The sequence below is a fragment of the Carex rostrata genome, chromosome 1, assembly GCF_964058835.1.
Source record: "Carex rostrata chromosome 1, lpCarRost1.2, whole genome shotgun sequence".
NCBI classification, from domain to species: Eukaryota; Viridiplantae; Streptophyta; class Magnoliopsida; order Poales; family Cyperaceae; genus Carex; species Carex rostrata.
In genome coordinates this window covers 10,183,752-10,299,128 of record NC_135918.1, presented here as the reverse complement: position 1 = coordinate 10,299,128, position 115,377 = coordinate 10,183,752, and the positions used below count along the sequence as shown (strand labels likewise).

Below are 115,377 nucleotides of genomic sequence, written 5' to 3'. Positions count from 1 at the left end.
GAAATTTCTTCTTTTTTCATAAAATTGCATTATATGTAATCATATTTCAAGTGTCCCTTAATTAGACGTGTTGAAATTAAAGTGCCGAAATTTTTAAATATACCATTATTCAAAAAATAATAAACCAAAACACCATTTTTCTGTGGAAAATTATAAAAATGACATGACCGCATCCCCTAGAAGCGGCCACTGTTTTGGTGGCCACATCTACAGAAATCGGCCACTATTTTGGGCCGCCTTTATAGGTTGCGACCATGGTCGCTTCTAGGGAATGCGGCTACCCCTGCTCGCTTCTAGGGGATGCGGCCACCCCTCAGGCCTACAAATAGTGGTCGTTGGTTTCATTTTTGGTCACAATTCCATTTGGTTCTCAATCCCTTCGAATCAGGTAATTTTCTTCTTCTTTTCTAATTTCAATTTTTAGTTTATATTAGGAATAAGAGTAGGAGTAGGTGTAGAATTAGGAGTAGGGTTTAGATATGTACCAAACCTAGTTATTAACCAAAATAATTAGTAATTGTCCAAAAAATTAGTAATTGTTCAAAAAATTAGTTATTAACCAAAATAATTAGTTATGGACCGAAATAATTAGTCATTGACCAAAATAATTGTAAATTATAATAAAACCAAAATATAAAATACAACATGGCATCTACGAGATAATTGTTATATCAGGATGCTTATTTTGTCAGATACAATTTATTTGTCATACTATTTCGCTTTTATCTTTTATCATTTTGGCGTCACAGTAAAATTTAAACGTAACGACATGTTAATTTCTTTCGACAAAAGTAAAATATTTTCAAAATAAGAGACAAAAAAAACAATTACAACTATTTTTAAAACAACAAAAAACAACAAATAAATCAAAACAAAAAACACAATAAATCAAAACAAAAACAAAATAAATAATAAAAATAATAATAATTGGCTGGCCGCAGCCCCTAGAAGCGGCCATGGCCGCATCCCATAGAAGTGGCCCAAAATTCTGCCTGCTTTTTCTAGATGCAACCACTTAAAAGGTAGTCGCTTCTAGGGGATGTGGCCATGTCATTTTTATAATTTTCACAGAAAAATGGTGTTTTGGTTTATTATTTTTTGAATAATGTTATATTTAAAAATTTCGGATTAAAGTGACCCAAGCCTTTCAAATTATGAAGGTATTTGCAAACAAGGAAAGAAAGCAAATGGTTGCTAGATATGTACTAACAGGTCAGAATATTTTAGACCTTAATTAATAGTTAGTTAATTATGAATTAAGTCTTTTTGGGCTACATCAAATATGGGCCCGAAATAATATGTTTTCTGATATAATCTGATTTGATCGGATTGGATATGAATATCTAAATGGGTGCGAATTGAATGGATGCGATCAACAGGTGCATTATATTATAAATACAATTCATATGTCTGAATATTTTAATTAAAATTTATGTGAAAAAAACTATTGTTGGTTATGTGGAAATAAATTCAAATATATGAATATGAATTCTAATTAAAATGAGTTGGTGCATATGAATATGAATTATAATTCAAATATATGATGGGCTACGGTGAGCTATGGAGTAAAATGGGTTGGTACTCCATGGCACTATATTTTTATTTTGAAAATTCAAACGACTGATCTGAATCGTTCAACATGTTCTCCATATTGAAATGTGCTTGGAGACCAAATTTTACAATTTTTGAAATTTTTTTACTGCTTATTAAGCCACTTTGAAAATCGCTAATCCGATGGTCCAGAAATTTTTACTGTTCGCAGCAAAACAACAATTTTCAAAATTGCTTAATAAATAGTAAAAAAATTCCAAAAAATATAAATTTTGGTCTCTAGGTATATTATAATATAGATTAAACATCTAACGGTTTGGATTTATTGTTTGAACATAAAAAATTACGATATTGCCCCGGCAGCACCTCCGCTGAAATGCTGCATTCGAATGTATATGGGCCGAAATACATACGGTCCAAATTCGACTTTTCAAAATTCAAATGGTCGATCCGATATTAATATGTGCTTGGAGACCAAATTTTACATTTTTCTGAATTTTTTTACTATTTATTAAATATTTTACAAAAATTGTTGATCCAACAGTGGCTTAACAAAACAATAAAATCAATGGTCACCGTTGGATCAACAATTTTGTAAAATACTCAATAAATAGTAAAAAAATTCAGAAAAATGTAAAATTTGGTCTCCAAGCACATATTAATATGGAGAACAAGATGAACATTTCAGATCGACCGTTTGAATTTGAAAAAGTCGAATTTGGACCGTATGTATTTCGGCTCATATACATTTGAATGCACATTAGTCACCCTATCTCTCTCTCTCTCTATATATATATACGTAAATTTTTATTTTAAAATCTGCATATACGATATGCAGTGGTTTTCCACATGCATGAACAAAACCGCATTTTAAAACACTAGTCTTATGTATTAGCATCTCTACGGGTACAAACTGTTGATTTGTTAATACAAAAATACGGTGAAGGTTTTTTACCAAAAAATAGTATTATTACTTTCATTTGAATCAATATTTGACTTTTTTTCCTAAATAAATAAAAGTACGGAAAGCAGGAGAATTGTGATGCGAGAGTCGGTGAGATAGAAGCAGATTGCGTACGAATTTCCTGGGATAATTTGTATTATCTTCGTATCCTCTCCAGTCTCATCTCTGTACCCATTATTATAAGCTTATAGCATTGACTTGATAATTTATGGGTGCATGGGGAAAGGGAGACCTCCGGTAATAGAAAACTGGAGGGAAGAAAAACAAAGCTTAGATATTAAGCGATTCCCAATCCATTCACATTCACATGGGAAACGCGTGTTATTATTTTAATGATTGTATCAAGATAGAAGGAAACGCGTGTTAATCATATATTCATTAATTTATCTCTCTCTCTCTCACTGCCTATGCCTTAAATAAATAAATATAAATCACAAGGATAACTTCCCCGCCTATCTCTATCTCTATCTCTATCTCTATCAAAAAAAAAATAAAACTCCCTCTCGTGTTGTCCGATCGAATCTCGAAATTCCGGGTAATTAATTATCAAAATCTCTCTTTATTTCTTCCTTCAATTCAATGTACGTTGTATTGAATTTGTTTGATTTGTTCATTCGATTTTGAATGCATTCATTCGTTCAAAAAATCATGTATGTGCACTGTGTTGTGTACACCCAATCCAATAATTAAAAGATAGCATAGAATGAAACAAAGAAATCGTGCGTAAATGGTTGGTAATAATTGTATTAGACAGAATGCATTGCAAGCTTGTTTGAAATTGTTGAAATTGAAACCCCTCCCCTGTTGGAACTTGGAAGGGCCAGGGCCGGGTAGCTCAACCTCAACTGCCTTAGTTATCCACCATTAATTCATTGTGCTTTGTGCACCACCAAATCTCATCTGATTTTTTATTCCTAATTAAATCTACCCTTCCATTCCGTGACTCTGTCTGTCTGTCTGTCTGTCTGTCCGGTTAACACCTGATGAAATCTTATTTATTTAATGCAAAGGAAAGATTCAACGCAACGCGCGTATGCCTCAAATGCTCTGTATGTCTGCAATGCAAGATATAACCCAATAGCCCTACGCCAAAATACCCAAAATGCTCTTCTTGTATTCCTCATTTCATAGGAGGAAATGGATTTGGAATGAAGATAATTTTGGGTACTATCTAATAAATTTGCTAACTGAGGAGAACTGAACTGATATATATATATATATATTCTTGTTTAAGATAATTTGCAGTTTAGTCGTTTTCCTCCCCGAATTGTTGCAAAAATTGATCATCTAAATTGTTTCACTTCTTTCCTCTGCAGTAATTTAACAGAACAAGACAAAAAAAAAATGGGAGGCGGAAAGGATAACCATAGTGATAAGGGGTACCCATACGGGTACCCGGGTGGATACCCACCTCCGCCCGGGGCGTACCTGCCTCCACAAGCCTATCCGTCTGCTCCAGGTGGGTACCCGCCTCAAGGGTATCCTCCCCAAGGGTACCCGCCACAAGGGTACCCACCTTCCGGGTACGGATATCCACCGGCTGGATACCCGCCTTCACATGGTGGCTATCCTTCTGCTCATTACCCAGGAGCTGGTTCATCTCATTCTGGTATGTTGAAATATACTTGTTCTAATAATTCTAATTTTTTTTTTTTTTTTTGTTATTTTGGATTGTTGCAGTCAGTATTTTTTAATTTTGTTTTTTTATGGGTTGTTGGTATTATCTAATAACAGAATTATTTTATCGCGTAATAAATAAAAACTGCCTGATTCATCATTAAATTTCTGCATCACTACCTATGAAGTGCTGCTGGCATATCATTGCACAATGTTTGAATTGTAGCATCATTTCGGAAATTAGCCTAATTAACTGTTGAGAACTAAAGTTGCAAAGAGTTCAGGTGTTCATTTTGCAAAATGGCTATTTAAGAACACAATGTTTTTGCAACAAATGCATAGTACTTGAGTATATATATTTTTAAACGAGCTTTGAAATTATTAAAAAAAAAGATGGTCGACTCAAAATGTTTACAAGTACGGACCTCACTGGGTATGCATGCTTGATCTTTATATACAGAGATAATTTAGTATCATAGTATTTTCATCCTCTTCAATTTCTATTTGGAGTAACTTTTATGGGAATTATTGAGAGATGCAAGTCAATTCATAATGCCAAATTAAAAAATAATTTGGAGTCCCTCTGTTTAATTACCGTGTAGATGGTATATATCTAATTCTGAGTACAAAGGCTATATTTTATTTATTGCTACATGCATTTTGACATCACGATCTAGCTAAATTCCAACCAAAACATTGCCACTCAGGTCATGGGCCTGGCATGGGAACACTTCTAGCTGGAGGTGCGGCGGCAGCAGCTGCTGCATATGGGGCTCACCAGTTGTCACATGGGCACCATGGCATGCACGGCCATGGAATGCACGGCCATGGCATGTATGGCCACCACGGCTATGGCCACCATGGAAAATTCAAGCACGGCAAGTTCAAACACCACCATGGTTTTGGTGGGAAGCACGGGTTCTTTGGCGGTAAGCATCGGTATGGTGGGAAGCACGGATTTTTTGGCAAACACAAGAGATGGAAGTGATCTCTTTCTGTACTAGAGGTCAGGTTTGGTTTGAGCTAAAATACTAATCAATTATAAACTGGTAATAAGGCCCATTTGAATTGGGCATTGTATTTGGTATTATATATATGTTAGCTATGTGGTGTGGGGGGAAATTTAACTTAAAATTAAGGTTATTATTGTGATTTTTGGGCCTTGGTAATGCCTAACTTGAATGAGATGGAGATCGATTCCACTCTTGACCATTATATTAATTTACTAGCAAATTATATACATATGGTGATTAAATTGCACCTTCAAAATGTATGTAAATAAGATTTGTAATATCATAGGGGAATTAAGGGGAGTGTACATAAATAACAGACTTGTGTGTTATTTTTAGCGCCTTTTTTTTGTACTAAAAGAATAATTGTATGATTCGCCTAGTGTTGGCATGGTAGACTACTATATTTTTTTTTCTTTAAAGATAACATATTGAAAGAAACAAAAAAGAAAAAAAAATAGAACCAAATTCTCATAGCCATAAAATCTCGGTGGTACTGGTGAACCTCTTTTCATGTTTTCAAATCAAATTTCTAATCGTTGCTGTTTCTGGATTGAGGATGGTTGGGATTATTTCTCATCAGCGTTGGAAAAAGAAAATTGAAATGATAAAAAACTAGCGGACCAAAAGTGATGTTGAAAAATAGAATTATAATTGTATAATACAACATGGAAAATACCCACCATCACTAAAAATAACATGAAAATTAATTTCAGGTGGGTTTTTAATGCTTAAAAGTTTAGCAAATTATTAAAAAATATTTGGGCTTACTATACTATATAAGTATATATATAGCACTGATATGAATCAGCGATGCGATGTATATAATCCGGATGTTCAAAGTACGAGTGCATATCCTCTGAGATATCTCAACTTTTGCGTGACCGACGTGTCCGGTGCCTATTCGGGGGTGATGTAGTGGGTCAGTATTATGTGTGCTTCCAGATTTGTGCAGAACGTATTTAAATAGTTGGGAGTTTCGATAAAGTCATGCAAAGTTTGAGATATCTCAGAGGATACGAATTCGCTAAAGTACCTACTTTTTCGTTCAAAATTAAGGCTAAATTAAAATCTTGTACAATTTAAATTGATAAAATCCCATGTATTGAGTCAACAATTTTTTTTAACTCGGTAGAAATATTTTATATATTTCTTACGTTAGAATTTTTTTTTTTTCCTGGTACTCATGATAGACCAAATAAATAAATAAATAAAAGAAACAGAGGGAGTGAGACAGAGAGAAGCCTGAGAACACATTAAGGCAATGTCAAATTGATTTGATGCTTTCCCGATGAAAAAAGAGGGATCTATATTTATTTTTTAATATTTATTTGAACCAATGATTTGATGAAGACATGAGTTGATTACTTGCAAGAAAATTTCTCATAGCATTAACACTAGGAAATGTCTCCTCTTCAACTCTCTTTCTATGCAATAAGATCGATGTGGTGCAGGTCTCTCTCTCTCTCTCTCTATAGTAAGTGCCTAGATGCATGCAGATCCAGATAGAAAGGGGTTGAAATGAGATGAGATGAGATGAGATGAGATGAGATGAGGTGGGGGGTCCAGAACCGCTACATTGTCAATGGCCAACTTGTAAGAGATTGATTGATAAATGATAAATGTAGCTAGCTAGTAGCTCATTTTTTTTTTTTTAGAAAAGAAATAAAATTGGCTTAAAATTGACGCGGTTTATTATAATTTTTTTTTTAAAAAGGCATCAATATATACACATTATGCAAATGTGACGAGCGAAATAGCATGAAAATATATTTTGCTGTAATTTGGTGTGATTCTCAAATTAAAGAACTCTAAGGAACCGTATATGCGATTCCTTATAAGACATTTTCAAAGGAATTGTTTCTTTTGGGTAGGGCTGGCAAAAAAATTCGAGGTTCGTGATTCAATTCGGATTTGATTCGGGTTTAATTTGAGTTTAATTCGATTCGAAATGGGTCTGAATTGAAACGAACCAAACCAGGTTCGGTTCGGAATTAATTCAAACCAAACTCAAACCTAGCATGGTTCGATCGAAATAGGTTCGTGATTTTTTTGTGGTTCGAATCTCATAAAATCACCGGCCATCCATTTACCTGATGAAATTAAAATCCAAGATAGAGAGTCATAATTTAACTTAGCCGACACTTCATCGCTCTCAAATCTCAATAATCTAGTTCTCTCTCCACCTCTTCCTAACCCACTCTCCCTCGAGCTCTAAAATCTAGCCGACGTTCTCGGCGACTGGCTGTCTCTTCGGCTGTCACTTCTCTCTCCGGCCTAAATGACTGTCTCTCCTCTCTCTTCGGTCATCTCTCATAGTTCATACCAGGAAAGCCGTCTCTGATGTATTTTTTCATGAACAATTTTTCAACTTAAAAACACTTATTTCATAGTTCATACTGGTAAAAGGAAGCCATGTGAATTTTGTCCCGCGAGAAAAAATTAATGTATAAACTACCGGTATAACTAGAGCTGCTAAAAAATAATTTAGTTCGTGATTCGATTCGGGTTCGATTTGAAAAATGTGTAGTTCGCAATTAATTCGATTTGAAATGGGTTCGGTTCGAAACGAATCAAACCAGATTCAGTTCGAAATTAATTCAAACCAAACTCAAACCTAAGATAAGTTCAGTTCGGTTCGATTCGTTGCCACCCCTACTTTTGGGTCATTCAAAAAAGTTTCACCATATTTTTAATTTTAAGAAAATGTTATTTCTATTTTAAAAATAGAAAAGGATTGCTACTAGCTAAGCTAGGATCATTAGTGCCTTGTATCATTGCTCGCATAGCATAGCTAGCTAGGTTAAAAACGTTTTCAAATTTGTCAAAATCAAAGAAAAGCTGCCTACTTGATACCTATCTACCTTTAGCTAGCTATTGATCATTCATGACTCTTCTAGAGTTCTAGTTTTGTACCTATCTGTTATATATATGTTATTCCCAAATTTCAGGTAGGCAATCGTATATCCCTATCAAATACGTACGTATTTCGTATTGATATATCGCCTATGATAGATTTTTGTATTTTATTATAAATCATTTGATTGATTTATGGATCTAGCTAACTATCAACAATACACATATTACACACACACACACATATATATATATATGAACCTGCTACGGTGCTACGCGTAGTATAGAGGGTCTCCGTGCAACGGCTCAATATTCGACTTTTCAAAATCCTAACTGTCGATTCGAACTGTTCATCTTGTTCTCCATATTAATATGTGTTTGGAGACCAAATTTTACATTGTTTTGAAATTTGTTTACTATTTTTTTAGATTTATTGAAAATTGTTGTTTTTTTATGGTCCAGATTTGTTGAAAACAGCAATTTTCAATAAATCTAAAAAATAGTAAAAAAATTCCAAAAAATGTAAAATTTGGTCTCCAAACACATATTAATATGGAGAACAAGATGAATGGTTCGGATCGACCGTTAGGATTTTAAAAAGTCGAATATTGAGCCGTTGCACGAAGAACCTCTATGCTACGCGTAGCATGCTAGCATATTCCTATATATATATATATATATATATATATATATATATATAAAGAGAGAGAGAGAGAGAGAGAGAGAGTTGGGCTAAAATGAGCCATGACTTATTGCGCGTTGGTGAGCTATGGCTCATTTTACTCATTTTGAAAATTCAAACAACCGATCCGAACCGTTCATATTGTTCTCCATATTGAAATGTGCTTGGAAACCAAATTTTACATTTTTTGGAATTTTTTTACTATTTATTAAGCAGCTTTGAAAAAATCGCTGATCCAATGGTCCAGAAAATTTTACTATTTTTATTGTTCACAGCAAAACAATAATTTTCAAAATTGCTTAATAAATAGTAAAAAAATTTCAAAAAATGTAAAATTTGGTCTCCAAGCACATTTCAATATGGATTAAACATCTAACGGTTCAGATCGGTCATTTGGACTTTCAAAATGAAAATACGGCGTGGAGTACAAACGCTTGGTGAGCCATGGCTCACCCAAGTCAACCTCTATATATATATATAGAGAGAGAGAGAGTGACTAATATGCATTCGGTAGCATATGGGTCGAAATGCATACGTTCCAAATTTGAAATTTCAAAATCCAAAAAGTCTTTCTGAACCGTTCATCTTGTTTCCATATTAATATGTGCTTGGAGACCAAATTTTATATTTTTCTGAATTTTTTTACTATTTATTAAGCCACTTTCAAAATTGTTGATCCAACGGTAGCTTAACAAAATAGTAAAATCAGCAACCACCGTTGGATCAGCAATTTTCAAAGTGGCTTAATAAATAGTAAAAAAATTCAGAAAAATGTAAAATTTCATCTCCAAGCACATATTAATATGACAAACAAGATGAACGGTTCAGATCGACTTTTTAGATTTTGAAATTTCAAATTTGGAACGTATGCATTTCAACCCATATGCTACCGAATGCATATTAGTCACACTCTCTTCCTCTCTCTCTCTCTCTCTCTATATATATATATATATATAAGCAAAACTAGGGTGTGATGTGCTCACCAAGAGGGATTGGTGAGCACATCTCCAAAAGGCTATCGGATTGACTTCGAACTACAAATCTAAACCGTTAAAATCCAAGTACTTCATGAGTGGCCCTAGCTCCTCATTTTGATGTTTGGATAATTTTACCTTCTATTGGCAAATCTGGGGGTATCCTTTTTGGAGGAGATAGTAATAAAATTGAGATAGTCTCCCATAGTTTACATACATTCTGTATAGATATTCACATGATTAATAAAACTGACCAAACTGAATGGTAATATACCATCATCTATGGTCCTACATGCATCTTAAGAAAGAGCTATGGGTCGAATTAGACCAAATTAGGGCAGGTGTGAATAAGCATTGGATTCTTAGTGGAGACTTCAATGTTATTCGAAATATTACTGAAAAATCTGGCACCAATCTAGACCTCAAGATAAGTAGGATGTTCAACCATTTTATTAACAAGCATAATTTAGTAGAGCATAAACTCACTACTAGAAAATTTACATGGGCCAGTGGTCAGAATTTTGCCTTGCTAGATAGATTTTTTACAACTCTTGATTGGGACCAAAGATGATAGTGTGGTGATAGACCTCTGCAAAAATGGGTCAGACCACTGCCCCTTACTTATGCAAGTAGTAAAACAACCCCCTAATAAGTCCTCTATATTTAGATTTGATCCTCTTTGGTTAGACCAAGCTGACTTTTGTACTTTGATAGTGAAATGGTGGAATGAGTATCCCCTTAACCATACAGACCTTGCTAAAAGTTGGAATAAAAAATTAGGTTTTATAAGAAGGAAAATTAAAGGTTGGGCAAAGAATTATTATGGCCAAAAAAGAAGAGATAAATAAAATCTTCTTGACAGGATTAAGGCTTTAGACATCCTTTCTGAAACTAGAGATTTGATACCATCTGAATTAGAGGAATACACTACCCTCAAAGCACAGTTAGAACAGATGTACTTAGATCAGGAACTCTATTGGAAACAGAGGTCCAAACAGAGATGGTTAGAGGAAGGAGACATGAATACTAAGTATTTCCACGTTGTAGCCAATCATAGGAAAAAGAAAAATACAATCAAGTACCTTAATATTGATAATGTCCCTACTCACTCTATAGAGGACATTAAACAACATACCACAAACTATTATAAACAAATTCTAGAAACTGAAGGGATTAAGTATGCATCTCTAGGACCCTCTTTTTGGGAGGAAACTGATAAAGTAACTCCCCAAGAGAATACCACTCTAACACTTCCCTTTTCTTTAAACGAGATTAAGACAGCTCTTTTTGCTTGTGAACCTAATGGGGCTCCAGGCCCTGATGGTTTTTCTTTCAAATTTTATCAATTTTTTTGGGACCTAGTACAACATGACATATCCCTCCTTTGTACCAGTTTCTATCATAATACCTTAGATTTGCATAAACTTAATAAATCTATTATCTGTCTTATTCCCAAATAACAAAATGCAGCAATCATTAACAAATTTAGACACATTAGTCTAGTTAATTGCATTTTCAAACTTCTTTCCAAGATACTTACACATAGATTAGAACATATCATGACTATGATTATTGATGATAGTCAATCAGCTTTTCTCCCTAACAGATACATTTTAGACAATGTTGTCCTTAGTCAGGAATTAATACATTATACTAAGCACAATAAACACAATGGACTAGTTATCAAAGTTGATTTTGAAAAAGCTTACGACAAAATTCATTGGAGATATATCCTAGAGGTTATGTCCAGTAAAGGATTTAGCCCTCTCTGGATTTCCTGGATTCACAAATGGTTAATTAGCTCACAATCATGTATCAATATAAATGGAGACCTAACCCCTTATTTCTATTTTAAACGAGGGGTTAGGCAAGGAGATCCCCTCTCTCCATATCTTTTTATTCTAGCTGCAGATGTACTTAGTCGAATTTTTCAAAAAGGTAAAGATGCTCATTTGTTGCAAGGACTAGGACCTAATTGCTTTAACAATTCCAACATAACCAACTGTCATTATGCGGATGATACCATTCTTTTTTTAGCAGCTAACCATGATGTCATTGTGGCTGCCTGGTGGGCTATGCAAGCCTTTGAGGCAGTGTCCGGGATTAGAATAAACTTAGACAAAAATGAAATGTATGCAATTAATACTCCTATTTTAGATGACTTAGCTCTTTCCTTCCAATGTAAAACTGTCTCTTTCCCCATGAAATATCTTGGAGTTCCCCTCCATGATTCTAAGCTTAGTGTTCAAGATTGGCAATTCCTTATTGCTAAACTAGACAAAAAGTTACAAAATTAGAAGGGGCAACTTCTTTCAATATGAGGGAGACATACCTTATTCAACTCTGTTTTATCTGTTGTACCTCTATATGCTTTATTCCTTTACAAATTACCTTCTACAGTGTTGAAATTGATAGATCGCATTAGATGTATGTTTCTATGGCAAGGTATAGAGAAATCTAGAAAGAAGTATGCTCTGGTTAAATGGTCAGTTGTTTGTCTTTCCAAAATCTATGGAGGCTTGGGAATATTAGATTTACGAGATATGAATATAGTCTTACTGATCAAATGGTGGTGGAAATATACTGATCCTACCTACCATAGTAAATGGAAAACTCTAATTAGTTATTTGTACAATGGTTCCCACCCCCACCCCCTTATCTCACCATTTTGGAAAGAAATTAAAAAATTAGCGTATATCGGCCAACATAGCATCCAATACATGAAAGATATGTATTTTAAAAGTTATCATTTTTTGTAATGATTTATGTATTGTTCATGATTTTGAATATTATTATTATATATTCATGTTCCTTGAGATTAATATGTTATATTTTAGAAGTGTTCAAGAAGATGCACTTGGTCTTGAACCAAAGAACTCTTAAAAATGAGAAACATATAATCCTAAAAATATGTTCACAATCATGGTAATTAAAAATGAACATTAATTACCAAGGAAGATTGTCATGTAGATTAAAGTACATTGAAGTTCTATAAATGTTGATAAAGGATTATCATTTAATTACATGAATATATAAAAATGTGTATTTTATATATTGAACATGACCTAAATGAATGTAACATTATATGGATTGTGTTTTGTGTCATTAATGTTTTCATTGTGTCTTTAGAATCTTAGATATGAGATGTGTATGTTTTTCACATGAGAAGTATATAATGTGATTATTATTTAAATACTATCTTATGATAGGAATAAAATAGTAGTTCGTTCTGTACAACTTGTGCGGGAGAAATCTATATGTTAATATTATCATTGTCCCTCAATTTGAGTAATGATATTACTGGGCCCCTTGGTAAAGTGGAATTATATCGCATGCAATATAACTGATGTAGTTATAATTATAATTCACTTGAGAGACCAAGAAAACGAATATACTGCAAAAATGACACGATCCTATTTTGCATATTATTCATAATATTATGTGACAAGGATAGACACGAAATTAGTGGATTGAGTAAATGATTACTATGTCGTTTGGATAACTATAATGTAATGATAGAACCTATTATAGTCAATAATATAAAGTTTTATATTATTGCCAATATGACATAGATCATCTATACGATCACACTAACTGAAGAGAAACAATATTTTACATTTCATAGTGATGTATAAGATAAAATACATGAGATGAAATGCTAAAATAAAATGTCATAATATGACATGCTTAGATCATAAATAAATTTGTGAAATTATGCAAATATTATTTGGTATAATGTTTGAATACATTATAAAAATAATAGAGACATTGAATAATAGAATAATATGACTAATATTATTTGTTCATAAATTAATTTATTAAACCAACCATAAAATGAGATTAAAGAGAGCATGAGATGGCTAAACAAGGCTAGTGGCATTTGTGTAATTGATTCAAACCTTACACAAAGGGTTGCCCTAACCCTTGCCTATTTAAGGGGGGGGGGGGGCTCATTTGGGTGAAAAATATGCTAATTTTCTGCCTATAACCCTTGCCAAAATCAACCCCTTTGAGCAGCCACGTTTTTCCTTTCTCCTTGACCGAAAGTTGAGAAGTTTGCTCTCTCATCTTCTCTTGTTAGGTTTAGCCATCAAGAAATCAAATATTTTTGTTGATTTAAAGATCAAGAGGTGGTTGTATCTAAGCCTTGAACTCTACATCCATCTATCTAAGAGGTGTGGTAGTTCGTTGTTTAGGTTCAAGGTGAACCGAGAGGTGCTTCCAAGAGAACGGCGGTTCCAATCTATCGAGAAGGAAAATCGATTTTCCTCTAACAAGAGATTTGACAATCTCTTTAGGTATGAATTCTTATCTCATCTTATGTGAGAAATAAATTTATTTAATTTTATTTGAAGCACATGAGATGGTAGAAGAATTTATTTAACGTAATATTGCTTCCAATTGTCAGACAAATGAGATCAGTTGTGTAATGAGTTAAAAAATTTAATTTTTTACCCTCTTGACATACACATGAAATTCCTACAATACACTCCAGGGCGACAGTCCAATGTCAAGTTCTGGACTGACATAAGCTACTGAGATGAGCTACCGGAGCTTAAACAAAGCAATGGTTCTATGTGCCAGCCCTAACCCTATCTGAAACGCTTTTCCAGATAGGAAGGTATCCCCAATTATATGCACGATGTAGTTCCAAAGATATTTTGTTTATCACAGTCATTCATTCTCAGGGTCATGCAATGACTTTTACAGATGTTATGTCAGAAGTCTGTCTATTAGAATGGACTCACAACCTTCATACAATTAGCCAATTTTCTTTCACTCATGATTTTGACAAATTGTCATGGAGATGGACTACTACAGGACACTTTAGTGTCCGATCTCTTTATCAATTTCTCAATTGTACATGGGTTTTGGTTGAACAACCTTTAGTTTGATGGTCTTTAGCTATTCCTCATAAAATAAAAATCTTCATGTGGTTGACTTTTAGAAATAGGATTCTCACCAAAACAAATCTTAGCAAGAAATGGTGGATAGGTAGTACACAATGTGTGTTTTGTCACCAAGGAGAAACAACCAATCATCTCTTCTAACATTACCCTTTGATTAAACAAATCTGGTATTTTGGGAAAAAACCAATTGTATTACCAAAACTGGAGTACTTTGAAAGATGTGTTTAATTTGCTTTATCACTGTCCAAAATAGAAAGACATGCATTTTTAGTTGTTTTTAGTACCACCTGTTGGACTATTTGGAAGCACAGAAATGAGGTGTGCTTTCAACAAATACAACCCAAAACTGCACGAAGTTTAATATTTCTAATTATTTCTCTGGTACTTTATTGGATAGGTCACTCTAAGACCAGGAAGGAAGTGCATGAAGAAACCTGTGATTGGATTCCAAGGGAAGATATCATGGATGCCATTCCTTTGCGTGTGATTCTGCCAGGAGAAGAGGATGCCATCTCCTTTTAGCCAGTCGAAGACTCCTCATCTGACTGCTGACTCTAATACCAGTGCTTTTGAGATACTTAACAGTCCTAAACGTTTCTGTTACATATGGTTGTGTTATGTGATTTGTCTTGTGGTTTGTCTTGGCTGTACCTTTTTTGTGGTTCCAGGCAGGTTGACCTGATCCTCCGTTTTTTTGTTCTAGCTATAGTTGATAAGTATGTGTCATAGAGAGTATCTGGTCTCTCTGGGCCTCATGCCTGAACAGTAATTGTGTGTTTCGTTTTGTTATTAAATGAAACTGGGCCTCGGCCTTTTAACCAAAAAAAAAAGTACTTCATGAGTGATGTATGTGCATGTAAATTTTTTAAAGTTTTGAATTCATTTAGTACATGGTCAAGCGGTCAAAAAATGATGAAAAAATAATACATAAAACAATTAAAAAGTTAACTTATAAAAATTTTATTATTTTGACCGCTTGACCATATACTAAATGAATTCGAAACTTTAAAAAATTTACATGCACATACATCACTCATGAAGTACTTGGATTTCAACAGTTTAGATTCGTAGTTCGAAGTCAATCTGATAGTCTTTTGGAGGTGTGCTCACCAATCCCTCTTGGTGAGCACATCACACCCTAGTTTTTCTCTCTCTCTCTCTATATATATATATATATAGAGAGAGAGAGAGAGAGAATGGCTAAGCTCAAATCGTTTGTTCTTGGACTCAGGAACAAACGACTCGGTTATCTAATTTTCAAAGTTCAAACAGCCGATTCAAACCGTTAGATGTTTAATCTATATTAAAATGTGCTTGGAGACAATTTTATATTTTTTGAAATTTTTTTACTATTTATTAAGATGGTTTGAAAGTCGCTGTTTTTTTATGGTGCAGAATTTTAATAAAAACAGCGATTTTCAAACCATTTTAATAAATAGTAAAAAAATTTCAAAAAATATAAAATTTTGTCTTTTTAAAACTTCCGTGCAACGGATCAATATTCGACTTTTCAAAATTCTTACGGTCGATCCGTACCGTTCATATTGTTCTCCATATTAATTAATATGTGTTTGGATATAATGATATATGCATCGATCAATGGTTGTTCATGTTGAGGCTTATGCCTAACATGCAATAACTATAACTAAGAAAGTTATGAAGTCAAGCAGTTGACCTATATAGGTTTGACCTAATGGCAGAAGCAATATATCCTCCGTGTTGACTGTTTGAGCACTTTCGGTTGGTGCGATTATAATGGCCTACAACCTACACCTGCTGTGCACAGTATTTCCTCGATCCGTAGCACTATATATACTATAGTATACTTATCTTTCTTTTTCCAATTACCATAATTATTTTATTTATTTTATTTTTCAGGTAACATATATATATATACACACACATTGCCAAGACTTGTAATTAATTAAAATTGCTGTAAACCACCTCAGGCTCAGTCCTGATCAGTAGCAATAAGGCATTGTCAGACTCCCATTATCAACTGCGCGCTTTTTAAACCACATGATCATTATATATATGTGGGATCGATATAGTATTTTATTATTATTATTATTATTATTATTATTATTATTATTATTATTATTATTATTATTTTGAAGTTACGATAGCTTCATTCTTTTTCTAGGTCAAATTCGCCAATCATTCGTTCGAGAGAAATGAAATGAACCCTCTGTCACAGGTCAGCGCTTATTTATTATTTATGCTAAAAAGATAAATCAGCTGATCGAATGGGTGTAAATATAAGGAGAACAAACGGATATTTGTGCATAGTATATAATAATGTAATTTTATGGAAAGTTGACTTCTTCACCTTCTGCATAGCTTCATTTATAGTAATTTTATGACAAGTTAATTATGTAAAGCAATTTAATGAAGAAATAAAAAATAAAAATAAAAACGAGCCATTGATGGAAGAAATTCAGGTTTTAATTAGGTAGAGACAATTCTCTGAAATTAAACAAGTACATAATGGAAAAGTAAATTGTGATGCATGCTTCTAAATTTAATTTAAATATTTAGAAGAAAAAAAAAAACAGTAAACTACTTACCAGTAACAAGTATGCAAAGAATCCCTGACCATGATAGGCCTCTGTTAAGTTTCTCAAAATAAAATAATTAAAAAAAGTATATATTATATAAAGAAAGAAATAAAATGCAGGTAGGTGGTAACATGTCTAATATCACTGATGTACATCAGGTTGATTTTAATAAAGGTGTTGAAGCTAGAAACTAGAAAGAAAGAAGCAGATTGCATAACTTGTGGGGCCCACTACGGTCAACGATCCTTTTACTTTTACATTTACATTTGCATTTTTATTTTTATATTTCTTAATTTGTATATATATAGGCATATTATATTAGTTTGGTTTCACAGTTGTCTCTTAATACCTGAACTGATCACGACGCAGAGGCCAAGTTAATTTGAGTTACAACTTACAATGTTTCAATCATTTCCTTCTTCTTCTTCAACAAATTACCAGAGCTCCTCTTCTTCTAATAATGTGTATGATCTTCCTTCATATTTTGCTTCCTACTCACATCTCCAACTACAAACACACACAAAACAAATGCAAGGCCATGAAGCCGAAGTAGCAGCGGCGGTAGAAGCAGCAGCAGCAGCAGCTGCGGGCGGGCAAGCTAGCCGGTACAGCCCTGAGGAGCGGAAGGAACGTATTGAGAGGTATCGCAGCAAGAGGAACCTCCGAAATTTCCAAAAGAAAATCACCGTCAGTACTTAATTAATTAATTGCTTCTCTTCTCTTTATTAATTTATTCTAATTAATGCAATCTGCTAACAGAACAGTTAGTACGTAATTAATTCTCTTTAATTGTACTTGTTTTTTGCAGTATGAATGCAGAAAGACATTGGCTGACAGTCGACCGCGAGTAAGGGGACGTTTTGCTAAAAATGCCGAGACGGAATCGGAGACAGATACTGCGGAGAGCAGCAACGGAAGCTACTACAGCCAGGGCAATAATGGCAATGCAGATCATGCCTGGTGGCACATGGAACCAGACCTCATCACACAAGATCAATTCCAAGCTCAGAGCCAGAGCCAGAGCCTCGACGCCTACTACGACGAAGACCTGTGGGCCCACCTTGTCAGCGACTTCTCTGCTAATATCTGAATTAATTAATATTTCTTAGTTTACTATAATTAATCCACAGTTTTTTCTTTCCTTTCCTTTTTTTTTATTTTTTATAATTAATTAAGTGTGTATTTGTGGACTAATGGTGACTTTGGTTGTGGAATTTTGATTGATGTAATCAAAGTAGAAGATATAAATGATAAATGTTGCGTTGTCTGAATTAAAATAGTCAAGTATCATAAATTAATCCCTTAATTTTGCATTGATTGATATCGATCGACTATATGGTATATCAGGTTTATTTAATGGTTGATTAATTGTGTGCGGTAGGTATACATCTGGCATTCGATCTCATTCTGGGTCTCTCCATCCATCTGTCCATTTTTCTTTTTTTCTAAAAGAGGAAGCACATAGCACATGCATCAGGATCAGGTCAATTTTGTACGCTATTTTTGGTCATTTTAATTTTTAAGAGATAAGATCACGACTATACTATATACGATCTTATGAAACTTTAATAACATTAATTAATTATGTTGTTTCATGCAACCTGTCGTACTTATCTGATATAATTTCCATACTTTTATTGACGAAATGAACACATCTATCTAAAATTCTAAACAGTTGAGTTGAGCCTTCTAAAAATGTTCGGTGAGGTGAGGTGAGGCCCGAGGGGAATATAATGGGCCTTGGGCTTGAGAGTGGGCTTTGGGCCTTGGGTATGTTAATTAATTAGATAAATGGTGAAGTGAAGTGTGAAGTGTGAAGCGCAGTTGAAGAAAGAAGGTTGAAAGGGAAATGAGTGGCGGCGTGGGGTCGCCGGATTTCTTCTACCGAGAGGCGCTGCGGCTGGGTTATGTCGCCAGATCAGCCTTCAAGGTTAGTCTAACACCTGTAACTAATTAAGTAATGACCTTCTCTTTCGATCTCTCCCTTAGAGTGCTCTCCCTCTTTTTTACAAGATTTTCTCTTTGTTTGTTTTTTTACAATTAAGCTCATTCAAATTCAGAAGCAGTTCAATCCCATCACCCCCGGCGCCTCCGTCCTTGACCTCGGCTGCGCCCCCGGCGCTTGGCTTCAGGTCTCTTGTCAAAACCTCGGTCCCTTGGAGAGAGGTGGAGCCGTCGTTGGCATCGATATAAAGGTTGCTTTGCCACCATATCTAAAACATTGTTTAATTACTTACTTCCAGTCCTTGCCAACATGTTCAAAAATGGATTTCAGATTAGTAGACTAGTATTAGTATTACGTAGGTCACACAAATGAAACAACTTGTTAAGTTCCATACAATCTTTTTAGTGCTTGTTTGTCTCATTTCGATTTTGGTTGGAGACCAGGAGGTGAAGGTGCCTTCTTCACACTGTGATTCCAGAGTGAGAACCGTATGTGCTGATGTGATGTCTCTCCTAAAGGACCGTGCTAGAGCTCTCTCTCCTCAGGTACCATCTTTCATCAATTCCCTTTAGCTGAATATTTCACAAATTATTTCTGTAAATGCTCTGTCAGTAGTGAATTTTTTTGGTGTTTTGGTTTAGTAATGTGGTATGGTACCAAGCACTCAAACATTGTCAACTGTCATTGTCTTCTTTTACTTTTCCATCTCCTTTTTTTCCAATATTTGTTTTTTTTTTTTTTTGTTATATTATTGCTTTGAATTTGTATGCATTTTCTTCTGATACAAGAATATTAAAAGAAATTACCAAGATCAAAGATGGTATTATTTCATTATTTGGTTATACTTGTTCATGGAATCATCAACAACTCTTTAACTCTTTGTTAAGTAAAAAAACAAGAAGAAGAAGAAGAAGAAGAAGGGTGATCAAGTAGCTTGTAAAGCCAGTTAGTTCAGATTTCAGAAAAGATTATAGAACTGTACTGTTATCTTTTTATCTTTATCATTTTTTGTCAGGGGAGAGGCTTCTCAGTGATTCTGTCAGACATGTGTCCATCAGTATCAGGGATTACAACAAAAGATGCCGCTCGATCTTGCGAGCTTGGTGTGCGTGCTCTCTCATTGGCTGTTGGCAAGATAAGCACTGCTGATTCTGACGACTCAGGGCTCGAGCAGTTTCTTAGTGCTACAGAGCCTGATGAAGATGAGGCTGGTGTCCTCAGACGTGGTGGCAACCTTGTAATTAAGTTATTAGAGAATGAAGATGTGCCAGGTTGGTACCCAATTATCATATATTGCGAACATACAGAATTTATGTTCTTGGACCAGTTTCTTACCAACTGGTACAATGTTTATTGTAATCTATTTTATATATTAAATTATTTTATTATCTGCTACTGCTAGTATTGATTTGTTGATTTGCAATGTTGCAGCTTTTGGGAAATTCTGTAAACCAAGGTTCAAAAAGGTATCAAGGTTGAGGCCTAAGGCTACGAGGTCTAGCTCAAGGGAGATTTATCTAATATGCCAAGGACTGAAATAGCATATTAATTTTGATATAGGATTTGTTCCGTGCCATTAGCAAAATGGAATTCAGACCCACTGCAACACCTGACTGAGTAGAATGAGTCTTGAGTCGTCAGTTTTAATCAGGCACGAATCTCAAAACAGAACGCCCTATATCTAAATAGGGCACCGTTTTATTTTGGCCCGCTGTGAGTACTGTGTCTGTACTCAGTCTGGTACCTGAAGGGATACGGACTCAGCAAAACGGGTGTTACAGTTTTTGTGGTATCTTGGATTTATAGATTTATTGAATTCAGTTTTAGTTTGTGGGTTGTAGTAAAATGGTGTACATTATGAGTTGCTAAACAAGTTTTAGGTTGCAATATTGACCTTGTGGTTTTTAATTTTACCTGTATGGTTTAAAGTTCTTTAATTTGGTTATAGTGTCAAACTTTAATTAAAAATCATCGTTTATTGTATTCCTAATTTTCTAGTGGCGTTTGGTAGAAAGTTTTGAAAAATGAGACAACGATTAGAGAAGAGATGACTAATATTAAGGAGAAAGGGAAACGATGGTACTTTTGTAATTAAAAGTGAAAGAACTTGAATTTTGCTTGATTTATAAATATTAAGCCAGTGCTGCCGGTCTAATTAGTTATATGTAGATATTTATATGCATTTCTTTTTAGCATGGAGCCTATAGGGCTAAATATTTTTAACATTTACTTTCTTCGTGTCAATTAAATTCCCATTAAAGAAATTTATTGCATCCGTCCTAGTTATAATTGTTTCATTAATATAAAACGCAAATTGTTCCAATATGGTTGGAAAAGAAAAGTAACTCTCTTACGACATAATTTTTCTAGAATGTTTGGAATGGTAATGTGTACACAAATAATATTTTTGTTATTACAAATAACTAGAACAACTAAATGTTGGAATAACTATTATTTAAAAGTGTGAAGAGAGAAAACAATGTGTTAATTTTTTTTTAAGATTTTCGTCAACACAGTTTCGAAATAACAAAATTGACATCACTATGCTATCTCCACGTCTTCGTTTGAGATATACTTACCTATCTTTTCTCTTAATTATAATCTTGTTAAATTCTTTTTCTGTTACAATTATTCACTATTTTAAATGTATAATTTAAACAATATTTTTACTAATTAGAACAATACTATTTTTATACTAGTATGAAAATTATTATTCTTTTCTCTATATTTATTTTTAATTTTTAATTTCACTATTTTAAATATTTTAACTTTCATCTAAACATGTATATGACAATAATAAAAAGGAGAGTTTTTTCGTTTGATTCAATAACAAATTTGAAAAGTTTCGCAAGAACTGTAAAGCGGTAATTTTTAAAAAATCTTAAAACTGTTAAATTAAAGATTGGGAGTTTTTGAGTATTTTTCATCTCTTTGCAGCATCCGGGAAACTTTTTAAATAATTAAGCATTTTTATTGAGACTCAATTTGACAAAGTATAATAGTTACAATTAATTGAAATTATAAAACTCTTTTATCTGTCGCAGTTAGGGGTGGCAAAAAAATTTGTACTTCGTGTTCGATTTGAGTTTGATTTGAGTTTAGTTCGATTTGAAATTACTTCGTTCTGAAATAAATTAAACCAGTTCAATTTGAATCTTATTCAAATCAAACTCAAACTGGATATAATTCGTTCGAAATTGATTCGCGAACTATTTAGGTTCAAATCTCAAATAATACAGCTAATGGATTCAACCATTAATCTTTAATAATGCATGAACCAAACTTATATCACAACTCAAAATTGTTAATATAATGGTAACTTATAATTAGGAAAATGTTTTAGCAGCGTAACAAATTAACAATGAAATAAGGTCCATTTGACTAAGTCCATGCCGTGATTTTAATTAATCCAGCAGTGTAAAAGGTAAAAAAATCTTGAACTGGTCCATAATCCATTAGTGTGAATTCGTGAAAGGTAAAAGAAAACCGTGTGAATTTTGTTTCGCGAGAAGAAAACTAATGCATAAACTATCGGTATTGTTGGGTTTTGGACAGTTCAAACCCATTTAATTAGCTCAGTTTTGACAGTTCAAATCGATTCATTAGCTTTGTGCTTAAGCTGCGGAATGACCGTAGAACAAAAAATTTCTACGGCCAACTTAAGCTTAGGATCTACTCCCGTAATTGATTTCTAAAACATTAAATTTATTTAACAAACTAAATATATTAATATAACATATTTATACCTTGTTTCCAAATTCAAATTGGAAAGTAGACCGAGCGAGAAGAGCGACATCGAGAATGACTCGTCTCGGAGCATCAGACGTCTGATGCCTCTATCGGTTATCCACCAAGACTAACCGGAGAGCGATTTATTTCTTTTGCCAGAAATACCGTAAACTGCAAAATTCTGCAAAAACACTATTCACGAGGAAAAAATCAATTATGAAGTAGATCTGTAAATAGGATTAAATGGATCTTCTTGATTCATTTAATTCGTAGCTTAAGGTAGATGTAAAAATTTTGCTTTACTCTTTCCGCACCTTAAGCAAATAAATGGGTTTGAACCGTCAAAACCCCAACATACTTAATTAATGGGTTTGAACCGTCAAAACCCAACAAAGACATGCATGGGTAAGATTTTTTTTTGCTACCTTATTGGGTATAGGTATGGATAAGGATTTTTTTCGTTAGATAAACGGGTATGGGTACGGATAAATGTTATTTCATACCCGTTGGGTAACCGGTAATTATATAAAATAAATTATATCATAAGAATAATATTATGCTAAATATTTTACTTTTTTATTTGAATGTTAATTTATTATTTAGTTAAGAAATTAAATTTATTAGAAGTGATAATTGTGCTTTTATTTTTTTTTCATAGTAAAAAACTATTACTTAGAATTAATTGTATATTTATATTTTAATTTTATATTAGTAATTGTGATTTGTATATATATGATATGATATGTTTTGATAATTTATTTATAAAAATAATAAAATTATTATATTTGTATTATTCGTTATTCGTCTATTACCGTTTTATTATCTGTATCTTAATGGATATGGATAGAGTAGATAGAGTAGAGTAAGAAAAATTATTAACGAATATAAATAAAGTATGAATAAGATAAATTCTTAATATTCAATATAAAGTATAAATAAGATAAATTCTTAATGAATTGAATATGGATATGAAAATAATTTCACCGACACCTCTGATACGGTTTGATTCGTTGCCACCCCTTGTCGCAGTCTACTTTTGCGCCACACCTGTCATATCTCTTCGACACTTGTCACAGCTATTTACCACGAGTCGACAGTAGGACAAATTTTTTTTTTTTTTTTTTTTTGTGTCGTCTCCAATACAACCAAGCGTACAGGTACAGCATCACAAACAATATAAAACATACTAGTGGTAGACTAGTAGTAGCACTTGTTTTTCATTAATTAAATTAATCACTATGAGGTCCCATCGATCTCTAAATTTCTCTCTGGTGTGGCCATGTTTAAACCTGGCCAATTTGATCTTCTATGCTCAGTTGTGTATCTGCCTAGCTAATTAACATAGATGTTGCTGCTTATTGGGTCTACTTCATGTGCGATATTTAAAAAAAGAAAAAGAAAATAGAAAATAGAAAGGAAACAGAACAGCTGTAAAGTAAGAGGTGTGGAGAACTAATTTGGAAGGCGCCAGAAAGGAAAGGAACACCAAGCAGCTTCTGGTGGTGTCTATCCCGCTTCCACTGCTTAATTGCTTCACAAAAAGCAAAACATTTCTGGAGTGCTCCATGAATATTAATATAAATATATAATATACATATAAAACTGTGCCTTTATGTTTCAGAGGATTATGTTTATGTAGCAAGGAGAAACTTTTGGTAGTGTTCTCTATTACAACTCAACTTCTGGTAGTGATATTCTTCTTGTAGAGAGAGAGAGAGAGAGAGAGAGAGAGAGAGAGAGATGGAGAGTTGGGATGTGAGAGGAACAGAGGGATGGGAGACACCGAGGCGTGCTGAGTGCCAGATCCCGGCAGTGCTGCCATGTCCCCCGCCGCCTAAAAAGAAACCGGTTTCGGTGGTGGCAACAAGCAGCAAGGTCCCGCCGAAGAGTGGATACTTTGAGCCGCCTGACCTAGAACTAGAACTGTTATTCATGGCAGTGCCAAGGCGAGGCACTTAATTATGCTTGAATATTATTGATCTCAATTCTCAACTAGCTAGCTAGTTAGTCAACTAAGTAACATCATTTGGATTTTAATTAATTAATGTCAAAGAATTAATTAAACTGATCAGTAGATGAATGATCCATATATATATATGTATTTTGTATTAAACTAGCTAGTTTAGTACCTTGTAAATGCTAGGTAGGCCGGGATTAGGCGTTTAGCGCAGCTCCATGCATGCATGTCATAGGTAAATTAATTAAGAGGAAAAATTAATGTGATATCAATATCATCGATCACAGCTAGCTTTTGGGTTTTTGGCTCCTTAATTGGTTATTGTTGTTGTTGTTTTGTATCTTTTGCTATATATGACGATCGATCGATCGATCGATGTAAATTATATCGAACGGGTCATGCGGCCTACAACACAATTGAGCCCCAATTAAGCAAGGCCTGAATTAAAGGGGCTTGCTAGAATTGAGTGGCAGCCCTGCATCCCTGTAATAAAGGCCCAAACAGCGCGGGTGTAAGACTGTAAGTGTAACATGCAACACAACGTGGATCTCCAGACAACAAGTGCTATATATACTTTTCTGGTAGATTTCTTCAAATAAAAAATAAAAAATATATCGAATTCGATCGTAACGTAGCATCAGCATCTACTAGCTATCTAGCTAGCCTTCAAACAAAATATAAGTTCCAAAACATCCCAATCAAATGACCAATAACCATTAATTCTTTGGTTGGTCCTTTTTTAATTTTTGGAATTTCGTGTTGGTAGTGTATGTATCAATGTATGGTTCTTTCATCCGGATTTTGCGGCTGACAAGAAGAGTACTGAAAAAGCGCGCGTGATTTCCAAAATTTACAAGTGAAATTATTAAGTGATCACTTAGATCTGTCTTCTGCCTTCTGCCTTCTGCCTTCTGCCTTCTGCCTTCTGCCTTCTGCCTTCTGGTATATATAATATATGTCAGTCAGTGTACTGTACTGTGTATCAAACTGATCTTTAACAAAATTTAACGCAAGTAGCTAGTGTGTAGTTTTGACTTTTGACCGGGTATTCAAGTAGTCCCCACGACAACACAACGTGGCAACAACTATATATCATTAATTATGATATTAATTAATTATCGCCACAGAATTCTAATATAATATATATGCTTCTATGATCCATTATATATTTAGGTCAACCAAACCAACTATTGAATGCTTTCCCAAATGATATATATATGAGACCTCTCCGACTCCACTTATATGAGACCTTTCCATTCCAACTTGGGACTTCCGAACGAATCCATATCCTCTCAGGTATATATCCTATCATGCATGCATGTATGTAGCGTTGTGGCCTATGCAAAATGCCAACTACATATATATATATATATATACACTTTCAAATAATCATGAAAAATTAAGTTTTACATTTTACAAACTAATTCATTGTACTTTACATCTATTAAAAACATATTTTGTTTATTAAACGAGAAGAAATTAAGAGAATTAATATATATGTAAGTCTCTGATCAGTATATATATATAAATGAGGAGGTGAAAACATAAACAAACAAATATGTAACTAAATTAATTAATAATGTGTCATTATTGAGAGCAACGGTTTAAATATAGTGTTTATCACGTCATAGCAAAACGGCTAAAATAACAGCGCTATGTCCATATTGCGCCGTTATAGCTCACCATAACTTTTATGGTCTGAAAATGCTATAGCGGTGCTATAACGCGCTAGTTAGAACCCTGATTAAGAGGCCAAAAAAACTTAACCTGGCCTCCATACTTTATACAAAACATTTTTAATTAATAGCCTCTATACTTTTTAAAATAGTAAGCATAGATTATAATTATAGTATAATGTTTAAATTCACATTAATTTCTGACTCCTAAAAAAATAGTTTAATTTCTGACGAGCGCAGCTCTTGGGTGTGTACACTGTACACGTACTGTCAGGATTTCACAAGATTTAAACCCTTAAAAGATTACTAGTATCATACCCGTGCATTGCAACGGGGACATATTATAAGAAAAATATATATCAATGAGAATAATAATTATCTAAAATTAAGACACATGTTAATAGAAAATTTATATGATTCTGTATTTTTAATAAATCGTGAACTCTGATAACAATTTGATGATATGATGATTCTTTATTTTTAAGTAACAATGATATCAAATAATTGCTCGATTCGAATCTAATATCAAATATCATACACCAATTCAATATCGACATATAATGATATCAAAAAACATAAATAAAAAGTGTTATCGTGTGTATGTATAGGATATACACACACACACATATTATAAGAGAAATATATATTCACACACACGTTCAAATTTATATTCTTCTTTGTTTTCAATTTATATTTTTCTCCTTCTTTGTTTTCAATTTAGAATACACACACACACACACACACATATTGATATATTATATATTGGAAATATATTCTAAATTGCCCACAGGCCACAACAATATGTATAGAAGCAAAGAAAGAGAAATAAGGAAAAAAAAAATTCATTGTGATCTATATAGAAATGAAGAAGAAGTAAGGAAACAAAGAAATAAAAAGATAGAAGGTGGAGTCTTCTTAATTGAAGAGGAAAAATATGGAAACAAAGAAATAAGGAAATAGATAAATATATCGCTAAATTTCATATTTGTTCAATTTTAATTGTAATGTATTGTGTGGCAGCACATGTGGTGAGTATGTTTTTAACTAAATTTAGACTTCTATACATAAATCAGATGTATTTAATCAAAAGAAGACAAATTATGTAATTGGAGGGCTGAAATCAAAACCGAAGTTTCATCTTTCAATCGTAGCCTTTGGCGGATCGGACACCCAGCGTGCTTAATAATAGAATGGAGATAATAAGTCCTTAATTAAGCCGATCGATAACTACTGGTACTGTACACACACACACATATATACAATATATAGTATATATATACTAATCTGATGTTCCAATTTGTCATGGTCTTTTAATTGCTTTTTAATTTCATTTTATCATTTTTTTTCTTTATTTAAGCCCTTGGGGTAAGTTATATATTTTATATAATCGGGTAAATTAAATGACAGATGGGCAATTAACTTGTCTCGAATTGTTTTATTTTTTATGAAAATCTCAACATGAGCACCAATATTGAGAAGAAAAAAAATGGTTGGATTATTTTTTTTTTTTTTAAACTTGGTAGTAGCTATCAAGGTTCGTGAGGGGGAATCGAACTCTTGACCTTTGGGTATAACAACTCTACGACATTTTTCTAGCCAATTGTGCTACCTCTCCTTTCTCAATGATTGGATTATATATGTGTACTACCGATGCTATATATATATTATGAAGCAAATTGAACGGCTCCTCTCCTTCTGTTGTGTGCAGTTGAGCAACAATTAATTAATTGCACTAGAATAATATATAGACTGATGGTACATATCCAACCAATCACAAACAACTGCTGATATATATATAGTATCAAAAACTATAAACCACAGTTGAGCACTGTTTTGCTAAGTGCTACCAGCATATAATATATATATATATATATATAATACAGTAATAATATACCCCCTCCCTTCCACTATCAGCAATAATGTAGCAAGTGCATGCTCACATATATAATTAATTATTCAAGTACCATTTCCATCACTGTCCCTAGCTAGCTATCACTATTTTCATTATTAATTCGATCTACACTGTATGCATGGCCATTCAAAATTAAATCTTATTTACCCATTAATTAGTAATTACTCATGTCACCAATATATAATTTACTCAAGACAAATTTATTAGTAATAAAATGATTACATTTTTGTCAATAAAAATATTCATTCTCTTCTTCCGTACATCATATTTTAACAGAAAATTATTAAATTTGATATTAACCTTTCTATTAGCATTTTTTTTTCTGTTTTTTTTACTGTTTTTTGTGTTTTTTTTTTACTTTTTTTTTTCTTTTTACTTTTTTACCGGCGGAAATTTTTTTTTAAATTTGAATTTCAAAATTAAACGGGTTAAACGGGTAAAGGGTGCGGGTAGAACGGGTAAAGGATGCGGGTTCGGATAAATGGGTGCGGGTACGGAGACAACGGGTCCAGGTAGGCGGGTTTCGGGTACGGATTGGGTGAGTTTTTTTTCTCAAATATTGGTGTCCGGTCCGTCTCAAACCCGTACCCGTGTACCCGTTTACCCGGGCACGGGTACGGGTACCTCGGGTACCGGCGGACTGGGTTTGGGTAACCCATTTAGGGTATTAGCAAACCTCTACTTGTTATTATTCCTTAATGAAGTGATATATATTTGTTTATGTGTGGTGATCAACAATAGAAGTACAATATTAAGACAGCGATAGCACATCCATTAGACTATCCATCAGTAATTAAGCATCAAAGGATCCGATCCCACTAGCAGTAGAAATTAAAATTATCGGGTTAATTTAATTTAATTTAATAGATGGGACCTACCACTAAGCTAAGTTGGCCCCACTTGTAATATTTTTCACATGTTCCCCCCTATAAGAGTGTAAGAGTAAGAATGTAAGATCTCATACATGGTAATCCCATAAATCAAACCATTAGTTAATTAAATGTTGAATTTATAGATCTCATACATGGGAATCCAACTAAACAATAAAATACACAGTATTTCAAAAACAACCATTTGCATTTAACAATGAAGATTTAATAATGAGAAAATTACCTATTTTACACATAAATTTATAGATCAATATTTAATGTGAAGAAGAAGTGTTAGAGTTTTAAAGGAGAGGCCCGAAATAATAGAGAAAAAAGAGACATAATTTTATGAGAAAATTTAATTAAATATTTTTCAATTCATATTATATAGAGTACAAATGATTTATTTATAACAACATATATCTCTAAAATGAGAAACAAATTTTTCTTAAAATATTTGATGACGCCAAAACATATAACAAAAATCATTATCTTTTCTTCTGGAAAATAGCGAAAAGTTAATGCAACGCAGTCATTTTTCTGAATTATTTACCGCAAACATGTTTTTATGTGTTTTTGGCATGTTTTGGAGACAATTGTGAAAATAGGACGAAAACAGAGCAAAAGTGTCGAATTTAGGTGATTTTCGAAGATGGCATCTAAATTAGACATTCCATGGAGCATGCAAACACCTCACATGAAATGCACAACATGCAAAATGGCGAAATATCAAGAAAATATGCTAAGTTAGAAATCGTGCAAGTTAACCCAAGCCGCATGCGACCTAACCCTATGCCGCACGATCCGTGGACTGTTTCGTAGTGATCTAATCATACACCGTTGATGCTAAAATCAACAGAAGCCTTCTAGAAGGTTGCAAATTATGGATAGATATGCTATTTTTGGCAAACATGAGTGGGGTCCCCCATGATCTCCACTACTCCCTCAACCTTATCCACTCGTCTTAGGAATACTATAAATACCCCTCTCGTAATAGGATTTAGCGTGCATATTTTAATTGTGTAAGTCCAGATGATAGGCTAGCGCCCTCATGCTAGGTTAGGCTAGAGAGTTACTTAGGAAGAGAAGAGTAGCCATTGGAGCAAGGCGAGAAGGCGACATCCTAATTCCTAAGGACTGCAAAGGTTCTTCCATCTCTACAAGGGTGGTATTCTATGTTCTCTTTATTTATTTTCTTTCTTTTGCCATGGCTCTAAGTAGCTAAGCTTCTCATCTTTAGGGTGATGGTTTATATACTTGAATTCTTGATTATGTTTAATATATTTTTGTGATTTGCTTTTGTTATGTTTGAGTTTCTTTTTATTCTTTGATATATTTTTTTAATAAGTCATTGCATACATAATTTTGTCTACTATACATCAATGTCCTCCACATACCAATGGGTGCGTAGTCATTACAATTTTGTGTGAGAAGGGTAATATTGTAAGTACTAACACTTCAGCTAATGAGGCTTTGTCACAGTTCAAAGACTAGGGTTAGAACCCAGTGGGCTCCCTTGGCAGGATAGCGTAAATTGCAATTTATATTATATTAGGAGATACTTAGTAATAAGTTGGATCTTTTGGGATATTTCAATAGTCGGGTAGAATAGGGAATGATCAATTGTGTTCGTGTGAGGAAAACAATTGCATACTTAGGATACTTTGAATTGATAGCCCAAAAGCTGATCGAAAGATCAAAAAACCTTTAAAAAATGCATAAGTAGATACCCTGGACACATGCGGGTAGTGACAGTACAGTATGCGGGGTCATTTTGTGGGACAATCTATGTCGCACACAGCAGTGACAGTGCTGTATGTGGGGTAGAGCGACGTCCGAAAATATATTATCGTACTTAGAAAGATAGTGAACCCTAACCATAGAATCTATATTTAACCATTTAGTCTAGTGCTTATATTCGATTAGCAGCACCGCATCAAATCTAAACGGAGACCACAGTAAAAAATCAAACAAAACCCATACAAACCAATCAACCTAACTAGTTAAATTGTTGTAACCTAATATTGACACCCCAATCTGTTACACTAACTGCACCACTAATTGCTCAAAAATTGAAATTAAATTCCAATTGAAAGTAAATAGATGAGTTTAGAGAAATTTGACACGCGGAATGTTAACGGAGTTCGACAAAACAAAGGCCTACGTCTCCGGGGCGTCGCAACCTCTTTTAGGTGCACCTTTATATTACCCAATACGAAAGCATTACAACTTGTGAACTGGTGAGCCCTTACTAAGTAACCGGGAAGTCACACGGCCAACTAGAGATGAGAGCCGGCGAGCCCTTACAACCAAGGAAAGTCACACGAGCTACTCGAGATGAGAACGAAGTCTCAAAGTCTAGATGCTCAAGAGAAACACTCAATAGATCACTCTAACCTAATCTAACTCAAGATTAGTGAAGTGGGTTTGAGGTTGTTTAAGAGATATTGAAGTTTTAAGCTCAATCAACAATGGTGGAACCAAGCTCACAGAAAATCGCCTCTTTTGCAATTAGGGACGGCTGGGTTGATTTAGGAAGAAAGCCCAATCCTCTATTTATAGAGTCAGCTCAAAAATGAGCTAATACATTACAACGTTTTCACAAAACGTTACAACATTTTTCCTTTGCGATTTTAGGTTTTCAAATGGTCTGACAGCTCAGCTTGAACGATCTAAAACGTTACATAATGTTTTGCTCTGTAAAAACTTGATCAAAATCAGGAATTTCTGAAGTTTGGAAATTAATTAAAACGTTACCAACTTTTTAAAACGTTACCAACGGTTTAAAACATTACAGCTTTTTTCACAAACGTTATAACTTTTTAAAACGTTACAGCCATAACTTTTAAAAATGTTACAGCAACGTTTTTGATGTTTTTTTACTTTGATCGAGTTGTTTCACAGCATTTTCTTAATATATAATCGTTATAACGTTTTACAAACATTACCAACATTTTTATCCTATTGAAACAACATCAAAAATACTTTACCAACTTTAAAATATTACAAATTAAATTCTTGATAAATATTTTCATGATTTCTTCAGTTCAAGCATTCTACATTGCAATTCCAATTCGGCTTGAACCTACATAATTCTAAAATAGAATAAATCGTAAAATTCAATAATTGTATGTTTTGCAAATTAGTCAAATAGACGAAAAATATTATTGCTCGAACAACACAATCTATACTACACGATAGGATTATGCGCTTGTAATCCGACAATAAGTAGAAATTAGAGTTAAAAAGTATAATTATATTAAAAGTAATGTACTTATTTCGAGTCATTAATGTCCTACATACTAAATAATAAAAACTTTCTTCTTAGAGCAACAACCTTAAAGCTGTCAACCCCCCATCCCCGCCTCTCCAATCCACACTTCACATTTGTCCGTCCTTTTCACTATTTGTAGATCTCATCTCTGACGCATCATGTCCTTCTTTTTCTCTCTCTCTCGACTCTATTTCTTTGAGTGGAGAGGAGACAATTGAGCGGAGCTGATCGGAGTCGAGAGTGTGGTATCATCGGAGCTCGGAGCTCGAAGTGTAGATTCCTCATCTCGATTAGAGCACGACGGTGAGTAGATCCGGTCGTCGGAGTGCGACGGCGGTCGAAAGAACGGATCCGGTCGTGAAGCGAGATGAGGATTAAGGTATTATGGTGATTATGAGTGTATATAAGTAGGATTAGAATAGTAGATCTAAGAATTTTGAGGGTGATTAAGGACGATTAGAGTAATTTTGAGGATTTCATGAGAATAAAAAAGTAGATTGAGGAATTAAATTCGCTTGACTCGTTGTAAATAGTTTTTTTATCAATCAAATTGTTAGTAGGCATTATGCCACTAACCTTAAAAAAATATAAAAATTCTCCTTAACATAGCATGCCCAACATGATTGTTTATCCTTGACATCATGCTAAATCAAACCTGATGTAAATAGATGGTGAGATGAGAGGTATACAAAACAGTCCTCTCATTGACTTGAAATCTCACCCTAAAATAAAACCTCAAAATAAATCTTAAAGCACATAATTATCTTGAATTTCAACTAAATTAGCATTGCCTCAAGAAGTATCGTTGTCGTCTGCCTTTTGTTTATTCTTGAACTTGAAACAGTGAACCTTGATGTGTCATTTGTTCTTGCAATAGTTGCAAATTAGGTCGATGATAAAATGGGTGAAGATTGATGTTCTAGGGTATTTTAGGTCGATGATGAAGTCAAGTTTATAGTGGAACATCGAGTAGGTTAATAATGAAGTCAAATTTATGTTATAACTTTTAAAAAAAATGAATTTGGAACATCTTTCACCGTTCATCAAGTTAAATGATTTTTTTTTTTTTATGATTCAAATTTAACTGCTCTCGGTATACCATCAAACGATAATTAAATTGAGCAAACATGATTGGTACTCTTATCTATATATGTAACAACAAACCTACAATATATATTTTTTATATCTTTTAACCGGGTATTTGAATTAATTTAAAAATATATTATGAAAATGATCAAGATATGTAATTCTTGAATTATCCTCCCTTTTTAATAAATCCATACTTTTAAAAGTTTTATAGGCTAATAAGAGGAGTTGAGAAGTAATGGAGAAGATAGGAAGGGGCACGTGTCAGTTGTCGATTGACCTAGAACGAAAAGAGGAAAGTGAAAGAGACGAGAAACAAGATAAGATAATATGAGAAAGATAGGTGATAGGCGCCCGCCCATTGGGCTTGCAAGTTGCAAGTGTCAACCTGGTTCTGGTATGATGGTATCGGTTCCAAGTTAATACAATAAATAAATAAATTCATTTAAAGCCCATCTTTGTACACTTTCACACTTGGTGGAGGGAGTGTCGTGTCTCTGTGTCTTGAGTCTGGTGGGATTCGGAATCATTCATTCGTTACTTTGTTGAGTCTTTAGTATTCCTCAAGTCTCAACTCAACTCAACTCAACTCAAATGTAAGTAAACAAAAGAAAAAGGGCAACTAGGCAAAGGCAGGTGAAAAGAGTAAAGTATTCCCAAGGCAAGTCCCAAGTATTAAATAATGCAAAGCAATCAAAGGAAACAAGGAAAAAAAAGCACCCACTATAGAGTATAGAGTATAGGCCACTTGTCCCATTTCACCTCGGTGCCCACTGCCCCACTTATATTTAATTCATCAGATAATCAGACACAGAAGAGACTAGAGAGAGAGAGACTGGTGAATGACAGAGACAAGGCAGTGAATGGGGTAGGACCAGAGGCAGTGCCCTTGCCCTGAGAGAGAAGGTACTCTAAAAACTTTACTCAGAGGCAGAGGCAGTGCCCTTGCCCTGAGAGAGAAGGTACTCTTAAAAAAAACTTTTTAGTAAAGACGAGAACAAGGAGCACTTGCTTGCATTGCATTGCATAGCATAGGATGATAGGAATAGAGAGGGAACAGAGGGAATTTGCCTTTTTCTCTCTATCTTCCACGACGCCACCATGCACTGCCATCTCCACAGTAACCATTTGCTGCTATAATATTATCTAAACACCTTTCCAGCTTTCATTTCACTGCTTATCAAACTTTTGTCTTCTTAATTAATAATTACATTTTCCTTCCTCTTCCCCTTTCACTGCTTATCCACTGGTGATTTTGGTGTCAAAATCATGCAGATGTCACACAAAGCTAGCTCAACCAACAGATTACACACATGGTATTGATATCTTCAAGTTTCAACCTAGAACCGTGTTATAAGAGATGCAACTAATATTCATGCTAGATATCCAGTCACAGTCAGTTAAATATGTCAGCATCTTCATTTATTCAATTTATGCAAGGAATAGAGAGAATTCAGCCTCAATTGATTAGATTAAAAAAGGACAACGAAGCTATCTTTACCTTAACAATAGGAAGTAACCTTAACAACAGCAAGTAGATGAAACAACAAGTACGCCTTGCTGGAGGCATTTGCAATAGACAATGCCAATCATGACATGACAAACAACACAAGTGTTGTGATAAGTGGTTTGGAGTTTCTTTCAAACTAGGGGAGGAAGTTGTTGGTGGGAGGTGAGGGGAAATGAACGGAGTGGTGGGGCCCGGGCGGCGGCGTCGGCCGGAGTGGCAGAAAAGGCGCGGCGACGGGAGAGAATCCTGATGATGCTGCAGAAGAGGGAAAGGGCAACTGCACGCAGTGTTGCATTTGCCATGCCCAGCCGGGGACCGCTGCATGCGGAACCAGCTCTCCTCTCTTCTCTGTCCCTCTTTCCTGCACGGATGACAATAATAATGGCCATGATGATGATGATGATATAATAATATGATCATAAATACTGGAATTGGTACGAGTAAGCAAATGAGGCTTTAATTGCACTTTTCCGTTCTTTATTTTTCTAAAATGGCCAGTGATGTTCCAAATAATATAAGGATGAACTGAGCAGAGCATTTAAAAACAGAAATACTCATTTTTAGTTGCATGTCAACTATTGACAAGACTTCTGAAAACAAATAGGTTTATACAATCACAACCAGAAAAAAAAAATAGTATAATCTTAAAGAGACTAGCTTTCTGATATAATTCAATAAAATATACTTGAAATCATTTGAATAGCCTTCTGACACAAAACAATAAAATATAGTAGAAATCATTTGAATGAACTATAGCACAAGAAGGACAAATAGATAGGGCCTTTTGAAATGTCACCGGACATTTTACCATATGCAATACAAGAAAGGACACTGTGAGACCACTGTATATTTTAAATGAACTTCTGGAAAATGTAAAAGATGCTGAGCTGAAGCTAAAAGTTGATAAATTAGACTGTATAAAATAAAATGAATCCAACCAAGAAAATAAAATTAAGACAATACCTTGAGATTTGGAAAGAAGCCGGAATTTGGAATATTCCAGAAATGAGGGCTCTGATGTGCCATTACAAGGTCTTGAGCATGAGAAACCTGACAGAATGATGCATTTGCGACCTATGAAAAAAAAATTACAAATAGAAAACGTGAAAGGAATAAAAAAGGATCTCTAATCACCAGTGCAGTCAATTACTTACAACATGTACATGTTACTCACAGTCTCATGTCTGACGAAAGGAAGGGATTTAGTATATATATAAATGAATGTTTATGTTCATGAGCTATTTCTATTCAATCACTCAACCAACAGTATTAGAGGTGGGCCGGTGAGTGTTTAGTTCAGTAGACAAGCACAAGTGTACAAATTGAAATCAAATTAGTGTCCTTTTTAAATCTTTCTGGCACATCACAAGTCCACTTGAGTCTTTAAAGCATAACATGTACACTGTAAATTATTGAACACAATTCAGAGAGTTAACTGTTTTGTTACCTGAGGTCTCATATTTGAAGTTTCCAGAGAGTTACAAGCTAATTGCAAACCCATGAAATTGTGATCTCTTTTGGGACTTGGCATAGTAGGTTGAGAGATTCTAAGATTCAGATCAAGCATGTCACCTACAACTACTGAAAGACAAACCAGGAAAAAAAAATATTATTTGAAAATTTATAATTATCAAGGGAAAACATAATAAAAATGCAAGATTGAACCTTCGGGTTCTTGTTCAGGGAGAGTGTCTCCTTCATAGGAGTTTGATTCGAAATTCGTGACAGCTTCCCTCCCATTAAACCTGATAGCAGCCTTGTCATATGCTCTGTTTAAAGGGTAAAAGGAATAATGAAGAATAAATACATAAACAGAAACTGGAATTTGGTTAATATTTATTTATGAAAATTATATGAACCTTGCAGCTTCAATTTCGCTGTCAAACAAACCAAGATAGATATACCTACAAACAAAGATGGGTCTCTTGTCAGGATACTACTGTATCATAATAATGCTTCTTGATGTTGACAAAACTCACCCAAAATTATTTTCTATTTATACAATAAGGAGAAATTAAATTGTAATTATCTAGCATAAGTCAGCAAGTACACCATTATATGACTACTCTATAGCAACAATTATGGCGTGTCTTACCCAGCATTATCAATGGTGAATCTAGTTTAAGTGTTCAATAACAATGGCAATTGCGATAACAAGTGCATATATGATTCATTAATTATAAAAAATATAAAGTAGGTATATTATATTATTCACGCTATTGAGAATGGAAAAAAGAAAAATTCCAACTGATTTAAGCATTGCCAATTTATCCCTTCCTAAAATTCCTTTTACCAAGACAACTGCAATAACTAATCAATAGAGTACAATGGTATATCAATTGATGTGCTCAAGCAAATTAACTTTTTCTAGGTTTCTTGTGGCCAGCTGTATACGAGCCCCCAACATAGAACTGAAGATTGAAAATATGAAAGTAAAGAAGTGAAAAAAAGTGTACTTTTTGCCAAGTAATTGGCCCATGCGGGCCTCCCATCTGCCGCACTTGTGAAGTGTGACGCCTCGGTACTTTGAGCTGCCTCTTGCAAACCCTGTGCTTTGCCTCCGCAGTATGTGCACAAACTCCTCCTTTGTCAGATTTCTCATCTGATGTTTAATTAAGAAGTGGACAAAAGAAAGCATAAATATTAACATTAAAAAAAATCAATTGTTCCTGCAAATTATACCTGTTTTACTAGCAACTTTTTGCAAAATCACACCCAACTCACATTTGCAACCCTACTTCTGAAGGCCAAATTGAGGAAATGATACACCGTACTGATTTAGAATGTTTTCCAAGGTTATAACATGAAAAAACTTTCTGTGCTGAAAATTCCGACAATTGTTGGGGGTTATATGCAAATGCATAAATTATACTTGAACTTTGGGAGGAAAAAAACACAAAATAAAACTACCGTGACCTGCTTCAGATCCTCGTCATAGTCGCTGAGGTTGAAATTGATGTCAGCATCTAGCCCTCGAAATTTAATTGCTGCCCGATCATATGCCCTACGAAGCGAAATAGCAAAATTAATTTGAGGCTCTGGAGATAATTGATGAAATATAAGAGGAAAATTGTGTATGGAATTGAAAAGTTTATATGGTTTAAAAATAATCTAACCTGGCAGCGGCGTGAGCAGTATCAAATCCCCCTGAAATATTGAAATTGATAAAAAGAAAAAAAAAAGCACATTTGAAATAGGATAAGTTCAAGAACCTTTAAAAATATATATAAAGATGAAACCAAGAGAAGAGGTAACTTACCCAAATAGACCTGCTTTCCACAATCCCTGAGCCAGTATTTGAAAAAAGAAGAAGAAAAAACTAATTAAAATCTTAAAAGGTAGGTGATTTCAATGTATGAATGAAACAAATATAAAAGATTAAAGAGAAAAGAGTGATAAGAGGCAGCAGGTGGGTACACTTTAACTCGTAATAACACAATAACAAAAATCTAGAATATTTTATTTTTTTTCAATTCCCGTATAAGAACAAACAGAGATTTCAAAATTAAGAAGAAAACGATATAATTGAAATTAAAATAAGTGCAGCGTGAGAAAAGAGTGAAAGAGTAGGCAATATAAATTTGAATTGAGAGAGAGTTGCTAAACAAATTTGAAATACCCAAAATAGCAAATAACTTTTGTTCCCACTTTTTATTATTAGTAGGTTAAATTTGGAAATTGAAGCTACGATGAGATTCTAACCATATATGAGATTCCCATCTACCGGTTCTCCGATAGAAAGTGACGCCTCGGTATTGCGAGCTTCTGGAGCGTGGGCCCCGCCGGCTCTTCTTAATCTGCCTCTGCTGCTGCTGCTGCTGCGGAGGAGGAGGAGGAGGAGGAGGGGCTGTCAGATCGGGCCAGCGAACAGGGGGAGGCGCAGGCGTGGAGGAGGTTGCTGACGTGGCGGAAGAGGGACCCTCGACGGGGAAGAGCTGTCTGGTAACGATCTCAGGCGAGACCGGCACGTCAGCAACGATGAGTACGGAGGAGGTGGAGCTTGCGGATCCCGAGTCAACCCCACCGGCGCCGCAGGAGGAGGATTCTCCTGGAGAGGCGACGTTGAGATCGAGCACCATTTCACCTGGGGAGACGACGTTGAGGATTCTCCTGGGTTCGGTGGTGGCTTTGTTGGAGCAGGAGGCAGTACTGTACAGTAACAGTAATAGTGTGTGTATTACTTGGCCATGGCAGCAGCCAGCAAGAGAGAGACGAGGGACTCGGAAGAAGGACAAAGAAAGAAATGAATTAATGAATGAATGCCTTGTTTATTTACTTATTTCTAAGGTTTCTTTCTTTCTTTCTTTCTTTCTTTCTTTCTTTTGTGCTCCTCCTATTCCTATTCCCTATTTCAAAGATACATCACATCGTGCATAGCATAGTTGATAGTTCTACTTGTACTTGATTAATTGATGGACTCATATTTAATTGGCACCCTTCGGCAAATCATTCGAATACAAGAATAGTTAAGAAAGGAGGAATATTGAATAAGCATCAATTTTACAGTGAGACAATTATATAATTTTTTTTTTTTAAAATAAAAATCAATTTTTCAATCTCGGCGATATTTTAGTCTAAATTACATACATAAATAAATAAATTTAAAAAAAACAATTTTTTGTGAATTTCATTTTACGGAATGTAATCATTGACCTGTAGACAGTAGACATAGACAGACACTCACACACTTTGTGTGAACAAAAAAAATATCAATTACGATTTAGGCCGATCTTGGTATAGAGATATTTGTAATAGCCTCATGTACGATAACATATAACTGATATTTTTTATAATATATTTTATGTAATTTTAATATTCAACTCTACAACATAATTTAATAATTTATAGCGCAAACTAAACGTCTTTTAAGAATAATTTATACATGTTAATATCACAAAATTCATGTGTACCTGCTTATTTGGATCAAACATTATGCTTGAATAATCGGATGCATTTACAAATTTCAAATCAGCTAATTAGGTTTCAGTATCTGATCTGATAAATAAACTCCAATTTCGTATAATTTACACGTGCATAAATTTATTCGTGCTAAACTAAACAAATACAACAAATTATGGTTATTTAAAAATTAGAGTCTGAGTAAACAATTTCATGGTAAATTCAAATCCGAAGTAATTTAACAAGTCTTGTAGTTTGATATAAAGATAATATTTAAAAGTTCGAACCAAGGAGTATATGACACGGGAACAAATTGTTTAGACTTGCTTGGGGACAATCAAATCTATCACATTTGTAAAATCTTCGTATTTTATTCGGGGACGATCAAAATTCTCAGATTATTTGTTCGACACGAACAAGGGTTTAAGCTTGGGGATGTGATAGGGATAAAATAAGTAGTGATTTTTCATATCACTTGACCCAAAATATTGTCATTTATCAAATTACAAATGCTCATTTTCTATAGAATCAGATTATTGTTTTGTTATTTTACTTGATTTTGAAAAACTGCATATTTTCAATTATATTCATGCTAAAATAGGCATAAAACGAAGCAATTCAGATACTTAGTCTCAGGCGTGCAGATGCCCTCATCCGCATGCAACCCAGAGTGCTGCCGCACATGAAGTTATGCCATCTGTGCGATTTACCCATGAACAACATGCGACTTAGGCATCCACACCAACAACTGTCAGAACAGCGATTACAGCTCTAACTTGCAAACCAAGACCCATATATGCATCTGGACTATCATTCATCATTACATACCAAAGAGCATGAAATATTAGGTTAGAACTAGGGTTTCTCTTATGGAGGCTATGCAAGGATAGAATAATAAAATAACGAAGTCTCCATTAGAAGAGAATGAAGAGCCAAGATCTAAAGGTGTTGTGCATGAGAGAAAAGACATCATATGTGTTTTCTTTCCATCTCTCTCTATTGTTTTCTTTCTTCATGTCTTTTGCCTCTTTTGTTATTGAACTCACCATGAGCGGAAAAAATAACCCTTTTTTCTAGGGTGAAGACATGTAATATTGAATTCTTATGAGTTTAATATAAGGTTTATTTATATTTGTTATTAGTTTATGATCTGAATTCTTTTTGAGATTTACTCTTTGTATCACTACTTGACTCGGTGTGTTCTAACCTCGAAACACGTGAAGATGTACACTTCATGGTATGTGTATAAGGTTGATCAGTAGGTATATACAATTATCTTAGATCCAAGTAGAATAGACGTAATTGTTGACCTCTTGTGTTCCGAACTTTAATTAGAAACCTATAAGGATATAGATTAGTGGACAAATGTCACACTCTATAAACTGATAGTGGAGTAATCTTAATTGTTATTATTATGAAAGGCATATAGGAAGAATGTAATTGTGAACTTGAACTTTTCTAGTCTTAATAATTGAGACTTATCATTGATCTTTATGCGATTGTTCAGGTTTAGGTTAAGGTATCATTCCCTTACTAGTCCTACTCAATTAGAGTGTTACAACATAACAGTGACTAACACTAGAACATGATTAGCAATTCTTAGATTACATTTGATACCAGTACAAGGCGTGTGCGGTTCTGGCCAAACCGTGTGCGATTCTGTCTGGAGTGGAAACCAGCCGTGTACGATTTACGTAGTAGCATACAGATGGTGATAAAACTGCATGCGATTGAGTAACTTTACTTGACAGGTCTTTGCAGTAGCATGCAGATGATGACAGAACTGTGTGCGATTGCTAAGTTAACAAGAATCTAGATTAAACGAGTTTGAACGATAGAATGTCTAAATCCCTAGAAGCCCTATCTTCTAAACACTAATAAATTACTATTGCACTATTGTAATTGAACATTACAACTAAACAAACAACCAATAACCAACCAACCAACCAACCTGAAAAAATTGATAACCTAGACTTGATTTGCGATTAGATCTCTTAATACACCATGCTTGTAGATCGACACCCCGATCTATACTATACAAATTGATTGGTGCGTTTGCAAATTAATAAGTAGAGTAGACAATTAGGGTTATAAATATTATTAGCTCTGATTTTGACCCATCAAACCTTTACATGATACTGTAGAAAAATTATGATATAGGGATGTACCGAATAGATTATTGAGTATGTTTTTTTATGTACGGAATAGATTATTCGGTACTTATGAATTATGTAAAAAACTAAACAATCATGTTGCTTCAATATAGAGTATAGCCAGTATGATATTGGTGTCATATGACACCAACTTCAAAATTTATCGGATAGATTTCAAACGATAAATCAAAACCGTTCAAACTAATTTACTATATGAGTGATGTGTTTACATGCCAATTTTATATAATTTCGAGTTATTTAAGTATCAAATCTAGCGGTAAAAAATATTGAAAAATGAATGCATTAAAATTAGCTTACAAACTCTCACACTTGACTAGTTAACTTGATACTAAATAAACTGAAAATATTATACATTTTGCATGTAAATGCACAACTAATGAAGTAGGTCGGTTTGAATTTTTCGTTTGAAGTCGATTTAATGGGTTTTAGAGTTAGTGTTATATAGACTGAAATGACACTAAAATTATACTAGTTGGACTCTTCAATATATATATATTTTTTTAATGAGGAGGGATCGGATTACACTTTTTTTTTGTGACACTGGTTACACCCTATGTTTACAAAGTCCAAACAGTCGATCCAAACCGTTCAACTTGTTGGATATGTTAAAATGTGCTTGCAGATCAAATTTTATATTTTTCTGAATTTGTTTACTATTTATTAAGATGGGTACAAAAATTCAACGGTCTGAATATAGTGATTTTGTTAAATACTTAATAAATAGTAAAAAAATTTCAAAAAATGTAAAATTTGATCTACAAGCACATTTTAACATATTCAACAAGTTGAACGGTTTGGATCGACTGTTTGGACTTTGAAAACTTTGAAAATAGATAGTGTAATTCGGTGTCACTAAAAAAGATGTAATCGGATCCCTCCTTTTTTTAATTATGTTTATTAAAAAAAAAATTTGTATCCACCGGGGTTAATGTTTTCGAACATAAATTATAATTTTCGTTTTGGTCACAGAAAAGTTACCATTTACGGTCAGAGTCGCATTGTAATTTGTAAGATATATACCAAGTGAAAGTGCTATCGAAAATAGCTTACAGGAAAAGGCTCGCTTAATTTAGAATTTTGGGCCAGAAATCAGCCCATATCTCAAATTGAGACGACCAAACCTGTGATTGATTATACATTACAAATCTCTGTAATATTTCGTGCGTCACTTGCGTCGGAGCAGCAATGCACTCGATGGGCAACTGATCTGTAAACTACTTACAAGGGCCCACCAGACAGAATTATCTTATTCGTTCGAACACTTGGGGAAATATTTAACGAATCTCAGATCTCGACCTTTAACCTTTAGTCGATCAGCACCGTCCGTAATAACACCAACGGTGCGATCAGAGGCCTCCCTTTAGACACAAAACCCAAACCCTAGCTCTCGCCGCCATCGTATAAAGATATCAATTTCCTTGGCTCTGCCGTTCTCTCTCTTCATCTCTCTCTCTCTCAGCCGGCGCGATTCGTCTCTCATCTTCGATCCAGACAGAGCACTTTGATCCTTTCACCAATCCAAAATGGGGTACGTTAGTTAACATTCTTTAGTTAATGTTGAGATAGTTTTTTTGTTTGTTTGAGAGATGAAGCTTATGGACGGTCCTGTGCTAGCCATGACATTGGATTCGTTAGCGCACAACATATTTCATAAGCGACATAACCATGTTGCTACTTGGTTTACTAATCTTTGGATTTCCGTTTCAAGGATTTTATCTAAGAGGCATACATTCATTTTTTACGATTTTATTTAAGCAACTCTATAATCAACAGTTATATATATTTTATAACTGAACCATATCCTCGTACTAATAATCAAATTCAAATCTGTATTAGGATACCAGATAGGACTATTGATAATACTGAGCATGCAGCTCAGGCATCGATTTGTTTATGTGGAGGTTCTCTTAAACCAAAATAGAACAATTAGTTGTGGGCCCTCTTAGAAATAAATGATGATGAGAACTAAATGGCAAGTGTTTCTGATTTTGAAATTAACCTTGATGATGATGATGCTGATTGATCAATCTCTGATGGTTTATTGAACTATAATTGTCGGTGTGTTGATAATTAAATAGGAAAACACGTGGAATGGGAGCGGGGCGTAAGCTGAAGAAGCACAGAAGAGAGGAGAGGTGGGCTGACAAGGCCTACAAGAAGAGCCATCTTGGAAACGAGTGGAAGAAGCCCTTCGCCGGTTCTTCCCATGCCAAAGGCATCGTCCTTGAAAAGATGTACGTGCTTTACCTATATTATATATAATGGCCCAATGGAAAGATGAAAATTGTGCACTGACATGACCGGTGATGTATAACTTGTAGTTTTAATTACCTGTATGATGATGGTTTGACTTGGTGTACCAGCTATTCATACTGGTACGGTGTGTTGTTGGAACCTCTGTTACTGGTATAGTTTTCATTAGTACTGTTTGTTAGTTTTTTAATTTTCTTAGAGGGGGGAGGGGGTTAATACCTAATGTTTTAGTTCTGTAATGTAATTGCCTTGTTATGATATGAACCCTTATACAAGTGTGGATTAATAATGCATGCAGTGGTATTGAGGCCAAGCAGCCGAACTCTGCTATCCGTAAGTGTGCTCGTGTGCAATTGGTTAAGAACGGGAAGAAGATTGCTGCCTTTGTGCCAAACGACGGTTGCTTGAACTACATCGAGGAAAATGTAGGGAGCTTTTCTCTCATTGTGTTTCTTTTTAGAAGTTTACAAGTTGTGTTTTATGTTTGTATATGTTGAATGTTTTTTTGTTGGTATTGTTGTTGATATCAGGATGAGGTGTTGATTGCTGGATTTGGTAGGAAGGGACATGCGGTCGGTGATATTCCCGGTGTGAGATTCAAGGTGGTGAAGGTTTCTGGGGTCTCTCTCTTGGCTCTGTTCAAGGAGAAGAAAGAGAAGCCTAGGTCTTAGATTCAATTTTTTTATGGTTACTTAATTTTAGATGCTTATGAAGAATTTTGTTCTCTGTTTGGTTGTGTGAGGCTCAGACTATTTGTTTTTTTGTGGCTAAAAGATGTTGTTCTGAATGAATGGGAACTTGTTCACCTCTCTTCTATATATTTTTTTGTTTTTTTGCTTTGTTTATTTTTAAATCAGATAGTATCTCCACGAGGCCATTAACATTTAACAAGGTTAATATCCTGTAGGCAGCACACAAGTTGTTATATTATGATGGTTGAGCATACAATTTCCAACTATATTTTCATAGATATACATAATAGACATAGACAATGCTGAGCGGTTCGAATCAGACTGTACTATACATTCAACCATTCTTAAACCATTCTTAATGTATGAAATTTGCAGGAGAGCAATGTGTACGCTATGGTGAGTGGTGACAACCTTCACCTCACAATAGCTATTTTCTCATTATTGTTTAATTTTGATTCAACTGTGTTATTAAAAACATATTGCTTGATTTAACGAGATTGCTGGAAGGAAAATTTAATATAATATAATTTTTTCAAAATTATCAAATAAATACTCCTTTTTAAAAATGATTAACAAAAGTTCTTGTGAGCTCCAATTTTCCCTTCCCTGTCACAGTGAGGGCTGCTCGATATTACCCAACTTAAATCAATAATTAACAACAATAGTTAAATAGTTTGCTTTGAAATTCGATGCATGTATTGCTACGGGAAGTGAATTTTTGTTGTAATATTTGAGAGATCAATTTGTAAAATATAATTACCGAGGTCGAATCTTTTGTAAGTTTTATATACTTGTTTTTAAAAATATTTTGTAATATTATATAGTTTACTGTAATTTTTGAAATATTGTGTAACTTCTATAGAATAATTTCGTAATATATTTTGTAACAATTCAAACTCAGGTCTCTGTTTTCCTTTCAATATATATTTTTTTGCATTTCTTTTCCAAACCCAAACGCTACAATTACATTAGATTTATACTCATCTTTTAACTCATAGTTTAGTGATTTGATCATCCGCGCCAAAAAAAAAAAAAAAAATATATATATATATATATATATATATATATATATAGTAGTTACAGTCAAAATATAGAAAAGCTGTATCTTAAACTCACCCAAGTTCGTAAGTGAGCTTAATACCAAAACCTATCAGATTGACTTCAAATGATGAATTAAACTCATTAAAGCGGATTTACATCACAATTCACAAATGATGCGTTTTTACATATTAAATTTATAATTTTAAAATAAATTTACTATAAAATCAAGTGGTAAAATACTGATTAAAAATGAATGTATTAAAATTAACTTATAAATCTTTTTTTACATATAGACACAAATTAAATTTATACAAAATTAATTCAAAAATTTATAAATTTAACATATAGACAGATTATTTGTGAAATAAATTTGTTTGAATTCAGCATTTAAAATTATTTGAATAGATTTTAAAGTTATATTCACCAAAAATTTAGCGAGGTTAATTAAGGACACCTAGTATTATTTTTAATAATAAGTAGTAACATGGCATCCAAGCACTTTAATTCTGCGGTTCTATAATACGCTATATCCATAAAAAACTCCAATAATGAAGAAATATTAGAAAATTGGAAATTTAGTTATTAATTAAAATTTGAACTATTGATATACGACGGCGTCAATAAAGTATTAAAGTATGTACATATATAGCATTAGTTTTGACCTAGCTAATTGATACGTACCAACATAACTGTCTATACCAATTGCACACGAGGAGACGGAGGTGGGAGGAGATCTCCTCCAACTCCAACTCATTTTTATTTCTGTTGTTAATTATTTTAATGTAATACTTCAAAAGTAAATGGGAGAGAAAAATTTTGTTAATAATTTTGAAAGTTGGAACATGGATCCTGCCTGCGTGTACGTAATCAAGTAATTGCTTCAGTCAACGTTAATTTCTGTAAGAATAAAAACAACAACAAAATTAATGATCTTATTTCAAATATGCTCTCTTAATTTTCCAGCACATTATGCAAAAGGATTTGTATAATATTAAGTTTTGTTTGTCGCAAAGCTGGGGTAGCTCAGTTGGTTAGAGCGTATGGCTGTTAACCATAAGGTCGAAGGTTCGACCCCTTCCTCTAGCGTTTGTTTTGTTTTTTCCAACTTCTGTTTTATTTTTTTTTTCTATTTTTAATTGGTTCAATATAAAAGAACTAATATTATCTTAAAAATATAATTCCAATTAAAAAAAATATACAAAAAGAAAAACCAACCTTAGCTTGAAAAATATTAATTTTTCTAATATACAAAAAACAAAATAAATCAAACAGAACATAACATAACAGACCTTATATTATTAGTTTCTTGAGGATATAATCTACACATGTGTCTGCTATTAAAATCTTCAATTTCAAAACATAACAATTATTAATACCACTCTAAAAATGTGATGAGATGAGACATGTCTTTTATATAATATGCAATTATGCAGTATATCTATGTGATGGAAAACAACATTCTCTCTTTTTATTTCGAAAGTGTGATTTTATCTAAGCTTTGCTACCAAATAAGTTGCAGCATTTTTCATCCAATTGTTGTGTTTCCATCTAAGCTTTGCTACCAAATAATTTGAATTTTCGCGCTAGCATAAAAAAAGTAGCGTTTATGTAAAATGGACTATTAACGCTAACTCAAAAAGTTAATTTATTTGTTATACATTACTACATTTTTCATAAAATATTTTATTTAATTATTTTCAAGATTGAATATTTTGTTAATTTAGAATTTTTTTTTTGTTGATTCTATAATTGACTAAAGTTATAAGTTTGATTAAATGAAAACACAATTAATTGCTTATTTTATATTTCTTAAAAGTGATTGAAAAGAATAAACGAAAACTTATGCCTCACAATCAAATAAAATTAAATTACCTGTAGAGGTAGATTAGTTTGGGCTAATTTAGTCTAGCATAAAGGTTAGCTTATTCAATCTTAGTCCAACTTAATCACGTATGTTTGACAGAATAATTGAGATCTAAAGTTCTTATTTTACTGTTTAGTCTACCACCAAACATCATACCGACATTTAAAAAAACAAAAATACCCAATTAGCACAATATTTTAATAATAATAACTAGGTTTTAGATATAATTTTAAAAATATTCAAACCGTGTAAAAAATTCATGGCTTCGATTTTTTTGTTTTTTTTTTGCAAAACTGAATTTTTTTAATTTTTGTATTGATATATTATAAATGTTAAATATATCTTTGAAAATAGATGGAATATAATATAATTTAATTTATTAAAAAGACTGTAACAAATAATCCGGATCAACATTTTTCAGGCCGGATTTTTCACGGCTGTAAGAAAAATTAATATTTTTTTTATCTGTTATTGTAAAAAAATAAAAATGCTTGGATCTGAGTTATTGATCCCGATTCAAAAGTCACTTCTAGGTAATACAGAAAATATTGTCATCCTTCTAGTACATTTAATTTTTTAAAAGTTGTATCTATTTTGAGAATTTTTTTTGAATAACAATCATTAAATAACTTAAATTTTTTTGTTTTTATTTAAAAAAATGAGTTGAAATTTATGTAAGAAAATATGTGATGAGAAATATGAGGCAGGGTCAAAGAAATAAAGTGAATTAGTGTGGTGGTTAGAGGAGGATATTTTATTTTAAGTGCCACCACTACCAATAAGACACCACTTTGGGAGCGTGGATATTACTGGTCATGATGATATTCATTTATATATAAAAAATAAAAATCGATGGTGCTTTGTGCACCTGCACCATGACTTGCATTTTTTACTCTATCAAAAAAATTATTTATTTCTTATTTTGATTTTAAAAATGCCAGTGATGGATCGTCAAAACTCAAAACATATCTGATTAACTCTTTCTACGAGTCAATGGATATTCATTCTGACTATTAAGTCTTAATTTGTTGTATTATTAGAAAAAATTAACTCAAAAAAGGGGAAAAAGGCCGTTACTATAAGCCGTTTAACAATAAGTTTGGGACGCCTTTTTGGGCTACGAAGCAAAGAACACTAATAGTAATAGAGGAGGTTGCGTCTGAGGCACTACCAAAAGAAACTATTTTTTTGGGCCCACCACTCTCTCAAGAAACGGCCCATATATCATTTACACTATACCCGTTACATACAAGCTTCCTTTTTCTTGTTTTTACTTTCTATTTATTATTTCTTTTTGTGTGTGTAGGGAGTAGGGACTAGGGAGCAATAAAATTAACGGCTCATGTTACTCCATTTGATGCTATAAATTCTCCTGTGTCTTAAACAACATATTTCAACCAATTATCTAGATCTCCTCCTCAATTCTCAAACAACATATATAATTAATTAATTAATTCAAGCCAAATTAAACCAATTAATTATATATTCATATCATTCCATTATGGTGGTACCTGGTGAGGTGAAGATTGGACATGTAGACGATATTCAAGAACTGAGACGGGTTCAGCCAAGCGTGGTACCAAAGAGGTACGTGCGAGAGGATGACGAACAACCCGTTCGATCTAGGGTTTGCACGTCTTTAGAGGTGCCCATCGTCGACATGGAAAAGTTAGACGGAGATCATCATGACGAGTTGGTCAGACTAACTGTTGCTTGTCAGGATTGGGGCTTCTTTCAGGCAAGTATTCATTATTTAATTTGTCTATTAATTGAAACACACACACACACACACACACATATATTTTGGAAAAAAACTTATGCTTTATTAATGATTAATTAGGTGGTGAACCACGGGATTGAGGAAGGTTTGCTTGATGCAATGGAGGCGGTAACGAGGGAGTTCTTCATGCTACCTCTAGAAGAGAAAGAGAAATATCCAATGGCACCTGGTACCATCCAAGGTTACGGTCACGCATTTGTTTTCTCAGAAGAGCAGAAGCTCGACTGGTGCAACATGCTGGCACTCGGTGTGGAGCCCGCCTTCACACGCAACCCTAAGCTGTGGCCCACAAAACCAGAGAAATTTAGGTATCTATATCTACCTTTGGTTTGTTGGTTTGGTGTCCATTTATAATATCAATAATTAAAGGTGCTGCTATCTGCTACTATATATATATAGGTAACTTTTATAAAAATAAAGCGGTTGATTGAGCTGGTAACATATATTTATATGAACCGCAGTGAAACTTTGGAGCTGTACTCATCCAAAGTAAGAATCCTTTGCCAGAAGCTACTAACACACATAGCCCGCACTCTCGGCATTTCATCGAACACATTCAACAAGATGTTCGGCGAAGCGGTACAAGCTGTGAGAATGAACTACTACCCGCCATGTGCACGGTCCGACTCGGTGCTTGGGCTGAGTTCTCACTCTGATGGCAGCGCTATAACTGTACTGCAACAGGACATGGCATGTGTCGGACTCCAAGTGCTGAAGAATGACATGTGGGTCCCAGTGAAACCGGTCCCTGATGCCTTGGTGATTAACATAGGAGACACTCTTGAGGTGATGACAAATGGGAAATACAAGAGTGTGGAGCACAGAGCAGTGACAAACGAAGACAAGGAGAGGTTGTCAATGGTGACATTCTATGCACCGAGCTACGATGTGGTGTTAGGTCCACTGTCAGAGCTAGTGACAGAGGATGAAGGCAGCAAGTACAAAACATACAATCATGGAGAGTACAGTCGCCACTATGTGACTAACAGGCTTCAAGGAAAGAAGAACCTCGAATTTGCTAAGATTGGGCCTACCACCTACCACTAGTACGTCTTAATTAGCTAGTCCACTACTCGATCTATCTCTCAGTGCGGAATGCGGATGCTTTCCATTATATGTGAAATGCTCATTCTCTTATTCTCTTCATATATCATATATATATATATGTTGCATGCATCATGCATGGTTGGTGGATAATTAATTATGATATTATTATTTATAGGTGAATTAATTCTCTAGAAGTGCTTAATTAATTCCTCCGCTTTACTTGTTGACTTGATTCATTCATTCTTACAGCTAGCGTCATAAAGTAATTAGTGCTTGTAGAGAGAAGCAGTTTTGTCCTCTTGTTAATTAGTGTATTTATTTATAAAGGCAACCTAAAATTCAAATTTGTTTCCAAAAAATATTAATCATTAATTGCAAAATCTGGCGCGTCTTGGGCCAAACGGGCTGGGTGATAGTTATTGGACCCGACAATTCCCATAGTTAAGCATTGCAGTACTATATATTAAGCCTTGCTTGCTTCTGTGATCCTCTTTGACCCATACATAATTAAGCTAGCATTGTCATATATATATCTTGACCTGGTACAAGTTGAGTTGCATTTTGTACTAGGAAAAAAACAGAACGATATATATATGTTGATCTTTCCCGTTTAGTTTATATATCGATGGCCTTGAAATTATCCTTGTATGAAGAAGAATTTCAGATCAAAGAAAATTATCAGGTAATTTAAAGTCAACCACATATCACCATCTGTCTGGCTGCTATGAAATCAATTGTACAACCTATTCTGTTCCTATGTTCAATTGCTTGTACATGCATCAACACTCAGAAACTTGTGACATTGCCACTATGTCAATATTTATTCTTCGCCGGGGTTCAATCTTTCAGTAACATTGATGTCAAGCTGCCATTATATTAGTTCTCATTTAAGAGTCAAAACACATGTATATATATAACAATTAGAGCTGGCTGCTATGAAATCAGTTTTCTTTTCGCCACATCTATTATAATTAAAGTTTCTGCTAAGAATAAATCAGGTTTTAATTAATTAAGTTTCAACGCCACTATGTCAATATTGGTTCTCCATTGCTTCTGCATCATATATATATATTTAATTTGCTACGCCCATTAGAAAATTTCTGCTAAAAGAGCGGAGCGGACTCAATCAAAATTCATGGTTATTTACTTATTTACATATATTAATTCTAGCCTACCTAGCTAATTAATTAATTAATTAAGAACCAGTACTTAATTTCAAAGCCAACCTAAGGGCTTGCTGACTAACTGACACAATTATTAATTGATTAATTAATGATCTTTTATTGTAAAGAGCTAGAATAAGCTAGCTAACATGCCATGCACATCAGCAAAAAAAGAGAGATTGAATGGTTAAAAAATAAAAATAGACAACAATGAAGAAACTGAATATTTCACTTGTATTGATCATTAATTACAAAAATTCATCATTAATCAAAGCCTCCACATTGGTTGAGAAGTTGCACCAGTCTGACAGCCAAACTGCACTTTGCTGCGGGAGAGACACCGTGCTTCCCTGTCAACGGCACCACCATCGTCACCCTCACAGACTTAATTGTCAAATGGAAGATTTCCCAACTAATTATACATTATAACTTGAGAGTTGAGACTAGAATGGGTTTCGGGTGAGATATGATCGATGATGTGGCTCTGCGTGCATTTTTTCTTACTAGCTAGCTAGCTCCGCCTTTGACACCGTCCATATATATATTAATTCCTAACTGAAAAGTTATATATACATACTATATATTGTAGAAAGAAAGTTATTATATATTATGATCATCAGATCAATATATATAGAAATAATATATATAATATATAAAAATCAAAAGAGAAGTATCCTCATAGAAATAATCGGGTGCGACCGAGAGCTCGATCGAGCTCGTCGATCGGCAGTCTTGCCAGATCCACTTGGCAGCGAGTGGTTTGACGGCTGATATATTCCTCCAGCTCGTCGGCAGTCTAGGAATTAATTAATAAGGATTTATTAATTGGAGGTAGGTGGTGTACGTAGCAGTAGCAGGTGAGGGAAGGGAAATTAAGAGATTGCCATCAATGTCAAGGTACGTATGAGTTATGACAATGAGAAATTAATTAATTAAGCAGCCAGCTTGCCCATTTTTTAATTGTTACTTAATTGTTGTCGCAACTTAATTAATTAATTCAACATATATATGAGAATTAATTGCATCATTTTCTTTTCAAAACATGCGTATTCAACAAATATATATATGTTTATAAAATATCAAGTCGATCCGTACGTAGTACATTGAACAAACGCATGTTTATAAATTGAATTGACGACGAATATATATATATATATAGTCATCACTTTATTTTTTGAGTACAAGTCTCTACTTCCACATGTATATATGTCATACTCAATTACCTCCTTAATTTTGAAACTAAAAAAGAATCCTTTTCTGATAAAATACTTAATTCTCTTAGTTCTAATCTTACTCAATTAATTCGAATGTTTAAAAATTTCACATGTAGATGCATCACACATAAGGTAGGCGGGTTTCAACTGTTCGGATTCGTCATTTAAAATTGATTTGATGAGTTTTAGAGTTAAGCTCACCAAAACTTTGGTGAGCTTAAGAGCACCCTAGTTCTACTCATAAATATATATATAGAAATGGGCTATGGTGCATTGCAATGCATGGAGGGGTTTGTGCATTGGACCATAAATTTAAAATTCAAAATTCAAATGACCAATTCAAACCGTTCATCTTGTTCTCCATATTAATATGTGATTGGAGACCAAATTTTACATTTTTCTGAATTTTTTACTATTTATTAAGCCACTTTGAAAATTGCCGATCCAACGGTGGCTTAACAAAACAGTAAAACCGTAGGATTAGCGATTTTTAAAGTGGCTTAATAAATAGTAAAAAAATTCAGAAAAATATAAAATTTGGTCTCCAAGCACATATTAATATGGAGAACAAGATGAACGGTTCAGATCGACTTTTTAAATTTTGAAATTTTAAATTTGGACCGTGTGTATTTCGACCCATATGCTACCGAAAGCACATTAGCCTCTCTCTCTCTCTCTCTCTATATATATATATATTGTTGTGATGAACTGCAGCCTTAGTTAGATCTCATATTTGAGTTTCGATCCAACCATCCAATCAGAATCCGAACTAATTAAGTTCGAGATAGAGTGCATGGGTCTCTTTAATATTCGTGCTAAACCACGGTGTGAATTCAAACTCAAAATTTGAATTAACTCAAGTTATATAAATTCTAAAAAAAGAAGAAGTAGATGTTGATATTTACATTATCACGATTTGATTTAATTAAGTGGCCGTGTACGACCCGGTAGAGGGATGATGTGAATTTTTTGGAACTACTGAATATTATTTGACAAGGTAAGGTAAATATCACATCATCTACACTTGATTGAAAGGTATATATTTGTTTTCTACCATTTAAATATTCATCTATAATAACGTCAAGTTAATTTAATTTAATCATTTTATTTAAATTAGAAAATTAAAAATAATAATAATAAAAGCAAGGTCATCCGATCTGTGTCAAAAATTAACAGCAGATATTGACTCCATAATTGAGAATCTAAATGATTTAATTTGTAACATTATCGCAAATATATATATATATATATAGGCTGTGGCTAATTTGCTGCCGGCAGCATTTCTACCGGTGGTGCTGCCACTGTTTTTTCTATTTTTTGATGTTCAAACGATAAATCTAAACCGTTAGATGTTTAATCTATATTATAATCTACTTGGAGACCAAATTTTACATTTTTTGGAATTTTTTTACTATATATTAAGCTGGTTTGAAAACCGCTGATTTCAATGCTGCAGAAATTTACTGAAATCAGCGGTTTTCAAACCAGCTTAATATATAGTAAAAAAATTCCAAAAAATGTAAAATTTGGTCTCCAAGTAGATTATAATATAGATTAAACATCTAACGGTTTGGATTTGTTGTTTGGACATCACACGGCTAAATATAGCCCCGGCAGCACCTCTGCCGAAATGCTGCCAGCAGCAATTTAGACAGACCCTATATATATATATATATATATATATATATATATATATATATATATGATATTAATATCAAAATGAAAACACAAAATGAATGTATGTATTGTTGTATTTGTTTGGTAAAATAAGAATTGTTTTAAAGAATAAAGTAATCATAAAAAAATATGTTTCATAAACTCGTTTTCAAACAATTTTTGGATTAGTTATCCATTAGGAAAATTTGAGGCCTTATTTATAAAAGATGTAAGCAAAACAATGAAAATAAAAAGGAACACCGTGGCATTTGTGCCACGCGGCTCTTCTCCATTAATTTGCTGAGATTTTTAAAATAACAAAAAAAAAAATATTTTATTAAAAATAACAAGGTTCTAGCTAGAATTTTAAAAACACCCAGACCGCGGAAAAAATCCGCGCCTCGAATTTTTTTTTTTTAGAGTTTGGAGAAAGAAAATATCCATTGGTTGTTTTTTTATATGTAAACTCATTCCTTTTATAATATATGTATATGTATATCAAATTTGACCTCTACTGATAAATTAGAAAGTTTGGACTGATACAGGAACCAAATTGAAAAAGTGATTACACCAGCAATTAGAGCATTAAAAAAATACACAGAATTGACACAAATTTTAATTTATTTGAATTTTTTTACAATTAGTTATGAATTTTCGAAGTTCTATCGTTAGAAAAAACTTTAAACAGCCATAACTTTGGCTATGAAAGTCGGATTTGCGCGTATGATGACTTTTCGGAAAGGGGAGGACGAGACGGATCCGATTTTGCCTGGGTGGTACACTGGGCATCGTCGCATCAGAAGCATCAAAATTAAAAAAAAAAAACGTCGTTTAGTGCCTCAAAAATGCAATTTAAGTTTTCATACGACGGTAGGCGTACAACGATCGGTATTTTGTTTAGTATAATTTAGGTTTTTGTAGTTTAATTATTAATTGTGAAATTTTTTAGTTTGCATGTAGAGTAATTTAGGTTTTTGTATAATTATATTATATTATATAATTATACAAAAACCTTAATTATATATAATTATATGTAATTATATTATATATAAATATAAGAATCCGGCTAATGTCATAACGTTATAATTTCAACCTAAGTTATAACGAGTCAGTTTTTGAGATTTCAAAATCCAAATAGCTGATCCAAACCGCTCAACACAATCTCCATATTAATATGTGCTTGGAGACCAAATTTTACATTTTTTGAGATTGTTTTACTACTTATTAAGCCACTTTGAAAATTGTTAGTCCAACGGTGCCTTTTGGTTTTAATATTGCTGTTGGATCAGTGATTTTCAAAGTGGCTTAATAAATAATAAAAAAATCTAAAAAAATGTAAAATTTGGTCTCCAAGCACATATTATTAATATGAAGATTGTGTTGAGCGGTTTGGATCAGCTATTTGGATTTTGAAATCTCAAAAACTGACTTGTTATAGCTTAGGTTGAAATTATAATGTTATGGCATTAGCCGGACTCTAAATATAATATAATATATACATATACATATATTATATTATAGATACATATACATACATACATACATACATACATACATACATACATTCATACATATATATATATATATATAGAGAGAGAGAGAGAGAGAGATGGACTTGGGTGAGACGCGGAGCACCACACGTTTGTACTTCACGCCATATTTTCATTTTGAAAGTCCAAACAACTGATCCAAACCGTTAGATGTGATCTCCATATTGAAATGTGCTTGGAGACCAAATTTTACATTTTTTGGAATTTTTTTACTATTTATTAAGCCACTTTGAAAATCTGAAAATCCGGATAAACAGTAAAAACAGTAAAAATTTCTGGACCACCGGATCAGCGATTTTCAAAGTGGCTTAATAAATAGTAAATAATTTTCAAAAAATATAAAATTTGGTCTCCAAGCACATTTCAATATGGAGATCGTGTTGAGCAGTTCAGATCGATTGTTTGGATTTTCAAAATGGCTAAAATGTACCATGGAGTACCAAACGCGTATACTACGCGTCTCACCCAAGTCCATCTCTCTCTCTATATATATATATACACAGACACACACATATACATATATTATACATATATTATAAAAAAATGAGTTTATAAAAAAACAACTAAATCATGGATATTTTCTTTCTCCAAACTCTAAAAAAAATAAAAATTTCGGGGCGCGGATTTTTTCCGCGGTCTGGGTATTTTTAAAATTCTGACTGGAACCTAGTTATTTTTAATAAAATAATTTTTTTTGGATATTTTTAAAAATCTCGGATTAATTTGCATATCCTCTAACCGACTCCCTACCCTTAAATGCTATATCTCTTCAATTCAATTAAAAAAAAGAAATAGAAAATAAAGAATACGAATACAGAGAAAGGAAGAGAAACAGAGAGATAAACAAAAAAAAAAATGGAAAAAGAGAGAAATATATTTAAAGGAAGATGGGTAATATGTTTAATTGAAAGTAAATAGAAGCTATTGCGTTACTTGTTGTCGTAATTATGAAAGAGATGGGTGAGACAGACTGATGGAATTTTTTGGAGTAGCATTGCTTACGAGTTCATTGTTTTATCTACGATATCAGGTGCGGAGTTATTGGACTTGTTTGATATTACATTTTTAAGAATTAAATTGTTATTCGATTGTCATGTTGAATAATTGTTTGTTACATTATTTGAGATATGTGAATCATATGCATAGCCCAATTAAATTATAACTGGATTTGTGTAATACTGTTGACCTGTCATTTTGAATGGTTTATCGTTTTGTGTGTTTTCCTATTTTGGACTACGGTCGAAAGCCACCATAAATTTGTGATAATTACTAACTTATCAAAGTCAATTGCTGGGCGTTGACTTTGAGCGATTATGCGCATATGGTGTTTGGTCAATTACTTGCTAGGCGGTGATTGATTGAATCAGTCAATTGCGGGGCGTTGACTGATTGTGACAGAGACTTTAAGTGACTATAAAGAAACGTCTGATCGATGTCATATCCAGTCAATTGCGGAGCGTTGACTATTTTGTTTAATGTGTTGGAAATTACAGATTCTAAGTTTATTGCATACGAAACATTATCTGACTATGAACCAGACTTTAATAAATGGTATAAGCCCGAACACTACAGATGAGAGTCAGTTTGAGGGTACTATATGGGTACCGACAGGTGTGGGTTTAGATTGGCCACCTGTGTGACAAGTTGGTGGATCATCTGTGTGTGTTACCAGATCTGATAATATGAGTTTAAGCCAAATATATCTCTGTTGAGCTTCATTTGAAACTCTATAAGTTGAGATTCGATTGAATATTGTGATTGAGCATTTCTATTTAGTTATATATATAAATTGAACTATTAATGTCAAGTTGTGAGGATTTAATTCTGGATATGGATTGATTGCAAGTTCAGTGGCCTGATTGTGGCAAATTCGCACTGAGAGATGATATTTATATTATTTCTCACCCCATCACCCTTTGAGTTATTTTCAGGTTTATTTTTTGATATCTGTTATTAAGTTTCTGATCTCTAATAAAAAAAAGAAAAGAAAGAAAAGAAAAGAAATTAATATCGATTTATTGAGAAATACATATATAGTGTAACAAGGGCGAACACAGTTGACAGTACAATGACTACAGGTACAGGATACATTCGTTATTTCGTACAATACATGATCTGCTATAATTAGCTCAATATGAAATGAATATATCGATCCCTTTAATAATTTATTCCTAAAATGTGTACATGGCACATTAATTGATTGAAGCGTCGACCTGCACCTCGTCATGCGACTTGAAATGGTCGGAAAATCTGATTGCCAAGCTATGCTTAGCTGCGGGAGAAACACCATGCTCACCAATTATAGACTCCAACACAGCACGGCAAAGCTTCCTGTTTTCTATCACCATTTTGTTACTTTCAGGCACCGAATCGTCCTTGGAGAAGGCAATCTGATCAGATTCATTAATTAATTAGACAATATATAATAGTGTTGTTGTATTAATTAATTATATTGGAATTATTAATGTAGCTAGCTAGCTAATTAATGAATGAATTGTGAGCGCAAGCGCGTACGTACGGATAAAGCGCCGGAGGGTGAGTGGGTGAAGAGAATGGAAGAACCGGGAGGGAATGTCTCGGGCTTGAAGACTTCCTTGAACTTGTTCACTGCATCGACCTCTGCTTCCGTTAAGATCCCCATTGCCTTCCAGTGGGCCATGCAGTTCTCTGACACCTTGTCTGAGTACTGCTCGCCGGTCAGGGGAAGTATCATGCTCACTCGAACAAACTTCTCAAATGCACCTGAATATATTAATTATATATATATATTAATTGGAGTTATAAACACAATATATATAATTAAGAATGAATTTGTCAACATTTTTCATCATCATTCAATTTTAAATTATATTGGAGTCAAGTACAAGTACAGAGCTAGGTTGCATAATCAACTTAATTTGCATACAACTAATAGTAATACACAATAAATTAATTAATTGAGAAAAACAAATAAAGGAAGGCCACGGAGACAGAGAGTAGTTGAGATTGAACTTTCTTGTTGAAGAGTTGAGACTCGTGTTATATAGATATAGTGACAACTCATTGACTTTTCTTTTTAGGTTAAAATGAATAAATCCACATGCAGATGCAGATGCAGTACATACATATATATATAATTAGCATAAAATTAAGTTATATAAAATTAATTATTACATTATTAATTAAACTTGGTAAGTATACTATCCGACCACCCGACTTTTTTTTTTTTTTGATTGAAACCACCCGACTTAATTAATTGTGACATCTACGCAGTGCAATTAAATTGATGTTAATGTTGTGGGTCCCCCGATGGCTGCTTCTGCTTCAATTGATGTTTGTTTGTTTGTTTCATTCATCGGTAAAACTTGTACAGAGTAGTTTTCACTTCATGCAGTACACTAACTACAAAATGAAAACAGGAATTTTCCCGATTCGTGCGCTGCATGACGACAAAACTGTTCTGTTAATATCTTTAACGAAGATTCGCTTCCGATCTTATGGCCAGACAACCCAGACTCAGACATATATTAAATTATTTTTCTTTTCACTTTCTTTAACATTAATATAAATAAATAATAATATATTATATTAAATTCCACATGGGAGGAAGTAGGAACGGTGTAGGATGCTTCCAGAGTTCCAGTGAACACGAAAAAAGAAAAGGAAAAGGAAAAGGAAAAGGAAAAAGAAAAAGAAAAAGAAAAAGAAATTAACGAAGAAAGTGAACCGTTGATTATGTCTGCATAGAAATCTGGCGAGGCGGCCAATTCGTCGGCGGATTTGGTGGTCCATTTTTCGGCCAGAGCTCCAAGAGAGGACTCCTCCAAATAAATGCCGATGGCAGTGAATTTGATGAATTTGCCTCCGATCTCCAGTCCCCTCACCCCTGTATTTGTATTTGTACTTGTATTTAATTATTTAATTTTCAGATCCAAAATGAAATGAAAAACAGAGAGAGAGAGAGACCTGCTCCGGCGAGGAATAAGGGGGATTTAGAAGAGGAAGAGTATTCCGGGGGAGCGACCAAGGCGGGAAATGTGACACCGTCTATGTGTAGAGGAGTGGGTGGCAGCGCAGAGAAGGAAACCTTACCCATTCTTCTCTTTCTCTTTCTCTTTCTCTTTCACTCACTCCTATGTCTCCTCTTGTGTTGTGTTGTGTTCTGTTTGGGTCATAACCTAACCTAACCTTCCCTTCCCTTCCTATAAATAAATAAATAAAGGAGGACAACGGCAACTGGGCAAGGGAAGGGGTTTGGAAAAAGTCCTCCTTTTGATTCCACACTTGTCAGTCACTCAGACTTCCAATTAATACTTGTGACTTCTCAAGGGAGGGATCTGATATTCAGCTCAGCTACATATATTGGTTGGTGGAAACGTGATATACCAATTTTATTCTCATGCCTTTTTTCTTTGTCTCCATCGTCATCAAAGATCAAATTATTACATATTTGATTTATTGTGTACTGATTAAATTTGAAAAGACGATGATCACCATATGTTAGAGTTAGGTACGCCGTACGTGATTATATATATTGTCTTCAAACATTCAAACATGAAAGATCACATTTGTCACAATTGATTATATATAAATATTTTTTTTCTTGATTTAATTAAATTTAGTTTATTTAGGATTCATGATTCAATTAAAGGTCTAATTGTGTTGATCACGCGTGACTTGTGTGGCCACATGTCATGCTATAATTATATCAATTTGTGTGTCGTGTTATATCATGTTAATTTAAAAAAAAAATAATCATGCCACATAAATAATCACGGCAAGTGATTATTCAGGGCATTACTTTCTTTAAATCCCTGTGAAAAGGACACCAACTCCATTTTTCTAGGAAACTAACTCTTATCTTGCATAATCATATAGCATATCACAAAATTATCTTATTTCAATTTTCTAGTGTGTGTGTGTGTGTGTGTATATATATGTCACAGCAACGGCGCACACATACATAATTAATTATAAACGGTCAGTATAAGTTAAGGCATGCAGTTTACTATCTACTATATATAATTATAATCCACTACCTAATGCAACATATATATATATGCATATAGAGCTATCGTTCATATACAAGCAATTGCTCTGACCTTGCAGTTGCATTAATTACAATATTTGTGGTGTGACGCACAGCCGCGTATCATTTCCTGTGACATTAAGATTTACCAGTGTGTTTTCTCAAAAAAAGAAAAAAGAAAAAAGAAAAAAGAAAAAAGAAAAAAGAAAAAAAAGATTTAATTACCAGTGTGGATGCATGCTCTTTACAATTACACGTCAATAGCTTAATTATAACAACTATTGACTTGTTCTACTCTAGTCCGGTGGCACAAATTAAAAATTTTCCCCATCAACCAGCAGGCTGCAGCTGCTACTATACTTGCATTTATTTAATTCTTTTGTTATCATGTTTTTACTCATTCTTTGCTGTCGACAAATTAAGTTTGTTTTATTCACTACCAAGCCTTTTTTAAAAAAAAAATAAAAAAAATAACGTTGTTTTATGCCATTAATAGAAATTTAGATGATTTATATCATACACTTTTGCTGTCCATTTCTGAGCATGGATCCTAATTTGTTTATTAAAGAAATTGCGGCCCACCTAATATTTTTTAGACTCTATTTTGGAGAATTGAGCATGGATCCTCTTGGAAGAAGAGAAGAGAAGAGAAGAGAAGAGAGAGCCATCGATCTCTTCTTTATTATTTACCCAAAAACACATTACTTCATTATTGTTAGAATATATATATATATTCTTGTTAAATGATGCCACATTAATTTTAATCACTCGATTGATTGTTTGTGGAAATGTAAATAGGATAGAAAAATTTTAGGGTCCATTATATTCAATAACTTAAGCTTAACTTGTCGCGCGCAGAGGTTGGGAAAATGGTAAGTGAAAAGGATTGATCGATAGAGTTGACCGTGAAATCTCACCTAACGACAAACCTTACCACAATTTAATATTAATTCATTCTTATTTTCAAAATTCTAATTCGATCGCAACTTGTCATCTACATTAATTAATACAGTTTTCGTTATTTAGTAAAAAAAAAAAAGAAATATAATTTTCGTTATTTTCTATGGCGGCTTTTGATTTTAATCTCAGCAAAATTAAATTCTAACCGACAAGATATAATTATTACAATAATATACGACCCCGGCTGATGGATCCCTTTCCAAATTAAAGACAAAAGTAAAGAAAAGAAAAAGAGTAATTGATTTATGATCGAGGAAGGCTTATCTTGATCACAGAGATCTAAAATACAATGACTAACTAAAGGTGATCATGTAAATACCAATTATTTTTCAAGGAAAACAATTAATAGATCAATTAAGAAGGCGATTTTTGTGGTTAGGAGAAGTTCAATTAGAAAAATAAAATATTTTGGTGAGGATCAAGGAGGAGGTTTAGGTGTAATAATTTATGAATAAAGACCTTAATTGTTTCCTAAGTGACCCGGCCCAGAGATAATTATGATTTTAATGCCAGCGATTTATGGAAATATATAATTATCTATAAATATTAAATACAGAGAGATAAAAAAAAACTAAACAATTCATGAAACTTCACCTAATTTGAAGAATTAAAGTAAAATTGAAGTAAAAGATGCATGGTAAAGAGTATTAGGATAATAGACGATAAAACTGAGAAAATAAACAAATAGATTGATTTCAGTTCATTTCTTCTTAGTTGAATATATTTTCATCTGTCTTGGAGAAGAAACCAGCATAATTATCTATCATCTCCATTTCAGCCTTACTACTGATTCTCTCAAGTCTCAATAAATATTTTTAACTAATTCAAAGGAACAAAGTAGCAGGCTCAGTCCATAAACCAAAACAAAAGACATGGAAAGAAGAAGCAAACAGCCCAACGGCAAAAATATATTTCCATTCAGCCTACTTAAGCTAGCCCTTAGTTTGAACATATATATATGTTGACATATATGCATATAAAGTATAAACAAAGCCAGGCAGTGAGGCAGATGAATGGAGTGCGCACTGACAAGTAACAATGCAGAGGCAGCTGGTTTATAACTTATAAGCTAAGCTCTGGAACTGGAAGCGCAGATGAATGGACCTGCCTTCCGCCTTTTCTATCGTGGGACAAAAAAGGCTGCGCCACTTGGGCCTTTTCTTATTCCAACATAGTCTCATTGGGCTTTCAAATTCCAACCTTTCCTTTTTCTAATTCGACTTTTCTTTATTTTCCTAGCATCCACTAATTGGGCTTTCAATTTTTTGCCATAATTATCCTCTATATATCTGTTGTTAGATATTTTGGATTGAGGTCAAATATCTTTTTAAATATTCCTTTTGGACACTAGGAGTATACATTTTGTCCCCTATATATATTTCTTTTATTGATTGAGGTTATTGTCTCTTTTTAACATTGTAGTTTTATCATTAATTACATGTAGAACATGCTTTTAGTTAAAGATGGAAGCGCGAGGTGAAACTTTGTGTTGTGGTGTGTGTGTGTGTGTGTGTGGAGGATGATAATGAGAGAATTTGAAAAAAATAGGCGATAAGGAGAGATAAGGACTTGTAAGGAGGCTTAATCTTTCAAGCCGAACAAGTGCAGCGAGGAAAAGGAGTTCAACGCGTAACTCTAATGGAGTGCAAACTTTAGACAACACCTAATTGTGTGTGAACTTTAAAGTTAATTCGACGATGAAAAATACAATAACATATGAGGGGAATCAAGTCAATCTACAATTCATAACAGCTAACCAACTAATTAAGGAGATCGGTTTGGATTTTTCGTTTGATGCTAATTTGATAAATTTTGGAGTTTGAAGGTATATTATTGAAGTTATAAAGGAAGTGTATTAGTCTGACTATATACAAAAATTCCAACATTAGCATAGAGCACTTCATTTTACCAATTGCCTATCATAGATAGTGATTTTAAAAAAATTCTAAAAAAAATAGTAAAAAGTTTCAACAAAAATGTAAAATTTGGTCACCAAACACATTTTGATTTGGAGAACATATTGAGCGCTTTTGATCGACTTTTTAGACTTTCAAAGTAAAAAAAAAAAGAATTATAAGCATATGCTCTCATATCGCACACACACACACACACACACACACAGGCTATGGCTAATTTGCTGCCGGCAGCATTTCTGTCGGCGGTGCTGCCTACCAGTCTCTGGTATCTCTCACGATCAACTTGTTCTCCTGCCTCTGCACTTATCTTGGCCTTCACATCAATTGAAGAAACTACATGCCTGCACCCCAACATGCCTGTCTCTGTAAGCAAATCTAGGGCATACTTCCTTTGGGATAGAACAATCCCCTCTGCTTCGCGAGCCACCTCAATCCCAAGGAAGTACCTAAGCTGTCCCAAATCCCTCACCTCAAATTCCTTTCCCAATTTTGCTTTTAACTGTGCAATTTCCCCCTCATCATCCCCGGTAATGATCATATCATCAACATACACAGCCAGCATAGTAATGTAACCACCATGTTGTCGAGAAAACACCGTGTTATCAGCATTGATTTGCTGATAGCCCATGCCTACCAAGCCTTCCTGAACCTATCAAACCAGGCCCGAGGAGATTGCTTCAACCCATAGAGTGACTTCTTGAGTCTACACACCTTACCCATTGTCTGGTTTGTGCCAAACCCTAGTGGATGGTTCCTAGGTATCTCACTGCAAATGAGATATCGGGACGAGTATGTATCAAATAGATCAATCTGCCTACCAGTCTTTGGTATCTCTCATGTGCCAAACCCTGGTGGATGGTTCCTAGGTATCTCATTGCAAATGAGATATCGGGACGAGTATGTATCAAATAGATCAATCTGCATATCAGTCTTTGGTATCTCTCACGATCAACCTGTTCTCCTGCCTCTGCACTTATCTTGGTCTTCACATCAATTAGAGAAACTGCAGACTTGTACCCCAACATGCTTGTCTCAGTGAGGAGATCTAACACATACTTCCTTTGAAACAAAACAATCCCTTCGGGGGCACGGACCACCTCAATACAAGTCGGACAGAAGGCAAAAATCAGGTATTATATTTGCAAAAGTACTGGATTATACTAAATGCGCACAAGTTTGTCCTCTTCAACAGTTAGCAACACAAAATCCCAAATAAGGAGCTAAATTATTATTTAACTTTTAATTATTAATTTATTATTAATATATATATTTTTATTGGTAAAATTCAGAAATAAACAGATTAAAAAAATAGTTAAATTTAGATGAAGAGAAAATAATTTTCCAATTTAGACAAAAAAAAAATCTAAATCTCTTATTTTTTATGGAGAGAGAGTTGACTAGGAGATGGTCAACCTTTCCTTTCTCTCACATGACAAATTAATACATTATCCCGTTTAATTATTATTCCAAGACGAACGCCTTCTGAATCCAAAAGAATAGTAAAGATCTTTGTAAGGTGGGATCCAAAATAAAATTAATGGAGCAGAGGAAAGGGCCTCCTATCGGAATCGACCTGGGCACCGCCTACACACGCATTGCTGTCTTCGACGGCAGCCAGTGGAGAATGATTCCCGATGACCATGGCAACTCTGCCATGCCATCCTACGTGGCTTTCACCCACTCGGGAGTGCTTGTTGGTGAATCTGCCAGAAAGCAGGCTCTACAGAACCCGACCAACACCATTTTTGGTCAGTAGTTTTTTTTTTTTTATATTATTAGTAGACCAGTAGTTTACTTCTCTCTGTTTTCCAGTATTTACCTTTGCATGCATACCATCTCAAGTTTGAGATGCTTTTCAGAACATGACATCAGCACTATTTTTTTTTTTTTTTTTTGAGAAACTTGACAGATTCTTCCAAGAGATCAGCACTTAATTAATCCTCTCTCTCTCACTTTTTTTTTTTTTTTTGTGTGAAAAACCTGGCAGATGCTGCCAAGGTACTTCATCTATTCTATCTCTCTGTTTTTTATTTTAATTTTTTTAGCTTATGGGTAAGGATATGGGATTTGTACAATTTTTCCTTCATGTTGTTGAGTCAGGGTAAGCGCTACTTGCACGCGAAATAGTCAATAATATGTATCTTTCAGCTTTTGTGTTGCACATTATTTTTATTGGGTAGAATTTGAAGCAATTTACTCGGTATTTCTTTTGGCTGGTTGCCTTAGGATGGATATATATATTTTTAATATACCTTTTCTTCTTTGATGAAATCTGGATTTTAAATAAAACATGCCTCACCTTGGAGCCTTATGTTGAAATTGTAAAATAATAACATAACATACAAAATCACAAGTTGTAACTGGAGATTTTTTATTTTTATTTTTTAATCTTAATGCAACAGATGTTGTTCGTTTAATTGGTAGGCGGTACTCTGATCCTTTGGTCCGAAATGACATGAGGCTGTGGCCATTCAAAGTTAGAGCCACTGCAGATGATAGGTTGCTGGTGGATGTATGGCAGAAAAGAAAGTTATTGCATTTCACCCCAGTGGAAATCTGCTCAATGATACTGATACAATTGAAAAAGAATGCTGAGACAAACTTTGGAGCCACAATTGCAGATGCTGTTATAACCGTTCCAGTTCACTTTAACTATGAACAACGGCAAGCAATCAGACAAGCTGGTATGATTGCCGGTATTAATTTCATGCAAATTATTAGTGCTCCAGCAGCTAGTGCTTTGTTCTATGGCATGAAGAGGCTGTTTAAACCCTCCACGTCCTTTGCTGATGTGGCACATTCTGTATTCATATGTGAGCCTGAGGAGTACAACATGCTTATAATTGATGTCGGGGCAGGAAATGTTGATGTCTCTCTAGTCACGGTCAAAGAGGATGTGTGCAAAGTGCGAGCAACTGCAGGAAACATTCACCTCGGTGGATTAGACTTTAACAACACCATGGTCGATCACTTTGTTGACCTGCTCAAAAGAACACGATGTACCGATATTAGCAACAATCCCAGAGCTTTAAGTGAGCTTAGAGTAGTGTCTGAGCGGGCAAAGGTTGCCATGTCCTCTGGTACCGATACGGCACCAATGATGATCAGCATCGGCCCCCAATTTGAGCTTTCCATTAGTACAACAAAGTTCAATGAACTCAACAAGCAGTTGTTTTTAAAGTGCATAGATATAATTGATACGTGCCTTAGAGATGCCAAGATGGGTGCGGATACGGTACATGATGTCATTCTTGCTGGTGGCTCCATGAGGATTCCCATGTTAAAATTTTATATCTGTCAGCATTTCAAAGGCAAGGTGTTAAACATAAGCGAGCACTTGGAAACAGCTACAACATATGGAGCAGCGATTCAAGCATTCTTTTGCAATGTCACTGAGAATAGTCGAGTTGCTCATTTGTCTCTGCTCGATGTTACACCTTTTTCTCTTGGCATACAGTTTATACGGGGGAAGATGGCTGTCTGTGTTCCAAGAAACACAACTATTCCCACCAAAAAGAGAACAATCTTTCATTCTGATAACAACAATACAAAATTCCTCTTCGAGGTTTATGAGGGTGAGCAGATCATTGAGAGCAATTTACTTGGAAAATTTGAGCTCTCTGGAATTCCTATATCGTGTGATTTTAACGTTTTCTTTGAAATACATGTAAATGGTATACTCACGGTTATGGCTGAGGAGATTTCTAGTGGAACAAGGAAAGACATCACCATAATTGATAACATCAACGAGGATTCTCGAAAGCGAGTGTGGGAAGCCTTACTTTACCAACAAAGTGGTACTTTCAGCAAGTGGGACCTAATAAGAGACAAACGGAATCTAGCAAAGCTCCTGAGCATGGATAAAGAAAGATCTGAGAAGATCAACGGGCAGTCCAGTAAACAGTACGTAAAGCCGGAAGAATATGCTATTGGGAACAAATCTGCTCCTGCCATCGGGATCGATCTCGGTACCACCTACTCATGTGTGGCCGTGTGGCAGAACAACCGTGTGGAGATCATTGTCAATGACCAGGGCAACCGTACCACTCCATCATGCGTCGCTTTCACTGAGAACGAGAGGCTTGTGGGGGATGCTGCCAAGAACCAGACTGACATGAACCCGACCAATACTGTTTTTGGTACTTTTCTAATTCCGAACTGTGTTGATATTCTCAATACCTTATTTGGTCATTTTGTTTGATGTTTTCAGTTCTGGTTGAGTGGTAATAGGATATAGAAAACTATATCTAAAATCTCTCATGATAGATACCCCAACTAATGTAGATGAATTTTTCTTTCAATTGCTATATATTTTCTTTCTTTTATTTTCACTTATGTAGAAAATTTTAACTGCTCTAATATATAATTACCAGCTGTTAAGCGTTTGGTCGGAAGACGCTTCTCTGATACTTGCGTCCAAAATGATATTAAGCAATGGCCCTTCAAGGTGGTTGCGGGACCTAATGACAGGCCTAAAATTGTCGTCAACTACCGAGGTGAGGAGAAACTATTTTATGCCGAGGAAATATCATCAATGATTCTTGTGAAGATGGAGGAGGTTGCAGAGACCTTCCTCGACTGCACCATAAAAAAGGCAGTCATCACGGTTCCTGCATACTTCAATGATTCCCAACGCCGATCCACCAAAGATGCCGGTGCCATTGCTGGCTTCAATGTCATGCGCATCATGGATGAGCCCACAGCAGCCGCAGTTGCTTATGGATTTGATAAGATAGCTGATGAGAACACCAATGGGAAAAATGTGCTTATTTTTTATCTTGGTGGTGGCACTTTTGACGTTGCCCTGTTATTCGTCAGATGTGGTAAATTTGAGGTGAAGGGCACTGCTGGAGACACTCATCTGGGTGGCGAGGACTTTGATGACCGCCTAGTTGACCATTGTCTCAGAGAGTTCAAGAGAAAGTATAATAAAGACATCACCGAAAATGTGAGGGCTCTTCGAAGGCTGAGGACAGCTTGCGAGCGAGCAAAAAGAACTCTGTCTTTTTCATCCCAGACGGCAATTGAAGTTGATTATCTCTATGATGGCATTGATTTCAGTACTCGAATTAGCCAAGCTCGATTTGAAGAGCTTAATATAGATCTATTCACAAGATGCACGAACCTTATCGATAAGTGCTTGAGTGATGCCAAGATAGAGAAGAGAATGGTCGATATTGTGGTATTGGTCGGAGGATCTACCAGGATCCCCAAGGTACAAGAACTGCTGCATGATTTCTTCGGAGGAAAGGAACTCTGTAAGGGCATCAATCCAGATGAAGCTGTAGCTTACGGTGCTGCTATTCAGGCAGCCAAGTTAGACGGGCAAGGTGGTAAGGAGGTGCAAAATTTAGTTCTTGTTGATGTTACTCCTCTGTCTTTAGGGGTGGAGACTCAAGGGGGCAAGATGACGGTTGTGGTCCCAAGAAATACCCCGACACCGACAAAAAAAAAGTATCTTCTTACCACAGTTAAGGATAACCAAGCTAAAGCATCACTAGCTATATATGAGGGTGAGAGAGCCGAAACCAAGCATAACAATTTGCTAGGCAAATTTATGCTTTACGGCATTGACCCCGCACCAAAAGCTGTACCCAAAATTGATGTATGGTTTGAGATCGATGCCGATGGTATATTGAATGTGTCCACACAAGATCGATCGAGCGGTCGTAAGAATAACATCATGATTAACAACGAAGGAGGAAGGTTGAGCATCGAAGATATTGAGAAGATGATGCAAGATGCTGACAAGTACAAGGCCGAGGATGAGGAGTACAGAAAAAAGCATGACGCATGGAACTTGCTTGAGAGATATTCGTATGAAATGAGGAGCTATTTACAAACCTATCAGGATGCAATCGATAAGACCATTAGCTGGGTCGAACAGAATCCACTGCCGGAGGTGTGGGAATCTGAATCTAAGATGAATGAGCTAAAGAGAATTTGCAAACCAATTGACAAATAGGTATATATATGTTTCGTTTTTTCTTGTGAGAAAATCAATCTGCTATGTATGGTGCCGTTTTTCTTTTCTTTTCTTTCATATATTTTCCCATGCATGTATGTGCTCTTAATTAATTAAATTATTTGTAAAAAGTTGTTCCCCTGAATTCCGATTCTGTTTGGTCGTTCTGACTTCTGAATGATGTTTACTGTATATAGACTAACGTGTATTGCTATATACAGTGAACATAAGCTTATTTTTTTTGGATCCGTATCAGCATATTATTCGTAATTAAATATATTATTTGTATAAATAAATTATCCATGCTTGCATTCACTGTGTATTCACAAAAATGATGCATTGGTAGTACCAGGTTTTGATCATGCTAATACGTTTATTTACCACGACCTTAATTCATGTAAAAGCAAAATTGAAAAGTGATAAAATAATATATACCACATCTAACGGTTTAATTTTGGCATACAAATTTTAAAAATTTGTTATTAGAAAATAAAAAAATAGAAGCATGAGAAGACAAAAAAATGAAGGCATTTGAACTGTATACACGTGTGTGAAAGAAACTATTTACCAGATAATTTTTAGCAATCAGTAGGTGAAAGAAGAAGTGAATTAATATTGTGACTACTTAATTTAATATAAATAAAATCTAAAACATATACATATTATAAGTATATGCATCTCTACACATTAAATAACAATTGAATTTTAAGTTTCAAAATATAAAAAAATAAATAAATTTGTGACATTTTATAACACAAAATTTTATGCTATTGGAAATGCTCTAATTAATCTTATTTCCGAATGAAAGTTGGATAAGCGAAGCGATGGTGTCTTTCAGTCTTACTCTGCATCACGAAAAGATATTGGAAAGACACCATCCATAACAGTTGTTCCATTAATATTGTTGCCAGTACTAATGTTAATTAAGAAAAGGGAGAATTTCATGTATACCCCTCAAAAACTTCAATATTACGAATTCCCCCTCAAAAGTTTTTAATATCATATTTACCTTTCAAAATTACAAAAACTCACATATTTACCCATTTCATCAATAAAATATATTTAATATATTTAAAATAATTAAATAATAATATTTCATACTCTAAAATTTACTTTGGACCATTCTACCCTTCTTTTCTCATTCTTCTTCTCCAAGTGTCCGCTAATTGCTCCAACCAAATTTTCTTCTCTACATCTTATTCAAGAACTTGTCAACCAAGAGTCTACCTTGCTATCTCTTTTGCTTGATTACTTGTTCCCACTTTCAACTCATATTACGCTCTCCCCTCAATAATCTCTCACTTCCCTTCCCCCAATAATTCTATGCCATGGTTGACCAAGATGCAATTCTAAAAACTCTAAGACATCTATTTAATTTCTTATTGTAATTAATTGTATTTAATTTTGCTTTATTACCTTTGTAAATAACATTTTCTTATCAATGAAATTGTCGGTGAGCCAATACTCACTGACCTTCAAAAAAAGAAAACAAAAAAGACATCTATTTAATTTCTTCCGAATCACGAGCCAGAATCTGATCGCTCAGCTCAGCTCCCAATTCGTTCATGGCTCCCAGCCCTCTTTTGTCAAAGAATAAGAAAAAAGATATATGATATCCAACCATATTAAACGAATTGAAATGAATTGGCCAAAATTCATATTTGAAATGCCAGTGGTTACCAATCTGGAGACAGAGCCTGCATCTTCGCAACCTGCTCTTTTTTTTTCCGATATGGAAGCCTTTAGGCTGATACATAGAGATTACACTGGTAAAAAAAAGCAGACAGTATAAAAACTATCTTAAGCATTCCAACTATTTTGACATTCAATTCCAATGCTTCTCTTGATTACAATTGGAGCTCATTATTTAAAAATAGAGTATGTCGACCCTGTGCAACCTATTGTTGTTACTAATAGGAAAGAAAGCATTGTCACCCTTCTGCATAATTTTCTTTGCTGCGTACAGGTTAAGAAGAATCAAAAAGGAAGAATGAGATATGAAGGGTATAATTGTCTGAATTGAATTTTAGAATCTTCAATATTATATTTAATAACTTTTAGATATATTTAATATATATATATTTTATTGATGAAATGGGTAAATATGTGAGTTTTTGTAATTTTGAAGGGTAAATATGATGTTACAAATTTTTGAAGTTTTTGAGGGGTATACGTGAAATTCCCCTTTAAGAAAAAATATAACATATTATATTATAGAAATTAATTAGAGATTGAGATTAATTTATAGAGTAATTATATGAGTAATTATATTGTCCCCCAGTTTTAGTCCCCCGATCTCTAACAACTAATTAGTTAACTATTAACTGTCTTTAATTAACCGTATTTTTTATCAACAAAAACTTCTAAATTTGCTCTCCTAAACTCTCATCTTCATCTTCTCTATCTTCTCTTCTCTCTCCATGTGAGCTCTCAAATTCAGATTGCAAGTATTTGGAATATGAACTCTCCTCTTCATCTTCTCTTCTCTCTCCGCTCCAAACCCCAGCTCAAGACCATCTCTTTAGATCTAGGCATCTCTCCTAAATAACTATTGATCAAATCCCGCCTAGCTTCATGCGGAACCCTAAAAAATAGCTACAGATCTTATAAACTACTCTTCATCGTATAAGCTACATATCTTAAAAACTATAAGGGTTCAAGATGAGGTCGAGATGCAAAGGTGCAACGCCAGGTCACTTCGTATCAACTTTTAATTTTATCACTTCCTTGCTTAATTGGGAAAATGAAAATTGGAATTTCCTTTAATCTATTCGCCGGTTACTAATGAATGGTATTCAAAATTGAATATATATATTAAAAATTTACTAAATGGGTCAAACCTCCTTTCACATGTTGAATTGATGACCGGCTTTGTACTAAAACACTACAATATTAAGCCTAATTAATTTTTCATGCCTAACAAACTGTGTTTGCTCTCTTTCACACAAGATCTTTTCCGATGAACAAATCCTAAGGCCAGATAGGCTTGGTACGTGCTAACCGGGTTGAGAAGACCAGCAAGGCTTTTGCTCGTTTAGTTTGCACCTAGTAAGTGTTCGACACAATGCCTCAGACAGTAAGTTACCTAGGACGTGTTCGATTCAATTCCTCACTGAGTAAGTATGAATACAAGACATTTTAAAAAATAATACTTGACATTTTAGAGATGAGTACTTGAGGTATGAATACTTGCTTGACGAGAGATGAATACTTTCACGCTTAAGTATGAATACTAAGTGTTTTAGATATCAATAAATCATATAAAGTGTATATAAAAAGAATAATAACACAAATGAGTGGATATGAATATTTCATGTCTTAACTGTTGGTAAACATATGCATCACAGTAACACTAAAATTTGACCAAGTAAATATGAATATTTCATGTCTTAAAAATTGATAAAACATATAGATCACAGTAACAACAAAATTTGATCAAGTAGATATGAATATTTGTTGTCTTAACTATTGTTACTTACTGTTTCATATATTAATTGTTTGAATATTGTCAATTTAAAAAACTTTTAAATTAAGATACTTTACAATGTAACAATTCATACTTCAGTTAGTAGTATGAATACTTTTCTCGGATCAATATGTTCAAGCACCAAACAAATTAATTGATTCAAGCTGATTTACAACATAACAATTAACACTTCAATGTGTAAGTATGAATACTTGATACGTTATATATATTTTTTTAGAAATACAAATGTCATATGTAAAGAATTCATACTTCACTTATAAGTATGAATACTTTATTAAGTATCTATCAATACATTCAAGCACCAAATAAATCAACTGATTAACTGATTTAAGTTACTTTACACTATAGCAGTTCACACTTCAATGCGTAAGATATGAATACTTTATTTGTTAGATATGAATACTTCTTGAAAGAGGTGGGGTGAGAGAGATGAATCTGACAATGAATTTTGAATTGTACAAATTATTCCGAACATGTATGAATACTTCGTAATCGTCAGTATGAATACTTCTTGGAAGAGGTGCGGTGAGAGAGATGAATCTGACTTTGAATTTTGAATTATATAAATTATTTCAAACATGTATGAATACTTCGTAATCGTCAGTATGAATACTTCATTTGTTTAGATATGAATACTTCTTTATTTAGATATAAATAATATATAGATTCGCTATAGTGGTCTCCAATTTTGGCAAATATCGCTTTCAGACGGTTGCGGTCTCCAATCCAGGCTGTCACAAGACGTCAGCGGTACCCCTGGTTGTTACTGGTCCCCTCCAGCTTGTGTTTACATATGACGAATGGATCTAATAATAAGTATGAATACTATAAATTCGTAGGTATGAATACTATACGTTTTGACTATTAATAAAATAACATTAATCTTGCTCTTTGGTGATAGTTAGCACGTTTTAACTAGTTTTAACTCTTTGGTGATAGTTAGCACGTTTTACTATACGTTTTGAAATTGTCGGTGAGCCAATACTCACTGACCTTAAAAAAAAAAAAAGACATCTATTTAATTTCTTCCGAATCACGAGCCAGAATCTGATTGCTCAGCTCAGCTCCCAATTCGTTCATGGCTCCCAGCCCTCTTTTGTCAAAGAATAAGAAAAAAGATATATGATATCCAACCATATTAAACGAATTGAAATGTATTGGCCAAAATTCATATTTGAAATGCCAGTGGTTACCAATCCGGAGACAGAGCCTGCATCTTCGCAGCCTACTCTTTTTTTTTTTTTTCCGATATGGAAGCCTTTAGGCTGATACATAGAGATCACACTGGTAAAAAAAAAACAGACAATATAAAAACTATCTTAAGCATTCCAACTATTTTGACATTCAATTCCAGTGCTTCTCTTGATTACAATTGGAGTTCATTATTTAAAAATAGAGTATGTCGACCCTGTGCAGCCTATTGTTGTTACTAATAGGAAAGAAAGCAATGTCACCCCTTCTGCATAATTTTCTTTGCTGCGTACAGGTTAAGAAGAATCAAAGAGGAAGAATGAGATATGAAGGGTATAATTGTCTGAATTGAATTTTAGAATCTTCAATATTATATTTAATAACTTTTAGATATATTTAATATATATATATTTTATTGATGAAATGGGTAAATATGTGAGTTTTTGTAATTTTGAAGGGTAAATATGATGTTACAAATTTTTGAAGTTTTTGAGGGGTATACGTGAAATTCCCCTTTAAGAAAAAAGATAACATATTATATTATAGAAATTAATTAGAGATTGAGATTAATTTATATATAATGAAATTCTGGGGAAATTCATGAACCATTGACTTGACTTGTATATTAAGCACATAGGACATAAAGTCTGATAAGAAGAGGAGCCAGGAGGGACTTGGTCCAAATAGTTGACCCCGCACCAAATTATTTATTTCACTTAAAAATTGATGAACTCCTCGTGTCTTAGAATAAGTTTTTGAATTTTGACAGACGGAAGCAATCAGCTTGTAGCTAGCATCTCCGCAATGGCATCAAGCAAGAAGCCACAAGCAATTGGGATCGATCTCGGTACAACTTACTCATGCGTTGGAGCCTGGCACCAGGGGCGAGTGGAGATTATTGCAAACGACCAAGGCAACCGTACAACCCCATCATGTGTTGCGTTTACGCCTGACAAGCGGCTGATAGGTGAAGCTGCCAAGAACCAGGTTGACAGCAACCCCATCAACACCATATTTGGTCAGTCCTCTCCTTTTCCCAATTAATTACTGTTTCATCTGATGATCAGCATATATATTATATATATTAACTTGTTCTTTCTCTTTCTTTAATTTAATTAAATATATCATTTTTCGAGACAGACGTGAAGCGTTTGATCGGTAGGCGCTTCTCCGACCCAACTGTCCAGAGTGACAGAATGCTATGGCCATTTAATGTAATTAAAGGTGTTAGTGATAAACCAAAGATTATAGTCCAGTACAAAGGAGAGGAGAAACAGTTCCTGCCAGAGCAATTATCTGCTATGATCCTTGAAAATATGAAGAAGACCGCAGAGAACTTCCTTGAGTGCAGTGTTCAGAACGCGGTGGTCACTGTCCCTGCCTACTTCAATGACTCCCAAAGACGGGCCACAATGGCTGCAGGTGAGATCGTAGGGTTAAAGGTGTTGCGCATCATGGATGAACCCACCGCTGCTGCAGTGGCTTACGGTTTCGAGAAACTGACTTATGTACTTGAAGAGAAGTATGTCCTGGTTTTTGACCTTGGTGGTGGCACCTTCGATGTCTCGGTGCTCAACATCAAGCAAGGCGTGTTCAAGGTCAAGGCAACCGCGGGAGACACTCACCTTGGTGGTGAGGACTTCGACAACCGTTTGTTGACCCACTTCATCCAGGAGATCAAAAGGAAGAACAAGAAGGACATCAGTGACAACCCAAGGAGCATTAGGAGGTTGCGATCTGCCTGCGAGCGAGCTAAAAGGACTCTTTCCTTTGCCGCGTCGACAACTGTGGAGGTCGCTGGCCTCTATGAAGGCATTGATTTTAGTTCGCACATCACCCAGGCTCGGTTCGAGGAGCTCAATATGGATCTCTTCAACAGGTGCATGGGACTCGTGACCAAGTGCCTGGAGGATGCTCACATGGACAAGACTGCCATCGACATAGTGGTGCTTGTCGGGGGCTCTACACGAATTCCAACAGTTCAGCAAATGTTAAAAGAGCTCTTTGATGGAAAGGAGCTTTGCAAAAGCATTAACCCTGATGAGGCTGTCGCATATGGTGCCACCGTCCAAGCTGCAAAGTTGAGCGGTCTGGGAAACAGAGAGGTCGAAGAGTTGGTGCTGTTAGACGTGACTCCACTCTCACTTGGCATAGAAATTGTGGGAGGCATAATGTCCGTCGTGGTTCCAAGGAACACGACAATACCAACAAAGAAGGAGAAGGAGTTTACAACTGCCGCTGACAACCAGACTACTGTCAACTGTGTTGTGTTTGAAGGTGAGAGAGCCCAGACCAAGGATAATTATCTCCTTGGCAAATTCACCCTTACGGGAATCACTCCGGCTCCAAGAGGCGAGGCCACGCTTGATGTGTGCTTCGAAATAGATGCCAATGGCATACTGACTGTGTCAGAGCAAGACAGAAGTAGCGGACATAAGCAGAAGATGACGGTGACCAACGAAGAGGCAAGGCTAAGCGAGGAGGAGATCGAGAAAATAATTCAGGATGCCGAAAGGTACAGGGCCCACGATGAGGAGTGTCGTAGAAAGTATGAAGCCAAAAACTCACTGGAGAGATATGCTTACCGTATGAATAATGTCATGAAAAATATAAGCATCACCGATACTTTACCATTGGCGACGAAGATGGTGATCAAAGATGTGATACAGGAGATGTTAAGTTGGGTTGAGGATAACCCATTTCCAGATGTGGCCGAGTCTGAATCAAGGATGGAGGAACTAAAGACTATTTGTGCTCCAATTGATCATATGTAAATTTATTACAAGGTCTACATATATAATTAAGATTTGTTGTCAATTTGCAATCAATTTTCTTATTATGCTGTACTGCAAAATATTTACAACTTTTTTTGCTTTTGTGTCTTGGCTTTGATGGAACTAGAAGTTCATATCTATTTTTTCTAAAGGTTAATTAGTTGGCTTTAGCCACTAAAAAATGAATTAATAAAGAAAAACTACATTTACAGAATTCTAAATTTTGACATCATTGCTTCAATTGAATTAATTAATGACGTCACATGTAAATGACAGGGACTAATTACAAATTTACCAATTGTTTTATTGTTAGATTTCTGTTGTTCAAGTTTTCTAAAACAATTTTTTTATTAAATGAACACAGATTCATTTGTATCTTAATTAACACTATAAGCTTTGTCGTCAAATTACCAATGAATTTTCTCTAAGAGAATATACCGTAGTAATGCACAAATGTTCGCAGTGCACGGTTATTTAATTTCTGATACATGATAAAGGTATTACACTTGAATTTTAATCATATATAAATATATAATTGATTATTCAGGTTTTAAGCTCGTTTTAGGATTTTAAATTTAGATTTCGACTTATGATTTGGGTAAAAGTATATATATATATATATATATATATAGAGGTTCGCTACTCTACTTACATAAGCATATACCCTCATATACTTATAACTCATTTTTTCATTTTGAAAATGCAAAAAGTCGATCTGAACCGTTAGATCTCTATATTGAAATGTGATTGGAGACCAAATTTTATATTTTTCTGAATTTTTTTACTATTTATTAAGCCATTTTGAAAATCGCTGATCCAACGGTAGCTTAACAAAACAGTAAAATCAGAAGCCACCGTTGGATCAGCGATTTTCAAAGTGACTTAATAAATAGTAAAAAAATTCAGAAAAATGCAAAATTTGGTCTCCAAGCACATTTCAGCACATATTAATTATATTGTTAATTCAAAAATCATCTATGGTTATCATTAAGAAGATTAAAAGAATACACAAATATGCGAGTATCCGCAATGGTGAAAAATGACTTGCCGAGGTTAAACTGACATAAATTGTTATTCTTCAAGATATCACTATTACTGACGAAATATCTGCAAACCGACATTTTTAAACATTTACCTCACGGATATAAATTCTTGAAGTATATATTAAACAAAATAACTAGGATAAATTTCGCTGTAGGTCACTAAACTTTGTTATTTGTCACGAATTGGTCACTCAAGTTTGATTTGTCCCTTTTGAGTCACTCAATTTTGTTATTTGTCCCAATCAAGTCCCTCTATTTTTTCCATTCAAAATTTTAACGGAATATGCTAATTCTGTTAGTATTTTGGATGGAATATACTCATTCCGTTAATATTTTGGATGGAATGAGTATATTCCGTTAATTTTTTGGACGGAATAGGAATATTATGTTAAAATTTTGGATGAAAAAGTATAGAGGGACTTAATTGGGACAAATAACAAAGTTGAGTGACTCAAAAGGAATAAATCAAACTTGAGTGACCAATTCGTGACAAATAACAAAGTTTAGTGACCTACAGCGAAATTTACTCAAATAACTATTGAAGGGGACATCGCTTCCCTTAAGTCAGATAGGCGAAATAATATGAAATGTCCTCTGTTTCAGGAAACAAATTAAATACTCATCTTTTAAATTTATTAACAAAATCTTATAAGATCCAAAATCGAAATTTTCCTTTATTCTCGTTCTCTTTTCCTCTTTTCATTGCACCATTACTACAAAGAAGGAGATTACATTTACATCTGGACAATTTTATAAAATACATTTCATTTTAAAAAGTTAAGACAAAAATATCCTTCTTTCAAATGTTGAGAGAAAATGCCCTTGTATGTGCATATTTTCTCTCCCATTCCTTGATAAATAAAATTCTGGAATTTAATACTCATTTAATTTTGCGGCAATAAATACTCAATTTTCTAATTCTACATACAAATTAATATTTTTCAAAATTTTCATTTCCTGTATTTTAATTTTGTATTTTAAATATCTATAAATTAAGTATAAAAACAAAAAATTTGTAATTTTTAATTCAAGTTACAATACTATAATATTATTAGAATTGAAATTAATTGATTTGGATAATTCAAACTTTTTAATATTTAAACTTGTAAATGTAAATTTTAAATTTTTATAATTGAAAATTTGGCATTTATTCATTTCAAATGTTCATGATTGATAATGTCGAATGTTATATCATTTCTAATGTTCGAAAATTCTCTTATGGAACTTTTAGTATTTTGTAATTCATTTTTTTTTACAAATTTAGTTTATTTATATATAAATATGTGTGTGTGTGTATAATATTTCCATAAATTACACTTATGTTTGCTCTGTTAGAGTCTGCAAAAACAATATCTAGTTTGATAATTCAATTAAAAATAGGATTAAGCTAATGGTGAAATAATGAAATCAAAAGATCAAAATTTAAATTTATAAAAACTTGAAATTTTATATTTGAACATATCATTTTGTACTTCTCAATTTTAGGATTTAGTATTAACTTTATTATATAATTATTAATTTGCATAAAAGTAACTTGAGAAAAAAAATTATGAAAGAACTGAATAATTAAAGTTTTCTACTCTAAAAATATATAATTATAAAGATTACAACAAAATTAATCATCAGGATTATGTTAAAATTGTACTGGAAGACAAAAAGAGGAAATGGAAGGAAGGGAAAATATAAATCCAGAAGGATATTTGGTCAAAAAAAATTTAAGAGGAGGATATTTTATTTTGAGGAGGGTTCAAATGCCTCTATTTTTTGTGTCTCTATCATGCCTCTATTTTTAAAAACTTTAATAACTCAAAATTTAAATCTTAAAATTCAAAATAAAACCGTTGGATATGAACTATATCATTTTATCTATGCACATGTAAAAAATTATGGCATTTCAACTTTGTTTTGATTGTCATCTTGAGCTTGTAAAAATGTATACAAATGTGGATAATTTCTAGACGTTGATTTTTCAACTTATTGATTCATATAAAAGCAAAATCAAAATGTGATAATTTTTTATGGGCACATAGAGAAAATAACATAGATTACATCTAACGGTTTTATTTTGACATTTAAGTTTTAAACTTTGAGTCATTTAAGTTTTTAAAAATGGAGGCATGATGGAGACAAAAAATGAAAGCATTTGAACCCTCCTCTTTTATTTTTAACTTTTCAAAGAAGTACATTTTTTAAATTCTATAGGTAGTTAATACTTAATACTAGAGTTTTAAATATAGTTTATCGTGTCATAGCGGAATGGCTAATAAAAAGGGCACTATATATGTTTATATAACGTCTCTATAACGCGAAATAGTGTCACAACTTTTATAATTCAAAACTGCTATAGCGCAGTATTTATAACCTTACTTAATAATCAAAACTGATCTCCTTTTTCGGAGAACCTTTGAGTCTGAAAAAGAAGATCAGTTTCGAATATTAAAGTATTTTCGGAGAACCTTAATTTGACAAATTTTCTTCTTCCGTGTAAGTATTTTCCTATCTATTTTATTTTCGAATATTAAAGTTGATCGGACGGCAGTCAACTCATGGTCATTAAACTCTATTGGTGAGCATAATAGGCTAGCTTTACTCCTATGAGAGTTTAAACTTAGGTCACCCAAGAATATTTTATTAGTAAATTCGAAGGACTATTTTGTTTGATGTTTTCAAACATCCGAGAATTTGATAAATTTTCCCTCGGATAGGTGTCAGAATAGAAATGCATAAATTTTATTTTTACTGATTTTCCGGAAATAAACAAGCATTTGCATTTATTGTTATTAATTTATGCAAATACGTATAGAACTGATCGTTTTTTTTATTTTTTTATTTAAGGTTAGTTGATGATTGTCCCAACAATTTCATTAAATCAAAGAAACTATTTATAACAATCTAGGCAGGTGAATGAATAGTGAAATATATAACAATAAAAATACAAATAAATTGCGTTAATTATACAACCACTTAATTAAATATAAAATAAAAACTAAAGTGATAAATTCTACGTCTATGCATTTCTGCAAAATATAAATAACAAAATAAGTTTGTGATATTTTATAACACAAAAATTTATTGTATTGAAATTCTCTAATTAATTCTATTTCATAAAGAAAGTTGGATAAACAAAGATATATTTGAAATCTTATCATTTTTTATTGACGGTGTCTTTCAGTCTTCTCCATAAAAGACATTGGAAATTACAGAAATGAGCGGCCAAAAATTTGCAAAGGAATACTAGCAGTCCTTTCGTTATGTAATTGCTATAATGTTTAAAAAAAAATCGGCTTAATTAGTGTAGTGGAATGATTTATTATTTTTTTTTTTTATGGAGATATACATATTCAATTCTCGGAAAAAGAATAACAAACCCTTTAATAAAAAAAACAATTAATGTTAAAGAAGAAAGAAGATAACATATTATATTATATAAATTAGAGATCTTCATATTAATTTATATATAATGAAATTGTGGGGAATTCCTGAACCATCGACTTATATTGACTTGTAAATTAAGCACAGGAAATAACCTCTGTCCTCTGAGAAGGACGGGAGGGACTTGGTCCAAATGGTTGACACCGCACCAATTTATCTATTTCAATAATAGAATGAATTAATTATAAAAAGATAGATAAATGGAATAACATATTGGCAAAACTATTTAAGACGCACGACTCGGGCATAAAATATAATTGCACTTCTTATTTAATATTCCCTCTTACCAAGTACCAAAATTAACTAATTGGTAAGCCTGGTCCCTTAATATTCTTTCATTTAAAATTTGGTGAACTTCTCATGCATGTCTGATTATAATAAGTTTTGACAAACGCAAACAATCAGTTTGAAGCATCTGAGCAATGGCATCAAGCAAGGAGGTACCGGCAATCGGGATTGATCTAGGCACGACATACTCATGCGTTGCAGTCTGGTATCACGGGCACGTGGAGATCATTGCGAACGACCAAGGAAACCGTACAACCCCATCATGTGTTGCGTTCACGGCTGACCAGAGACTGATAGGTGACGCAGCCAAGAACCAGGCCGACATCAACCCCACCAACACCATATTCGGTCAGTACTTATTTCAGTCATGAACTTGTTGATCTGATCGGGCATATCAACTTGTTCTTTCTTTAGTTGAAACAACATTTTCTAATACATATCATTCTTTGAGACAGACATGAAGCGTTTGATTGGTAGGCGCTTCTCCGACCCAACTGTCCAGAGTGACAAAAAGCTATGGCCGTTTACTGTCATTCAAGGCGTTGGTGATAAACCAGAGATTGTAGTCAAGTACAAAGGGGAGGAGAAACAGTTCCTGCCTGAGCAATTATCTGCTATGATCCTAGAAAAAATGAAGGAGATTGCAGAGAACTTCCTCGAATGCAGTGTCCAGAATGCGGTGGTCACTGTCCCTGCCTACTTCAATGACTCCCAAAGACGGGCTACGAAGGGTGCTGCTGAGATCGCAGGGCTAAAAGTGATGCGCTTCATGGATGAACCCACTGCTGCTGCAGTAGCTTATGGTTTTGACAAATTGACTTATGTACTTGAAGAGAAAGAGAAAGATGTTCTTGTTTTCGACCTTGGCGGAGGCACCTTCGATGTCTCCATACTCAACATCAAGCATGGTGTGTTCAAGGTCAAGGCAACCGCTGGAGACACTCACCTTGGTGGAGAGGACTTTGACAACCGTTTGTTGAACCACTTCCTCCAGGAGATCAAAAGGAAGATGATGAAGGACATCAGTGACAACCCGAGGAGCATTAGGAGGTTGCGATCTGCCTGCGAGCGAGCTAAAAGGACTCTCTCCTTTGCAGTCTCAACAACTGTGGAGGTTGCTGGCCTCTACGATGGCATTGATTTCAGTTCGAACATCACCCAGGCTCGGTTCGAGGATCTCAATATGGATCTCTTTAAAAGGTGCATGGAACTTGTGACCAAGTGTCTAGAGGATGCTCGTATGGACAAGACTGCCATCGACATAGTTGTGCTTGTTGGTGGTTCTACACGAATCCCGGTGGTTCAACAAATGTTGAAAGAGCTCTTTGATGGAAAGGAGCTTTGCAAAAGCATTAATCCCGATGAGGCCGTGGCATATGGGGCAGCACTACAAGCTGCAAAACTAAGCGGTCACGGTGAGAAGGAGATTCTTGACCTTGTTATTGTTGATGTTACGCCTCTGTCTCTGGGTATAGAGACCCAAGGAGGAGTAATGACTACCTTAATACCAAGAAATACTACAATACCCACTGAAAAGAACAAATATTTTTCTACCAGTTGTGATAACCAATCTAGTGTTCTCGTCAAAGTCTTCGAAGGCGAGAGATCTAGAACCAACGACAACTACCTTCTAGGCATGTTTAAGCTCTCAGGAATTCCTCCTGCCCCAAAAATGGAACCAAAAATTAATGTCTGCTTTGAGATCGATGCAAATGGGATTCTAAATGTCACAGCAGAAGATATAGGATCTGGCCAACAAAGCAAGATCACTGTGACCAATGATGAAGGCCGGCTAAGTGAGGTGAAAATCAAGAAGATCATCGAGGATGCTGAGACATTCAGGGTTGAGGATTTGGAGTACAAGAAGAAGGTCGATGCTCGTAATGCACTGGAGAAATATGCATATAATATGAGGAATAGTATGAGAGACAGTAAAATTGCTTCAAAACTAAACTCTGCAAATAAGAACGCAATAGATGGTGCAACTATGCAAGCTATAGATTGGGTGGAGAATAATCTTCTTCCTGACCCTGCCGAGTCGGAGGCCAAACTGAGAGAACTGATGGGCATTTGCGAACCAATTATAGCAAAGATCTACCAGGAGAGTCCTTAAGATGTAAATATATATGAAAAATTGGTTGCATCTTCACTTTTCTTTTCTTTTGGTGAAACAAGTGACACTGTTTTGTTTGCTTCATCTTAGAAGAGAATGTGGATACGTACTGAGCTTTTGTTTAATGAGCTAGGTTCTTTCCTTAATTGTTTTTTATATAAGTGTGAGTTTCTTTGTTGGGCTCAAATATCGTTAGCTCAAATGGTTTCAGTTTTAGTTGGATTGGACTGTTATTTATTGTGTTATTGTACAATCTAATGTTTTATTAGATACTCTGCATGTGTTCAAACTTCAAAGTTAAATTGTCACACACAAAAAAGATGCCTAATTGATCACAGAGAATTATTATCAATTTATCATCATCATCAATCAATATGGAAAGCCTTGCAACTCAACCTTTCTCAGCCAAATATAGCAATAAGCAATTATCTGTTAGAGTCAAGTGAGAAAGCAGTAACTGTTCACTAACCTTCAAAAAAGAAAGAAGGTAGTAACTGAAAATCTGTAATTTTGGATATATGTGTACTATTTGCTCAAACGGAAATAAACTGTTAACAATAGCCACTGCCTATAGATAAGATTTGTAGTCGAATCATGTAAACATACAGAAAAATAATCAAAAGTTTTTTATTTTTTATATCACTTTTAGCAGTAACTCGTAATCATTTTCAAACATCTCAGCAAAAAATAAAAAATAAAAAAATAATAAATGAAAAGGGGAAGGACGGGAGGATTTTTTTTTAAAAAACCATAATTAAAAAAAAAAATATAATTTTAGAAAACCAACATGATTATTTTTTTTTTACAAAAGCCATAAAAATTGAAATGTCATGCCGGTCCACTCCTTTTTTTATCTGAACTGAAATGACATTTCAGTCCGTCTGGATTTCACAGGTACTCACACCAGCAAGCACAAAAAAATCCATAAACATCTTTGGACTGAAATGACATTTCAGTTCCGTATCGAACTAAAATGACATTTCAATCCCCTACCAGACTAAAATGGCATTTCACTCCCGTATTAATTTTTTTTGTTACTGAGACAGTCTGCCTCTTCTCTTTCCCTTCTACCTCCTTTCTCCTTTCTACCTTTTCTTCTTTTCTTTCCACCTGAGCCCACACTTTTTTTTTTCAACTCTCAAAATTCCATTGTTTTTTATTCTAATCACATAGCAGATTCGTATATTTTTGAGAGGAACACAAGAAAAACTTCAGAGAAAATGCAGCCTAATGTATTTTTTGTTTGAAGCTATTTAGTGTATGATTTGTTTTGATGTGTGTTTTATCATATAGTGTATTTAGTTGTTTGTCCCATATTAATTTAGTTAGTCCTCTTATTTATTTAGTTTATTACAAAAGTCACACTACTACAAAAAATATTTTTGCCATCGTCCTTTTACCATCAAATGTGCTTCTGCACAGATGGCGTTCGTCACGAGTGGCAGCGTTGTAATTACGTTGAACTTTTTATCATTGGTTGGCGTTTAAAAAACCGATGGCGCTGATGCCCCCTCTTTTCCATCGGTTAGTTTTTAACCAACCGTTGGTTTTGATTGACTCTTTAATATCGGTTGGGCTATTAAACCGATGGTGTAGATGTGGTGATCTTTATCATCCGTGATGTAGATGAGCTGTCAGCATTAATTTGATCAATACCAACTTTGTTCTTTCTTTGAATCGATGGGGATGTTGAAAAGGGTAATTAATACTTTTTTTAGAAGTAATATTCATGCATACACAAAATACACAATATGTGTATATATATCCATACAAAATATATTCCTAAAATATCTAGCTAGCTAGTATAACAACAAAGTCTTCTCAACATGCATAGTCTGGTAGAGTCCCACAGCTTGTAATTCTACAACTCCCAAATCCCATCTACTATAAGTATATGTTCCACCTTTATCCATTGAAAAATAAAGATTGCGATAACCGCTGTAAGTTCCTAAAATTTTGTAATTCTCTTGTACCAAGCATCGGATATTTAATCACTCGCCACACCATAAAATCAAACCTCCAGTACTTGACCTCAACTGGCCATGGCAGAGCATAACTGTGCTGCAACAAATTAAATTAATAATTATCAATTGATAAGTAGATCCTTAATTTAACTTACAACATGGAAGCTATATATATCTTAATTAAATTGGAAAACTATATATATACTTACACAATTCTTATGTTGTACTACTGTGAGCCTTGTTAAGTTGGGACAGCTCTTTATGATCCAACTTTCCATTTGTAAAAAAGTAAATATATAAATGAAAACAGTTAAAACCTTCAAGTTATCAAATTTTGGGAGTCTTGCCGGCAAAACTGGCAATTCCTATATATATACACATGTAATTAGGATAATAATATACACAAGTCAGAACAATTAATTGAACTATATATAAATTCATTAGCTATATATATGGGCCAATTAATTCAGGACCATGAAATTAACTAACTATGTGGGCCAATTAATCATGTAAAATTAGCACTTCAATTAATTTGTGACCTTAAAACTATAAATGTGGGTCAATCACGTAAAATTGAATCTGATAATGTGATTAGGGGTCAATTTATTTAATTACAGTACCCAATATTTTATTGTAAACACTTAATTAGACACCCGCGTGCATCAATTAGAGAGATGTAATTAATTATACCAGGAGAGCGCACTTGAGATGTAACTCCAGAAGATGAACATATGTAGTAATCTTCTCGAGTAAATTAGCAATGATCCCCTCCATGGAATATTGGGCTTGCGAATCCCTCGCATTGATGTTGAGGATGGATAAAGAGGTCCACAGGTTGTTCCACCTCTTAGACAGTATACATGTACACACTGCCTCTTGAGTGGCCAGCAACCTTAAGATTATGACAAGTATTGGGTCAGACAAATTACTAATGTAGTTGCTCATTGTTCCTACAGTGGAAGAGGTGAGATGATTGGATAAACCCCAAACAGTCGAGAGAGTATTGTGCAGGCTCAAGGTGGAAGACGAACAGGTTGAGAATTAATTCAATTTTCTAAATGCCATCGGTTGAACCGATGGTGTTAAAGTTGAACACATTCTTCGAAGTTAAGCCCCCAAAGTCTTGCAAATTTAAAGGTCTGATCTTCAATTGTGTGGTATGATATTTTTGATTGCTCAGATCTGACGGTGGGATACAAATTCAAAGTGTGTTTTACTTTAGAGTAGGGTTATTGGGAATATTTGATAAAAAAATTTAAATAAATAAGACATTGTATATATAAGCAAATTAACTACATATCATATACCAAATTTTTTAAATATACCATAATCCCAAAAATAATAAACCAAACCGCCACGCTTTTCTAAAAATTTAAAAAATGCCATGGCCGCATCCCCTAGAAGCGGCCACCTTTTAAGTGGTCGCATCTAGGGAAAGCGGGCAAATTTTTGGGCCGCTTTTAGAGGATGCGGCCATGGCCGCTTCTAGAGGATGCTATCTGAAGACCTATGTCGGGGCAGGTCATGGCCGGACACTCAACAATAATCACTAGAGACACGAGATCGAGCATCTAAGGGATGATCCAGAGTATGTGACCTGGGAGCCCTACAGAGAATATGTAAGTTCTTATTTTATTGTAAATTGGATCGAGCATCCCCTAGAAGCGGCCCAAAAATTAGCCCGCTTTGCCTAGATGCGGCCACCTAAAAGGTGGCCGCTTCTAGGGGATGCGGCCATGGCATTTTTTAAAATGCTATTTTTAAAAATTATCATTCACATCTTAGTCAATCGTTTATATGTAGAAATAGTAAAATGCTATTTTTTCCCGAAAGAACCAATCCAACTTTTATGTCTCTCTCCAAGATACAGTTGGACATTCATTATTCATCTATATTGATCTATTATTAATTGTCATTTAAAAAAATGTTTTTATTATAATAAAGTCCTTTTATTTTTAGAAAAATTATGTAGGTGAAAATTCATTATTAATAAATAATATATTACATCTAATACTTGGTAACGGAAAGAGATAACTGAAAAAGTGATTGTCCCTCTCTAGATCCAGGAAATATGAAATTATCTCCAAAGACTTTGACCTCCTCAGAATTCTTCTTGCTCTCTCTTTCTTTCTCTTTCTATCAAATTAATAGGTTGTTGTTGGATATTGATTATTCATATCTTTCTATCAAATCTGGTGGCTAGCCTTTTTGAAGACTTGTATATGCACGTTTATCCTCTATAGGATAATTTCTATAGCTTTTGTATATGTATTTACAATCTTAGTTCAAGCCTTCAGGTACCCACTTGGAGTAGTGTCATACACCATATATCCATATTTTATTAATTGGATAATATTAAGACCGTTACAAATGTAAATATTATGGATGTCAAAATTTTAAATTATTTAAATATGTATAAATGAATGCAAGAAAACTGCATATAATATAAGGATATGAATAAGAAACAGATAATGGATAATAATTATTAAAAATATCTATATATAATGCATGTGTTTTGATATAATAAAATTACAATTAAATTTAACAAACATGATAAAAAATATTAGTTGATGTTCATAATAAATAATAATTATATAAAACATGAAAGTATTTCTAAAAACCTCTTCTTAATAAAAAATATCAAACATGTATTTGTAGCAAAGTAGTTAAAGTACATTGATATTATTAGAAACATGGGGTTCTAGTTTCACTTACCACATCTTATTGAATACAGTACAGATCGGATGACCGAATAAAAAAGTATCATTCACATCCTAGTCAATCGTTTATATGTAGAAATAGTAAAATGCTATTTTTTCCCGAAAGAACCAATCCAACTTTTATGTCTCTCTCCAAGATACAGTTGGACATTCATTGTTCATGATCTATATCGATCTATTATTAATTCTTATTTAAAAAAATATATTTTTATTATACTGAAGTCCATTTATTTTTAGAAAAATTATGTAGGTGAGAATTCATTATTAATAAATAATATATTACATCTAATACTTGGTAGCGGAAAGAGATAACTGAAAAAGCGATTGTCCCTCTCTAGATCCAGGAAATATGAAATTATCTCCAAAGACTTTGACCTCCTCAGAAATCTTCTTGCTCTCTCTTTCTTTCTCTTTCTATCAAATTAATAGGTTGTTGTTGGATATTGATTGTTCATATCTTTCTATCAAATCTGGTGGCTAGCCTCTTTGAAGACTTGTATATGCACGTTTATATCCTCTGTAGGATATTTTCTATAGCTTTTGTATATGTATTTACAATCTTAGTTCAAGCCTTGAAGTACCCACCTGGAGTAGTGTCATCCACCATAACTGTATTCATATTTTATTAATTGGATAATATTAAGACCGATACAAATGTAAATATTATTGATGTCAAAATTTAAAATTAATTAAATCCGTCTTAAATGAATGCAAAAAAACAACATATAATATAAGGATATGAATATGAAACAAACAATGAACAATAATTATATAAAAATGTCTATATAAAATGTGAGTGTTTTAGAATAATAAAATTAAAATTAAATTTGACAAAACTGATAAAACAAATTAGATGATGTTCGTAATAACAAATAATTATATAAAATACGAAGGTATTTCTATAAAACAGAAAAAAGACAAAATGAAAGGTTGAGATGCACAAATGAAAAAAATTAAGAACTTAACACTCTCATGCAAGTAAGAATTAATGGATATATGCCTTTATTTTAAATTCTAATAATTCAAATGCTCTTTAATTAGTTCATTCAACTTAGATTCAGACCCAGCTAATGCTCTTATCCATTGCTTTTTAATGCTGAATTAATTGTAACATGAGGGACGTTCAATTGTCACTGTCTAGAGAATAAATAATAAAATGCAATTTTTATTTCCGGTACGACCAATTCAACTTTTTTGTCTCTTGGACATTCATTGTTCATCTATATCTATCTATGATTATTGTTATTATTGTAATGAACTCATCGAGGTACATATATACTCTATATTAGGTAATTAACTGCTTTTAGAAAATTATGTAGTCGGAATAGAAATTCATTATTAATAAAAGACTTTGAGTGCTTCAAAAAAAAAAATTGTTTTTAATACTTTGTAAAAGCTACCGGGCTTTTTCAAAGTCCTCTCTCTTGAGTGATGATACTAACACAATTGATGTTTTCATTAACACAACAAATTGAAATATTTTATTTGTATAGACAAATTTGTTCTTGCTTAGATATTCTCTAAACGTCATATCTATTTTAATTTTTAAGATACACTTTCTTTATTTTAATGATCATTGCTTATTTATTTTTATTTCCATAACTAAAACGTCCAAGGAAATATCCTTTTTATTACTTATTGAGAATAATGTTTCATTTTTTTTTCAAATTTGAAAAGTACAGATACACGAATTTACTAAGCAAACATTTCTCCTATAAAAAACCTTAGTTGGCTTTGAAACATTGAATATGTCAAATCTTGCATCATAGATATTTTTTTTTCTTGTTACTTATTTATATCATTTAGTTTTGGAAAAAAATAAGTACAAATTACATTCAAAATATATTGTCATTGTTCAACGAAAAAAATAAAATCTATATTATCTTATTTAATTGAAAATAAATTCGTACTGAAACAAAATTTTATATACTAAAAGAGTTGTTTGACAGAATTATTTTTCCTTGTGTAAATAATGGGTTTTTTATTTTATTATTTCTATTCTTTTGAAAGGAAATGTATTAGATAAAAATTCCAGTTATGAAAATAATATTAATAACAAATAGTCATTAATATATATGAAAAAATAAACATATATCTTATTTGTTAATAATTCATATACAATTTGACCATACTTAAATGGTTTTCTTCTGCAATTTTTATTTATAATTGTTTATCTATATTTTCTTACTGATTTAGTTCAATAAAATCAATATGTATATCATGTGGTTTCTTATTTGAACTAAAAATAATGTTAAACATTTGTATATGATATTAATTAATAATTAATCTTGATTTTTAAAAATATGATTTAAATATATTTTTTCTGAAAAACTATGGAATCATGATGAATTGAATGTCATTTCAATCATGAAAAAAACGGCGGGCTGAAATGGCATTTTAGTTCTAATAGTTTTTTGTAAAAAAAGAAAAGTAATCATGCTGGTTTTCTAAAATTATTATTTTTTAATTATGGTTTTTAAAAAAAAAATTAAGATGGGAGAGCAGCAACACAGAATAAGGTATTTTAACAGAAGAAGTATACATGATTTCATCTCCATAAATCTGACAACAATGTTGTATGCAAGTTGAATAAGTCTATCTATGGGCTCAAATAATCGATCTCTACCTGCACCGAATGCAAAATTCAGATACTCTTTTACTTCATAATTTTGTCAAAAACAGAGGTGGAATTTAGAGTAAGTTAAGGATGCTGAGTCATTCATGGCTCGTACAATTATAAGTTTTTTAAATATGTATATCGAAATTTAATTGATTTTTTTTTTCAAAAGTAGTTCAGCTCTCTTTTTTATAAAAGTATCAAATGTGTACTTGTAGTCTAGTTATAAAAATACATTGATGTTGTCGGGAACTTAGGATTCAATCCCACCTACCACAATCTATATTTTATCATTATCCATACCCGATAAGCTAATTAAAAAAATACTTTACTCATACCTGTCTTATTGAATACAGTACAGATTAGATAATCGAATAAAAAAGTATCAGTCATATCCTAGTTAATCGTTTATATATGGAAATAGTAAAATGCTATTTTGTTTCCTAAAAGAACCAATCCAACTCTTCTGTCTCTATCCGGGATATAGTTGGACATTCATTGTTCAACTATATCGATCTATTATTAACTGTTATTTTATTAAAAATATTTTATTAGTTAATATTATTATAATGAAGTGCTTTTATTTTTAGAAAAATTATGTAGGTGAAAATTCATTACTAATAAATGATAGTCTACATCTAATACTTGATAGCGGAAAGAGACAACTGAGCAAGCGATTCTCCCTCTCTATATTCAGAAAATATGAAATCATCTCCAAAGACTTTTTCGAAAGTCTTCTCGCTCTCTCTTTCTCTCTCTTTCGATCAAATTAATAGGTTGTTGTTAGATATTGATAGTTCATATCTTTCTATCAAATCCGGTGGCTAGCCTTTCTGAAGACTTGTATTTGCATTTTATCTTCTGTCGGATATTTCCTATAGCTTTTGTAAATGTATATACAATCTTAGTTCAAGCCTTCATGTACCCACCTAAAATAGTGTCATGCACCATAACCGTATCCATATTTTATTAATAGGATATTAAGACCGATACAAATATAAATATTAGATGGATGTCAAAATTTAAAATTAATTAAATATGTTTTAAATGAATGCAAAAAAACAGCATATAATATAAGGATATGAATATGAATATGAAACAGATAATGGATAATAATTATTAAAAATATCTATATATAATGCAAGTGTTTTAAAATATTAAAATTAAATTTAACAAACCTGATAAAAAAATATTACTTGATGTTCATAATAAATAATAATTATATAGCGCATATTTTACAGAGGTAGAAAGTCTAAATGTTAAGAGTTTTTGTAATATATATACTGATCAGTTACTCACATAAATATAGTTTTGCAAATATAAGCAACATAGTAAATTAGGATTGTAAGAAAAATCAGTGGGACGAAAGAGCAATGAAAGAAAATAAGTAGAGAGAGAGAGAGAGAGAGAGACAGCGCTCCGACAACTCATGGTGTAATTGTAATAATCGAACCATAATACATGCATATGCATTCAATTGCAAGTTGCTACTAGATCGATCTATATATGATCCGACCATAGAACAGGAGAATCTTTGGACCAACGCTATTAATTGGTCTCAACGACTCATCAACGTACGGTATTAATTTGGATCAACATTTGTCCTTGTTTACATTTATAGTTACTAGATCTATGTCCTAGTAACTACTACACCATATATATCCTAACTGTAAATAGTCGTTATAAGAATTTTCCAGTATTCATGAAGAATATTTTATTTGATGGAATGCATTTACAAATTATCGAGTATAATATTATAACGCAAGTGTTTTAAAATAATAAAATTTAATTTAACAAAACTGATAAAAAAATATCAGCTGATGTTCATAATAAATAATAATTATATAAATTAAGCATGAGAGTATTTCTATAAACCGCCTCTTAATAAAAAGTATCAAACGTGTATTTGTAGCAAAGTAGAAGTACATTGATGTTAATTATTAGAAACTTGGGGGCTTCTAGTTCCACCTACCACATCTTATTGAATACAGTATAGATCGGATAACTAAATAAAAAATTATCATTCACATTCTCGTCAATCGTTTATATGTAGAAATAGTAAAATGCTATTTTTTTTCCGAGAGGACCAATCCAACTTTTATGTCTCTCTCCAGTATATAGTTGGACATTCATTGTTCATCTGTATCGATCTATTATTAATTGTTATTTTAAAAAAATATTTGTTATTATTATTATAATGAAGTCTTTTTATTTTGAAAAAAAAAATATGTAGGTGAAAATTCATTATTAATAAAGGATAGATTACATCTAATAATTGATAGCGGAAAGAGACAATTCAGTGATCCATCGATTGTCCCTCTCTAGATCCTAAAAATATGAAATCATCTCCAAAGACTTTGACCTCCTCAAAAGTCTTCCCGTTCTCTCTTTCGATCAAATTAATAGGTTGTTGTTGGATATTGATTGTTCATATCTTTCTATCGAATCCGGTGGCTAGCCTTTATGAAAACTTGTATATGCACGTTTATCCTCTATAGGATATTTTCTATAGCTTCTGTATATGTATTTACAATCTTAGTTCAAGCCTTCATGTACCCACCTGGAGTAGTGTCATACACCAGAACCGTATCCATATTTTATTAATTTGATAATATTAAGACCGATACAAATATAAATATTAGATGGATGTCAAAATTTAAAATTAATTAAATCCATCTTAAATGAATGCAAAAAATGCAGATAATATAAGAATATGAATATGAAACAAATAATTAATAATAATTATTAAAAAATATTTATATAATATGTGAGTGTTTTAGAATAATAAAATTAAAATTAAATTTAACAGAACTGATAAAAATAATTAGTTGATGTTCATAATAAATAATAATTATATAAAATATGAAGGAATTTCTATAAAAATGAAAAAGACAAAATTAAATGTTGAGATGCACAAATGAAAAAATTAAGAACTTAACACTCTCATACAAGTAAGAATGGATATATGCCTTTATTTTAAATTTGGATAATCCAAATGCTCTTTAATTAGTTCATTCAAGTTAGATTCAGACCAGCTAATGCTCTTATCCATTGCTTTTTAATGCTGAATTAATTGTAACATGAGAGACGTTCAATTATCACTGTCTAGAGAATAAATAATAAAATACAATTTTTATTTCCGAAACGACCAATTCAACTATTATGTCTCTTGGACATTCATTGTTCATCTATATCTATCTATGATTAATTAATTTTTATTATTATAATGAACTCATCGAGGTACATGGTCTATATTAGGTAATTAACTGTTTTTAGAAAATTATGTAGTCGGAATAGAAATTCATTATTAATAAAAGACTTTGACTTCTTCAAAGTCTTTCTTTCTCTTTTTTTTTTTTATAATTCTTGGTAAAAGCTACCGAGCTTTTTCAAAGTCTTCTCTCTCTTTTTGAAAAGAATCCTGGAGAGAGACTGCCAGACTCTCTCTCTCTTCAAGACTTAGCAGTGATTGTCAAGTGGAATCTCTCTCTCTTTTGAAAAATATCCTGAGAGACTGCCAAGCTGCCTCTCTCTCTTCAATCAAATTATCAAGTTATACTCTACGAATATCCATTAAATATCTTATTCATATCCATACTATATAAAATGTCTTATTCATACTCTACCAATATCCATTTAATATTAGCATACCTATGTTATATTTTTATCCAATAAGATAACATATAACAAAATAAATAACAGTAATTATCGATTAAATTGCTAGAATATATAATTTAATCTAAAAGTATAACAAACAAATATATATATTAAATACATGATCAAGTATCAAATATCACACACAAAAAAAAATTTAAGCCCAATTATAAGTTTTTTTAAAAGAAGCCATTTATAAGTTTTGATCTCATTATTTAAAAACATATAAATTATTAATTCAATAAATGATATGAAATATTGTTATTAAATAAATTTTGTCATAAATTACTAATTAACAACTATATATATGGATATATTCAATTTCATCATGAATTGATAAATAAAAAGTTATATAAAATGTTTTAAAATCAATCTAATAATATAAAAAATATTATATAGTTATATGAAAAAAATAAAAATAAATATCATATATAATTTTATATTTATTAGTTACTTTATAGGGTGACGAGTAAAAAGTAGGTCTTACTCGTACTTTTATCTGATAAGTTAATGTAACTTTTTTTACTCATATCAATACCTGATAAGTTAAAAAAAAAAATCATTATACCCGTCCTATCAAATATGATACAAATCAGATAAAAGAATAAAAAATAATATCTGCTTTGAGATCGATGCAAATGGGATTCTAAATGTCACAGCGGAAGATATAGGATCCGGCCAACAAAGCAAGATCACTGTGACCAATGATGAAGGCCGGCTAAGTGAGGTGAAAATCAAGAAGATCATCGAGGATGCTGAGACATTCAGGGTTGAGGATTTGGAGTACAAGAAGAAGGTCGATGCTCGTAATGCACTGGAGAAATATGCATATAATATGAGGAATAGCATGACAGAAAGCAAAATTGCTTCAAAACTAAACTCTGCAAATAAGAACGCAATTGATGGTGCATGCAACTATGCAAGCTATAGATTGGGTGGAGAATAATCGTCTTCCTGACCCTGCCGAGTCGGAGGCCAAACTGACAGAACTGATGGCCATTTGTGAACCAATTATAGCAAAGATCTACCAGGAGAGAAAAATTGGTTGCATCTTCTTTTTCCTTTTGTTTTCAATTTATTTTTGGTGAAACAAGTGACACTGTTTTGTTTGCTTCATCTTAGAATAAAATTTGGATACTGAGCTTTTGTTTAATGAGCTAGGTTCTTTCTTTAATTGTTTTTTATGCAAGTGTGAGTTTCTTTGTTGGGCTCAAATATCGTTAGGTCAAGTGGTTGCAGTTTTAGTTGGATTAGACTGTTATTTATTGTGTTATTGTACAATCTAATGTTTTATTAGATACTCTGCATGTGTTCAAACTTCAAAGTTGAATTGTTACACACAAAAAAGATGCCTAATTGATCACAGAGAATTATTATCAATTAATTTATCATCATCAATCAATATGGAAATTGGAAAGCCTTGCAACTCAACCTTTCTCAACCAAATATAGCAATAAGCAATTATCTGTTCTGTTAGAGTCAAGTAAGAAAGTAGTAACTGCCTACTAACCTTCAATAAAGAAAGAAAGTACTAGTAACTGTAAATCTGTAATTTTGGATATGTGTACTATTTGCTCAAACGGAATAAACTGTTAACAATAGCCACTGCCTATAGATAAGATTTGTAATCAAACCATGTAAACATACAGAAAAATAATCAAAAGTTTTTTTTTTTTTATCACTTTTAGCAGTAACTCTTAATCAAATTCCACATCTCAGAGCAAAGATGGAGGGGTCCGGATTCCGGAGGTCATACCTATCCCACTATGTATATTGAAATTTGATTGATTTTTTTTCCAAAGTAGTTCAGTCCTCTTTTAATAAAAAGTATCAAATGTGCAATTGTAGTCTAGTGATAAAAATATATTGATGTTGTCGGGAACTTATAATTCATCCCACCTACCACAATCCATATTTTACCTTTATCCATATCATATAAGATAATTTAAAAAAAAAAAACTTTACTCATACCCATCTTATTGAATACACTACAGATCGGATAACCGAATAAAAAAGTATCATTCATATCCTAGTCAATCTTTTATATATGAAAATAGTAAAATGCTATTTTTTCCGAAAGGACCAATCCAACTCTTCTATCTATCTTCGAGATACAGTTGGACATTCATTGTTCATTTATATCGATCTATTATTAACTATTATTTTATAAAAAAAAAATTTATTAGTTATTATTATTATAATGAAGTCCTTTTATTTTTAGAAAAATTATGTAGGTGAAAATTCATTATTAATAAAGGATAGATTACATCTAATAATTGGTAGCGGAAAGAGACAACTGAGCCATCGATTGTCCCTCTAGATCAAGAAAATATGAAATCATCCCCAAAGACTTTGACCTCCTCAAAAGTCTTCTTGCTCTCTCTTTCTCTCTTTTGATCAAATTAATAGGTTGTTGTTGGATATTGATTGTTCATATCTTTCTATTGAATCTGGTGGCTAGCCTTTCTTAAGACTTGTATATGCATGCCATGTTTATCCTCTGTACGTAGGATATTTCCTATAGCTTCTATATATGTATTTATAATCTTAGTTCAAGCCTTCATGTACTCACATGGAGTATTGTCATACAACATAACCGTATACATATTTTATTAATCGGATATTAAGACTGTTACAAATATAATATTAGATGAATGTAAAAATTTAAAATTAATTAAATTTGTCTTAAATGAATGCACAAAAAAAAAACAGATAATATAAAGATGTGAATATGAAACAGATAATGAATAATAATTATTAAAAACATCTATATAAAAAGCAAGTGTTTTAGAATAAGAAAATTAAAATTAAATTTTACAAAACTGATAAAAATTATTAGTTGATGTTTATAATAAATAATAATTATATAAAATATGAAGGTATTTCTATAAATCTCCTCTTAATAAAAAGTATCAAATGTGTATTTGTAGTATAGTGGTTAAAGTACATTGTTGTCAGAAACTTGGGGTTCAAGTTCCATCTAGTACAACTTATTCAATACAGTTTCTCAAGTCAAGTCAATGTTCATGAATTTCTGCACAATTTCTCAAGAAACTAATATTACACAAGATTTTAATATATATATATATTATATTATCTATAATCTTATTTCTTTCTTGACATTTAGTGACAACATTAATGGCATCAGTAAGTGATGAAACAGTCGAGGTCATTTGAACGACTTTTACTATTAATTCCTTTAGCAAACTTTTGGCTGCTGACATAAAGCTTCAACTTTTTTTAAATTTGTATTTGGATATGATATTCTATATATATTCATGGTTAAGATTTAAGGGTTTTCATCTAGATCACATTATGAACAATGTCATTCATCCGATTCTATAATCGCCACTTATTTATTATGATTGGAAGGCTTATTTTTTCATAAAAATATTTCATAGTTGTCAAATTAAACTATTAAACAAAAGGAATGTGTTATTTTGCCAGGATTTTCTATATTATCTAAGTGTTATTTGTTTTTTATATGCGGATATATCATTCATCATAGAAATTCAACACTAATTAAATAATAATGACAACTCTAAAAGAGCGGGCATGCAACATGCGAAGAGCTAGGACACTTTTTGCATTTTCATTATCACTATATAAAATTATCACTGCATATTTTTTTTGACCCAAGAGGTATTGATGTTCCTAGGATGCTCGGTGCAACAGGCATGCCAGCTATGCAATTCAACGGCCATAGAAACAACAAAACATATCATGTGGCCATACGTGCCCGTATGCTAAGAATTTCTGGGGTGTACTTATTTGCATTTTGTAACATCACGGTACAGGATCAAGGAGGGATTACAGAAAGCTGGAATCTAGGCAAACAATACGAGACAGAGAGGGTTCGGAGGTGGTACAATGTAGTATGGGCAGAAGGTACTTGGGCTCTGTGAAAGGAAAGGAATAAGAGATTCTTCTCCAATAAGATTGTAATAGGGGTGAGTTAGTTTTATCGTTTACTGTTTACTGTTTAGCGTTTACCTTTTACCTTTTATCTTTATTATAAGGACGTCGGATTCTTCCTATGCTCCTTTCCAACCTTTTTGTAAATAACTCTTTTTTATATATATCAAACTCTTTTTTATATATATCAATCAATCAATCTGTTAGCGACACTTCATCGCCAACCATAAAAAAAAAATTATATAGTTTACCTTTCATAAAAATAACATTATTAAAACTCCAACTTATATATGTTTCAAATTTAATTGACTTAAATTTGTCATGATTGGGAAAAAAATCACTAAGATCATCCGTAAATTCACATCGTCAAGATTTGCATTTATTTAATTTTCTTATTTTATTATAATTAGAATATGATTGTATTATGTCTCCTTATTTATTATGATCGACTTGTATATTCTCAGACTCTTTTATTGTTGTCTGTTGAATACATAATTAAGGAACAAAATATATTTGAAGGTAATATATGAACATTTGCCATATATGATTAAAAAAAAAATAAGTTTGTCCTGTCCGTAAATTCGGAAGTTTAAACGGGAAATTGATTGCTGTTCTTTTTGGGTAAACTAAGGGGACGAATTGGCTAAGAGAGTTGACTAGGAGATGGTCAACCTAACCTTCCCGTTTAATTATCATTCCGAAACGCCTTTTGAGCTCAAAAGAAAAACTAAAGCGCATCACAAATTAAGATCTTAGAGTTCATTAATTAAGTTGTCTACTTGCAGATTTGAGGATCAAATATCAAATGGCGCACCTCCTACATGCACCATCCATAGGAATCGAAATCGGAATTGACCTGGATATCACCTGCGCACGAGTCGCTGTCTTCGATGGCAGACAGTGCAGAATGATCTCAGATGACCACGGCTACTCCGTCGTGCCATTATGTGTGGCTTTCACTGACTCCGGGTTACTTGTCGGCGAAGCTGCCAGAAAGCATGCTCAAGAAAACCCAACCAACACCATTTTTGGTCAGCCGTTTTGTTTGTTTATCATGTACCTTAATTTTTATATGACCACTATTTTACTCTACTTGTCTCTGAATTCCAGTGAATGATTTGAAGCATAAGCAAACGAACAAAAATAAATGAAGGAAATCATTTCTCTATTGAATTTTTAATGTTGAATGTCGTCCAAATCTGATGATCACTCTGTTCTGGATTACAAGCAAAGTTTACAAAAATAGATTTATGGGTTGACCCAGGAAGATGTAATAATGATTGGATAACTGATCCAGACATTAGCAAGAGTTAATTATCTATAAGCCAAATTAATCAACTGCTCATTTGCAAGTTGTAACTCGAACAATTTACAAGCCAAATTAAAAATATATATATATATATCTCATACATTTGCTTTAGTAACTGATACCGGCATTTTTTTCCCCTACTCTGTTGTAATGGCTGATGGAAATAAATCAACTGCGATCCTACAGGATCGTAGGATCCCTACGATTCTAATCCCAGCGGTTTATATATTTTGAGATTCGTGTACAAAAACTATCTCTTTTTAAGATTCCCACACTGTAATAAATGAAGGGTTGAAATTGGATTCGCAAGACCCTGTGATCCTGTAAAATCGCAGCAGATTTGCTTCCATGGCTGATAGCAGCATTTTTTTCACTGTTCTATTGTAATTGTAGTGATGTATTGGCTACTAATATGGTTTATCAATTCACATCTATATGTTTTCTTCTTTCAATTAACTGCAGAGTAATAAAGCCCATTGCACTATTAATATTTATCCTCACCTTTAAGCCTTACATTAAAATTGTAAAATAATAACATAACATAGAAAATTACAAGTGGAAACTGCTGAAATATTTTATCTTTATGCAACAGATGTCACTCATTTGATCGGTAGGCGATACTCTGATCCTTCAGTCCAAAAGGCCCTGAGTCTGTGGCCGTTCAAAGTTCAAGCCAGTGAAGATGATAGGTTGCTGGTGGTTGTACCCTGGAAAAGCAAGTTATGGTACTTCACCCCTGTGGAAATCTTCTCAATGATACTATTGCAAGTAAGAGAGAATGCTAAGCAAAACCTTGGAGCCACAATAAAAAATGCTGTGATATCCGTTCCATTTCATTTCAACTACAGACAACGGCAAGCGATCAGAGAAGCCAGTATGATTGCCGGTTTTAACATGCAAATTATTAGTGCTCCAGCAGCTAGTGCTTTGTTCTATGGCATCGAAAAGCAGCCATCTAAAAGCTGGTCATGGAACCGCAATAGTGAGCATAACATGATTATATATGATGTTGGGTCAGGAACTCTTGATGTTGTGCTAGTCACCATCAAAGATAGCAAGTGCAAAGTGCGAGCCGCTGCTGGGAACCTTCACCTCAGTGGACCGGACTTCGACAACACCACGGTTGATTATTTTGTTAATACTCTTACGGATATGTGCCTCAAAGATGCCAGCATGAGTGCAAATATCGTACATGAGGTCATTCTTGCTGGTGGCTCTGCCTGGAATCCCTTGTTACAATCTTATGTCCATCAGTATTTCAAATACAAGGAGTTGAACGTAAGGGAGCAATTACAAACAACTCCAGCATGTGGAGCAGCCATTCAATCATTCTTTTGCGATAACAGAGAAGCTTGTTCTTTGTCTCTGCTCGATGTTACACCTTTTTCTCTTGGCATACAGTATCCACGAGGGAAGATGGCTGTTTGCATTCCAAAAAACACACTTTTTCCAACCAAAAAGAAAAAACCCTTACATGCTAATAACCGTAACACAAAATTGTTCTTCGAGGTTTATGAGGGTGAGCTGATCATCGAGAACAATTTACTTGGAAAATTTGAGCTCTCTGAAGTTCCTACAATGTGTAATTTCAACATTACATTTGATATACATGAAAATGGTACTCTGACTGTCATGGCTGAGGAGATTTCTACTCGAATAAGGAATGGCATCACCATAATTGATAAAAACATTGAGCATTCTCGAATTCGAGTGCAAGAAACTTTTCAATACAAAGAAAGTCCGAAAGGTATTAACAAGGCCTCCACAAGTAAGAATTTAACCCGAAGCAGTACTTCCAGCACGTGGGCCCAAAGAGGGATTCTAGACAAGATTCGGACCATGAATAAAGAACCAAAAGAATATGCTATCGGGATCGATTTCGGCACAACCTACTCATCCGTTGCAGTGTGGCAACGAAATTGTGTCAAGATCATTGAGAATGAGTACGGCAGCCGCTTAACCTGTTCAGCCGTGGCTTTCACTGATACTGGCCGGCTGATTGGTGATACGGTCCACAAGGAGCAAGTCACGACAAACCCTGAAAACACCATTCCTAGTATGACCTCTACCTCACAAATATTTTGTTCTTTAAAACTTATGTTGGAAATATGCTATTGTGTTAGGTGATGCTGAATTCAAACAGTGTCGAAGAATGTTTTGAGCTGTTGCAGATTAAAAAATGAACTATGGTTTTCTACATTTATAGTACCATTGTTATTCCTTTTGGTACTGCAATATTGTTTGCCATTGTGACTGACACATGCTCAATCATTTTCACTTGATTAATTAAGATTTTGTAGATCATTTGAGTGCATTCTTTTAGACTTTAAAAAACATAACTTCTTTTGTAGATATCAAGCGTTTGATCGGTAACTGCTACGATCAGTCAATCCCGAATGGCAGCAAATTTCTACCTTTTAAAATTTTGCAGCCTGAAGGTAAAAATAGGTCCATGATCTCTGTCGAATACATGAATGAGAAGAAGCTCTTCGCACCAGAGGAAATCGCTGCTATGATCCTTTCAAAGATGAAAGAGATTGCTGAGGCCCACCTCAGTAAGGTAGTGACAAAAGCTGTTATCAGTGTCCCTGCTTGCTTCAGTGATTCTCAGAGACAAGCAATCAAGGATGCAGGAGTTATTGCAGGCCTTAATGTGCTGCAACTACTCAATGAACCAACCGCTGCAGCAATTGCTTACTTTAGGCAAAAAATTAGTGGCGGAAGCTCTGGTGAGAAAACCTTGTTAATTTTTGACCTTGGTGGTGGAAATCTTGATGTGTCAATTCTTACAATTAATGATGGCGTCATTAGAGTCCGGGTTGTTTCTGGGGACGCTAATCTGGGCGGTGAAGATTTTGACAAAAACATGGTGAATTACTTTATTAAAAAATTCAAGGAGGAGAAGAAAAAAGACATTAACAATAAACCAAGGTCTCTGAGAAGGCTAAGAGCAGCTTGTGAGAAGGCGAAAAGAGTTCTCTCAACTAATGCCCAAACAGTGGTGGAAATTGATGCCTTAGATGAAGGAATTGATTTTCGTAGTGTTATAACTAGGGAGACCTTTGAGGAACTTAACAAGAGTCTTTTCAAAAGAAGCATCAGCTGTGTGGAGAGATGCTTAGAAGATGCCAAAATGAATAGGAGCTGCATAGATGAGGTTGTTTTGGTCGGCGGATCCACAAGAATTCCAAAGATGCAGCAGGTTCTACGGGTAAGTTTTGTTTCATCATGCTTTTTCTACACATTAATTAATTAATTAATTACTAAATGAATCTACAGTGCAAAGTAGAAGGGATAAAATCAATAATATCCACACTGTATAGTGAATCTCATGTGTTTGCTGATCGTTACAATTGCAGGAGTTCTTTGAAGGGAAGGAGCTCTGCAAGAGCATGAATGCTGATGAGGCAGTTGTCTATGGTGCTGCTGTTCAAGCTGCCATTTTAAGCGGCAACGAAAACTATGAGAAGTTTAACATTTCTGAGCTCCGAGACGTCACATCTCGGTCATTTGGGTTGAAAACTAAGAATGGAGCAATAATTGTCATTCCAAAGCATACCCCTATCAAAGAAGAAAAAAAGCAGCACTTCATCCCAGACAACCCGTCGAGCTTCTCGATGGAAATACAAGAGTGTGGGATAGCATCCTCGACAGTGTTTAATATATCTGGCATCACACCAAAACCAAAGGTAAATTCAAATATCATTATAACTTTCGAGGTTGATGAGAGTGGCATTCTAAATCTCATGGCCAAAGACGTGAGTGAGAATAATGAAAAAATTGTTATTAGCAAGGAGAATGACAGCCTATCAGGAGAGGAGATTGAGAAAATGAAGGAAGCAGCAGATTGTTATAAAAAACATGACGAGGAGAACAAGGCGAGGGCTGCTGTATTGAATTCTCTTGAGATTGTTGCCTACAAGATGAAAACCATAGCTAGAGGTCCGAGTGTGTCTGCTTTGGACAAGAAATCGTTGGAGGAGGAAGCAGATAAGGTCCTTACATGGATCGAAACAAATCAGAATGCTGAGATAGATAAAATTAATGATTTCAAAAAGCATTATGAAACCATCATAACGTAATATTACCTTTAGTGTGACTGTATTCTGTGATGCAGCAGACATGTTTTGCGACTTTTACTACATCAATATATATGTGTATTGTATTCTATTGTTTTTTTTTTTTTTGAAAGACGTATTGTATTGTATTTTCTTTTTTAAAGACGTATTGTATTCTATTGTTATTTCTACTTGTTAATCATTTTCTTAGCAAAGTTTCGTACTTGAGGACATGTTTGTATGATTTCTGTTTTTGGCCAGGCCAGGTGTACAATAAATATGTATAAGACTCCATGAAAATATTTTTATCTGATTGCAACAAATTCGAATCCATTTTTTCTAATATATTAAATGCCCACTGTACAAGCTCAAAAAAACTGATAACGATCAAGCGCTTTTTGGACTATATTGTCTCATGTGTTGTGATAGGTCTTTATCGATAACACTTATATTATTTATTTGCAAAAACACCCACCAAGAGGGTAAACATGTACAAAATGGATATTTATTCATTCCCTCTCTGTATTTGTATCCGTATATTATTCATAAATGTATTTATATCTGTAAATAATTTATCTGTGTTTGTTTCCACTCCGTATATATCCACAAAAAATGAAGCAAAATACATATAACAATTTAGTTTTAATTGTTAATATAATACATACCTAGATTATCGATCCTAATTCAAAATAAAAGAAGATGCATTATAATTTATAAGACAGTTAAGTTGTCGAATTTTCTATTTGTGCATCTCAACTTCTAATTTTTCTCTTTTTTTTTTGTTATATAATACCCTAATATTTTATAGAATTGTTACCTATTATGAATACAAACTAATATATGCAAGTATTTTTAATGAACTTTGTCATTTTTATTTTATTATTATTTTTAAATACTTATTTTACTATGTATATGCATAATATATATTTAGTAACATTCATTAGTTATCTGTTTTGTATTCATATCCGTAGATTCTCCGCTCTTATTCATATCGATTTAAGCCATGTTTACTTTAAACCTTTAACATCCATCTAATATTCATATTCGTATTTATATTAACCAAGTCATCTTGAATCAATTAATTGACCATTACAAACACGCAAAACAAATTTCATTCTTAAAATTGTTCTGAGAATTTAATTAGGCCCGAAAATCTGATCTGGAGGACTTTGGCACACATTATTTTATATTATATTATATATGTAAGATTATATCTCATCTCAATGTGGGACCAATGTAAGAACCAAAATTAAGGTTGAAGGAATTACCTAGAAAATGACATGAATGCATGATGCAATTTTTCTTATTAAATATCAATTAATTAAACACAACCAAAGATTAATTCCACGGTCCATGCCTCTCCCGGTCTTCCCTCTGATCTTGTCTTGATTTGAATAAATAATAAGTATCAACAAGTGCTTGCGTTTTACCTAGCTCCTTCTTAGCTGTAATAGAACTCATCCAAGGAAATTGATCTGCATTTCCAACTTTCAACGTTCCCAACTTCCAAGACCTCGGTTTAGTTGCATTAACAACAATCAGGTAAATAAATATAGCATTTTTAACTGGCCTTTCTTGAATAGAATTTTCTATTCTATATCAGTATCAGACGGGAAGAAAGAACTTAAAACTCTGTGTAGTTTCATCTGCTAGCATCAATTAATTGCTTCATCATAAATCACAGTAATGGCACACAGCGATCATCCAGCAATTGGGATCGACCTTGGCACAACTTACTCATGTGTCGGCGTGTGGCAGCATGGCCGTGTAGAGATCATTACAAATTTTCAGCTGTGTCGCCTTCACTGACACTGAGCGACTTGTAGGGGATGCAGCCAAGAACCAGATCGACATGAACCCCACCAACACCGTCTTCAGTGAGATCTCCATTAATTATTTTGTTCGTTGGTGTCTGGCTCTTCATTATTTATTTGGGGTACCTAACCATTTTTCCATTATAATTTTCAGCTGTGAAGCGATTGATCGTAGCAGGGAGGAAATGGGGGGGAAAGAGATGGACACTGTATCAGTATTCCTACAAAAAAAAAAAAAAAAGATACCAATGAATGAGTCATGGCAATAATAATTAATAACATAATATTCAATCCTTGGGTTCCTGGAAATTCGATTCTTCATATTTAATTTGTTTAGGAGCGGGCCCACTCCTCTTCCCTCTAAGTAATTAAGTCTGATTATTATTGGTGATATCATCGTCCCTCTGTCGACTCAGAGAAAACCAGTGACCGGCAAATATTGTATTGTTCTCCCCAAACCAGAGCTTCTTTGTAAAAACAAACCTAAAACATAGTAGGAAATATCGGTATCGGGATCGGAATCTGTCCCGGCCGATACCGATCAGGGATCGGTGTATCGGCCAGTATCGGCCGATTCAGATCAGAAAATCGGACTTTTTGACCATAAGCTTTTTTTACACTAAAAAAATAGGAAAAAATTGATAAAAAAATAATTTGTCAATAATTTATGTTTAGATAAATAATTACAATCAAATAATCCACTAATACAATATAATACAAGCATTAAAACTATAAGCATACTCTTTCACAGCCAGAAACTATGCCGTGCTAGCTGGATCACTTCATCGTTGTCTGTATTATGATAAAAATGGAGATATTGTTGTCCGAAACAAAAAAAAAGACATTATAGACTCAAATAAAGGATTGTAAATACATGTTCTATTTACTATTTAATCACAGGCAGCATACATGTTCTATTTACCATTTAGTTGGCAGCATGTAAAGTTGTAAACACAATCAATCCATTACCACGTGCAGCATAGTTGGCAGTATGCATGTTCTATTTACAATTTAGTTGGCAGCATGTAAACACAATCAATCCATTGCTATGTGGTAGAGGCATATTACTCAATTTCACATCCCTTCTCCATTTCCGAACATTTTATTTTAGAGTTCTATTTAATCACGGGTAGTTTTTTTTTTTTTGAGAAAAACCTGACAGAGGCTGTTGGTTGATTTTATAATAAAAACCGCAATCATACAAGGAATAACTTTATGGGCCTTAGCCCAGTACTGTGCGGCACAGTGCCATGCAATGCATGCACCTCCATATAGCCCCGCCTATCTATTACTCTCTACATACACTATCCTTGTCTTGAAAGTAATTTACAAAAACAAAAGAGCAAACGTAAATTTCAAGGAGTCTGTCTTCTTTCAATTTTTTCCCACAGCGTTGCTTCTCTGATTACCCACTGCGCAACCACATCTGGAGGAGTGTGCTTGCCTTCAAAGATAACAGTATTCCTTTGACGCCATATTGCCCAACATGTTGCAGGAAACAACCGCTTCCAACGTGAATGTAGGCTTTGCCTGCTTTTGTGTAGATCCCAGGATCGTCTCCAAGTATCACAGACTGTGTCGCCGGAATTGAGAATTCCGAAACCCACCCGTCCTTCAACCTTGTCCCAAATGGCCATTGCATAGGAACACTGGAAAAGCAAGTGTTGCAAAGACTCTAGATGGCTGGAAGGACATAGTGAGCAGAAGGCATCCTGACAGTTGAAATGCCTGTGCAACATGACCTCTTTAGTTAGGAGTTTGTTCTTAAGCAGGAGGTAAACAAAGATCCTAACCGATGGAGGGATATTAAATTGCCACAGCGATCTAAACTCAAATCTTGTCTGACCGAAACCACTAAGGACCCGATAGGCAGAAGCTGCACTGTAGAGACCATTTGGTTGCCATATCCAAACCAGGTTGTCAGACTGGTTGTTCAGGGATGGGAGCAGTAGCGGTAGGGTTATGCCTGAACGGATAGCTTGTTCCAGGGACCATGCATGATTCCGTTGTCTAGTACCCGTTTCCAGAAGTGTTTCCGGGCCCCAATTATCATACCAAAAGGAGATCGATTCTCCATTTCCCACTTCCCAGGAGGTTGTGCATGAAAAAATTGTTTTAATTGAGATGAGTTGAGTCCAAAAAAAGAACCTTTTTTTGACCATAAAATAGGCCCCTGACGGTAGTTTCCTTGCCATCTGATTGTGTAAATTACAGAGGACCACATAGAGCTGGGTTCTTTGTAACCTATCCACCACCATCGTAGCAAAAGTGAGACATTCCTTAGATGCAGATTAGACAGTCCCAATCCTCCAAATTCCTTCTGTCTACATGCTACATCCCAACTGCACAAGGAGATCGGTCGTGCCGCATTTCTGTGACTACCCCATAGGAATCTCCTTCTTGCACGATCGATCCTCTGAATTACCCATTTGGGTAGTATGAAGCAAATCATAAGATAGGTTGGCATGGCGGATAAAACCGAGTTGATGAGTTCTAGCCTTCCCCCTCTACTCAAAAGCTTGGACTGCCAGCAATCAAGTCTCTTCTCTATTCTATGAACCAGAGGCAAGAAGGAATCTTTAGTTGGTTTTCTTATGGTCAAAGGCATCCCCAAGTAAACCACAGGGAAGTTAGTTTCAGAGAAGCCCATAACCGCCTTCACCCAATTTTTATCCTCCAAACCTACATTAAGAGGGATGTAGATGCTCTTATTGAAGTTAACTTGCAATCCTGAGGCCTTAGTGAATAGCCTGAGGGTTAACTTGAAAGTAATGAGGGCAGTTATGTCGGCCCTTGCAATTACTGCCGTGTCGTCGGCATACTGCAGAGCAATAATAGAATCCTCTATTTTGTCGGTCAAAGGCATGGTTAGGGTTTCATTTGCCACTTGGACCATTTTCTGAAAAACATCAACTGCCACGATGAACATCATTGGTGAAAGAGGGTCTCCTTGCCGGAGACCCCTTTTGTGAGAGAACGGGGTACCTGTTTCACCATTAATGCACACAGCCGAAGTAGCCGTAGACCAAATGGAAACCATCCATTGAATCCAACGTTCCGGAAATTGCCTTGCACGCATCACCCTAATCAGAAAAGACCATTCGATCGAATCAAAAGCTTTTTTGAAGTCGATTTTTGCAAACACAGCCGGTTTACCCAAGGCCGATATATGGTGCAGCAGTTCCCGAGTTGTGACGAAGTTCTCTGAAATTTGTCGCCCATGAACAAAGGCAGTTTGTCTGATGGAGATGAGTTGTGGCAGCTTTGACCGGAGTCGGTTTGAAAGGACTTTTGAGATGAGCTTGGGGACGAGGTTGAGCACACTTATAGGTCTGAAATCAGATGTAACTCTTGGATTATCTGTTTTAGGAATCATCACGATGGTTGCTTCATTGAAATGTTGGAGGTTGAGAGTGTTTTCATAGAAAAGGTGCATTATTTCCATTACTTCATGCTTCAAATTTGACCAATAGACTTTTAGGAACTCATTCGGGAGCCCATCAGGACCCGATGCCTTGTTGTTAGCTAATTGCATGACAGATCTCTCAACTTCTTCCAAAGTGAAGCGGTCCTGTAATGAATTTAAACAGGGGTTAGATGGATATAAGACTTCTGCATTGAAAGGTAATACCAAAGCCGACGAGCCCAGAACCTCCTTCATTGCCGATGTAAAAATTTCCTTAATTCGGTTACAATTAGTGACCGTTTGCTCATCGATATCAATTTCCGTGACCATGTTCCTCCTTAGTCTTGACGATGCAAATGAGTGAAAAAACTTGGTATTTCGGTCACCAAGTGCTATCCAATGACACCTAGATCTTTGTTTCCATTTTTGTTCAATATTGCACGCTAGCTCGTAAGCCTTAGCACGACATTGAATTCTGAATTGGAATTCTTGTGTGGTCAACCCTCTTTGTTCTTCAGTTTGGTCCAGCTGCAGAATGTGCTTTTTGTAGTTCTCCAACTCTTTTTCTAAGCTGCCAAACTCCTGTGATTGCCATATTCTCAAGGACCTATGCAAGATCGATATTTTGTCATGGAAACCCGTCAGGGGGTCCTGTTGTCGCTGTTGTGACCAGAGATTCTGTACCATCCGCTTAGGCTGACCATACCCGACCAGAATAATTCGAGCTTAAGTCTTCTTTGTCTGCTTTGAATTCCTCTACACGTGAGTATCAAAGGTGCATGGTCAGAGACAATTGTCTCTAAAGCTTCCAAGGTGATTATTGGGTAGGATAAGGAGAGATCAGGGGTGGAAAAAATTCTGTCAAGTTTTGATAACACCGGCTGTGGCCGTTTGCTGGACTAGGTGAATGAGCGATTCCTTAGGGTGTTCAATAATGCCCAAGTCCGAGATGAATCCATTAAATAGATCCATTAACGGGAAACTATATGTCCCGCTTGACCTATCAATAACCCATCTCGTGAGATTGAAGTCTCCGGCTAAAATCCACGGCTGGCCTACCAATGTTGTCATGTGCCTCAATTCATTAATGAAACCCTCTTTAAGGGAGTCTTCCGTAGGCCCATACACATTTGTAACCCATAGCATGTTGCCCGTCGGGACATGCCACAGTTGCACCGTAACAGAGTACCTAGTTAACCAGGACTTCATCAACTGGAAAGATTTCTTCCATGCAATCAGTGTACCCCCTGCCGAGTTCAAAGCCAGATTATATACTACCTCCAAACTAAAAAAAGAAGGAAGAAAACGAAGGATGTAAGTAAGATCCATTGCATTACACTTCGTTTCTTGAAAAACCAACACATCACATCTTCCACTTTTAATAATATTCTTTACAACATCGCACTTTTCATCCCCTCCCAAACCACGAACATTCCAAGATAGTAATTTAAATTTTTTGTATAACATTAGGAAACTTTAGAAAACATCAAAAACTTCAAGGGAAACTAACTGGATTTCAAACCAGATCTTCGTCGGTCTCTAGTTCTTCACCAGAGTCCACACTCAAATCCAAACGCTCTTGGCCTGCCGTTGATTCTCCAGAGAGGTCCATGTCTGCCATTTCCTCTTGAGCCAGGCCCAAGTGGCCTTGTCTGTTTTGATTATCTTCTTTAAGCACCTGTATGACATCTTCTGTTTGGAAACCACAGCCCGTTCCCAAGCTTGCGCAAAGTCCATACTGGACATCTACCTCATAGAAGCCATTTTCTTGTAAATGTACTTCGGCCCGCTGAGCACCAGTTATAGGTCCCTTCGTTTTAGGCTGTCCCTTTGGTTTAGGTTGGGCCATCCTTTTGAAGGTAATATGTTTGGACAGCTTTGGGCCAATATTGGGCTTTTGAGGCCTTTTCCCTTGACGGATCTCATTCCTCTTGTCCTGTATTGGATCTACTGCGTAACACGTCTGCCTTTTGGAGGATTCACCTTTGTCGTTTATCCCTAGGTGTGCACTGTTCAAAGGACGCCTGCTCTGACCCCTGTTCTGACCTCTGACCTGAGTTTTCTGCGCTGCTGAAGGTTCTTGTACGGAATTCGTCCTACTCGGGATAGGGGATGTAGGTGACCGTTGTAAAATTTTGACTGGAGTGGGGATCTTCTGTGGCACAATGCGTTTGGGGATTGATGCTGCCATGACACCCCCAGAGTTACCAGATGATGCGCGACTCGCTACACCTTTACTGGGTACTTCCTGACCGAGAATTGGCAGTTCGGTGCTCTGTGGCCTCCCCCCTGTGACTGGCTGTGTTGTTTCAAGAATCATAGCATCATCCTGACCCGTTTGATTTGGCGGGTCATCTCTCTGCCTCATCGGCAAGCTTGTTACCAACCTAGCTTGATCCAGGGTTATCTTCGGCGCCGCTCTACCTCAAGGATATCCGTAATTTCAGCCGGAATGGTAGATGGGTCTAGGTCCTGACAGAGGGAACTCAGAACCTTGCGGGATATGTGTATCATCTCTGGGCCTTCCTCTTCTAGATTTGGCCGGCCGGCAGGCTTGGCGAACTTTGGATGGTGTCTTGGGAGGTCAGTTGGCAGCATATATAAACATTTGAGTAAACATTTGAGTAAAGCTAGGGTGTGGCATGCTCACCAAGAAAGTTTGGTGAGCATAACTCCAAAAGTATATCGGATCGACGTCAAATGTCGAATCCAAACCGTTGAAATCCATGTACTTCATGAGTGATGCATATACATGCAAAATTTTGAAAGTTTCGAGTTTATTTGCTACACGGTCAAGTGGTCAAAGAAACGAACATTTTATTATAAGTTATTTTATATATTCAATTTTTATTATTTCTTTGACCACTTGACCATATAGTAAATAAACTCGAAACATTCAAAAAATTTCATGTATATGCATCACTCATGAAGTACATGGATTTCAACGGTTTGGATTCGACATTTAACATCGATCCGATATACTTTTGGAGTTATGCTCACCAAACTTTCTTAGTGAGCATGTCACACCCTAGCTTTACTCTAAACCTTTTATTGCTCCGTGGTAGTTGGCAGCATAGTTTTAAATAGAACTATCGGCTCGGTATCGGACCAAAATAGCATAAATTGGACAAAAAACAAAAAATCCGTGAATATCAGCTCGGTATTGGATCAGACTCGGCCAATCCGTTTCGGTATCGGCTGATATTTCCTACTATGCCTAAAAACTCTATGCTGATGGCTTCACAGGGGGACAATAAAGCTGCACCTGCCATTAGGATCGATCTCGGCACCACCTATTCGTGTGTGGCCATGTGGCAGGACAACCGCGTGGAGATGTCTCCAGGGGCACATAAAAAAATTGAGTAAAAATAAGGATCAAAGTCCTTATTTGCTTTATTGATTGAAAAACTTTCATAGGTTTCAAGTTGAAACCTATTACAATGATAAAACCTAATAGCTCAACATATTGAGCTTAGTACTTGTCCTATGTTTTAAAATAAATAAAATACAAAATTTTAAGATTTTAAATTGTAAAACAATAAAATAAAACTCTTCTCAAGCTTATTGCTGAATATACTTCCACTGCTCCTTCACTTCTTCTATTAATTCATTAATTGGTTGTCTCCTCTCTAAAAATTCTAGAGCACCTTGCTCTCCAACAAATGAACATTGTAATCAATAAGATCTCTCTTGTTCTTAAATCCCCTTTTTTACTGACAACCCAGATAGGTGCTTCTGTTTCCTTCAATACTTCTTTCCATCTTGTTGTTAGATGCATTACCCTTGTTAGTGATTTATATAACAGTAGAGAGAATGTGCACTCTGAAAATAAATGCTTGATGGATTCTTCTCTCCCTGCGTAAGACACACATGCATATTCCATCCTCTTTTCATGAGATTTCATCTGTAAGTTGTTAGTTTTATTTTATTATGTTATGGCATATGTTATTAATATGCACCGGGTTCATTCAAAGAAATGAACGAAAGGGCTTCAGCATTTTTGATGGAAAAATCTGTTGCTATTAGTATATACTGGTCCCAATTGATTGCCTGATAAGTTACAGAAAAACAACTTAGAAAAAGGTCTCTCTGTCTCTCTCTACTGAATTTTGAGAGAATTTCTGAAAAACGCCATTAAGAGAAAACGCTGTGTCCATCATCAGTTATCAGGAAAATCATTGAAGATCTCAGTATTAACGCTTCCGCAAAATGTCATCAATTCAGAATTGTAAGTTTTAAATACGTTCGCTATTTTATTTTGAATTTACGAATTCTGGATTAATATTAAAGTTTTCAGTATTTCTAACATTTGGTATCAGAGCCAAATCGTAAATTCATATAAGATGCAATATTTTTTTTCTTTCGAAATTTGTTTTATTTGGTTCGTATAAATATTATGAACGACGAATTTAAACTGAGAAATTCATTTTGGACGAATTTTGGATTAATCCGAGAGTAAATTTTTTTTTTGGGATTAATTACTAATTTTAATCGGAGAATTATTAATTTTATTTAATTCTTTGGTTCGTATAAATTTTGAGAATTATTATTCTTGAATCAATTCATAATTATTCTCTATTATTAAAATTCATGGGAGATGCAAAAGTTGGAGACCTTTAACCTCCCAAGAGGCCTCACATGCACATCTCTATTTTTGCTATATTGGATCTAATACAACTTATGATGAACAAAAATTCGGTCCAACCTCGATGACAGCCATGCGTTTTGGCAAAATGGGCCGAGCTTGCTGAATTTCGGCCAAAAGTTGATTGCATGGCTAATAAAGGGGAAGGACCGAACTATGTGTTATATGTGTTGTGTTGGATCTTGACTATATGTTATATGATAGGATAAGATGGGATTGCATGTACAAAAAACTATATGTGTATATATGTTGCACAAATTGTATTATGTTGGTATTTTCTATGATTTTATATGAATTCATATATAATTTTCGGCCTAATTAATTTTCTGTTGCAGAAATTTATTATATATATTTCATATAAATAATTTTAGACCTTATTATTATTATTATTTTTATTTTTTTTAATAATTGGTTGTTATCTTTATTAAAATTAATTTTGTGATTTAAGTCAAAATTATGTTTCACATTTAATAAATTATGACGGTAATTTTACCAACTTTAATTGCCATTATGATTTATTAAATGAATTTATTTGTTTCTGCCCAACGGTGATACAAATTAATTTTTTAATAAAATTACGTTTTCTTCATGTAATAAATTATAAAGGTTAATTTTACCAACTTTAATTGCCATTATGATTTATTAAATGAATTTCTTTATTTTAACAATTCAATTTATTTCTGCC

The 115,377-nt window shown here is 33.9% G+C and overlaps 11 protein-coding genes and 1 non-coding gene across 17 annotated transcripts; 10 read left to right on the top strand and 2 right to left on the bottom strand.

Moving 5' to 3' along the window:
* The first annotated feature begins 2,901 nt into the window (after positions 1–2,901).
* On the top strand, positions 2,902–5,367 carry LOC144557936 (uncharacterized). Its single transcript, XM_078306609.1, has 3 exons — positions 2,902–3,050; positions 3,832–4,124; positions 4,840–5,367. Exons 2-3 carry the CDS (start codon positions 3,860–3,862, stop codon positions 5,118–5,120), a joined length of 546 nt encoding a protein of 181 aa, XP_078162735.1. The 5' UTR covers positions 2,902–3,050; positions 3,832–3,859; the 3' UTR covers positions 5,121–5,367.
* A 12,093-nt stretch (positions 5,368–17,460) lies between these two features.
* Positions 17,461–18,392, top strand: LOC144566020 (uncharacterized). Its single transcript, XM_078315880.1, has 2 exons — positions 17,461–17,809; positions 17,931–18,392. The coding sequence occupies exons 1-2, from the start codon at positions 17,522–17,524 to the stop codon at positions 18,210–18,212; spliced, it is 570 nt and encodes a 189-aa protein (XP_078172006.1). The 5' UTR covers positions 17,461–17,521; the 3' UTR covers positions 18,213–18,392.
* A 536-nt stretch (positions 18,393–18,928) lies between these two features.
* Positions 18,929–21,007, top strand: LOC144557922 (FtsJ-like methyltransferase family protein). Of its 2 annotated transcripts, none has more exons than XM_078306590.1 (5): positions 18,929–19,052; positions 19,168–19,317; positions 19,511–19,612; positions 20,083–20,338; positions 20,499–21,007. In XM_078306590.1, exons 1-5 carry the CDS (start codon positions 18,972–18,974, stop codon positions 20,606–20,608), a joined length of 699 nt encoding a protein of 232 aa, XP_078162716.1. In that variant the 5' UTR covers positions 18,929–18,971; the 3' UTR covers positions 20,609–21,007. The 2 variants fall into 2 exon arrangements, with proteins under 2 accessions (XP_078162716.1, XP_078162724.1); XM_078306598.1 differs by having other exon boundaries at positions 18,936–19,052; positions 19,183–19,317.
* A 14,006-nt stretch (positions 21,008–35,013) lies between these two features.
* LOC144557898 (APETALA2-like protein 3) lies at positions 35,014–39,312 on the bottom strand. Of its 5 annotated transcripts, none has more exons than XM_078306568.1 (10): positions 38,783–39,312; positions 38,340–38,365; positions 38,197–38,227; positions 37,991–38,084; positions 37,537–37,682; positions 36,940–36,984; positions 36,746–36,849; positions 36,528–36,661; positions 36,044–36,130; positions 35,014–35,441 (listed from the first exon to the last, which is right to left on the bottom strand). In XM_078306568.1, the coding sequence occupies exons 1-10, from the start codon at positions 39,157–39,159 to the stop codon at positions 35,217–35,219; spliced, it is 1,269 nt and encodes a 422-aa protein (XP_078162694.1). In that variant the 5' UTR covers positions 39,160–39,312; the 3' UTR covers positions 35,014–35,216. The 5 variants fall into 5 exon arrangements, with proteins under 5 accessions (XP_078162694.1, XP_078162678.1, XP_078162703.1 ...); XM_078306552.1 differs by having other exon boundaries at positions 36,044–36,154; positions 36,528–36,658; positions 38,783–39,311; XM_078306577.1 differs by having other exon boundaries at positions 37,997–38,084; positions 38,783–39,310.
* A 4,158-nt stretch (positions 39,313–43,470) lies between these two features.
* On the top strand, positions 43,471–45,220 carry LOC144557943 (small ribosomal subunit protein uS12). The gene is made up of 4 exons (XM_078306617.1): positions 43,471–43,681; positions 44,232–44,387; positions 44,705–44,831; positions 44,937–45,220. The coding sequence occupies exons 1-4, from the start codon at positions 43,677–43,679 to the stop codon at positions 45,075–45,077; spliced, it is 429 nt and encodes a 142-aa protein (XP_078162743.1). The 5' UTR covers positions 43,471–43,676; the 3' UTR covers positions 45,078–45,220.
* A 1,931-nt stretch (positions 45,221–47,151) lies between these two features.
* TRNAN-GUU (transfer RNA asparagine (anticodon GUU)) lies at positions 47,152–47,225 on the top strand. Its single transcript has one exon. It is a non-coding gene; the product is annotated as a tRNA-Asn (tRNA).
* A 2,037-nt stretch (positions 47,226–49,262) lies between these two features.
* Positions 49,263–51,009, top strand: LBO1 (2-oxoglutarate (2OG) and Fe(II)-dependent oxygenase superfamily protein). The gene is made up of 3 exons (XM_078315872.1): positions 49,263–49,741; positions 49,844–50,091; positions 50,245–51,009. The coding sequence occupies exons 1-3, from the start codon at positions 49,505–49,507 to the stop codon at positions 50,828–50,830; spliced, it is 1,071 nt and encodes a 356-aa protein (XP_078171998.1). The 5' UTR covers positions 49,263–49,504; the 3' UTR covers positions 50,831–51,009.
* A 7,399-nt stretch (positions 51,010–58,408) lies between these two features.
* Positions 58,409–60,594, bottom strand: TT5 (Chalcone-flavanone isomerase family protein). The gene is made up of 4 exons (XM_078306301.1): positions 60,359–60,594; positions 60,120–60,278; positions 58,932–59,155; positions 58,409–58,803 (listed from the first exon to the last, which is right to left on the bottom strand). Exons 1-4 carry the CDS (start codon positions 60,486–60,488, stop codon positions 58,606–58,608), a joined length of 711 nt encoding a protein of 236 aa, XP_078162427.1. The 5' UTR covers positions 60,489–60,594; the 3' UTR covers positions 58,409–58,605.
* A 6,718-nt stretch (positions 60,595–67,312) lies between these two features.
* On the top strand, positions 67,313–70,262 carry LOC144563913 (heat shock cognate 70 kDa protein 2-like). The gene is made up of 2 exons (XM_078313378.1): positions 67,313–68,436; positions 68,671–70,262. The coding sequence occupies exons 1-2, from the start codon at positions 67,368–67,370 to the stop codon at positions 70,260–70,262; spliced, it is 2,661 nt and encodes an 886-aa protein (XP_078169504.1). The 5' UTR covers positions 67,313–67,367.
* Positions 70,263–75,744: 5,482 nt separating this feature from the next.
* Positions 75,745–77,821, top strand: LOC144557949 (heat shock cognate 70 kDa protein-like). Its single transcript, XM_078306623.1, has 2 exons — positions 75,745–75,958; positions 76,081–77,821. The coding sequence occupies exons 1-2, from the start codon at positions 75,745–75,747 to the stop codon at positions 77,712–77,714; spliced, it is 1,848 nt and encodes a 615-aa protein (XP_078162749.1). The 3' UTR covers positions 77,715–77,821.
* A 4,790-nt stretch (positions 77,822–82,611) lies between these two features.
* On the top strand, positions 82,612–84,605 carry LOC144557892 (heat shock cognate 70 kDa protein-like). Its single transcript, XM_078306531.1, has 2 exons — positions 82,612–82,825; positions 82,933–84,605. Exons 1-2 carry the CDS (start codon positions 82,612–82,614, stop codon positions 84,588–84,590), a joined length of 1,872 nt encoding a protein of 623 aa, XP_078162657.1. The 3' UTR covers positions 84,591–84,605.
* A 17,188-nt stretch (positions 84,606–101,793) lies between these two features.
* On the top strand, positions 101,794–104,851 carry LOC144556637 (heat shock 70 kDa protein 18-like). Its single transcript, XM_078305053.1, has 3 exons — positions 101,794–102,825; positions 103,121–103,980; positions 104,129–104,851. The coding sequence occupies exons 1-3, from the start codon at positions 101,922–101,924 to the stop codon at positions 104,849–104,851; spliced, it is 2,487 nt and encodes an 828-aa protein (XP_078161179.1). The 5' UTR covers positions 101,794–101,921.
* The last annotated feature ends 10,526 nt before the right edge of the window (positions 104,852–115,377 follow it).

Excerpts from the sequence above, each read along its gene's own strand:
- LOC144563913 (XM_078313378.1), top strand. The coding sequence starts at position 67,368 with ATGTCCTCTGGTACCGATACGGCACCAATGATGATCAGCATCGGCCCC. Across the intron at positions 68,437-68,670 it reads CCCGACCAATACTGTTTTTG|CTGTTAAGCGTTTGGTCGGA; the intron begins GTACTTTTCTAA and ends TATAATTACCAG.
- LOC144557943 (XM_078306617.1), top strand. Across the intron at positions 44,388-44,704 it reads GGCATCGTCCTTGAAAAGAT|TGGTATTGAGGCCAAGCAGC; the intron begins GTACGTGCTTTA and ends TAATGCATGCAG. Across the intron at positions 44,832-44,936 it reads TGAACTACATCGAGGAAAAT|GATGAGGTGTTGATTGCTGG; the intron begins GTAGGGAGCTTT and ends TGTTGATATCAG.
- LOC144566020 (XM_078315880.1), top strand. The coding sequence starts at position 17,522 with ATGTTTCAATCATTTCCTTCTTCTTCTTCAACAAATTACCAGAGCTCC. Across the intron at positions 17,810-17,930 it reads ATTTCCAAAAGAAAATCACC|TATGAATGCAGAAAGACATT; the intron begins GTCAGTACTTAA and ends TGTTTTTTGCAG.
- LOC144556637 (XM_078305053.1), top strand. The coding sequence starts at position 101,922 with ATGTGCCTCAAAGATGCCAGCATGAGTGCAAATATCGTACATGAGGTC. Across the intron at positions 102,826-103,120 it reads CCCTGAAAACACCATTCCTA|ATATCAAGCGTTTGATCGGT; the intron begins GTATGACCTCTA and ends CTTCTTTTGTAG. Across the intron at positions 103,981-104,128 it reads AGATGCAGCAGGTTCTACGG|GAGTTCTTTGAAGGGAAGGA; the intron begins GTAAGTTTTGTT and ends TTACAATTGCAG.
- LBO1 (XM_078315872.1), top strand. The coding sequence starts at position 49,505 with ATGGTGGTACCTGGTGAGGTGAAGATTGGACATGTAGACGATATTCAA. Across the intron at positions 49,742-49,843 it reads AGGATTGGGGCTTCTTTCAG|GTGGTGAACCACGGGATTGA; the intron begins GCAAGTATTCAT and ends ATGATTAATTAG. Across the intron at positions 50,092-50,244 it reads ACAAAACCAGAGAAATTTAG|TGAAACTTTGGAGCTGTACT; the intron begins GTATCTATATCT and ends TATGAACCGCAG.
- LOC144557898 (XM_078306544.1), bottom strand. The coding sequence starts at position 39,159 with ATGGTGCTCGATCTCAACGTCGCCTCTCCAGGAGAATCCTCCTCCTGC. Across the intron at positions 36,985-37,536 it reads GGCCAATTACTTGGCAAAAA|GTATATCTATCTTGGTTTGT; the intron begins GTACACTTTTTT and ends CTTTGTTTGTAG. Across the intron at positions 36,662-36,745 it reads CCCTGAACAAGAACCCGAAG|TAGTTGTAGGTGACATGCTT; the intron begins GTTCAATCTTGC and ends TTTGTCTTTCAG.
- LOC144557892 (XM_078306531.1), top strand. The coding sequence starts at position 82,612 with ATGGCATCAAGCAAGGAGGTACCGGCAATCGGGATTGATCTAGGCACG. Across the intron at positions 82,826-82,932 it reads CCCCACCAACACCATATTCG|ACATGAAGCGTTTGATTGGT; the intron begins GTCAGTACTTAT and ends TCTTTGAGACAG.
- LOC144557949 (XM_078306623.1), top strand. The coding sequence starts at position 75,745 with ATGGCATCAAGCAAGAAGCCACAAGCAATTGGGATCGATCTCGGTACA. Across the intron at positions 75,959-76,080 it reads CCCCATCAACACCATATTTG|ACGTGAAGCGTTTGATCGGT; the intron begins GTCAGTCCTCTC and ends TTTTCGAGACAG.
- LOC144557936 (XM_078306609.1), top strand. The coding sequence starts at position 3,860 with ATGGGAGGCGGAAAGGATAACCATAGTGATAAGGGGTACCCATACGGG. Across the intron at positions 4,125-4,839 it reads AGCTGGTTCATCTCATTCTG|GTCATGGGCCTGGCATGGGA; the intron begins GTATGTTGAAAT and ends ATTGCCACTCAG.
- LOC144557922 (XM_078306590.1), top strand. The coding sequence starts at position 18,972 with ATGAGTGGCGGCGTGGGGTCGCCGGATTTCTTCTACCGAGAGGCGCTG. Across the intron at positions 19,318-19,510 it reads TCGTTGGCATCGATATAAAG|GAGGTGAAGGTGCCTTCTTC; the intron begins GTTGCTTTGCCA and ends GTTGGAGACCAG. Across the intron at positions 20,339-20,498 it reads AGAGAATGAAGATGTGCCAG|CTTTTGGGAAATTCTGTAAA; the intron begins GTTGGTACCCAA and ends GCAATGTTGCAG.
- TT5 (XM_078306301.1), bottom strand. The coding sequence starts at position 60,488 with ATGGGTAAGGTTTCCTTCTCTGCGCTGCCACCCACTCCTCTACACATA. Across the intron at positions 60,279-60,358 it reads CTTATTCCTCGCCGGAGCAG|GGGTGAGGGGACTGGAGATC; the intron begins GTCTCTCTCTCT and ends ATACAAATACAG. Across the intron at positions 59,156-60,119 it reads CTATGCAGACATAATCAACG|GTGCATTTGAGAAGTTTGTT; the intron begins GTTCACTTTCTT and ends TAATATATTCAG.